General features: G+C 35.9%; 10 protein-coding genes, 1 long non-coding RNA gene and 1 pseudogene across 13 annotated transcripts; 4 read left to right on the plus strand and 8 right to left on the minus strand.

The window, feature by feature from the left end:
* Positions 1 to 3269: 3269 nt before the first annotated feature.
* LOC131659734 (amidophosphoribosyltransferase, chloroplastic-like) lies at positions 3270 to 4922 on the minus strand (annotated as a pseudogene).
* A 7441-nt stretch (positions 4923 to 12363) lies between these two features.
* Positions 12364 to 13677, plus strand: LOC131659736 (protein FAR-RED IMPAIRED RESPONSE 1-like). The gene is made up of 2 exons (XM_058928886.1): positions 12364 to 12661; positions 13034 to 13677. The coding sequence occupies exons 1-2, from the start codon at positions 12364 to 12366 to the stop codon at positions 13675 to 13677; spliced, it is 942 nt and encodes a 313-aa protein (XP_058784869.1).
* A 21-nt stretch (positions 13678 to 13698) lies between these two features.
* On the plus strand, positions 13699 to 14271 carry LOC131659737 (protein FAR-RED IMPAIRED RESPONSE 1-like). Its single transcript, XM_058928887.1, has one exon. It carries the CDS (start codon positions 13699 to 13701, stop codon positions 14269 to 14271), a length of 573 nt encoding a protein of 190 aa, XP_058784870.1.
* An 8248-nt stretch (positions 14272 to 22519) lies between these two features.
* On the minus strand, positions 22520 to 23251 carry LOC131659738 (protein FAR-RED IMPAIRED RESPONSE 1-like). The gene has a single exon (XM_058928888.1). The coding sequence runs from the start codon at positions 23249 to 23251 to the stop codon at positions 22520 to 22522; it is 732 nt and encodes a 243-aa protein (XP_058784871.1).
* A 4038-nt stretch (positions 23252 to 27289) lies between these two features.
* Positions 27290 to 29048, minus strand: LOC131659739 (protein FAR1-RELATED SEQUENCE 5-like). The gene is made up of 3 exons (XM_058928890.1): positions 28865 to 29048; positions 28199 to 28732; positions 27290 to 27975 (listed from the first exon to the last, which is right to left on the minus strand). Exons 1-3 carry the CDS (start codon positions 29046 to 29048, stop codon positions 27290 to 27292), a joined length of 1404 nt encoding a protein of 467 aa, XP_058784873.1.
* Positions 29049 to 30305: 1257 nt separating this feature from the next.
* Positions 30306 to 34649, plus strand: LOC131659740 (putative disease resistance protein At3g14460). Its single transcript, XM_058928891.1, has 2 exons — positions 30306 to 30338; positions 31410 to 34649. Exons 1-2 carry the CDS (start codon positions 30306 to 30308, stop codon positions 34647 to 34649), a joined length of 3273 nt encoding a protein of 1090 aa, XP_058784874.1.
* A 1729-nt stretch (positions 34650 to 36378) lies between these two features.
* On the minus strand, positions 36379 to 42619 carry LOC131593311 (putative disease resistance protein At3g14460). Of its 2 annotated transcripts, none has more exons than XM_058865770.1 (5): positions 38871 to 42619; positions 38617 to 38747; positions 38145 to 38217; positions 37315 to 37474; positions 36379 to 37185 (listed from the first exon to the last, which is right to left on the minus strand). In XM_058865770.1, the coding sequence occupies exon 1, from the start codon at positions 42491 to 42493 to the stop codon at positions 38882 to 38884; it is 3612 nt and encodes a 1203-aa protein (XP_058721753.1). In that variant the 5' UTR covers positions 42494 to 42619; the 3' UTR covers positions 36379 to 37185; positions 37315 to 37474; positions 38145 to 38217; positions 38617 to 38747; positions 38871 to 38881. The 2 variants fall into 2 exon arrangements, with proteins under 2 accessions (XP_058721753.1, XP_058721752.1); XM_058865769.1 differs by having other exon boundaries at positions 36384 to 37185; positions 37315 to 37466.
* Positions 42620 to 43223: 604 nt separating this feature from the next.
* LOC131593310 (putative disease resistance RPP13-like protein 1) lies at positions 43224 to 49067 on the minus strand. 2 transcript variants are annotated; one of them, XM_058865768.1, is made up of 3 exons: positions 45183 to 49067; positions 44010 to 44388; positions 43224 to 43908 (listed from the first exon to the last, which is right to left on the minus strand). In XM_058865768.1, exon 1 carries the CDS (start codon positions 48845 to 48847, stop codon positions 45194 to 45196), a length of 3654 nt encoding a protein of 1217 aa, XP_058721751.1. In that variant the 5' UTR covers positions 48848 to 49067; the 3' UTR covers positions 43224 to 43908; positions 44010 to 44388; positions 45183 to 45193. The 2 variants fall into 2 exon arrangements, with proteins under 2 accessions (XP_058721751.1, XP_058721750.1); XM_058865767.1 differs by having other exon boundaries at positions 44010 to 49067.
* A 1663-nt stretch (positions 49068 to 50730) lies between these two features.
* On the minus strand, positions 50731 to 62607 carry LOC131593313 (putative disease resistance protein At3g14460). Its single transcript, XM_058865773.1, has 11 exons — positions 62535 to 62607; positions 62265 to 62431; positions 62025 to 62149; positions 60494 to 61456; positions 59484 to 60208; positions 53909 to 59375; positions 53568 to 53703; positions 53326 to 53475; positions 52583 to 52898; positions 51754 to 51905; positions 50731 to 51624 (listed from the first exon to the last, which is right to left on the minus strand). Exon 6 carries the CDS (start codon positions 57039 to 57041, stop codon positions 54717 to 54719), a length of 2325 nt encoding a protein of 774 aa, XP_058721756.1. The 5' UTR covers positions 57042 to 59375; positions 59484 to 60208; positions 60494 to 61456; positions 62025 to 62149; positions 62265 to 62431; positions 62535 to 62607; the 3' UTR covers positions 50731 to 51624; positions 51754 to 51905; positions 52583 to 52898; positions 53326 to 53475; positions 53568 to 53703; positions 53909 to 54716.
* On the minus strand, positions 57147 to 58198 carry LOC131659741 (putative disease resistance RPP13-like protein 1). The gene is made up of 2 exons (XM_058928892.1): positions 57198 to 58198; positions 57147 to 57153 (listed from the first exon to the last, which is right to left on the minus strand). The coding sequence occupies exons 1-2, from the start codon at positions 58196 to 58198 to the stop codon at positions 57147 to 57149; spliced, it is 1008 nt and encodes a 335-aa protein (XP_058784875.1).
* A 2-nt stretch (positions 62608 to 62609) lies between the features above and the next one.
* LOC131593312 (putative disease resistance protein At3g14460) lies at positions 62610 to 67210 on the minus strand. The gene is made up of 2 exons (XM_058865772.1): positions 63475 to 67210; positions 62610 to 63345 (listed from the first exon to the last, which is right to left on the minus strand). Exon 1 carries the CDS (start codon positions 67065 to 67067, stop codon positions 63486 to 63488), a length of 3582 nt encoding a protein of 1193 aa, XP_058721755.1. The 5' UTR covers positions 67068 to 67210; the 3' UTR covers positions 62610 to 63345; positions 63475 to 63485.
* A 28884-nt stretch (positions 67211 to 96094) lies between these two features.
* On the plus strand, positions 96095 to 96621 carry LOC131657139 (uncharacterized). The gene is made up of 2 exons (XR_009300505.1): positions 96095 to 96209; positions 96311 to 96621. It is a non-coding gene; the product is annotated as an uncharacterized LOC131657139 (long non-coding RNA).
* Positions 96622 to 144179: the final 47558 nt, after the last annotated feature.

The following is a 144179-nucleotide window of genomic DNA, read 5'->3' on the forward strand; positions in this document are numbered from 1 at the left end:
CTCTACAACTTTGTCTCTCACATGCCAAGTCTAAAAACGCTTCATTTGAGAGATATGGATCAAAACATTACATGTCCTTCTAGAAGCTCGTAAAAAAGTTGTTTTGTGTTAGGAGCTATATCGTCAAGATAAAATCCTCAAATGGGGAAAAGCTTCCAAAGTGGCTTATAGAGGACATGTTGAGGTTTCCAAAAAGTCCTAGAACACCTCCATACAGTAAATATTGAAGGAGTTACGACTTGTCAAAGTCGAACAAATTTCGAGAAAATGCATGAAGACCAAAGTGGTGAATTTAAATTCTTTTGACTAAATGGGCCCAAATAATTGATCCCAAACTTGATTAATGGACCATCCATGATCCATAGGCCATTTCATTTATTTTTAGTGTTTATTATTTATTTTTAATTTGGAGCTAATCATTTAAATTCAAATTAAATTAAATAAAATACTAGAAATAATCAAAGATTATTTTATTCTAAAAACTTGGTCCAATATCTCATCATAAATCAAGGCAAATATTCTGGATTTCGTTTAAGGTGTGGTTGGAAAGATTTGATACTAATCCAGCAAATTTTCAATCAAACTCTAATCAAGAATATATCACATCTCAATCTTCACAATTTGAAAAGATTGGATCCAGAATTCTTAACCTAATTTGTTGCCATATAAGACCAGAGGATGCTGAAGCAAAAGGGAGAATTTGAGGGGACGGAATTTGAAGCTAAAAAACCGAGTCAGGTTCTTAAAATCCTCATAGAAGGCGAAATCGTTTTTTGATTGGCAGCAAGAGTTCAAGCTTTCTGAAGGTCTAACACGTATCCTTGGTGTTTCTGGAACCTGATTCATTCTTCCCAAACGTCCAATAAGCTCAGAACCGCCGCATACACATCACGGTACAAAGATTTGCCATTGCTAGGTTTTCAAAATCTTCAAATTAGGAACCATGGATATAGGCAAAATTGGACTTAATGGACAGAACCATTGAAACCGGAACACGAATTCCAATCGAACCATGAACTTCCTTGGAATTTATACCGCATATTCTTGATTTTGGAAATTTGCAGGTGTTATAGTGACAGGCTGAACCGTCACTATTGGCTCCGTTGGTAAAAGTCTGATAACAAATGCAATTGGGGAAGACGATAGGCTTAGCGCGCGCTTCCAATTCGAATCTTAAATAAAGCTATGTTTTGTACTTGTAAGGTTTTGTGCATTAGATTATCAGTGTAGAACATTGGCAGAGATGGCTGAACACGCTGTTGGTAATCAAATAGACCTGTGTTCGATATCCAGGTCATGCGTGTTATTTGTTTTTTTTTTACTTATGACATTGCAGATCCCATATGCGCTCGCAGCAAAGGATTAGAGTACATCCTCACGCAGCCACCATCGGATCCATCATCCAGCAAATCCAACGCACCAGGATTGAGGATCCACCATACACTCCAGGGACCATACCACACTGAACCAAAAAAGCTAAGATTTCTTTTTTTTTTATATATAATTTAGTTTTTTTGTTTTATTTCGTTTATCCCTTCTTTTTTAAAATTCTTTTTTAATATATCCTTTTTTTAACAAAAATTATTCTTAACTTTTTTTTTTTCATAAAAAGATAGTAATAAATAAAAATATTTATTAATGATTTTATTTGATTTAAAATAGTTAAATTAATTGTTTAATCATTTATTTAATTATAGATATTTTGTTAACTGATTAAAAATACATATTGGGATTAAGTAATTCAATCGAAACCTGATTTTCGCCGATTTAATTAATTGGGTTGAAAACCAACAATTAATTTGTTTTTTTTATTTATTCTATTAACCGGGGTTAACTTGTGCCCTGATCAGGGTTTACGAAAATCATTCCCTACACTGAAAAATATTTCTTTATATTTTCTTTTCAGGGTTATTAATTATCAGATATCTTCCGACTACGCGCCACATCAAAAGAACGAAGCTAAGTTCTAAACCCTTCCTTTATTATTATTGTTATTAGTTTTTTATGTGATTAGGGTTTAATTTTCTCGTCAATGAAATCCCTCTACACTCACTTCCTCTTATTTCTCTATTCAATTATCAGATGGTCAGAGTCAATGCTTCAAGTTACCTCCGATTCTCAACCTTCATCAATCGAAGCTAAGTTTCTTTTACCCTTTTTCTGTATTGTTATGTTTATTTTTAGGGTTAACCCTAGTTGCCTCTGAACAAATGATACACCTCACTCTCTTCTGTTTATTCTTTCCTTTTCAATTTTCAGGGTTTGTTGACCGCCAAGGCTACGAGTGTTGGTAACCCTAAACCTTAACCTTAATATTTTATGCTTTATTATTACTTATGTCAAACCCTATTAAGGGATCCGCTGGTTACAATTTCCCTCCCCCGTATTTGTTGATTATATTGTTCAAATTGCGTGGTTAGTAATTTAGGGAGTGCAATCTTGAACTGAATTAGAGTCATTTAATTACAAGATAATATATTTCGAATTGAATCACATGATTGGTGCACACACGCACGCTTTTGGGTAACCCTCTCTGTTGCCTGTTGCCTGTTGCCTGTTGCCTTGTTGCCTTGTATTTTGTGCAGAATAGCCAGTCCCTCGAATACGAGATACCTCAGCCATGTTGCCTCGATAAAAGGTCATGAGACCCTAAAATGATGCTGCCTTCGATACACTAACATGACCTCGACCCTCGGAAGTTGCCCACGAATAAGGCTGAGGTATCTTCTGGTTGCCTACAAACAAAGGCTATTCTGATCTTTCCTCCTAGACTACCTGCCTCTCTATGGCATGGGTCAGTCTTTGGGTGAACGATAACTCGACGACCCTTCTACCTCCAAACGAAAGGCTTCCTGCCCTCTTATGGCAAGGATAGACCTTTTCATTCTGAAAGGCTAAAAAGAGACCTATCATCTGAGTTTAAGGTAATTGCCCCTAATTGCCTTGCAATGCTCAAACTTTCATTATATTCTTTCTCATAATTTTTCAAAAGGGCTACGCTCATTTACGAGCTAAAGTCCCTATCTCTTTCATCTACATTTTCTAAACAAACGAGCAAGCAAAGCAATTAAGAGCCCATGGAAAACCATGGATGCAAAGGGTGCCTTACACCTTCCCTTTGCATAAATTACCCCCCGAACTTAGATTTCTTTAAAAAGGTTTTTTTCTGTTTCTTTTTGCCTTTCTGATTTAGTTTGGATAAAATAAAAGTCGGTGGCGACTCATGCTCAACCGCGACATTTCGATCGATAAAAAGTCAGTTCACCGTGTTACAGCACTATATTGCTTAAGCATTTCCATAAATTCTGAGATTCATCAGGTGATCTAGATGTTGAACGCCATGGAAGAAATATTGAAATCATATACATTGGAATACTGCAAAGAAACTGCCAAACTATAGATGCTTGTTTCTTCATTGAGAACTTTCTAATCAACCCTTGTTGAAAAGGAACACCGGCTTTTTCAGCATAACCAAGCTCAGCAACAACACTAGAATCAGGAACCGCTATCACAACATCACAATCAACAGGGCTCTCAGTATCAAGCACCTTACCGAATCGTCTACGCGACTCATACACAGACCTACCAAAAACAACAGAATTAGGAAAAGCAAACTAAATATGCTCGAAAATACATTGCTTCGGATGCGGATGAGACATGAGACAAAGCGATTGAATCCCGTTGTCGTCAACCACAACAACCTCACCAGGGAATAATTTCCTCTCATATGTAGCTTCAATCAAATCAAGAGTACAAGTCTCAGAAGCAAAAACAACAGCACCATTACTTCTCCTCCCCATAACCATAGGTCGAAACCCGAAAGGATCTCTCACAACAACAAGCTTATCCTTAGTAACAAACACAACAGAATAATCAAGCTTCTCACATGCATCAACAATTCTCAATATAAAAGGTCTATGTTTAGAAGTAGCAATCGAATGAAGAACAATTTCAGTATCAGAAGTAGTGTTAAAAATTGAACCCTTTTCTTCAAGCTTAGCTCTCAAAGTACGATTGTTAACCAAATTACCATTATGAGCAACCCCAATAGAACCAAAATGGTACCCAGCAACGAGAGGTTGAACTTTTTTTAGCATGGATTGTCCAGCAGTGGAATAACGAACATGGCCAATAGCTAAGCTTCCGGGTAACTGATCGAGCTTAGATTCGTTGAAGACATCAGAAACAAGACCAATGCCGGTGATGGATTGAAGGATGTTGTTATTCACGGTGACGATTCTTGCACCTTTTTGGCCACGGTGTTGGAGATACCCTCTAAGTGCTTGTTTCGAAAGTCCTTCTGCTAAATACTGCAATCCAATTGAGGACAATGAAGGAGCAGTGTTTGTACTTGCAGCAATAGCCTCAAAAATCAAAATTGAATGATAAGACACAATGGTCCTACCACTCTCGCTGCAAATCACAGGGTGCTTCACATTCCGACGATTACATACATCCTTCACAGCACGAACAACTGCTGCAACATACACTTCTGAACCTTCTGGTTTTATTCCATAGGCATCTGATGAATCTTGTAGGTTCTCCTCGGTGATACAACTTTGCTCTTTCAAGCATGACGATTCTGGAATAGTCTCTTCTTCGTTCTCCTCAACAGAATCATTGGTTGAATAAAAGGACTCTGTTGATTCATACGGTGGTTCCTCTTCTTCATCATCCAGCGGTAAAATGGGTCTCCACTCTGGCTTGAAATGCCATAACAGTGTTGTTGTAAAAGTATCCCAACTATATCTGTGATGAACACGAGACCACCAAATCCACCATTTGAAAGCAGAACCTCTCAATGCTCCAACAACTTTTAAAACCATCAATGACATGGGTGTTTTATGCTCCTTGAAAAATTTCTCTAAACAAAGAATCCACCAATATGCATCTTCTTCACCATCAAACAACAAATTCGTCATGAAGTTTAAGCGGAAGTGAGATCGAAAATGAGAGCACCAATTGATAGGGAGCAATTCCTACCAAGGTTCTAAACTAGGGTTTAAACTAGGAAAGGGTAAGAACAATAAAAGGGACTTAAAATAAAAGATAAAATTAAACTTGATTTCATTGATTGATACCCTTAGTTGTGTTAAAGACACTACATATATAGTTTCCAAAATGGATTTTCAATTAAAAGCCATAATACACAAAAGCCCAAATAACAATTTCGGCAGACGCTTTGGTTTCGCTCGGTTTCTGAACGTTAAAGATGAGTCATTGATGGCTACCAAACTGGACAATATTGTTCTAGAAGGTAGGAAGTTATTCGCGAACCTACCACGTTTTAGAAGGGAATCTTATGCTCAGGGTAGGAGTAAAGAGCCTGCAGTGTTGAAGAAGGATATTGTAAACAATAATAGGATGCTTCATGGAGGTAATGGAAAGGGGGCGTTTGTTAACGATAGATCCTATGCGGATGTTATCTATAACAGAACTGGAACATCAAAAGCAGCTGGTGGTGATCAGAATCCGAAAACCATGTTTTTTCAACCTAGCCTTGAAGAAAATAATCACTATATCAAAGCTTTCACAGGAAGTATCAGAGAACCCGGGAAGATGGTGGATTTTAAAAAGTTGTTCCATGAAGAAGGTATCTTCAACATTAGGGTTACTAGCTTGGGGCCCAATCTCTATCTTTTGGAGGATTTGATAGGAGGTGATGTTGAATGTTTTATTGAGGAGAAGAAATCTTGGTGGGAACAATGGTTCAGCTTTATAAAACCATGGAAACCACAGGATGTAGATTCAGAAAGGTACGCTTGGCTTAGGATCACGGGTGTGCCATGCCATGTTTGGGGAGAGAGATGTTTCACTCTCTTAGTAAAAGAGAGAGGCTTGATCGTTAAGTGTGATGAGTGTACCTCTTTAAAGCAGAGAATGGATGAAGCAAGGATTTGCATTAAAACTAGGGCAAAGGAGTGGATTGATGATTCGATCAGGTTGTCCATAGAAGGTCTGATTTTTAACATAAGGTTGGTGGAGTTTTTTGATGGGCCTTGTCATATACCAAAAGCAGGTTGTGATAGAGATGATATTGATTCTGGGGATTCTTCTTCGCCGGAATTTGGACTGTATGATGAAGATGGAGGCAAGGAAGGGTTGTTCAGGGAGGAGTTTGTTCCGGCTCAGAAGAAGGGTGATGGGACGGGAGATAAGTGTGTAGCTACTAAGGAGGAGGCTATCAAGGAAAAGCAGAGTTATTCACAAAAAGGAGAGAATTGTCAGCCTAATGAGGGAAAGGAGATTTTTGACGTTTCCTCTCTTGGGAAGAAGGAGATTTTCGAGGCACAAATGAAGGGTGCATTAAATGCACGTGTGGGAAACTGTACCATGAGTTGTATGGGGGAAACTAAAGGGCTGGAGATTTCGGAAGAGTCAAAAGGCTCTGCTGACTCAGCATCTATTGGTAACAATTTTCCTCATCTTGGGCCGGTTCACCCTCTGGAGCTTAACGGGCCTGGTAACTTGTTGGAGAGCCAAAATGGGCCGTTATCCTTTGATGATGAATGTAGGAGGTTGACCCAAGGGGCCCCACCTGTTACTAATCTCTTGAATCCTGTCACCAAGAACATTCGAAAACCCAGAAAAACGGCATATGTTGCGGAGTTGGGTAGCAAAGTTCATATAGCAAAATCTTATTATGCTTGTATTGCCCCTAGATCGGCATCTTATGGAGACGAACGGAACAGCAGAAACGGTAGCAAGGATCACAAATCCGTGACAGGCGAGACATCCTTTAAAGCGTCGGTTTCTGATTCGATTTCTTCAGGTGAGTCCTATTCTGCTTCCTCCATAGCCGAATCTGATATTGTTAGATGCAATAATCGACTCTGTGAGAAATCGGATGTGGGGAGGAAGGTGTGGAAGTCCATTTCAAAACTGGGGGTGGAGAGTGTGAAGAAGGATGCAGTTATAGAGAGTCTCATTACTGCTATGGAGATTAGAGATAAGGAGGGATTGAGAAGTATGAAGGAGGTGAAGAAAGGTGTTCGATGAATTTGCTCTCATACAATATTAGAGGGGGAGGGTCTTTTTCTAAAAGGAAAAGAGTAAGTTTTTTAATTAAGTCCCACAACATAGATGTTTGTTTTGTACAGGAGACTAAATTAGCTTTCGTTGACGATGCTCTGGCTGGTTCCTTCTGGGGTGATAAGAATGTAGAGTGGACGGCGAGCCATTCTATAGGGGCATCGGGAGGGATGGTGATCTTATGGAGGAAGGAAAGTATTGTGGTGAATCATAGTTTCTTGGGTACCGGCTTTGTTGGTATCAATGTGACGTGGAAGGGAAACGTTTATAATCTTGTTAACGTTTATGCCTCTTGTAATAGAATAGAGAGGAAGCATCTTTGGGAATCCTTAATTAGAATAAAATATAGTAGGTCTAATGAGGAATGGTGTGTGGTGGGTGATTTTAATGAGGTCTTGAGAAAAGAAGAGCGTATTGGGGAGGGATGCTATCGGAATGGGGGAGGTATGGTAGATTTTTCGTAGCTTTGTAGAGGAGATGGGATTAATTGATATAAATTGTGTTGGTGGGAAGTTTACTTGGTTCAAAGATAATGGGAAATCTATGAGTAGATTAGATAGATTCTTACTATCAAATAAGTTGATAGAGAAGTGGGAGGTGATTGATCAAAGAATTGAGAAAAGAGACATATCGGACCACGCCCCGATTCGTCTTAATGTGGGGAAGATAGATTGGGGCCCAAAACCTTTTTGCTTTAATAACGCTTGGTTCAAGAATGAAGGTTTTAGTGCTTTTGTGGGTGAGGAGTGGAGGAAATTGGAGATTAGGGGAAGGGGGATTTTGTGCTTTATGAGAAACTAAAAAAGCTAAAGGAGCATCTTCGGATATGGAATAGGGAGGTGTTTGGTTGGATCGATTTGAGAGTGGAGGAAGCCTCGGAAAAAATTAATGCTCTTGATAAGGATATTGAGGATAATATGGGGGTTGATGTAGAGGAGGAGGTTGAGGATAGAAGGAAGGCTACTTTAGACTTTTGGTCTCATTTGAATCTTAAAGAAAGTATGCTTAGATTAAAGTCTCGTAATCTTTGGTTGAAGGAAGGCGATAAGAACTCAAGATTTTTTCACAATTCTTTGAAGGAGAGAAATAGAAGGAAAGCAATAACTTCTTTGGAAGTTTCTAATGGATGTTTAGAAGGGGTGGACAATATCAAGGAGGAGGTTAGAAGATACTTTTGTGACTTTTATAAGGAGGATGATAGGGAGAGACCGGTTCCGGAGGGTTTTTTTTTCAACACCCTTAAGGAAACGGAGGCGTCTTGGTTGGAAAGAAGTTTTTCGGAAGAAGAAATAAAAGAATCAGTGTGGTCGTGTGATGGGAACAAAAGCCCCGGTCCGGATGGTTTTACCCTTGAATTCTTTAAAAAGAATTGGGAGTTGTTAAAAGAGGACGTTTTCTCTTTTGTGAAGGATTTCCATGAGAAGGCAAAACTATCTAAAGCTTGTACCTCTTCTTTCATAACGCTTGTGCCTAAAGTCAATAATCCTCAAGCTTTGAATGAATATCGTCCAATTTGTTTGGTGGGTTGTTTGTACAAGATTTTGGCAAAGTTGTTGGCTAATAGACTTAAGAGGGTTATTGGGAATCTAGTGTCTAATAATCAATCGACATTCATAGAAGGAAGAAACATAGCGGATGGTATTCTCGTTGTGAATGAATTGATGGATTTAGCTAAAAGAGAAAAGAGAAGTTGCGTGGTGTTGAAAGTCGATTTTGAGAAGGCCTATGAGAGTTAGTTCGGACTTTGTTAGGTATATGTTCAAAAGGATGGGGTTTGGAGACCGGTGGATGAGGTGGATGGAGTGTTGTATTTTTTCTAATTCTTTGTCCGTTCTTGTTAATGGGAGTGCGACCAAAGATTTTAGAGTGGAGAAAGGCCTTAGGCAAGGCGATCCTTTGTCTCCGTTTGTGTTCGTGTTAGTTATGGAGGTTCTTACGGCGTTAATGAAGAGATCTAAGGAGTTAGGGGAATTTCGGGGGTTTAAATACAAAGAGGACAAAGAGGTGGATTTGTTACAATTTGCGGATGATACTATAGTTTTGGCCGAAGGGGACACCGCGAATTTATGGAGTTTGAAAGCAATTCTAAGAGGCTTTGAATTGATGTCGGGTTTGAGGATTAATTTCCACAAGAGTAATATCTATGGCATTAATGTGGGTGATTGGTATTTAGATGCGGCCTCGTCTTTTTTATCTTGTAAAGTTGGATCTCTCCCTTTCAAGTTTCTAGGAGTTAGAGTTGGAGAAAGTCCGCGGAAACTATCGATGTGGAAGGATCTTTTAGAGTCGCTAAGGAATCGCTTGAATGTGTGGAGAGGTAGATTCCTTAATATGGCGGGGAGGGTGGAGTTGGTAAATTCGGTTCTAAACTCTATTCCTATTTATTCGTTGTCTTTTTACAAAGCCCCTAAGAAGGTGTTGAATGAAATTAGAACTATCCAAAGTAAGTTCCTTTGGGGCGGAATCGATAGTAAAAAGACCATCCATTGGGTTGGATGGGATACGGTATGCAAATCAAAAAAGGAAGGTGGATTGGGAGTGAAAAATGTGGAGATAATGAATTTAGCATTATTAAGTAAATGGAAGTGGCGTATCCTAATGGAAAAAGAGGCGGTGTGGCAAGACTTGTTAGAAGCTAGATATGGTAATACGAAGCTTAAAGTGTTGATTGGTGATATATCGATTTTGAATAAAAAGGACTCTCATTGGTTGAGAGATTTGATGTTATCGGATAATTATGAGAGACTTCTTTTCAACAATTTCTCGAGTGCAATTAGGTGTAATGTCGGTAACGGAGCTCATACTCCCTTGTGGTACGCGACATGGACGGGGCAAAAATCTTTGATGGAATCTCATCCTGAGCTATTTTCCTTGTCTGTTAATTTTCTTGATTCCATTAATCATGCAGGGACTTTTGTTGAAGGTGTTTGGAGTTGGAATACTACGGTTTGGTTTGGAGAGGGGGCTGACATCTCAGAAACGGCTGCTTTGGTGGATTCCGCCTCCTGGTAGTGTCGAGGCCCTGTTGTTGCTGCTGCTGGCAGCGCTACTGCTGTGCAGCCTGTGACCGGTTTCGTGCCTGGCTCAGGCTTGTCCTCTGCGCAGAATTTCGCGGTGTTACTTCGGCTTTTTTTGGAAGCCCTTAATCGTGTTACGGTTAGGGAGCATTGTGAGGATAGTTTCTCGTGGACCATGAATTCTAATGGATGCTTCTCCGTCAAGTCTTGCTATGAGTTTTTTTTGGCCTTTCTTTCAGGTTCTTCGTTGGACGGTATTAAGGTCACGGCTTTAAACCATATGTGGAAGTGCAAAGTTCCCTCGAAAATTCTAGTTTTTGGATGGAGATTTATTCATAATCGCTTGGCCACGAGGGATCAATTAGTAAGAAGGGGAATTTTAGCGGAAGGTACGGATTCTTTATGTTCTTTATGTGGCACGGAGGAGGAAAGTCTCTCTCACCTATTCTCTTCTTGTGTTATTTCTATTCGTATATGGAGAAGGGTGTATATGTGGATAGATATGTCCGACATTTTAACTATCGAGGAGTTTGGTGATTTTTTTTACTATAGTGGGAAAGTCTCTTGTCTAAATAAGAGAATGTTAGTGGGGAATATTTGGCTTGCAATGGTTTGGGCTATATGGTCTAAGCGTAATGCGGTGATTTTCAAGAAGGAGCCGTTTAGTTTCATCGAGTGCATGTCGGAGATAGTCCATAACTCTTGGAGGTGGAATTCTACTTATCTTAAGCCGGTTAATCTTTGTAATTTTCATTTATGGAATATTCGACCTCTTGATTGCTTTGAGAGGTAGGAGCTTTCCTTCTTGTATTGGGGTGGAGCATCCCTTTTGCTCCCTTTAATACCAATTGCTTATTTAAAAATAAATAAATATAAGTCCTATAATACCCTTCTATCAATGTGTTACGTGGAATGCAGCAAAAATTTGGCAAAGAACCTCTATGTATTAGCGATTTAGTCACTTTAACGGTTTTGGGCGGGTCAAGGGTTGTGGCTAATATGCATAAGGAAATCCTTATGCATAATGTATAAGCTAACCTGAGCCTTTGGATCAATATTTTCATCTAATGGCTAGAAATCACCATATATATACTTCCTAAAAATAGAAAGAAAACGTGATACTATTTTTTTCTTCTCAATTCAACGACTCGATATCGTTTTCTTCTCTATTCACCACCGTCGCCACCGCCTGCACCGTCGCCACCTTCAATCCCCGCCGATCACCACCGTCTTCATCCTTCCTTCCCAACACATCACCACTGTTGCCATGCTTCGTTCCCAAAACCTCATCACCGTCGCTGTTCTTCGCCGCCAGCAATAACTCATTCCGGTGATTCCTCACAGCTCACTTTCATCCACGAAATCATAGGTATTGGATTTTACACTTGTTAAATTGAATTTTAGAATTCCCAATTCAATTTCCGAATTTCTATAGAACTCATTGTTTTACCTAATTCAAGAATTCATTGAGTAATGTGTACTATGGTTGAGTAGTGTTAGGATTCCATGAGTAATGTGCAATATATTTTGATAGAATAACCTTGACTACTGTATAATATTAAATTGAATTTTAGAATTCCCACTTCAATTTCTGAATTTCTTTTTTGCAATATGTGATTACCTAATTCAAGAATTCATCGAGTAATGTGTAATGTGGTTGAGTAATGTTAGGATTCCATGAGTAATGTGCAATATACTTTGAGTTATTGCCCTGACTGTATAATATTGAATATGCATATATATCTTTCCTATTATTAAATTTGTAATTTGTATTTTGTAGGTTGTGTTGCTAATGGATGAGATTTCGTCTTCCACAAATGTCACTGAAGATGTTGGTTCAATCTCCGATGAAAATAAAGAATCGTGGCAACATTTTGTCTTCCACGACCTTTCATCAATCAAGGATTTCTACGCTAAATACGCTCATGAAAAGGGATTTTCTTTGAGAAGAAATTTTCACTCCTTCTATGATTCTCGTAACAAAAAAACGGACATTGTGCAATATGTCCGTTAAGTTTGTAACAAGCATGGTTTCAAGCATGGGAGTCGGGCGGATCCTAAGAACAAGACAAACTCAGATACTCATGTTCTCATTGAATATCATAAAGAGAAAGAACTTCCCGAGGAAAGGACCAGTTGCCCAGCTAGTATTTCGTTGAAGTATGATTCTAATGTTAAAGGTTATCACGTATACAAATGGAATGTTACTCATAACCACCCTCTCCATAAACCCGAGCATTCGCATTACTTGAGATCGGATCGAGAGATTAGTGAGCCTTAAAAACAACTTGCTATAAGAAATTCGAAATCAGGCATGTCTATAAGATGCTCCTTTCAAGTTATGCGTCAAATAGCTGGTGGTTCAAAGAACCTTGGGTATTGCTTCCAAGACTTAAAGAACTTTCTCACCACTGTTCGACAAAAGGAAATGGTCATTGGGGATGCAACTATGAGGAACCCATCGTTCTATTATGATATCCAAGTAGATTCTGAAGAGAACATAGCTAGCATTTTCTGGTCATATGCAATCATGCAGCAAGACTATGAATTATTCGGTGATCTCATCAGTTTCGACACAACTTATCGAACAAACACGGAGTATCGTCCATTAGGTTTGTGTTATATTCATTTCACTACTATTATATCAAGCTTCCATTTTATTTTGCAATTATCAGTGCATTGATATATTCTCTCCGCCATATTTATTATCACATCATTATATATTAGTACAAAGATATATTGATAACATCCATTGTTTTATGTATGACACTGCTTTTATATTGAAACATCCATTGTTTTAACTTTTTCGTTATATGTTTTTGTCATACATACCAGCTCCGTTCCTTGGATTTGACAATCACCGTAAGAGTGTATTATTTGGTTGTGCCTTGCTCTACGATGAGACTTCAACAAGTTTTGATTGGTTGTTTACCACTTTCCTGAAATGCATGAAAAAAATAAGAAACCCATTACAATTTATACAGACCAAGCTTGTGCTTTGATGAAGTCAGTTCCAAACATCTTTCCCGATGTCTTCCATGGGTTGTGTTCTTGGCACATGGGGGAGAATGCAAAGTCCAACTTAGGCTCTCGTTGCAATGGTGCATTTCTTGACGAACTACATCACTTGGTTTTGAATGTTGATGATGAGGCAGAGTTTGACTTCAATTGGAATAAGATGCTTCAAAATTGTTTTGGTGGTAAAGCGACTTCTAAATTTACTTGGCTTGTCCAGATTCATCGTAATCGTACTCAATGGTCTTCTGCTTGGGTGAAATCACACTTCACTGCCGGTTTGAAGACCACACAGTTAAGCGAGTCGTTCAATGCCTTTCTTCGCCACTTTCTTCAGCCAGATCACTCACTTGTGCAATTCTTTATCCATTTCAATGTTATGGTTGAGAAAATGCGAGATGATCATGCTGATTGTGATTTCAAGGCTGCCAATACTAGGCCAAGAAACAATTATCCCAACAGCCAACTCATGAGGTCTGTTGTTGCCAAGTATACTCCAACATCGTTTGCATTCATTCACAAGCAATATGATCTTTCTTTCAAATATTATTATGAGGAGGACACGTCAAGAAGTTCAATTTCTAATAGAGTTTTCAAAGTGTTCACAATTTAACTTGTTCGTGATGCCGATGAGATGGATTTTGATGATGATGCCGCTGCGAATGTTTATATGTCGGTCGAAGAAGTTCCAGAAAACCTTCTTCCTAATGATCAAGATCCTTTGCGACTTGATGAGAGGGTTGTTACTGTAGATATTGGGAATAAGATTTTTACTTGTACATGTCGTATGTTCGAGAACCGGGGATTCTTATGTCGCCATGTTTTAAAGATATTAGACTGCTTAGGGAGTTCTGTCCAATACCAGTCCTTGAACTCCATACCTGACCACTACATATTGAAGCGTTGGACTAAAGGAATTCGTCCATCCCTTGATGCTTTAAAACCCATCAGTATTGGAGGTATTCAAGATACTACTTTTGCACAAAGATATCAACAAGCTTATGGTGTTATGCTTCAGATTATAACCCGTGTTTGCATGGACCCTGATGCGTGCCAATTTTTTCTTAATGCTACAATTGAATGTGGGAAGCAAGCGGAAGAGTTGATTGTTGCTAAAGGTGTTTCTGGTCAACCTTCATCTTCCAGGTCTGCATCTTGCAAAGATACTAGTATTTCTGAACCTTTTGTAGTTGATTCTAGTGCATGAAAGTTCAAAAAGAGACCCAATCCAATCAGGTCTAAGAAACGGCTCAAAAGTGATTATGAGTTAGCTAGGGAGAGAAAAAGATTCATCGCACAACGGAAGAAACAAAAGAAAGAAGAAGATGCTGCAAAATTAGCTTTAACAATCAACAATGTTGATTGATTTTCATTAATTTCTTTCCATTATTTTAGACAATTATATTTCAGTCTACTATTTGAAATTTTCATCATACTGTAAGCAGAATTTTTAATATTTTGTTTTAGTTACTACAAATACATTAGTGACCGGAATGGATAATAAATGATATTTCTCTGTTTCCATTTCCAATTTAGCTTCTGCTCAATCAATCAATCAGTAGATGAATTAGTTTGTATTTCAATTAGGAATCAGTAGATGAATCAGTTTGTTATTTTGTCTACTTTACCTTGTTATTAGTAAACTTTGTGGTAGCTAGGATGATTTATATATACTCCTTAATTAATTTATGACTTCCATTTTTAAAAATGAAATAAAATTATACTTGGTTTTGTGTTATGTCAAAGGTTATGATGCTGTCTATGTTCTTTGTATATAATGCTTAAGTTATGATTCATGCATGGCTAGTAGTTACCTTTCTCAATTGGAGATATAATATTAGAAAGGTTAACCGACTTGTCATTTTATTAAAATAGTAGAAACAAATGATTAAAATTACTACAATTTCACATTTTTAAATATGTATAACAGTTTTCTTTCACATTATAATATGCTTTGTATTTTTTATGAATCGAAGCGAAAAATGTGGATAGCTGCACGTTTTCGTCTTGTTGTGATATATTCTTTAAAGAAAGAGTTGTAAAATTGGATATCCACTTGTGTGTCATTTCAACTACTAATTTCTATGTAATGATATAATTCACATTTTTGTTCATTGTCCGATTTTTTATTAATATAGTTCATTGAGTTATCTTGATTTTGAAGTAGAGTAATAAAATGAATTGAGCTCAAAGAACATATTTAACACAATAGTAATAAAATGAATTGAGCTCAAAGAACTTATTTAACACAATAAAACTATGCTTTATTATGCATCCATCTTCGATAGTTTCTCTTAGTTAAATTACATGCACCTGTGTAAAACATAATTGCTGAAACAAAGCATGTATAGCGACATATTAATCAATACTAAGCATGTATTACTCAATACTCAATACTCACCACTCAATACTCAATACTGGAAGCTCTACTCAATATTGCAATAAGAGTACTAAAATAGGCAATGTCATTACTTAAATACTTGAAAGTATTAGTCAAACTAACCAGCCACATTAATCAATATTGTGCTATCAAGATACAATTAATACTAATCAATATAGTTACTAAACATCAAAATTATATTTCACTAAACACCAACATTCTTACTACACAATTCAATATAGAGTTTTTTTCCTTTTCGTCCTATGTTTTTTTGTCTTCTTCCCGGCTTCTTTCTCGATCTTCTCTACGACCTCTTCAGCTTCTTTCTCAAGGTCATGTGCCATAGAACATTCTGCCTCTTCTTCACCCAAGTTCGGGGCTGACTTCTTTGTCTTCACCTTTTTTTGTTCTTCTCGGCTTCTTTCTCAAGGTCATCTACCATAGCACATGCTGCCTCTTCTTCAGCCAAGTTCAGGGCTAACTTTGTCAAGTTTCCAAGCAGCTCATTGTCTTCACGCTTCAAGATGTCTAGCAGCACTTTTACTCTTTGAATCTCCATGAAATCATCTTGCTCTTCATTTGTCATCATATCCCAATGCTTAAAAAATCCCAAATTGCAGCTTGCTTGCTATCCCATTTCACAATATATGTTAGAACAAATAGCCCGTATGATTTCCTATCATGCTGTAAAGGCAATTTCACATCCTCCCAACTCCATTCACTAAAGTCTATTGGTTCATTTCTCTTTGCATTTATCAACTCCATCCCATATCTCACTTTCCACTTCCCCCAGTTGTCCCATTCATCTTCTTTTCGAAATGTGAACCTTTCACAACTATTCGGAAATCTGAACCTCTGTTCTTTGAAATCGATCACATATGCAGCATAGTGACTCTTCAAATAAACTAGGAAAAACCACTGTAATGATGAAAAGAAATCATGAGTACAATAATCAACATGGAACTCAATACTATTAAAACAGATTACTCAATACAGATTACTCAGTACAGATTACTCAATACTATCAACATACTAATTAAAACAGATTGCTATAGCTAACCTTGTAATTAATCAAAACAGATTACTCAATACTATCAACATATTACTTAAACATTATTGTATATTATCCTACATATTTTCTATGCACAGTAACTTGACCCTATTTAAACTATGTATACTATTATGTAGATGTAACGCCCCAACGATATATTTCTAGAATAATATCATTAAAGCGTTAAATTTCTTGAGTAGTATTGAGTAATCTGATTGATTAACTTGTTTAGGTAATGCATGTTGATATGTAACTTGCTGAGTTACTAATAGACTGATTTGAGTAATATGTATTGAGTAATGAGTGGTCTACTATGAGCACTATTTATAGCAGGCAAGATTGAGTAATATACATGGTTGAGTAAAGAATGTTATGTTTTGATTAATATGTGGTTTGTATTGAATCATAACATTGAGTACTGTGAAATAGAAATTGAGTAATTTGCAGTAGGTCATAAGTAATGTGTGATAGATTAGAGTAATTTATGATAGCTTATGTGTCATAAAATTGAGTAATGTGACGGAAATTGAATAATCTGTAGTAGGTCTTGAGTAATGCATGATATCTTAGTGTAATTTATAATGACTTAGAGTAGTATGTGTTGGATTTCAGTAATATGTTTATAGATTTGAGTAGGGGTGGCAAACGGGCATGCCCGCCCCGTTTAGGCCCGCCCCGCAAAAGCCCGCGAAAAAATGGGGCGGGGCGGGCTTTTTTAAGAGTGCGGGTCTAAAACCTTGCCCCGCCCCGCAAAAAAGTGAGGGCAGGGCGGGGAAAGCCCGCGGGCATTCGACTTTTTAGGCCTAAAAATAGTAAAATTCTGTAAAAAACAAATGCCCACAAAAAACGGGGCGGGGCGGGGCGGGCACATTAAAGAGAGCGGGCCTAAAACCTTGCCCCGTCCCGCGAAAAAGTGCGGATAAAACGGGCTTTCCCCGCGGGCCGGGCCCGTTATGCCACCCCTAGATTTGAGTAATATGTTTCTGTGTATGTAGCTAGGAGAAGATCTCCATTGTAATATTATCATGTGACATCAACTGAGTGGTGTTGAAATAATTGTTTGATTTGCACTCTTTACGCAATATATATTTCATATTTTAGATATTAATGCATATTGGTTGATTGACATGTTGTTAGCCTTTTAATTTCTTGATTGAGAAATTATAAACTCAAATTTGCACTTCAGTTGATGTTTGGTGTTGGATACTAAGGTTAAAATCTTAAGGCCAAAATATAGTTTTAAATATCCAGCGTTTAAGTTCCTAGAAGTAAGGATTTGAATAATCTGTTTTGGGATTTGAGTAATATGTTGTTAATATTGAGTATGTTCTGTTCCTTACTTCTGTTCTTGTTATTGAGTAATATGTTGTATTGACAGATATGAAAACAAGATCTGCGGCAAGAATTGACAACAATGACCATTCAGAAGATTTTGAGACAACAGAAGAGGAAGACTTAAATGATCGTACTGCTGTAGTTAGCACAGAAGAGGAAGAGGATGAAATTGCTGACATGAGAAATAAGAAAAGCAAAAAAACTTCATCAAGGATATTGCCTAGAAGTAAGGATTTGAATAATCTGTTTTTGGATTTGAGTAATATGTTGTTAATATTGAGTATGTTCTGTTCCTTACTTTCTGTTCTTGTTATTGAGTAATATTTTGTATGGACAGATATGAAAACAAGATCTGCGGCAAGAATTGACAACAATGACCATTCAGATGATTTTGAGACAACAGAAGAGGAAGACTTAAATGATCGTACTGCTGCAGTTAGCACAGAAGAGGAAGAGGATGAAATTGCTGATATTATAAATAAGAAAAGCAAAAAAACTTCATCAAGGATATTGCATAGGTGTTTTCCTAAGAAGCTGGCAGAATTAGTTTTGTTGTTGAACGAGGGAAAGAAAGATCCTAGGAAGAAAGAAGACTGTATTAAGAAAGAGAAGTATATTAAGGAATGTGGATTTGGCGGATTGTTGAAACTGAACATCACCATTATCCCGGGGGTATTTGTAAGCTGGATTTTAAATAACTTTGACAAAGATAGGGGAATGGTTGTCAATGAAAATGCAAGAATTACCGTTGGAGAAGAAGATGTGAAAATGGTATATGATTTGCCAAGGGGTAAGAAGATAATTGATTTGGAAAAGGTTGAAAAATCAAATAAAGAAAAGTTGAAGAAATTTAAGGAGCAGCTCGGGTACATAGGGGAGACTTATGACAGTATGATCAACATACATACCAATGTTTTGTATGAAAGATTGATGAAGTTTGAAATCACAAAGAACAAAACTTGGGCAAAAGGTTTTATGTTATTGGCTATCGGAACCATTCTTTGCCCTACTACTTCATATTTGGTTAGTTTGAACTATGCTACAGTGTTGAGCGAAGTAAATAAAGTTAGTAACTACAACTGGTGTCAACACTTAATTCAACATGCCAACGGAGGGATTAAGAAAGATGCATGTTCTGGGAAAGCAGACTTCCACTTTCTTCTAGTATGTAATCTATTAAAATATTGTTTTCATTGAATGTATCCTCTTTAAATTTTATTTAATAATCAAATTTAATATCTTCATTGTAGGTACATTTTTTAGATATGGTGCAAACAACCAAAAAGAAGAAAATAGTTGAAAAACCACCAAGCTGTGGAAATTGGGAGGATGACATTGTGAGCTTGGAGTTGAAGAAAATAAAGGAGAAGGGAGGTTTCAACAAGGTGACCGTTCTTGATAAACAAGATTGTGATGTTCCAGAAAGTAGTAGGGCAGAAAAAGACATGGATGATGAAGTGATGCAGGACAAAATTGCTGAGACTGCAAAACGTTGTAGAGAGAAAGTGATCCAAAGAAAAGGGAAAAAGCGAAAGACACAAAATGTGGATGATGAAATGATGGAGGCTCATTTGGCTCCACATGACTACGCATTAGAAGAGGTATATCTGAACGAAATACTCAATATTCAAATTTAGTAGTGTAATATATTAGCAGTATTGAGTATTGAGTAATGCGTAATATATGGTCATTCATTGTTATTTGAGTATCGAGTATTGTGTAATATACGACCATTCATTGTTATTTTAATATTCAGTATTGAGTGCTACAGTTTGAGTATTGAATATTGCGTAATATATGGCCATTCATTGTTATTTGAGTATTCAGTATTATGTAATATATGGCTATTCATTGTTATTTTAGTATTCAGTATTACAGTTTGAGAGTACATGTTTAATATGTGGCTATACATGCTTAGTTTGAGTAATATATGGCTATTCATTTGAGTGGTTTTATGTACATTGCAGGCTAAAAAACAAATAAAGATTTGTGATGAAAAGCTGAAGTTTTGGGCAGATTGGAAGACTTATTGGGTCAAATAGGCAGAGGAAGCTGAATCTTCAATGTTGATAGTATTGAGTAATATGTATTGAGTAATCTGTTTTGATAGTATTAAGAAATCATTTGTAAAAATAAAATAGGGCGCGAGAACCCTTATAGCCGAACGGACTTGTGGTGTAGTTTGAAACTCCACTAAAATGTAGTATCTCACCCCATTCATGTTGTTCATTTCACATATCTTGGGCAACCATAATGTTAAAAGCAAGATGACTTGAAGACTTGTTGACTTGGATGTCTCATATTTCTATGTTAATCGATGTGCTTATGTTGTAGTTTTGTACCGACAATTACATCATATGCATTAGTATCATGTCGTACTTTATCAGTTATATATTTTGTGGTGTCCTTTAGACTCTTATGCTATATACTAAATTTAACGCTTTAATGATATTATTCTAGAAATATATCGTTGGGGCGTTACATCTACATAATAGTATACATAGTTTAAATAGGGTCAAGTTACTGTGCATAGAAAATATGTAGGATAATATACAATAATGTTTAAGTAATATGTTGATAGTATTGAGTAATTTGTTTTGATTAATTACAAGGTTAACTATAGCAATCTGTTTTGATTAATATGTTGATAGTATTGAGTAATCTGTACTGAGTAATCTGTATTGAGTCATCTGTTTTGATATTATTGAGTTCCATGTTGATTATTGTACTCATAATTTCTTTTCATCATTACAGTGGTTTTTCCCAGTTTATTTGAAGAGTCACTATGTTGCATATGTGATCGATTTCAAAGAACAGAGGTTCAGATTTCTGAATAGTTGTGAAAGGTTCACATTTCAAAAAGAAGATGAATGGGACAACTGGGGGAAGTGGAAAGTGAGATATGGGATGGAGTTGATAAATGCAAAGAGAAATGAACCAATAGACTTTAGTGAATGGAGTTGGGAGGATGTGAAATTGCCTTTACAACATGATAGGAAATCATGCGGGCTATTTGTTCTAACATATATTGAGAAATGGGATAGCAAGCAAGCTGCAATTTGGGATTTTTTTAAGCATTGGGATATGATGACAAATGAAGAGCAAGATGATTTCATGGAGATTCAAAGAGTAAAAGTGCTGCTAGACATCTTGAAGCGTGAAGACAATGAGCTGCTTGGAAATTTGAAAAAGTTAGCCCTGAACTTGGCTGAAGAAGAGGCAGCATGTGCTATGGCAGATGACCTTGAGAAAGAAGCCGAGAAGAACAAAAAAAAGGTGAAGACAAAGAAGTCAGCCCCGAACTTGGGTGAAGAAGAGGCAGAATGTTCTATGGCACATGACCTTGAGAAAGACGCTGAAGAGGTCGTAAAGAAGATCGAGAAAGAAGCCGGGAAGAAGACAAAAAAACATAGGACAAAAAGGAAAAAAGACTCTATATTGAATTGTGTAGTAAGAATGTTGGTGTTTAGTGAAATATAATTTTGATGTTTAGTAACTATATTGATTAATATTAACTGTATCTTGATAGCACAATATTGATTAATGTGGCTGGTTAGTTTGACTAATACTTTCAAGTATTTAAGTAATGACATTGCCTATTTTAGTACTCTTATTGCAATATTGAGTAGAGCTTCCAGTATTGAGTATTGAGTGGTGAGTATTGAGTATTGAGTAATACATGCTTAGTATTGATTAATATGTCGCTATACATGCTTTGTTTCAGCAATTATGTTTTACACAGGTGCATGTAATTTAACTAAGAGAAACTATCGAAGATGGATGCATAATAAAGCATAGTTTTATTGTGTTAAATAAGTTCTTTGAGCTCAATTCATTTTATTACTATTGTGTTAAATATGTTCTTTGAGCTCAATTCATTTTATTACTCTACTTCAAAATCAAGATAATTCAATGAACCATATTAATAAAAAATCGGACAATGAACAAAAATGTGAATTATATCATTACATAGAAATTAGTAGTTGAAATGACACACAAGTGGATATCCAATTTTACAACTCTTTCTTTAAAGAATATATCACAACAAGACGAAAACGTGCAGCTATCCACATTTTTCGCTTCGATTCATAAAAAATACAAAGCATATTATAATGTGAAAGAAAACTGTTATACATATTTAAAAATGTGAAATTGTAGTAATTTTAATCATTTGTTTCTACTATTTTAATAAAATGACAAGTCGGTTAACCTTTCTAATATTATATCTCCAATTGAGAAAGGTAACTACTAGCCATGCATGAATCATAACTTAAGCATTATATACAAAGAACATAGACAGCATCATAACCTTTGACATAACACAAAACCAAGTATAATTTTATTTCATTTTTAAAAATGGAAGTCATAAATTAATTAAGGAGTATATATAAATCATCCTAGCTACCACAAAGTTTACTAATAACAAGGTAAAGTAGACAAAATAACAAACTGATTCATCTACTGATTCCTAATTGAAATACAAACTAATTCATCTACTGATTGATTGATTGAGCAGAAGCTAAATTGGAAATGGAAACAGAGAAATATCATTTATTATCCATTCCGGTCACTAATGTATTTGTAGTAACTAAAACAAAATATTAAAAATTCTGCTTACAGTATGATGAAAATTTCAAATAGTAGACTGAAATATAATTGTCTAAAATAATGGAAAGAAATTAATGAAAATCAATCAACATTGTTGATTGTTAAAGCTAATTTTGCAGCATCTTCTTCTTTCTTTTGTTTCTTCCGTTGTGCGATGAATCTTTGTCTCTCCCTAGCTAACTCATAATCACTTTTGAGCCGTTTCTTAGACCTGATTGGATTGGGTCTCTTTTTGAACTTTCGTGCACTAGAATCAACTACAAAAGGTTCAGAAATACTAGTATCTTTGCAAGATGCAGACCTGGAAGATGAAGGTTGACCAGAAACACCTTTAGCAACAATCAACTCTTCCGCTTGCTTCCCACATTCAATTGCAGCATTAAGAAAAAATTGGCACGCATCAGGGTCCAAGCAAACACGGGTTATAATCTGAAGCATAACACCATAAGCTTGTTGATATCTTTGTGCAAAAGTAGTATCATGAATACCTCCAATACTGATGGGTTTTAAAGCATCAAGGGATGGACGAATTCCTTTAGTCCAACGCTTCAATATGTAGTGGTCAGGTATGGAGTTCAAGGACTGGTATTGGACAGAACTCCCTAAGAAGTCTAATATCTTTAAAACATGGCGACATAAGAATCCCCGGTTCTCGAACATACGACATGTACAAGTAAAAATCTTATTCCCAATATCTATAGTAACAACCCTCTCATCAAGTCGCAAAGGATCTTGATCATTAGGAAGAAGGTTTTCTGGAACTTCTTCGACCGACATATAAACATTCGCAGCGGCATCATCATTAAAATCCATCTCATCGGCATCACGAACAAGTTAAATTGTGAACACTTTGAAAACTCTATTAGAAATTGAACTTCTTGACGTGTCCTCCTCATAATAATATTTGAAAGAAAGATCATATTGCTTGTGAATGAATGCAAACGATGCTGGAGTATACTTGGTGTCATACCCCAAAATTTGCCCATCATTTTTTAAAATATTTTGACTCATATGATCTTCAAATGTTCAAAAATACATGAGAAGAAAGCATGAACTCTCTTCCTAAACAATGAAGACCAAAACTAGGGTTTCGTTTCTTTCCAAGAAAAGTCAACTTTTGATACCTCAAGTGGACTTCATGGTCTCTCATATGCCTCATAGTATCCTCAGGCCAAGTTTCAAGCCTTGATTCAAAAGATTGCTCACTCAATGACCCAAACGATCAATAATCGACTGGTTGACCTAAAAGTCAAACTATGGTCCAACCATAGTCAAAACTTCTGATTTTTGGTCAACATCCTCATTATGAAGTATCATTACTCATTTGATCAAGTTTTTATCATGATTCATCAAAGAAAGCTCCAAAATCATCAAAACCTAAGTTTCTAAATTAGGGTTTTTAAGGAGAAAGTCAACCTAACTTTGACCAGCCATAACTCCTACATGGAACATCAGAAATTTTCCATCCAAAGCTCAATTTGAAGGAAATTGAATTATCTACAATTTTGTCTCTCACATGCCAAGGCCAAAAATGCTTCATTTGAGAGATACGAGCCAAAACGTTACTGGTCCTTCTAAAGGATCGCAAAAAGTCATTTTTTCTCAAAGCTCATAACTTGGACATGGTAAACTCAATTGAGATGAAACAAAAAGGGGCATTTAGAGGACATCTTGAGCTTTCTAAAAAGTCTTATAACATCTTCATCTAATCAAAATTGAGCGAGTTATGGAGTGTGCAAAGTAGGCAATTCTTGAGAGAAACACACAAAAGGGAAGGTGAACAAACTTGTATTTTTGGACATTGTGACCTAACTTTTAGGGCTCTAACATGTTTACAACCTCAAATATGATCTCTAAACTCATTGCTACACGTGCATGATATTTATTTATATTTATTTGAATTTTTTTTATTCATTTAAGTATTAAATAAATTGAATAAAATATGAAAACATGAGTTAAGTCATAAAATTTTGTTTCTAATACATATGGAGGCCCAAGAATACTCAGCAAACCGTGTATATTTGATGAGAATTGATTTGAAAGAGGTTATGGCTAGATTTAGAAAGAATTATATAATTTTAAACCAAATTTGTATCTTTCAAAACACATGAAGTCCAAGCCCACACAAAACCCTAGTTGATTCATATAAGTACTCATAACATGGGCAATATGGGGAGGACGAAAAAGTAGGATAAGAAGGCAAGAGTACAAGGGTTCAAAATTTGACAAAAAAATCAAAGAAGGAGTGCAAATTCGTACCCTTCATTCCAACCACTCTCAATCACTTTCAGGGATCACATAAATCTTCTTGACGTCCCAGGAGCCAAACCACGCCTTCTCCAAGGTTTGCAGCATACACAAAGGTCTCCATGATCACTTACGGTTTGCATACATCCTTTAAATTTCATACCTTGAGTTCATGTCGTTTTAATTGTTTCAATGTGTGCATATGTGTTTATTATCATGTTTAGATTTGTTTTGAACAATTGTGCATGAGTTTGGGTGAAGGAATTAGGTTCCACCATTGTTAGGGCAAACCATAGCTCGAGATTGTATCCCATGATACAAACGGATCCAGGCCATAAAAACATGACTATTGAACTCGCATGGGTTCACTTAGGTACTCTGGGTCTCTTTCATTATTGTTGGCATCGTATTTTGGGCGTTACAAAATTGCAGGAACGACCATGGTGTAATCGCAAGAAAATACGCAAGAAAATCCATAGGAGATTCCGCAGGAAACTCCGTAGCAAACGTCACAGGCTTAGGGAAGAAGAAGGAGTGGACCGTTGAAATCACGTGCTTCATCCTTATTGGCTGGTCAGAATTTCAGACTCTCTCCCCGCGCGCTATTGGCCGGTCAACACTTTCAGTTCACTCTCTCTCTACGCGATTGGCTCATTCCAATAATAGTGGGCCCGGTTGACTAAGAGCTTGAATTCTTCCATTTGATTCTTGTTTTATATATTATTAATTGCCACGATTTACTAAACGACTAACAAACTGTAGCTCGCTTGGTAAAAGGAATATATATGTGACATGTGAAACCTGAGTTCGATCCCCATCTGGGACATTTATTTTTGACGTTTCAATTGTTATGCATATGTTCTTGATTCAGCACAGCATCCCCACGCACGCTCACTATACACCCTCGCTACAGCAGCCATCAGATTCGCTTCTCAACAGATCTAACGCCCACCAGGACGAAGCCCCACGGTACACCCTCAATGGAGCACTCCACAGGATCTGAAGCTAAGTCACTTTTAAATTTTTTTTATATTTATTTCTAATTACCTAAAACTTATATTTTATTTCCTTATTTTCTTTTTCTATTATGATTGTTATTAGTCATATTTTTATTTACTTTAATAAATTAGTTTTTTTATATAGTGAAATTATAATCATTTATTTTATTTTATCAGAAATTCGACTTTTCCATAATTTTATCAATAATTATTTTAAAGACAATAAAAAATTATTGTTTTTTTTTATATACTTTTTAATCAATTAATTTTTTAGGATTATTGGTAGGTGTTATCCACTCACGCATGTTAAAGCTTTGTAAACCTTTAGGTCACAATAAGTTTTCTTAAATAACCCTTTAGGGTTTGCAAACTTTTTAGGGTTTAAATCAGTGAATGCACTAACACTTTTCTTCTTCATGCCTAATTTTCAGGGTTAATTAAAGATCCTCGATTACGCGCCATGCCAATCAAGAAGCTAAGTTTTTAATTCTTTTCCTACTTAAATATTATTTTACTTTTATTTTTGCCTCGAATAGTCAAAGGATTCCTCATACACTCACCCTATTATTTTTCTTTAAAATTTCAGGGATCGAAGGTTCGAGGAGCAAGGCTCAAGATAAATTAAATTTATTCATCTTTTTTTATTTTCTATCTTAATTCCCCTATCCCCGCAGGTGTTTATTGTAATAGCGTAGGACATTTATCTTTCCGCCTTTAAATTCTGCAATTTTAAACTGCGTGGTTAGTAATCTTAGGGAGTGCAAGCCTTTAACAGAATTAGAATAACTATAATTATAAGATAAATATTATCTGAATACAATCACGTGATTGGTGCACACACTCACCTTTAGGGTAACCTCTTCTGTTGCCTGTTGCCTCTAATTGTACTAGATAGTCAAAGTCCCTCGGTTCCGAGGATACCTAAGCAAAACAAATATTACTCTCAGTTCATCATCATAAGATCATAGTCCCTTCGAAGTTGCCTTAACAAATGATCTTGTCCCTCGATGTTGCCTCGAAACAATAAGATGATTGTCCCTATTGCTAAGGTATCCTCGCATGATGCCTTAAATGACTATTATATCCTTCCCTTAGACTACCTTCCCTCTTTATGGCAAGGGACATTCTTATGGCAAGCGATTGCTCGATGACCCTTCGATGACCCGCACATCCAATTGAAAGACTTCCTGCCCTCTCATGGTACGGATAGACCCTTTCGCCCGAAAGACTTAAAGAACACGAAAGACGAACTTAGGGTAGGTAGTTCTTAATTGGTTGCTCAATTCAAACAAATTCAAATTACTTTTCACACCTCTCTTTTCAAATACTTTCAAAACAAGGCTACGCTTATTTACAAACTAAAGTCCTTAAACGAAGTTTTTCTATTCAAACTTTTCAAACATTTCAAACAATTCAAAAGTGAGCTAAGCAATTAAGAGCCCATGGATAACCATGGATGCAAAGGGTGCCTTACACCTTCCCTTTGTATAACCTACCCCCTGAACTCAAAATCTTTTAAAGGTCTTTCCTGTTCTTTTTGCCTTTCTAATTGGATAAAATAAAAGTCGGTGGCGACTCTTGCTATCCGCGACATTTCGATAAAAAGTCAGTTCACCGTATTACACTTGGCAACAACAGACCTCATGAGTTGGCTGTTGGGATAATTGTTTCTTGGCCTAGTATTGGCAGCCTTGAAATCACAATCAGCATGATTATCTCTCATTTTCTCAACCATAACATTGAAATGGATAAAGAATTGCACAAGTGAGTGGTCTGGCTGAAGAAAGTGGCGAAGAAAGGCATTGAACGACTCGCTTAAATGTGTGGTCTTCAAACCGGCAGTGAAGTGTGATTTCACCCAAGCAGAAGACCATTGAGTACGATTACGATGAATCTGGACAAGCCAAGTAAATTCAGAAGTAGCTTTACCACCAAAACAATTTTGAAGCATCTTATTCCAATTGAAGTCAAACTCTGCCTCATCATCAACATTCGAAACCAAGTGATGTAGTTCGTCAAGAAATGCACCATTGCAACGAGAGCCTAAGTTGGACTTTGCATTCTCCCCCATGTGCCAAGAACACAACCCATGGAAGACATCGGGAAAGATGTTTGGAACTAACTTCATCAAAGAACAAGCTTGGTCTGTATAAATTGTAATGGGTTTCTTATTTTTCATGCATTTCAGGAAAGTGGTAAACAACCAATCAAAACTTGCTGAAGTCTCATCGTAGAGCAGGGCACAACCAAATAATACACTCTTACGGTGATTGTCAAATCCAAGGAACGGAGCTGGTATGTATGACAAAAACATATAACGAAAAAGTTAAAACAATGGATGTTTCAATATAAAAGCAGTGTCATACATAAAACAGTGGATGTTATCAATATATCTTTGTACTAATATATAATGATGTGATAATAAATATGGCAGAGAGAATATATCAATGCACTGATAATTGCAAAATAAAATGGAAGTTTGATATAATAGTAGGGAAATGAATAGAACACAAACCTAATGGACGATACTCCGTGTTTGTTCGATAAGTTGTGTCGAAACTGATGAGATCACTGAATAATTCATAGTCTTGCTGCATGATTGCATCTGACCAGAAAATGCTAGCAATGTTCTCTTCAGAATCTACTTGGATATCATAATAGAACGATGGGTTCCTCAAAGCTTCATTTCTAAGATATTCTTGGATAATAGTTGCATCCCTAATGACCATTTCCTTTTGTCGAACAGTGGTGAGAAAGTTCTTTAAGTCTTGGAAGCAATACCCAAGGTTCTTTGAACCACCAGCTATTTGATGCATAACTTGAAAGGAGCATCTTACAGACATGCCTGATTTCGAATTTATTATAGCAAGTTGTTTTTTAGGCTCACTAATCTCTCGAGCCGATATCAAGTAATGCGAATGCTCGGGTTTATGGAGAGGGTGGTTATGAGTAACATTCCATTTGTATACGTGATAACCTTTAACATTAGAATCATACTTCAACGAAATACTAGCTGGGCAACCGGTCCTTTCCTCGGGAAGTTCTTTCTCTTTATGATATTCAATGAGAACAGGAGTATCTGAGTTTGTCTTGTTCTTAGGATCCGCCCGACTCCCATGCTTGAAACCATGCTTGTTACAAACATAACGGACTTATTGCACAATGTCCGTTTTTTTGTTACGAGAATCATAGAAGGAGTGCAAATTGTTTCTCAAAGAAAATCCCTTTTCATGAGCGTATTTAGCATAGAAATCCTTGATTGATGAAAGGTCGTGGAAGACAAAATGTTGCCACGATTCTTTATTTTCATCGGAGATTGAACCAACATCTTGAGTGACATTTGTGGAAGACGAAATCTCATCCATTAGCAACACAACCTACAAAATACAAATTACAAATTTAATAATAGGAAAGATATATATGCATATTCAATATTATACAGTCAGGGCAATAACTCAAAATATATTGCACATTACTCATGGAATCCTAACATTACTCAACCATATTACACATTACTCGATGAATTCTTGAATTAGGTAATCACATATTGCAAGAAAGAAATTCATAAATTGAAGTGGGAATTCTAAAATTCAATTTAATAGTATACAGTAGTCAAGGTTATTCTATCAAAATATATTGCACATTACTCATGGAATCCTAACACTACTCAACCATAGTACACATTACTCAATGAATTCTTGAATTAGGTAAAACAATGAGTTCTATAGAAATTCAGAAATTGAATTGGGAATTCTAAAATTCAATTTAACAAGTGTAAAATCCAATACCTATGATTTCGTGGATGAAAGTGAGCTGTGAGGAATCACCGGAATGAGTTATTGCTGGCGGCGAAGAACAGCAACGGTGATGAGGTTTTGGGAACGAAGCATGGCAAAAGTGGTGATGTGTTGGGAAGGAAGGATGAAGACGGTGGTGATCGGCGGGGATTGGAGGTGGCGACGGTGCAGGCGGTGGCGACGGTGGTGAATAGAGAAGAAAACGATGTCGAGTCGTTGAATTGAGAAGAAAAAAAATAATATCACGTTTTCTTTCTGTTTTTAGGAAGTATATATATGGTGATTTCTAGCCATTAGATGAAAATATTGATCCAAAAGCTCAGGTTAGCTTATACATGGTGCATAAGGATTTCCTTATGCATATTAGCCACAACCGTTTTTTGCTTTGAGTTCTTCTAGCTACTTTTAAATAAATTCATATAAACCTAAATAAATTTATATGGGATCCACATTATTTGTTGGGATGAATGTGAATTTAAATTTTATTAAAAGGATTATTTATAAAGTGTGTTAGAGAATATTTAACTACTCATTTGGATGATTATTCTATGATTATTTTATTATTACTTAATGCAAAGTTCTTCCAATTTTATTTGAGCTCAAATTTCTATGGTTAATAAAATGTAATACTCCCTCGTTCAATAAAATGTTACTCCCTTATTCTTAATATATCTTTTTCATTTGGCCTTTCAGATAAATATATGTCAATTTGGTTTGTATGTTATACTGAATTAATAAACAAATGCACATATTATATACTACCCGTGTGAGTGTACGGATAATCAGGTTAAAATCAGTGGGAACACACGGTTAACACACCAACACATGGGTAAGGCCAAAATCAGTGTGAACACACTGGTAATACACTAGTACCGTGTGAACACACAGATAATCAAACCAAAGTTTTAATAAACGCACGGGTTATTATATTTCTTTTATAATAAAAATTAATATATTTAAAATATTATAGGAATCCAAACAGGAAAAAATGTGTTTTTTTAAATACTTATATATCTAATATTTTTATTTTACAATTATTTTTAATTTAATATATAATAATTTTGTAAATAATATATAAATAATTGAAATATATATTATTGACGTGTTTCTTTTAATAATTAAAAATCTGATAATTTTTGTTTTTATTTTTAAAATATGTCTTCTTTTAGAAATAATAAACTATTTAGTAAAACTATTTTGTTTTACTTATTTATATTTTTATTATATTTTGAAAACAAAAGCCTAGGCAACACATTATGCACGGGTATTTAGAGCTGTCAAAATTGTCAAAATAGGCTAGCCCATATGAATCGGCCTGTCAGGCCTGAAAAATCATAGGGTTTGTGCCTTAATATTATAGTCCATATTTTTCAGGGTCTTTTTAACTCAGTCCTAAAATACCCACAACTCATTAGGGCTAACTCATATGGGCTGTGGGTAGCCCATAGACCCGCATAATCATAAACTTTAAAAATATATATTAATATTTATATTATTTTACTCCAAAATAGCCTATTGATATTTCTCACTTCATAAATTTATCTCTATTATATTTGATTTTTCTTTTTTAAATATTATATATTAATATAATTAACATTTTTTAACGTATTATATTAGTTTTTCTCTTATAATAAATATTCAAGTATTATTTTATACAATTTAGATATATATTGTATTTAGAAACACATTATAATATTTATAAGAGATAATATAGTACTTAAAAATGTATTATGTTTAAAAAAACATAATTTTTAATTTTATTTATAATAAATATTATGGAGTTTTATTTTAAATTTTTTAAATAAAAAAAAGCTCATTTAGGGCCGGGTAGTCCGAAGATCAACTAGGCCGGACTCGGGTAGTACATCTCGAGCCCATAATACGCAGGGCCTTTTTTGCTCCAGCTCTAAAAAACCCAGACCCCGGTAGATCAACAATAGTAGTGATGGTGATAGTAAAATTAGAGTGATTTCTATTGTTGGCATGGGAGGGGTTGGTAAAACAGCCCTTGCTAAACACCTTTTCAATCATCCTCAAGTTAACGATAAATTCGAGTTAACACTATGGGCAGATTTCTCAAATGATGTTGATGATTCCAGTGTTTTTGAAAACATTCTTCAATCTATTACTTCAAAAACAAAGAGTAATGGTACAAGCGACATCAACACCGTTTACCCAATTTTTTTGGTAGTATTGGATGGTGTGTGGGATGAAAGTTCTGTCAATTGGACATTACTGATGAATATCTTGAATGCTGGGGAAACACAGAGTCGAATCATTGTCACTACACGAGATGAAAGAGTTGCAATATCCATGAAAACCTTTCTTTCTCTCCACTATCTGAGACCCTTGGAAGCTCAAGATTGCTGGTCTTTACTTGTCGAACACGCATTTGGAGGACATGGCTACGATCGACTATCCTATCTAGAAGAAATTGGCCCATTTAAGAAAGAAATGCGAGAAAAAATTGGCCGAAAAATTGCAAAAAAGTGTGATGGATTACCACTAGCTGCTGTAGAACATGGGGCTATTCTTCGTATTTCATCATTGAACCCATATGAATGGAATTATGTGCTAGAAAGTCACCTTCGGAAAACACCTTACGATGTGCTAGCCTCTCTCAAATTGAGCTACTATTGCCTTTCTGATCCTTTAAAACAGTGTTTTCAATATTGTTTAAATTTTCCGAAGAAGTCCATTTTAGAAAAAAAGATGGTAGTTCAGTTGTGGATTGCAGCAGGCTTACTAGAATCATTGTCCACAAATCAAGAAAAAGTTGGAGAAGAATACTTTGATGAACTAGTGTCAAAGTCATTGATACATCGGCGGTCTATTGGTGATGAGGAAAGAAACTTTGGAATGCATAACTTCATCCATGATTTAGCTACAGAGGTTTCTTCTTCATACTGTATCGGTATGGACAAACATAACCTAGATGATAGGATGCAAAATTTCTCATACAATAGAGGGACATATGATTCATATGACAAATTTGATAAATTATCCCGAGTTAAAGGTCTGCGTACCTTTCTAGCATTCCCATTACAAGAACAATTGCCTCTTGGTTTGCTATCAAACAAGGTAATGCATGACTTGCTGCCAACAATGAAACAATTACGCATGTTGTCTTTGTCAAGCTACAAGAGTATCACCAAGGTTCCCAAGTCTATTGGAAATTTGATAGACCTGCGGTACTTAAATCTTTCTCACACTATGATTGAAAGGTTGTCTTCTGAAACATGCAAGCTTTACAATCTGCAATTCTTGTTGTTGGCTGGCTGTAAAAGGTTCACTGAATTGCCGAAGGACATTGGAAAATTGGTTAATCTATACTACCTTGACGTTAGTAACACCGCATTGAAGGAGATGCCGGAGGACATGGGAAAATTGGTTAATCTACACCACCTTGACGTTAGTGACACTGCATTGAGGGAGATGCCGATTCAAATAGCCAAACTACGAAATCTCAAAACTCTGTCCGACTTTGTTGTCAGCAAACATAATGAAGGATTGAAGGTTGCAGATCTGGGAAAATTTCCCAACCTACATGAAAAACTTTCCATATCACAGCTACAAAATGTTAATGATCCCAATGAAGCTTTTAAAGCCAATATGAAGATGAAAGAACGAATAGACAAATTGGCTTTAGAATGGGATTATGGTACTGCTTTTTCAGATCGACGAAATCATCGTATTGTACTAGAACACTTGCAACCCTCAACAAATTTGAAAAGTCTCACCATCAAAGGCTATGGTGGAGTCGGCATTCCAAATTGGTTGGGTGATTCTTTATATGATAGTATGGTGTATTTAAGGATCTCGAATTGTGATAACTGTATTTGGCTTCCACCCCTTGGACAATTGGGTAATTTGAAAGAACTCAATATTGATTCGATGCTTTCAATAAAAAGTGTCGGTATAGAGTTCTATGGAAGTGATGGTTCTGCTTCATTTCAACCGTTTCCCTCCTTGGAGACTCTACACTTTGAGGATATGCCTGAGTGGGAGGAATGGAACGTGATTGGAGGCCCGACGACTATGAATTTTCCTAGTCTCAAACATTTGTTGCTAAGTAAATGTCCTAAATTGCAGGGAGACATACCTTACAAACTTCCTTCCTTAACTGAACTTGAGTTAAAAGGATGTCCTTTACTGGTGGAGTCAAGACATTCAGATGATAATAACAATATCATAATTATAGCTCCAATTTCAGATGTATTCAACAGATTGATGCTCCCTCTCAATTCTCTTCATCAGTTGACCATAGACGACTTTCCATGTCTAACGTCTTTCCCAACAGCCGGCCTACCAAAAACCTTGAAATTTCTCTTAATTAGTAATTGTGAGAATCTAGAGTTTCTACCTCATGAGTGCTTGCACAATTACACATCGCTCGAGGAATTGAAAATATCTTATAGCTGTAATTCAATGATATCATTTAGCTTGGGTGTTTTCCCTGTCCTCAAGAGTCTGTTTATCGAGGGTTGTATAAATCTGAAATCGATATTAACTGCAGAAGATGCGTCACAAAAGAGTCTCTCATTTCTTAGAAGTATCAAAATATGGGATTGTAATGAACTTGAGGTATTTCCCCCTGGTGGATTGACCACTCCAAACCTCGTTTATTTTGCACTGTGGAAGTGCGAGAAGCTTCCTTCACTACCAAAAGCAATGAACACTCTAACCTACCTTCAAGAAATGGAAATTGATAATCTACCAAATCTTCAATCTTTTTCCATAAATGATTTACCTAGCGGCTTACAAGAACTGACTATTGGTTCTGTTGGAGGGATTATGCGGATTACTGGGCCAACTTGGAAATATCTCACCTGTCTTTTAGTGTTGCGGGTTAACAGCGATGATTTGGTGAACATGATGATGGGGCCTTTTCTACCCGCATCGCTTTTGACTCTATGCATCTATGATTTTAATGATGCAGTCATTGGTGGGAAGTGTTTTCAACATCTAAACTCTCTCCAAAAACTTGAAATTGTTAATGCTCCCAAACTCAAGTCATTGCCAAAAGAGGGATTGCCTTCCTCTCTGTATGTACTGAGTATCACTCGTTGTCCTCTCCTGGAAGCAAGTTTGCAGAAGAAGCGAGGGAAAGAATGGCGCAAGATTGCTCGCATTCCCTTCATAATCATCAATGACAAAATGATCACATGAGTTTCCTGTCCTGTTTGTCTGGGTGAGTCACTGACATACTTCTTTTTTGGTTCTTTCTTCAATAAATAGAATATTATAACACAAACACTAACTCATTTTTTTAATTATAGAATTATGTTCTGTGCCCAATCTTGCTGCTGCAAGATACCAAATTCGTACTCACAACCTGCACAAAAGTCCAGTAAATGTTTAACTAATCATGAACACACGAAAAGGAGAAACAAACTGACTGGAAATATGTCAGGTACTCTTTTTGTATATATGACTTCATATATATCTTAATGAATTGGTTTAGATGCATCGAGTATATCAGACTTTGGTAACATGGGTTAAATTCGTCTCCAATGTATTAGTATGATAAATATCGTTTATGCATTTACACATATTATTTTGTTTATCATCTTATAGTTGTAAAGTAGATAAAGCATTGGTTCCAACAGCTTTTAATTTGACCAAAATCAAACATTTGCTTGTGATAGACTATTTCAATTCAAAATGAATTATAGACCTTTCCGAATCCATTATCTTCCCTGATATTTCATCTTTGGGGCCCCCCTCATGGCATCGCTGAAAGTAAGTGGGAAGATTAGTTTTCAGTCCAAACAGGATTTCTTATGCCACTTGTTCAATATATGAAACATAAGTGTAATAAAATAATGTTAATCTACAAAAACCATTTGGAGTTTGATTAACCTGTCTCAATTAAGCGATCGGACTTTAACAGAACAACATGAGATTATATATTATAAATAGATTAATAGATATTATAATGGCAGATTCAGAAAAGGGGGTTTAAATATGTCTTATGTTTTATGAAAATATGTGTGATTTTGGCATGTCTTATATGGTTGTTGTCTGTAACTTGTTTTCTTACAGTTCTGAAGTAGATAAAGTGGTAGATTCATGCACAGCTTGTGGTGTGACTCCAAAAGGAATTTGCAAAAATTGGTTGTATCAAGCATTATAGTCAGAATCAAGTGTTGGGTCATAGGATCATACGATCCTTTTTGTCACAGCTGCCGGAGCATGCTGCAATCGGAACACGGTCGTTTTTTGTTGTTGGTGTGGTCAGGATCGAGATTTCTGAGGAGGAACGAAACTTAGCAGGATACTATCAAGTGTATGTATATTTTCTTTTTTACTCATATTTTACATGTATGATCTTAACTCTTTCATTTACTCACAGTTAAGTGTATGTACATTTTCATTTTTACTCCTATTTTTTGCATCATGTTATTTGGTTGTATCTTGTTAGTTTTGCATTTGCAATATTACTTACTGGCACTGCTATGCATCAGTGTCTCATCATGACATTGTTGATGCAATTGGCCTTTATGTGTTCTATTATTATAAAATGAACACGATCAAACTTGACATGATATACATACTTATTTTAATGTCAGGTTTGTATTTGCTCACTCAAGGTGAGGTAGAATATTGTCAAATGCTTTTCTCCACCAATCCAAAGATGTCTGGGGAATATGCAGGCCTTCGTTGAGAGGTCCTTGACAAAATCAATGGAACAATCGTCCTATATTTTAGAAAAGGTCAGAGCATCCAGACCATGAGGAGTAGAGAGACATGCAGGCAAGACATTGCAGCAGAATCATCTTTTCATTGATTTCAAAAACACACTCGAAGTTTGAACCATTCTTTTGAGTTTAATTAGTAAAAATATATCACAGTAATAATGTCATTGCTAAGTGGTTCAAAATCAAAATGAAGGAGTTTTACAATATTTACATTGTAATAGGTTATTAGAAGGCTGTTATATAATTCTAAATCACTCCACACAGTTTCTATATCTTGCATCAAATTCTATTCTAATACACAATGGTTATTGAATTATTGAAAGAAGCAACCATGGGTTTAGTGTTGTTTTTGTTAACTTCTGATACACTAAACCTGCAACTATATGCCTAAGAGCACTTTTCATCAAATATACCTCATTCAGTTTTTACACAAGTCCTCTTAAGAAGATCTATGTTTTAAGTGTCACTTTTTATATTTTGGATCGCTAATCCTCTAATTCCATTATTTTAATATATTTTTTATAAAAGTTTTAATTGTTATTGTAATCATTTTTCACATTTTGTTCGAGTAAAAAAGTAAAACATTTTTCTTCAATACCTGAAACATAAATAAGTTATAGAATCAATGTTCATGTGCTTTGATCTTTTCATGAAAGACAAGATTGACAATAATATGCAAAGTACTTGGACTGTCAGTACAAAAGTGACTGCCTAACATGATTTTTACCCAAATCATGGAGGAGGAAAAAAATCACTACAGTTTTCTAGTTGCAACAACAATAGTATGATATTCAGCCTCATAAGATGAACAAGATACAATAGTTTTCTTCATATGACTCATCTAGTGCCAAAGACCTCCAATTCACACTTTTGCGAGAATAGAGAAAACCACAACCAGATGCATTCTTTAGAAATATGAGGACTATGTCTGTTATTCTGACATAGTTCGATTTGTTGAGATAACTGTTGGACAAATCTACCTCTCCAGTTGAGCAAATACAAACCTAAAATAAATGTAATAGAGACACTGTCACGCCTTATTGTTTTCATATATAACATAACAAAGCATTAACAATGGATATAATCAATGTTTGCTAAGGGACTACAATGTTTGCTCAATGACTAAAACTCACCGTATCAGCCTAACTGACTTCCAAGAAAAAATAGCAGCAATGGTAACACACAATTCAATCTTCATAGCGAGTTAGGCCACAGTTTGATAATTTCTGCATGTTCTGAATGTGGTAGCTGCAGTGAAATCCTGTATCCTGGACTCCTAGTAACCCTGTGATGCTTAAATAAAATATTTTATCTTGATAGCAGCATAAAGTAATTTAATACATGCAGAAAGAACATGAACAGAATAGAAAGCATGTCATGAATTGCATACAACAAACACTAGTTTCGACCATATATGTAAAAAATGAGCAAAAATGAAAACACATCAACTATCTAGCATGCTTGATGGGTAATATACTTTCAATTTGCATAAAAAAACAATTTTCACACTTCCTTTTGGTGATGCCATGAGGCTCAAAAAAGAAGAAACTCAAGGAATACACTGCATTTTGAAAGGCCTAGTAGGGGTCATTGAAATGAAAATAGTTTACCGAGTAAATGTATGATTTAGGTTCAATTACGAGCTAACCAATTAGAAACTATAACCAAAGATATGAAACTAAGAAGATTTCCTAGGTCGCTACAAATTTATTTGAAATTCATGTGTCAGAGAGGGACTAAATTAAGTTTGATAGTCCACAACATTAACTGAAGCAATTTTGAGTGGCATCATTAACAAGCTCCTTCCAACACAATTGATGCCAACACTATATAAATCCACAGGAGAGACAACACCATGAACAATAACTATATAATAGTTGTGTTAGGAAGAAAAGCACTTCAGGATTCAATGAAAGTCCCTTTGCATGACAGAGCTAACATTGATTAGGGACAGAAAGCGTACCTCTTTGTTTTAGCAAACATTGCTATTTCTTCTTCCCATCCGCTCCTGACAGAAAGAGATATTGTTGCTGGATCTACAAACGATGTAGACATAAAATGATAAACAGAGTTAACATATGAACACCATATCAGAAAAACATTATTCATGTGATAAAATGAGACAAATTTAAGACTCAAATAACTTAGATAGTCGACGACATTAATTATAGGAATAAGCCAACATCTTTTGAAATATCCTTCGCACAATAAGAAGCTATGTGTTTAACTACATGACAGGGAAAAGGTTCTAATGGACTAACATAAGGAAAAAACACCAGTTAAAGACAGTTAGATACACACAAAAATGTGAAAATGCAAAAATAAATGATATGTATTAGACAAATAGAATAGTGAAGAATTTAAACCATGGTAAAGAAGTTTGATACAGACAACACAATAACATATATATGAAGTCATATAGATAAAAAGAATACCTAACATATTTGGAGTCAGTGGTGTTTTCTCCTTTTCATCTGTTACTGGACTGTGTGGCAGGTTTTGAGGTGAATTTGGCTTCTTACAACAGCAAGATAGGGAAGAAGCAGGGGTGACACAAAATGTAGTTCTATGATTAAAATAAATGAGTTAGTGTTATAATATTGTATTTTGATGTTACTATTGAAATTGACAATAATTGATTATAAAATAATATGAAAGAAACAAAAAGAGAAATATTTGAAAGACTCACCCGAACAAGACTCATGTGATCAATTCATCATTAATAACTATGGAGGGAATGTGAGCAATCTTACGCCACTCTTTCCCCCGCTTTTTTCGCAAACTTGCTTCTAGTAATGGACAGCGAGTCACACTTAGTACTGAAAGTGAGGAAGGAAATCCTTTCTTTGGCAACGACTTGAGTTTGGGAGCGTTAATAATCTCAAGGTTTTGAAGAAAAGTGAGATGTTGAAGCCACTTCTCATCAATGCTTGTATCATTAAGACCACAAATGCACAATTTCTCAAGCGATGTAGGTAGCAGTGGCCCCATCAACATGTTCACCGTATCATCACCGTTAATTCGCAACACTGAAAGACAAGTGAGATGTTCCCAACTTGGCTCAGTATTCCACATAATCCCACCAACAGAGCCAACAGACAGTTTCTGTAAACTACTAGGCAACTCATCTATGACTAAAGATTGAAGGTTTGGTAGATTATCAATTTCCATTTCTCGAAGGCCAGCTAGACTGTTCATTGCTTCTGGTAGTGAATGAAGCTTCTCACACTTCCACATTGCAATATAACGAAGATTTGGAGTGGCCAATCCACCTGGGTTAAATGACTCCAATTCATTACAATCCCATATTTTGATGCTTCTAAGAAATGAGAGACTCTTTAGTGACACATCTTCTGCAATTGATATTGATTTCAGATTGTCACAACCCTCAATAAACAAACTCTTGAGGACAGGGAGAGCACCCAAGGTAAATGATGTCATTGAATTGCAGCTATAAGATATTTTCAATTCTTCAAGCGATGTGTAATTGGACAAGTATTCATGAGGAAGGAACTCTAGATTTTCACAGTTACTGATTATCAGAAATTTCAAGGTTTTTGGTAGACCATTTGTTGGAAAAGACATTGAAGATGGAATGCCGTCTATGGTCAGTTGTTGAAGAAGATTCAAAGGGAACATCAGTTGCCTAAATACAGGATCAGATAATGGAATTGATTGCACCAGTAAAGGACATTCTCTTAACTCAAGTTCAGTTAAGAAAGGAAATTTTTCAGTTATGTTTCCAGCAATGAGTTTCGGGCACTTTCTTAGCGATAAAGTTTTTAGATTAGGAAACGTTGTAGCCGTATCTTCAATCAAGTCCCATTCCTTCCACTCTTGCATATTCTCAAAGTGTAGACTCTCCAAAGAGGGAAATGGTTGAAACGAAGAATCACCACTTCCATAGAACTCAATACCAATTGTCTCCACTGATAGCATCCCTTCAATAATGAGTTCTTTCAGATTACCCAATTTCCCAAGGGATGGAAGCCCTAAACAATCATTACAATACGAGATCCTTAAATGCACCATGTTGCTAAATAAAGAATCACCTAACCAATTGGGGAAGTTGATTCCACCATAGCCTTTGATGGTGAGACTTTTCAAATTTGTTGAGGGTCGCAACTTTTCAAGCACATCACTTTGAACTTGTGGATCTAAAGTAGTACCATCACAATCCCATTCCAAAGTTAACTCATCTATTTGTTCTTTCATCTTTATATTGGCTCGATCTACTTCAAAGGGGTCATTAACATTTTGTAGCTGTGAGATTGAAAGTTTTCCATGTAGGTAGAGAAATTTTCCTAGCTCTGCAATATTCAATCCATCATTATGTTTGCTGACAACAAAGTCAGACAAAGTGTGGAGATTTTTTAGTTTTGCTATTTGTACGGGCATCTCCCTCAATGCGGTGTTACTTACATCAAGGTAGCGCAGATTAACCAATTTGCCCATGTCCTCCGGCAATTCAGTGAACCTTTTACAGCCCGCCAACAACAAGAATTGCAGATTGTAAAACTTGCATATTTCTGAAGGCAGACTCTCAATATTAGTGTGAGAAAGATTTAAGTACCGTATGTATAACAAATTTCCAATAGACTTGGGAACCTTGGTGATACTTCTGTAGCTTGACAGAGACAACACGCGTAATTTTTTCATCCTTGGAAGCAAGTCATGTAGTACCTTACTTGATAGCAAACAAAGAGGCAATTGTTCTTGTAATGGTAATGCTACAAAAGTAAACAGGTCGTTTGATTCATATAATCTATAAAATTTATCATATGAATCATATGCCTCTCTATTGTATGATAAGGTATGAACCCTATCATCATGTAGATTATGTTTGTCCATATTGATACAGTATGGAGATGAAACCTCTGTAGCCACATCATGGATTAAGTTATGCATTTCAAAGGTTCTTTCCTCATCATCACCAATAGATCGCTGATGTAATAACGACTTTGACACTAGCTCATCAAAGTATTCTTCTCCAACTTTTTCCTGATCTGTGGGCGATGATTCAAGTAAGCCTGCTGCAATCCACAACTGAACTACCATATTTTTTTCTAAGATGGACTTCTTTGGAAAAATTGAACAATATTGAAAACATTGTTTTAAAGGATTAGAAAGAAAATTGTAGCTCAGTTTGAGAGAAGCGTGCACCTCATTATCTACATCCCGAACATTACTTTTCAGCACATAATTCCAGTCCTTTTGGAACAATAAGATGCGAAGAAGAGGCCCATGTGTTACTGCAGCTAATGGTAATCCATCACACTTTTTAGCAATTTCCCTACCGATTTCTTCTAGATGGGATTGTTGTCGGTTGTGACATGGTCCAAATGCATATTTGGAAAATAAGGACCAACAATCTTCAATTTCCAAAGGTCTCAAATAGTGGACAAAAAGAAAGGGTTGCATGGATATTGCAATTCTTTCATCTCGTGTTGTGACAATGATCCTACTTCCTGTTTCCCAAGCATTAAAGTTATCCATCAGTAAGGTTGTCAAATTGACAAGTCTCGGGATCCACACACCATCAAGTACTATCAATTTTTTTGGATAAATGGTAGTGGCGTCAGTTGTATCATTTCTGGTTGTTTGTGAAGTAATAGATTCACGAATGGTTTTAAAAATATGCCCATAATTTGAGAACTCATCAACATGTTCGGAGAAATCTGCCCATACTTTTAACTCAAATTTGGCCTTAACTTGAGGATGATTGTAAAGGTGTTTAGCAAGGGCTGTTTTACCAACCCCTCCCATACCAACAATAGAAATCACTCTTATTTTACTATCACCATCATCACTAGACAACAAAAGGTGTTTAAGTTTCTGAATATCAGCGTCTCTTCCATAAATAGACGATTCATCATCCAAATTAGAATTGGAAAGACTTAATTCAGCTAGTTGTTCTCCTGAACTCAAGCCCAGTGAAATTTCAATTAAACTTTTCGTTTTATAATTAATCACATCAATTGCATGATTTAAACGAACAAGATTTTTGAGCAGATTAATATTAATTGGGGTATCATAGCTCAATGAAAATTCAAATTTGTCAAAGAAAGTAGCAAGATGAAAGACAGCATATCTGAGCGAATCCAGCGATAGATTGACAGCTGGAATAGGGATGAGTTTCTCCAGATCATGACAAAGTAGAACATCTTGAACATCCAACAGTGTTTTCTTCAAAAATGAAAAGTCATACCTGGAGTTATCGCCGAACTCAGTAAAAACATAGTTTTGTAACAACAGCTTCACAGAATTTGCGAGGAACAGCAGATTTTCTCTCTGAAATTGAATACCCTCCATTAGTTTCTTAGTTTGTAAGAAAGAAGAAAAAGAATAGCTTGAGAAGAAAGAAATCACAACAAAACTCTGATTCTCTCTCTTCAATTATTTTGGCAAGCAGCTCAAACGCCTAGTGGTAGTAATTAAATATTACAACAAAGTTATGTTGGAACATACACGCTTAGTTTCCACTTTCCACCAAAAAAGCCCTGCTATCACTTATAGTAATTTGAATTTGTTTGCACTTGTGTTTTTAATAAACAAAAGTTGAACAATAAAGAAGTAAAAGTAGTCAAGTGGGACAGTGGTGCTATTTTTATACTATTCTTGTGTACTGACTGTCCCATGCAGTATAGGAAATAGGGAGAGTTGGTTTCACATTGGTCAACGGATCCTACTAGGCAGTGTAACACTGATGCCATTATTTGTATCACTTTCTTCTCTTGTTTCATATTAGATTTTATGGCTATACAATCACCACCTTCTTTTTTCTCATTTCATTAAGGGTCAAACTGTTCGTCAATGGCTATAAATAGATATTGCAAACTTGAGGTAAAACAAGGCCATACACATGTTTATGATTTGCAACTGCATGACATGGGTCTCAGATTAGCACTGGACAACGGCAGAATTTTTTCAACAAATGAATGGTTCCAAGTAGAGGTTATTTTGAAAAATTTTAAGTGTTATAATTTTTTAAAAATTTTTTAGAAACTAAATTATTTTGTTCTAATACTTATAAAATTTTGTTATCGAGACTAAGTTGTGTGACGGAATCATTTGACTTTATCCGAATTAGTCATACGGCTTAACCAATAACTCTCTAGTGCGACCACATCAGTTCTAATATTATCAGGAGAAAATTAAATGTTATAATTATTTATATATCAAGTATGACTAAGAGTTTCATATTGAATAAAAATATGTATAATACTTGAAGATTTTGGCAGAAGAAGTAGTATCTAATTTCATCTGTGTTTGATCATAAGGCCAACGTAAAAATATATATAATACATAAGATTACATTACTATACCGGTTAACACTTAACCAGGTTCTAATAATATTTTTAATTTGATATATTTGAACAAATCGTCTTTTAGGCTACTGCTCATGTGAAAATAACAAGGCATCATGTGAAAAATTGTATTGTAGAACCAAAAGTACTAGAAAGAATCTTTTCAAATAACACCACCACAAAGCTTGGAAAAGTGCTTCTAGCATAAAAAGTCACCCTAAGTTTTCAAGAATAAGAATGGCATTAGAAATCACATAAAAATGCAGCTTATATGAAAACACTTCTCCTCTTTGATTTTCATGAGTAAGGATCCTCTACTGCATCCAACGCTATGCGGCAAACTAGTTTCTGCAAAATCAACTCTTGTAGATAATTGCTGCTTGTAGGAGTTGCTCAAGCAATTATCTTCTTTTCTGAGTCCTGTAACAAAACCAGAAGAGCTATGGGAGTAAATAATAGTCCAAATGCAAAGTGAAGTTACAGAAGTAATGTTAAAGATTGATCAAAGAGAAAATTTATACCTGAGCTGAGATGCCAGCCACTGCTTCCATCTTGGTTCCAGTTACACAATCACCCTTCAGTCCAAATGGGTATATTTTTACTGATTAATCTCATGTCCTCTTACAGGTCAAGAAAATGGTTCAAATTTGAGTGTGTTTGAAAATAACGAAAAAGATGAATCTGCTGCAATGTCAGCAACAGAGCTGGATATATTGTTGCTATGCTCAACTGAACTCTTGCCTGCATGGCTCGTTTTCTGAATGCATGAAATATAGGATGAATGCTCAACTTAACTTTTGTCGAGGACCTCTCAACGAAGGCCTGCATATTCCCATACATCATTCGGATTTGTGGAGAAAACCATTGGGCGAATCTACCTCCAGTTGAGAAAATACAAACCTGACATAAAAATAACATGTCAAGTTTGATGGTGTTCAATTTATAGTAGAACACACAGTAGCCCGAAGCAAACAATATTCGACATGGACAGTATTTTAGGCACTAATGATGATGGAGTTGGTCAGTGTTTAACAATGAACTAACATATATAGGACTCGGGGAAAATAAAACAAACAATCTAAATTACTATAACTCACTATTCCGGTTTTTCTAAAGGAACACAAACGGAGTACACGATAAAGCCTAACTAATTACCAACAAGAAAAACTACATGTCAAGCCTGGCCAATTGCATCAATCATGTCATTTCTTTTTGTATTGCTAAATTCAATTATTTCACGATTCACCTCATCATTCCTAATTGACTAACATAAGGAAAAAAAATCAATTCAAGACATTTGAATAAACACAAATATGGAAATGCATAAACAAATGATATGTATTAGACTAATAGAATATAGAGGAAGTTAAACCATGTTAAAAAAGGTTGATATACAGTCAACAATTAAAACCAACTCATTTAAATATATATGAAGTCATATAGACTAAAAGAACACCCAACATATTTGGAGTCAGTGGTGTTTTCTCTTTTTCATCATTCCTGAACAGTAAAACAATTTACTGAACTTGGTAGCAGGTTTTGAGGTGAATTTGCTTCTTACAGTAGCAAGATTGGGAAGATGCAGGGTGACACAAAATACAATAATTGTATTTCTACGTTACTATTGAAATTCACAATAATTGATGATAACATAATATGAAAGAAACAAAAAGATAAGTATTTGAAAGACTCACCAGAACAAGACTCAGGTGATCAATTCGTCATCAATAATTATGGAGGGAATGTGAGCAATCTTACGCCATTCTTTCCCCCACTTGTTCCGCAAAATTGCTTCCAATAATGGACAACGAGTCACACTTAGTATAGAAAGAGAGGAAGGAAATCCTTTCTTTGGCAACAACTTGAGTTTGGGAGCGTTAATAATCTCAAGGTTTTGGAGAGAAGTGAGATGCTGAAGCCACTTCTCATCAATGCTTGTATCATTAAGACCACAAATACACAGTTTCACAAGCGATGTTGGTAGCAATGGCCCCATCAACGTGTTCACCACATCATCACCGTTAATTCGCAACTCCGAGAGACAAGTGAGATGTTCCCAAGTTGGCTCAGTATTCCACATAATCCCACCAATAGGGCCAACAGACAGTTTCCGTAAACTGCTAGGTAACTCATCTATGACAAAAGATTGAAGATTTGGCAGATTATCAATTTCCATTTCTTGAAGGCCAGCTAGACTGTTCATTGCTTCTGGCAGTGAATGAAGTTTCTCACACTTCCACAGTGCAATATAAACAAGGTTTGGAGTTGCCAATTCACCTGGGGGAAATGACTCCAGTTCATTACAATCCCATATTTTGATGCTTCTAAGAAATGAGAGACTCTTTTCCGACTCGTCTTCTGCAATTAATATTGATTTCAGATTTATACAACCTTCAATAAACAGACTCTTGAGGACAGGGAGAGTGCCTAAGGTAAAAGATATCATTGAACTACAGCTATAAGATATTTTCAATTCCTCAAGTGATGTATAATTATGCAAGTAGTCATGAGTAAGGAATTCTAGATTCTCACAATTACTGATTATGAGAACTTTCAAGGTTTTTGGTAGACCGTCAGTTGGGAACGAAATTAGAGATGGAAAGCCGTCTATGGTCAAGTGTCTAAGAGGATTCAGAGGGAACATCAGTTGCTTGAATACATGATGTGATGATGGAATTGATTGCTCCAGCAGAGAACATTCTCTTAATACAAGTTCAGTTAAGGAAGAAAATTTGTCAATTATGTTTCCTACCATCAGTTTTGGGCACTTACTCAGTGACAAAGATTTTAAACTAGGAAACTCTGTAGCTGTACCAACAATCAAGTTCCATTCCTCCCACACTGGCATATCCTCAAATTGTAAAGTCTCCAAAGAGGGAAACAGTTGAAATGAAGAACTATCACTTCCATAGAACTCGAGACCAATTGTCTCTACTGATTGCATCCCTTCAATAACGAGTTCTTTCAGATTACCCAACTGTCCAAGGGGTGGAAGCCATAAACAATCAGTACAATTTGAGATCCTTAAATACACTATGTTGCTAAATAAAGAATCACCTAGCCAATTTGGAAAGCTGATTCCAGCATAGCCTTTGATGGTAAGACTTTTCAAACTTGTTGAGGGTTGCAATTTTTCAAGTACAACACTTTGAATTTGTAAATCTAAAAAAGTAATACCACAATCCCATTCCAAAGCTAACTCGTCTATTTGTTCTTTCATCTTTATATTGGCTCGATCTACTTCAGAGGGGTCATTAACATTTTGTAACTGTGAGATTGAAAGTTTTCCATGTAGATCCAGTTTTCCTAGATCTGCAATATTCAATCCACCATTATGTTTGCTGACAACAAAGTCAGACAAAGTGTGGAGATTTTCTAGTTTGGCTATTTGTACTGGCATCTCCCTCAATGCGGTGTTACTAATGTCAAGGATGCTTAGGTTGATCAATTTTCCCACGTCCTCCGGCAATTCCCTCAATGCGGTGTTACTAATGTCAAGGTGGCGCAATTTAATCAATTTTCCCATGTCCTTTGGCAATTCGGTAAACCTTTTACATCCTGCCAACAACAAAAACTGCAGATAGTAAAGCTTGCATGTTACAGAAGGCAACCTTTCAATATTTGTGTGAGAAAGATTTAAGTATTGCAAGTTTAACAAATTTCCAATAGAGTAGGGAACCTTGGTGATACTCTTGTAGTTTGACAGAGACAACACCAGTAATTGTCTCATCCTTGGAAGCAAGTCATTTAGTACCTTACTTGATAGCAAAGAAAGAGGCAATTGTTCTTGTAATGGGAATGCTAGAAAGATACGCAGACCTTTTACTCCCTGTAATTTATCAAATTTGTCATATGAATCATATGTCCCTCTAATGTATGAGAAATTGCGCATTTTATACTCTCGGTTATGTTTGTCCATATCGGTACAACATGGAGAAAAAACCTCTGAAGGTGTAACCTCTATAGTTAAATCATGGATGAAGTTGTGCATTCGAAAGTTTCTTTCATCATCACCAATAGATCGTCGATGTATCAAAGACCTTGACACTAGTTCATCAAAGTATTCTTCTCCAACTTTTTCTTGATTTGTAGACGAGAATCTTAGTAAGTCTGCTGCAATCCACAACTGAACTACCATCTTTTTTTCTAAGATGGACTTTTTTGGAAAAATTGAACAATATTGAAAACACCTTTTTAAAGGATCAGAAAGGAAATTGTAGCTTAATTTGAGAGAAGCTAGCACCTCATAAGCTGTTTCCTGAACGTGACTTTCTAGCACATAATTCCAATCATATGGGTCCAATGAGATGCGAAGAAGAGCCCCATATTCTACAGCAGCTAATGGTAATCCATCACACCTTTTTGCAATTTTTCTTCCAATTTCTTCATGTATTTCTTTTTTAATTGCGCCAATTCCTTCTGGATAGGATTGTTGATGTTCTCCAAATGCATGTTCGGCAAGTAAAGACCAACAATCTTCAACTTTCAAAGGTGTCAGATACTGGACAGAAAGAAAGGTACACATGGATATTGCAATTCTCTCATCTCGTGTTGTGACGATGACTCTACTTCCTGTTTCTCCGGCATTAAAGATATCCATGAGTAATGTCCAATTGACAAATCTCGCATCCCACACACCATCCAATACCAGTAAAAAGTTTGGGTAAAAGGTCTTGATTTCAGTTGTATCATTAGTGGTTGTTTGTGAAGTAATAGATTCAAGAGCGTTTTCAAAAACACTGAAATCATCATCATCATTTGAGAAATCTGCCCATACTTTTAACTCAAATTTGTCATTAACTTGAGGATGATTGTAAAGGTGTTGGGCAAGAGTTGTTTTACCAATCCCTCCCATACCGACAATAGAAATCACTCTTATTTTACTATCGCCATCACTATCTCTAGACAACAAAAGATGCTTAAGTTTCTCAATATCAGTGTCTCTTCCATATATAGTAGATTCATAACCAAGTTGTTTTCTTGAACTTAAGCCGTGTAATATTTGAATTAAACTTCCCGTTTTAGACTTAATCAGTGCAATGAAAAAAGTTAAACGAGAATGATTTTTGTTCTGGTTATCATCATACCGTAAAGAATGGTTTTCGTCAAGCAAATTGGCAACTTGAAAAACAGCACGCGTCAAGAAATTCAGCGATTTGTTGTTAGCTTGAGTGGTGACGAGTTTGTTGTTAGCATAGTAAAGTACATCTTCAAGATCCACCAGCGTTCTTTTCAGGTTTGTCAAGAGTGAAACATCAAGCTTCGTCTTCGGGAAGTTGTCTATAGAAACAATCTTTTGTATCAGCAGCTTGACAGAATTTGAGAGTGACAGGAGGGTTTCTGTCTGAATTGCATCCATTAGTTACTTTGTTTGTAAGAAAAAGAAGTTGAGAAAAAGAAATGACAACAAAATGAAGAATGCCTTTCTCTTTGATTTTTGAAAGTCGCCGGTGGTTGTTGAAAAGAGACTGTCAATCCAGATCAAGTGACTACCGAAGTGGACAGTTATTATTTGTTAAGCGAAGACTACAACGGTGGACCCTCTATGAAGGGATTTCTAGGAAGGCCCTCAGACCTGATCAAGTGGCCACCGAAGTGGACAGTTATTTGTCTTATGCACAAAACAAATATGCTCATTATTAAGACAACTAGCAAGTTGCACAAACAATATATAAATGTTGTTTACGTTACACTCATCAATTTTCTATAGATGGAAACTAAACCCAAACACACCTGACATGGATATTGAATCTATAGTTCATATAATAATCAAAATTTATCTTAGATAGGAAATCAAAATAATTGTTTCTTTGATATGATTGTTATTTAAAACAACCGCATTATTGTTGTTAGAATATTCAAGCTGCAATGATTATGGTTTTTAGTTGTATAAAAAGAAAATACATTATTTGTTGTCATAAAATGATTTTAGATTTTAAATGTTAAATTTTTATACCTGTTTAATTGGACTTATGTTTGAAAGATCGAGTAGAAGCATACTTGGTACCAAAGTTTTTTTACAGTGTAAATTTGAGATCCTTCTTTCAAGTTGTGATCGATCAACTTTATTTCAAAAATTAATTGCCGATGACAAAGATTTTTCACTTGGATAGTTTGGATGTATTGTTTCCCATGGCATTGTCATATGGAAGGCTGTGAATTGGTTACCATGGCTAGTGTATGAAAATGTAAATGAAAGTATAAATCCATCTAGCATTTTAGATACATGTAAGTCTAACAATATGCAGGTATCCTCAACAGCATCAACAATATTGTAGCACCTAGACTAGGCTGAGGAGTTTGCAGAAATATCTGATCAACAACATGCGGAGCAGCTTTCGGTTCCGCAGCTAGTTCAGTGGAAAAAATTGGTCCAACATGGTGAAGTGTTTTGAAATGGTCAGAAATCAATTCTCAATACTGTTATGTTTTCTTTTACACTGAATGGAACTACTAACCTGAGTTCTGATTTAAGGACATGTTTAGACGGATTGAAGGCACACTAGTGACATTTTTAAGGATCTAATATCCATGATGTAAACTCGTTTTCAAAGAGCTCCTCATTCAAGTTTACTCGGTTTTATATCACTTCACCATGCAAAACCAATTTTCTTCATTGGTACAAAAGCAAAGGATTATGTAGACAGTTAAGGTGAATATTGTTGCTAATGAGGATGAGCAAACTGCATCAACAATCTTGTAAACCACTAACTTAGCTTAGCATTTGATGGTTGTTATGTTGTCTAATAAGTACTAATGTGACATTAGTGATGTAGGTAGTGTGCAGTTTGCTTTATAGCTTTTGTAATCAAAATTTAGATATCATATGCACAATGCCATTTATAAATTAGAAAAGTGAATACACAATGGTATATATAATGATATTTTTTATATATGAAATGATCATAATAGATGATTGTGTTTACTCTATTTATTAGCTTGAGTTCATTAGAAGAAAATAGCTTGAGACAGATGAGTACTATTTTCTCATTGAATTCAACTACTTAGAAGGCTGCATTATCTTCTTTTTTTGTGCTAAAATTTAAGGTGATGTGACTGGTACCCTGACATCTTAGTACTCCAACAACATAAAATGAAAAAGTGGTAGTTCATACGCCACATCCTTTCCAAATTTATTGGGAGAAAATTGTATGTTATAATTGTTTTGTGAAATTTCTCTTATCCCAATAGTGCTATGGTGAGAGGTGTATTGGAAAAATTTGAAGTCCTGCATTAATTATAGATAGAAATTACAAAGAATTTATAGAGAAACAGCTTTTACTTTTTAAGCTAGTTTTGTAGAGAAGAATTAAGTCAAACTCTAGTTTTATTATGGACAGATATAGTTACAAAGGCATACATTGCATTCAAATCACAGGACACAGACACAGTGTTGGCTCAAACATCCTTTGCAAAAGGATGTCTAGAGAAAACCACTCAAACTTCAAATTTTATAAACCCACACATCTATTTGTCATGGTGCATTTCAAAATCTTCTCTCCTCCCCTGCTGCCCACATTGATTTCTTCTTTTCCTGTCGGCGATCTCTCTTTTAGGTCAGAATACTCCCCAAATAACGATTAAATTGCAAATGAATTTGCCATTGTTGTGAAAAACGATACCAATAACAAAGTATAATAGGGAATTAGAGAGGATAAGAAGAACACAATAATTGGTTATAACTGCTATTCTTTCACTTTCTCTTTGAACAAGATTACAAGTTTACAAGAATAACAAATAACCTCTCTCACCCTAAATTAGGATTTGCAGCTTTAGCAATGATGAGAGACTAGTATGCTAGTTATAATAAAACCTAACATACTAACTAATGGGCTTTTTCAGCAAGACCCATTACACAAGCCAACTTAATAAACAAGCTAACTTAACAAATTAGGGTTTAAACACTAAAACCTAATTTAACATGCTAACAACCCTAGCATCTTCGACACAAGCATGTGAACAACCTTCGACTTCATGCTTAACACTGTCGAACCAAGAAGCTACCCTTCGGCCATACTAGAGTTCGATCCAATATCTCACAGCCATAAATCAGTTAAAGTTTGTTATTCTGATATAGTTCAGATTTGTGGAAAAACTGTTGGACAAATCTACCTCTCCAGTTAAGCATATACGAACCTAAAATAAACATAATAGAGACACTGTCAAGACTTGTGGTTTTCATTTATAACAGAACAAAACATTAACAATGGAGATAATCAATGTTTGCTAAGGGACTATAATGTTTGCTCAATGACTAAAACTCACCATATCAGCCTAACTGACATCCAAGAAAAAATGGCAGCAACGATAACACACAATTCAATCTTCATAGCGAGTTAGGCCACAGTTTGATAATTTCTGCATGTTCTAAATGTGGTAGCTGCAGTGAAATCCTGTATCCTGGACTCCTAGTAACCCTGTGATGCTTAAATAAAATATTTTATCTTGATAGCAGCATAAAGTAATTTAATACATGCAGAAAGAACATGAACAGAATAGAAAGCATGTCGTGAATTGCATACAACAAACACTAGTTTCGACCATATATGTAAAAAATGAGCAAAAATGAAAACACATTAACTATCTAGCATGCTTGATGGGTAATATACTTTCAATCTGCATAAAAAAACAATTTTCACACTTCCTTTTGGTGATGCCATGAGGCTCAAAAAAGAAGAAACTCAAGGAATACACTGCATTTTGAAAGGCCTAGTAGGGGTCATTGAAATGAAAATAGTTTACCGAGTAAATGTATGATTTAGGTTCAATTACGAGCTAACCAATTAGAAACTATAACCAAAGATATGAAACTAAGAAGATTTCCAAGGTCGCTACAAATTTTTTTGAAATTCATGTGTCAGAGAGGGACTAAATTAAGTTTGATAGTCCACAACATTAATTGAAGCAATTTTGAGTGGCATCATTAACAAGCTCCTTCCAACACAATTGCTGCCAACACTATATAAATCCACAGGAGAGACAACACCATGAACAATAACTATATAATAGTTGTGTTAGGAAGAAAAGCACTTCAGGATTCAACGAAAGTCCCTTGCATGACAGAGCTAATATTGATTAGGGACAGAAAGCGTACCTCTTTGTTTTAGCAAACATTGCTATTTCTTCTTCCCATCCGCTCCTGACAGAAAGAGATATTGTTGCTGCTATCTTTTTGCAAGCCATCAATTACACTTGAAGCCCCTACGAGATCTGCAAACGATGTAGAGATAAAGTAATTCGAAGACAAACTACGCTACCAAATCTGGTAGATAAACTGGTAAACAACAACAGCATAGGGATGACGTGAGATAAAATCCGAATTGACTAATCACCAACAAGAATAGCTGCATTACAATGACCTATGCTACTGCAACGTGTCAGGCAAGTTATTTTCTTGTAATAGACTCAACCTGATAAATAGAGTCAACATATTAACACCATATCAGAACAACATTATTCATGTGATAAAATGGGACAAATTTAAGACTCAAATAATTTAGATGGTTGACGAAATTAATTATAGGAATAAGCCAACATCTTTTGAAATATCCTTCGCAACAGAAGACACGCCAAAATAAAATATATTTTAAACAAAACTGAAAGGTTACAATAAGAAGCTATGTCTTTAACTACATGACAGGGAAAAAGTTCTAATTGACTAACATAAGGAAAAAACATCATTTAAAGACAGTTAGAGACACACAAAAATGTGAAAATGCATAAATAAGTGATATGTATTAGACAAATAGAATAGTGAAGAACTTAAACCATGGTAAAGAAGTTTGATACAGACAACACAATAACATATATATGAAGTCATATAGATAAAAAGAATACCTAACATATTTGGAGTCAGTGGTGTTTTCTCCTTTTCATCTGTTCCTGGACAGAAAAGCAATTACTGGACCTGGTGGCAGGTTTTGAGGTGAATTTGGCTTCTTACAACAGCAAGATAGGGAAGAAGCAGGGGTGACACAAAATGTAGTTCTATAACCAAAGATACGAATCTAAGAAGATTTCCAAGGTGGCTACAAATTTATTTGAAATTCATACTCCAAAGAGGGACATAAAAAGCTCACCAAATTAAGTTTGATAGTCCACAGCACTAACTGAAGCAATTTTGAGTAGCATTTTAACATGCTCCTTCCCGATACAATTGATGCCAAAATCATTCCGTTTCCTAAAATAGCAGATTTGTACCTCATTTTCTAAATCCTGCATGATACTTGAAAAGAGGCTAGAGTAAATAATAACAACATATAAATCTACGGGAGAGACAACTCATGAACAAAAACTATATCAAATTAAATTGAGGGAGGGAGAAAAACACGATAGTTGTGTTAGGAAGAAAGACACTTCAGGATTCAACAAAAGTACCTTGCATGACAGACCTAATACAGATTAGGGACAGAAAGAGTACCTTTCTGTTTTGGCCAATATTGCGATTTCTTCTTCTCATCCGCTCCTGGCAGAAAGCAATGTCGCTGCTGCCATCTCTGGGCAAGCAATCAATCACACTTAAGCGCTTGGTAGATCTGCAAACAATATAGAGATAAAATATATTCAAGACAAGGACTAAGCCACCAAATCTGGTAGGTAAATTGCTAAACAACTAAACATATAGCTTTCAAAAATAAAATTTAGAATAAATGACCTCCATAGAGATACTGTGTCTAACTTGATGGTGTTCAATTATTATAGGACAAAGTTCTAATTGACTAACATAAGGAAAAAAAAATCAATTCAAGACATTTGAATAAACACAAATATGAAAATGCATTAACAAATGATATGTATTAGACTAATAGAATAGAGAAGAATTTAAACCGTGTTAAAAAAGTTTGATACAATCAAGGCATTAAAACAAACAAATTTTAAATATATACGAAGTCATATAGACTAAAAGAACACCCAACATATTTGGAGTCAGTGGTGTTTATCTCTTGTTTCATCGTTCCTGAACATTAAAACAATTTACTGAACTTGGTAGCATGTTTTGAGGTGAATTTTGCTTCTTACAATAGCAAGATTGGGAAGAAGCAGGGTGACACAAAATACATTTCTATGATTAAAAGAAATGAGTTAGTGCTAGTGCTATTATATTGTATTTCTATGTTACTATTAAAATTCACAATAATTGATGATAACATAATATGAAAGAAACAAAAAGAGAAGTATTTGAAAGACTCGCCAGAACAAGACTCAAGTGATCAATTCATCATCAATAATTATGGAGGGAATGTGAGCAATCTTACGCCATTCTTTCCCCCATTTTTTCCGCAAATTGCTTCCAATAATGGACAACGAGTCACACTTAGTACAGAAAGAGAGGAAGGAAATCCTTTCTTTGGCAACAACTTGAGTTTGGGAGCGTTAATAATCTCAAGTTTTCGAAGAGAAGTGAGATGCTGAAGCCACTTCTCATCGATGCTTGTATCATTGAGACCACAAATGCACAATTTCACAAGCGATGTAGGTAGCAATGGCCCCATCAACATGTTCACCGTATCATCACCGTTAATTCGCAACACTGAAAGACAAGTGAGATGTTCCCAACTTGGCTCAGTATTCCACATAATCCCACCAACAGAGCCAACAGATAGTTTCTGTAAACTACTGGGCAACTCATTTATGACTAAAGATTGAAGGTTAGGTAGATTATCAATTTCCATTTCTCGAAGGTCAGCTAGACTGTTCATTGCTTCTGGTAGTGAATGAAGCTTCTCACACTTCCACATTGCAATAAAGCGAAGATTTGGAGTGGCCAATCCACCTAGGGTAAATGACTCCAATTCATTACAATCCCATATTTTGATGCTTCTAAGAAATGAGAGACTCTTTAGTGACACATCTTCTGCAATTGATATTGATTTCAGATTGTTACAACCCTCAATAAACAGACTCTTGAGGACAGGGAGAGCACCCAAGGTAAATGATGTCATTGAATTGCAGCTATAAGATATTTTCAATTCTTTAAGCGATGTGTAATTGGACAAGTATTCACGAGGAAGGAACTCTAGATTTTCACAGTTACTGATTATCAGAAATTTCAAGGTTTTTTGTAGACCATTTGTTGGAAAAGACATTGAAGATGGAATGCCGTCTATGGTCAATTGTTGAAGAAGATTCAAAGGGAACATCATTTGCCTGAATACATGATCAGATAATGGCATTGATTGCACCAGTAAAGGACATTCTTTTAACTCAAGTTCAGGTAAGAAAGGAAATTTTTCAGTTATGTTTCCAGCTATCAGTTTCTGGCACTTTCTTAGCGATAAAGTTTTTAGATTAGGAAACGTTGTAGCCGTATCTCCAATCAAGTCCCATTCCTTCCACTCTTGCATATTCTCAAAGTGTAGACTCTCCAAAGAGGGAAATGGTTGAAACGAAGAATCCCCACATCCATAGAACTCAATACCAATTGTCTCCACTGATTGCATCCCTTCAACAACGAGTTCTTTCAGATTACCCAATTTTCCAAGGGATGGAAGCCCTAAACAATCATTACAATTCGAGATCCTTAAATGCACCATGTTGCTAAATAAAGAATCACCTAACCAATTTGGGAAGCTGATTCCACCATAGCCTTTGATGGTGAGACTTTTCAAATTCGTTGAGGGTTGCAACTTTTCAAGTACAACACTTTTAATTTGTGAATCTTGAAAAGCACTACTACAATCCCATTCCAAAGATAACTCGTCTATTTTTTCTTTCATCTTTATATTGGCTCTATCTACTTCAAAGGGGTCATTAACATTTTGTAGCTGGGAGATTGAAAGTTTTCCATGTAGGTGGGGAAGTTTTCCTAGCTCTGCAATATTCAATCCACCATTATGTTTGCTAACAACAAAGTCGGACAAAGTGTGAAGATTTTCTAGTTTGGCTATTTGTACGGGCATCTCTCTCAATGCGGTGTTACTAACGTCAAGGTACTGCAGATTAATCAATTTTCCCATGTCCTCCGGCAATTCGGTGAACCTTGCACAGCCTGCCAACAACAAGAACTGCAGATGGTAAAGCCTGCACGTTTCAGAAGGGAGCCTTTCAATATTAGTGTGAGAAAGATTTAAGTACCGCAGGTCTAACAAATTTCCAATAGACTTGGGAACCTTGGTGATACTCTTGTAGCTTGACAGAGACAGCATGCGTAATTGTTTCATTTTTGGCAGCAAGTCATGCACTACCTTGTTAGATAGCAAACCAAGAGGCAATTGTTCTTGTAATGGGAATGCTAGAAAGGTACGCAGACCTTTTACTCTGTATATTTTATCAAATTTGTGATATGAATCATATCTCCCTATATTGTATGAGAAATTTTGCATCCTATCATCTAGGTTATGTTTGTCCCTACCGATACAATATAAAGAATAAACTTCTGTAGTAAAATCATGGATGAAGTTGTGCATTCCAAAGTTTATTTCCTCATCACCAATAGACCACCGATGTATCAATGACCTTGACACTAGTTCATCAAAGTATTCTTCTCCAACTTTTTCTTGATCTGTGGACGATGATTCAAGTAAGCCTGCTGCAATCCATAAATGAACTACCATCTTTTTTTGTAAGATGGACTTCTTTGGAAAAATTGAACAATATTGAAAACATCGTTTAAAGGATCAGAAAGAAAATTGTAGCTCAATTCGAGAGAAGCATGCACCTCATAAGCTGTAACCCGAACATGACTTTCTAGCACATAAATCCAAGAATACGGGTTTGACCAGATGCGAAGAAGAGCCCCATGTGCTACTGCAGCTAATGGTAAACCATGACACTTTCTTGCAATTTTCCTGCCAAATTCTTCTAGAGTGGATCGTTGGTGGTAGTTACGTGTTCCAAATGCATGTTCGGCAAGTAAAGACCAGCAATCTTCAAATTTCAAGGGTCTCAGATAGTGGAGAGAAAGAAAGGTTTGCATGGATAGTGCAACTCTTTCATCTCTTGATGTTACAATGACCTTACTTCCTGATTCCCCAGCATTAAAGATATCCATAAGTAATGTACAATTGACAGATCTTGCATCCCACACACCATCCAATACCAGCAAAAAATTAGGGTAAATGGTACTTGTATCATTACTTGTGGTTGTTTGTGAAGTAATAGATTGAAGAATGTTTTCAAAAACACTGAAATCATCCACATCAGTTGAGAACTCTGCCCATAGTTTTAACTCAAATTTGGCCTTAACTTGAGGATGATTGTAAAGGTGTTTAGCAAGGGCTGTTTTACCAATCCCTCCCATACCAACAATAGAAATCACTCTACTATCAGTAGACAACAAAAGACGTTTCAGTTTCTGAATATCAGCGTCTCTTCCATAAATAGAAGATTCATCATCACCAAGTTGTTCTCCTGAACTTGAGCCTTTTAATATTTGAATTAAATTTACCGTTCTAGACTTAATGAGTTGAATGAAAAAAGTTAAACGATAATGAATTTCGAGGTGCTTAGCATTAAGTACGTTAGCATACCTTAAAAAATCAGTGTCTTCAAGCAAATTGGCAAATTTAAGAACATCACGTCTCAGCAAATCCAGCAGTTTGTTGTTAGGTTGACTAGGGATGAGTTTGTTGTTAGCATAATAAAGAGCATCTTGAAGATCCACCAGTATTTCCTTCGCCGTTTTGGAAAGCTTAGTACCAACAATCTTTTCTAACAACACCTTCACAGAGCTCGAGAGTGACAAGAGTTTTTCTCTCTTGATGGCCTCCATTACTTACTTTGTTTGTAAAAACAAGAAGATGAAAAAGAATAGATTCAGAAAAAGAAAGGATTTGTTCCCACCCAACTCACACGCTCCTTATAGTATAATCACTTTAACAGATTTGTTCGCCACTTTCACTTTATTTGGGATAAAGAAAAAGTGAAATGAAATAAATAATAGAAAGAATGAAAATTGTTAGAAAGTATGCTGATTTTCGGAGAAGGATTTACTGACTTTGATTTTGGTGACTTTATGTGACTTTTGTTATAGGAGTATTTGATAAAGGAGAAAATAGAAAAAGAAAAAAAAAAGGAGGGAAATGGAATGGGAAAGAGTGTGTTTTTTTCTAGTGTGTGAGATACTGAAGTTACGTCACCGAAATTCAATCCTATTTTTCGTTCAACAAGGATATCAGTGATATTATCCACCTACGCATCATGTTTATTTCTGTGTAGATATTACTTTTTTGAGGATATATTGTTCTTTGCAAAACCAACTAAATCAGAGTCTACAACAGATGTTGCATCTCCTCAGGTTTCACCTATTCCTCTTTTTAGAACACATGTATGTATTTGAGTAGATGTGTTCACAAACCTCCACAGTCACAGACATTGTTCTTAGAAATTTGGGTGATTTAGTTCAAGAGACAACCTCTATTAAAGTTTTGAGTGAAAATGTGATGTTCAATTGCACTTATGTGGTTGATCAAAAGCCATAGTCAAAAGCCAGGTGTGATGATTATGAACTTCCCTCATGACCCAACAATAATAAACTATTTTGATTGCCCTATTACAATTTAAGAACAAATTACTTGTTCATAAAAGTCAAACACAAAATGACTGATAGTGTTCAAAGGCATACATTGCATTCAAAACATTAGGATTCAGACACAGTGTTGGCTCAAACATTCATTTGCAAGCTCTAGAAAGAATCTTTTCAAATAACACCACCACATAAGCTTGGAAAAGTGCTTCTAGCATAAAAAGTCACCCTAAGTTTTCAAGAATAAGAATGGCATTAGAAATCACATAAAAATGCAGCTTATATGAAAACACTTCTCCTCTTTGATTTTCATGAGTAAGGATCCTCTACTGCATCCAACGCTATGCGGCAAACTATCTTCTTTTCTGAGTAGATAATTGCTGCTTGTAGGAGTTGCTCAAGCAATTATCTTCTTTTCTGAGTCCTGTAACAAAACCAGAAGAGCTATGGGAGTAAATAATAGTCCAAATGCAAAGTGAAGTTACAGAAGTAATGTTAAAGAATAAAGATTTATCAAAGAGAAAATTTATACCTGAGCTGAGATGCCGGCCACTGCTTCCATCTTGGTTCCGGTCACACAATCACCCTTCAGGCCCCTGGTTGATCTGCAAAGGGCTAAAGAATAAAAATAACAATGGTTTGCAACATTCATTAGGTAGTTGTAGTTCATCAGAATCATTAGAGGTTGTCGTCAAGAACCCTGGTGTCAAGTCTTGTTGTTTCCATCGGGAGTATCTTTGTATCTACAGTGTTGTGCAGCTTACCTGTTGGAGTTGCAAACGATTTGTGAGCATTGTTTTGATATTCTAAAATCTAGAAATTGCCAATTCAGTAATGGCCAAAAAGAAATATTAGAATGAAAATTATATAACAGTCTAATAACCTATTACTATGTAAATATTGTAAAATTCCTTCATCCTAATTTTGAACCACTTAGCAGTGACTCTACTGTGATATATTTTTACTAATTAAACTCATGTCCGTCAAGAAAATGGTTCAAATTTTAGTGTGTTTGAAAACAACGAAAAAGATGAATCTGCTGCAATGTCAGCAACAGAACTGGATATATATTGTTGCAATGCTCAACTGAACTCTTGCCTGCATGGCTCGTTTTCTGAATGCATGAAATATAGGATGAATGCTCAACTTAACTTTTGTCGAGGACCTCTCAACGAAGTCCTGCATATTCCCATACATCATTCGGATTTGTGGAGAAAACCATTGGGCGAATCTACCTCCAGTTGAGAAAATACAAACCTGACATAAAAATAACATGCCAAGTTTGATGGTGTTCAATTTATAGTAGAACACAACAGTAACCAGAAGCAAACAATATTAGACATGGACAGTATTTTAGGAATTATAGGTACCGTTATGCATTCAATATTTTTTCTAAAGGGCAATGTGCATCTGATATCTAGATTTTGAGTAAGGTATAAAGCAAACTGCACACTATCTATATCAGAATTGTCACATTAATACTTACTTGACAACATAATAATATCATCAAATGCTTAGCTAAGCTAGTGGCTTACCGCTTACCAGATTGTTGGTGCAGATAAAACGCCATTTGATCATCCTTATAAGCAACATTATTCACCTTATTTGTCTATAGAATCCTTCACTTTTGTACTGATGAAGAAAGTTGGTTTTGCAGGGTGAGGTGATATTAAACCGAGTAAACTTGAATAAGGAGCTCTTGGACAACGAGTTTACATTATCGGATATTAGTTTACAATGTCACTTTTTACTATTAAGTTAGTTTTGTAGGAATGAGTTAGATCAAACTCTAATTCTGTTATAAACAGATAATTACAAAGGCATACATTGCAGTCAAATAATCATAGAGATACAGAGAGAAAGTGTTTGCTCAAACATCCATTTGCAATCTCTACCTTAAAAACTTGTACTATTTAACAAATTAAAACGCATTACTATAGTAGTTAACACTTAACAAGTTTTGCTGACCTCTAGGAGAGTGATTTGCTTGCCTTGACATCTCAGCTAAGATTGGAGCTATTGAAAACAGGTATAGCGGTTTGAAAGTCGCCATATTGGAGTCTTTAACTTCTGACTTGTTTGTTTGAAAGTTGCCATATGGATTTTGATTCTCCTGACTTGCCAAGCAACCTTTCCAAGCTTTTGGGTGTTATTGTGATACATTTCAAAATCTTCTCTTAAGTTCTTCAACTTTTTCTCTCCTCCTCCTCTTCCCATATCCATCATCCAAACTAAGCAACTCACCAATCACCATCATCTCTGCTGCTTCCTTTAGTTATATTCTATGTGTCATGGAACATTTCAAAATCTTTTCTCGCATCCTTCAATGTCTTCTCCTCCTCCTCCTCTGATTTTCCTGTCAGCGATCTCTCTTTTACAAAAGGCCTGAATGGTAACACGCAAATCAATCTTCGTAGCGAGTTAGGCAACGATTTTGATAATTTCTGCATGTTCTGAATGTGTTTTACTTTCTACTTGGCTCAATTCTGACTCTTAACGTGGTAGCTGCAATGAAATCCACTATTAGACTTCATGGTTGTCATTGAAAAGCTGGTGGAAATAAATGTAATGTATTTGAATAAATTCAGTACACAGATTTATTTTAGAAAACATTTATCCTGGACTCTTAGTAACTCTGTGAGGCTAAAATAAAATATTTTATCTTTATAGAAACATAAAGTAATTTAATACATGCAGAAAGAACATGAAAAGAAGAGAAAGCGTGTCGTGAATTGCATACAACATACACTAGTTTAGACCATACATGTAAAAAATGAGCAAAAATGACAATGTATCAGCTATCTAGCATGCTTGAGGGATAATATACTTTCAATTTGCATAAAACACAATCTCCACACTTCCTGTTGGTGATGCCATGAGGGTCAAAAAGAAGAAACTCAAGTCCCAGTAGGAGTCATTGTAAATTAAAATAGTTCACCAAAAGTAAATGCATGATTTAGGTTCAATTACAAGCCATTGATGAAACTAGTGATTTATCTACATTAGAACGGTAAGATAACTAGTTAAAACTATTACCAAAGATACGAAACTAAGAGGGACATAAAAAGCTCACTAATTTATGTTTGATAGTCCACAGCATTAACTGAAGCAATTTTGAGTAGCATCTTTAACAACCACCTTCCCAACACAATTGATGCCAAAATCACTAGTTTTCCTAAAACAGCAGATTTCTAAATCCTGCATCAAACTTGAAAAGAGACAAGAGTAAACAATAACAGCATATAAACCAACGGGAGAGACAACTCATGAACAAAAACTATATAAAACTAAACTGAGGGAGGGAGAAAAGCACCATCGTTGTGCTAAGAAGAAAGGGACTTCAGGCTTCAACAAAAGTCCCTTGCATGAATGAGCTAACCAATATTGGTATTCTCCTTCTCATCCGCTCCTGACAGAAAGAGATGTCGCTGCTGCCATTTTCGTGCAAGCCATCAATTACACTTGAAGCCCTTGGTAGATCTGCGAACAATGTAGAGATAAAATAATTTTAAGACAAAGACTAAGCCACCAAATCTGGTAGATAAGCTGGTAAAATACTACACATATAGTTTCCGAATAAAACCTGAAGCAATAGAGTTAGGCTTGGATGAGATTTAACACACTGACAAGTGCTTTGAGGGCAGATAAGGCCTAAAATAGCTCTAAATGATTAGAACCCACTGCATGATGATATTTTTCTATAGGTGCATATTGCATAGGGATGACGTGCGATAAAATCCTAATTGACTGACCACCAACAAGAATAGCTGCATCACAGTGATCTATGCTACGGCAACGTGTCAGACGGGCTATTTTCATGTAATAGACTCAAGGTGATAAATAGAGTAAACAGACACACACCATATAAGAACACTATTATTCATGTGACAAAATGGGACAAACTTAATACTCAAACAATTTTGATGGTCCACGGCATTAACTATAGGAATAAGCCAACATCTTTTAAAATATCCTTCCCAATACAAAACATGCCAAAAATCACATATTTTTTAAAAAACTGAAAAAGGTTTAAAAAGTTATGTCTTTAACAGTTATACATGACGGGGAAAAAGTTCTAATTCAGTAACATAATGAAAAAATATCAAGTCAAGACAGTTGGATAAACACAAAAATATGGAAATGCATAAAGAAATGATTTGTAGTAGACTAATAGAATAGAGAAAAATTTAAACCATGTTAAAAAAGTTTGATACAGTCATTAAAACCAACTCATTGAAATATATCATATAGACAAAAAGAACACCCAACATATTTGGAGTGAGAATTTGCTGAACAGAAAAGCAATTACAGGACTTGGTGGCAGGTTTCCAGGTGAATTTGCTTTCTTACAATACCAAGAATGGGAAGATGCAGGGGTGACACAAAATGTAGTTCTATGATTAAAATAAATGAGTTGGTGCTAGTGCTAAAGTATTGTATTTTGATGTTACTATTGAAATTCACAATAAATGATGACAAAATAATATGAAAGAAACAAAAAAAGAAGTATTTGAAAGACTCACCCGAACAAGACTCATGTGATCAATTCGTCATTAATAACTATGGAGGGAATGTGAGCAATCTTACGCCACTCTTTCCCCCGCTTTGTCCGCAAACTTGCTTCTAGTAATGGACAGCGAGTCACACTTAGAACTGAAAGTGAGGAAGGAAATCCTTTCTTTGGCAATGACTTGAGTTTGGGAGCGTTAATAATCTCAAGGTTTTGAAGAGAAGTGAGATGTTGAAGCCACTTCTCATCAATGCTTGTATCATTAAGACCACAAATGCACAGTGTCACAACTGATGATGGTAGCAATGGCCCCATCAGTGTGTTCACCATATCATCGCCGTTAATTCGCAACTCCGAGAGACAAGTGAGATGTTCCCAAGTTGGCCCAGTATTCCACATAATCCCACCAACAAAGCCAACAGACAGTTTCCGTAAACTGCTAGGTAACTCATCTATGACAAAAGATTGAAGATTTGGTAAGTTATCAATTTCCAATTCATGAAGGCCAGATAGACTATTCATTGCTTCTGGCAGTGAATGAAGCTTCTCACACTTCCACAGTGCAATATAAACAAGGTTTGGAGTTGCCAATTCACCTGGGGGAAATGACTCCAGTTCATAACAATCCCATATTTTGATGCTTCTAAGAAATGAGAGACTCTTTTCCGACTCGTCTTCTGCAATTAATATCGATTTCAGATTTATACAACCTTCAATAAACAGGCTCTTGAGGACAGGGAGAGTGCCTAAGGTAAATGATATCATTGAATTACAGCTATAAGATATTTTCAATTCCTCAAGTGATGTATAATTATGCAAGTTATCGTGAGGAAGGAATTCCAGATTCTCACAGTTGCTGATTATGAGAAGTTTCAAGGTTTTGGGTAGACCGTCTGTTGGGAACGACATCAGAGAAGGAAAACCGTCTATGGTCAGCTGTTGAAGAGAATTCAGAGGGAACATCAGTTGCCTGAATACATGATCAGATAATGGAATTGAATGCACCAGTAAAGGACATTCTCTTAACTCAAGTTCAGTTAAGAAAGGACATTTTTCAGTTATGTTTCCGGCTATCAGTTTCGGGCACTTTCTTAGGGATAAAGTTTTTAGATTAGGAAACGTTGTAGTCGTACCTCCAATCAAGTCCCATTCCTTCCACTCTTGCATATTCTCAAAGTGTAGACTCTCCAAAGAGGGAAATGGTTGAAACGAAGAATCACCACTTCCATAGAACTCAATACCAATTGTCTCCACTGATTGCATCCCTTCAATAACGAGTTCTTTCAGATTTCCCAATTTTCCAATGGGTGGAAGCGATAAACAATCATCACAATTCAAGATCTTCAAATACACCATGTTGCTAAATGGAAAATCACCTAACCAATTTGGAAAGCTGATTCCACCATAGCCTTTGATGGTGAGACTTTTCAAATTTGTTGAGGGTCGCAACTTTTCAAGCACAACACTTTGAATTTGTGAATCTAAAGTAGTACTATCACAATCCCATTCCAAAGCTAACTCGTCTATTTGTTCTTTCATCTTTATATTGGCTCGATCTACTTCAAAGGGGTCACTAACATTTTGTAGTTGTGAGATTGAAAGTTTTCCATGTAGGTGGGGAAGTTTTCCTAGCTCTGCAATATTCAATCCATCACTATGTTTGCTTAAAACAAAGTCAGACAAAGTTTGGAGATTTTCAAGTTTGGCTATTTGTACCGGCATCTCCCTCAATGCAGTGTCACTAACGTCAAGGTAGCGTAGACTAATCAATTTTCCCATGTCCTCCGGCAATTCAGTGAGCCTTTTACAGCCTGCCAACAACAAGAACTGTAGACGGTAAAGCTCGCATATTTCAGAAGGCAACCTTTCAATATTAGTGTGAGAAAGATTTAAGTACTGCATGCATAACAAATTTCCAATAGAGTCGGGAACCTTGGTGATACTTTTGTAGCTTGACAGAGACAACACGCGCAATTGTTTCATTGTTGGCAGCAAGTCATGCACTACCTTATTTGATAGCAAACAAAGAGACAATTGTTCTTGTAATGGGAATGCTAGGAAGGTACTCAAACCTTCTAATCCGTATAATTTATCAAATTTGTCATATGAATCATATGTCCCTCTATTGTATGAGAAATTCTGCATCCTATCATCTAGGTTATGATTTTGCATAGTGATGTGGTATGAAGATGAAACCTCTGTTGCTAAATCATGGATGAAGTTGTGCATTCCAAAGTTTCTTTCCTCATCACCAATAGATCGCCGGTGTATCAACGATCTTGACACTAGCTCGTCAAAGTATTCTTCTCCAACTTTTTCTTGATATGTGGACGATGACGATTCTACTAAGCCCGTTTCAATCCACAACTGAACTACCATCTTTTTTTCTAAGATGGACTTCTTTGGAAAAATTGAACAATACTCAAAACATCGTTTTAAAGGATCAGAAAGAAAATTGTAGCTCAATTTGAGAGAAGCTAGCACCTGATAAGCTTTTTCCCGAACGTGACTTTCTAGCACATGATTCAAGTTGCTTGGGAAGAATAACATGCGAAGAAGAGCCCCGTGTGCTATTGCAGCTAATGGTAATCCATCACACTTTTTAGCAATTTTCCTGCCAATTTTTTCTCGATTGTATCGTTGGTAGCCAGGTTCTCCAAATGCATGTTTGGCAACTAAAGACCAACAATCTTCAACTTTCAAGGGTCTGAGATAGTGGAGAGAAAGAAAGTTTTGCATGGATAGTGCAACTCTTTCATCTCGTGTTGTGATGATGACCCTACTGTGTGTTTCCCCAGCATTAAAGATATCCATGAGTAATGTCCAATTGACAGATATTGCATCCCACACACCATCCAATACCAGCAAAAAAATTGGGTAAATGGTTGTATCATTACTTGTGGTTGTTTGTGAAGTAACAGATTGAAGAATGTTTTCAAAAACACTGAAATCATCCACATCAGTTGAGAAATCTGCCCATAGTTTTAACTCGAATTTATCGTTAACTTGAGGATGATTGTAAAGGTGTCCGGCGAGGGCTGTTTTACCAATCCCTCCCATACCAACAATAGAAATGGCTCTAATTTTACTATCACCATCACTACTATTAGACAACAAAAGATGTATAAGTTTCTCAATATCAGCATCTCTTCCATAAATAGAAGATTCAGCATCCAAAATAGTTAATTTAGCTAGTTGTTCTTGTGAACTCAAGCCTTGTAATATTTCAAATAAACTTATTGTATTAGAATCAATCACATAAATGCAATATTCTAAACTTTCAAGATTTTTCAGCTGCTTAGTAATAATAGTTGGGGTACTATCATACCATGAAAAATTGATTTCCTCAAAAGCAAAAGCAACGTGAAAGACAGCATGTCTGAGCAAATCCAGTGATTGGTTGACATCTGGATTAGGGATTACTTTTTCCAGATCATGATAAAGCAGTACATCTTGAAGATCCAACAGTGTTTTCTTCATCTTATTCAAAAGCTCCGGCTTCCTGAACTTATCGACTAACAAAGTGAAAACTTTGTTTTCTAATAACACCTTCACAAAAGTTGAGAGTGACAAGAGTTTTTCTCGCTGAATTTGAATTGCCTCCATTAGTTTCTTAGTTTAGAAGAAGAACAAGAAGAAATCACAACAAAATGAAACTCCAATTCTTTCTCTTTGATTTTTGTTGTTGTTGCAAGTCTTCGCAAGTCAAACGTCGTAGTGTTAGTAATAAAATATTAGAACAAGTTGCAATAAGATTACAACATTTGTGTTTTCATATGCGAAGCTTTTCATTATTATTCGACTAGTGTTTTCTAGAAATGTTAATAAATAAATATAATAGTGATTGTTAAAAAATAGAGTATCGCTATTCTTACACCATTTATTACACCAAATACTTACACCAAATACTGTTCATTGTATTTGATTAATGTAGTGTAAAATTTTGGTTAATGCAGTAATGAAGTTGGTTAATGCAACATTCAGGTATTAAAAATGATTTTTAGCAGTCACCAAACTTAGTTAATGCAGTGTAAAACTTTGGTTAATGCAGTAATAGAGTTGGTTAATGCAACATCCAGGTATTAAAAATAATTTTTAGCATTCATCAAACTTGGTTAATGCAGTGTAAAAATTTGGTTAATGCAGTAATGAAGTTGGTTAATGCATGTTCAGGTATTAAAAATAAATGTCCGTACATGAATAGTATTTGTCTGTACATGAACAGTGTCATCCGTACATGAACAATGTCGTCCGTACATACGGTGTAGGTGTAAGAATTTGTGTAAGAATAGCATTTCTGTAAAAAATATATATAGGAGTTTGCTAATAAAGATGTATTTAATAATTGGGTTATTACCATTTTTGCCCCCTGCCATATAGGCGACTTTTGGTTTACCTCCCTGTAAAATTTTTTTTTGTAAAAGTAACCTTGCCATTTCAAGATTCTGTTTTTTTAGACCTTGGCAGGAAATGGCACACGCCAAAGCCTATGTGGCGTGCTTAGTGGCATTTTTTTTTCTTTTTTATTTTTTTTAATTTTAGCTAAGCTGACGTGGAATTATATTTTTTTATTTTGATTTTTTTTTATTTCCACGTGGATTTTCTTTTTTTTATTTATTTTTTTTCAATTTTTTTTTTTAATTATTTTTTTTAAAAAAATATATTTTTTTATTTTTTTTTTTTAATTTTTTTTAAAAATCCATAGGTAAATCCGCAGGTATTTTAAAACCCGTAGGTAAATTCGCAGGTATTTTAAAATCCGTAGGTAAATCCGCAGATATTTTAAAATTCGCAGGTATTTTAAAATCCGCAGGTAAATCTGCAGGTAAATCCGCAGGTATTTTAAAATCCGCAGGTAAATCCGCAGGTATTTTAAAATCCGTAGGTAAATCCGCAGGTATTTTAAAATCCGTAGGAAAATCCGCAGGTAAATCTGCAGGTATTTTAAAATCCGCAGATATTTTAAAATCCGTAGGAAAATCCGTAGGTAAATCCGCAGGTATTTTAAAATCCGTAGGAAAATCCGCAGGTAAATCTGCAGGTATTTTAAATTCCGTAGGTAAATCTGCAGGTAAATTCGCAGGTATTTTAAATTCCGTAAGTAAATCCGCAGGTAAATTCGCAGGTATTTTAAAATCCGTAGGTAAATCCGCAGGTATTTTAAAATCCGTAGGTAAATCCGCAGGTATTTTATTTGACAAAAAAAAATATTCGTAAAAAAAATAATTTAAAAAAAAATATATATTTAAAAAAATATATATTTAAAAAAAATAAATAAAAAATAAAAATAAAAATAAAAAATAAAAAAATAAAAAAATAAATAAAAAATAAAATAAATATGACGTGGAATTAAAAATAATAAAATATAAAAAATCTAATTACACGTCAGCATATTTGAATTTTAAAAAATTAAAAAAATATAAGAATTACACAATCAGCATGCCACATATGCAAATGGCATGTGCCATTTGCTGGCGAGGTCTAAAACGACAGAATCTTCATTTGGCAAGGTTAGTTTTGCAAAAAAAAATTTTACAGGGTGGTAAACCAAAAGTCGCCTATATGGCAGGGGGCAAAAATGGTAATAACCCTTAATAATTCTATGGAAGTATATTTTAGCAATATTTATTTTAGAATGTATTTAATTATTTTTTAGTTAAACTTTGCTAAAATACATATATTTATTGTAAAAATAAGTGGGTGTATTTTAGTAATTCCTGTAGGATTTGTTAAAATACACCTATTTATTTTTATGAAAATGTATTTTAAAAACATACAACTTAAAATGCTTTTAACTATTTTTTTTTTGGTTAATACTTACTAAAATAAATCTTTATAAAATCAAGGGGTCTATGTTAGAGAAAAATTATAAATTATGATTGTCATTAATTTAATTTAGAAGGTGTTAGCAGGAGATTTCGACGAGTAAACATAAGATGTTATAAAAACATTATGTTCCGAAGGGAGAATAGTTTTGGAAGGCTATTTTTAAGATTCTTTATGTTGAAGATTTTCTATGAGTCGAACAAAGATATGAATTGTAATATCTTCGAAGTCGAGGGAATAAAAGACTTAGAATATTTTGAGATATTTTGAAGATACGATTGGCAAAGTCACATTGTTTCGCATATCAGAACTTCGAGCGAGAATGTTTCGAATTTCAAAATGATTTTTTCAGTTAGAAAGACACGTGGAAGCATTAGGGAATCAAGGTATATTGTTGAAGCGGTAAAGCGGCAAGCAAAAAGTAATAGGTATTATTTATTACCGGGTGATATAGGTTATATCGTATCGTAGTCCACAGAGATTGGTTGAGAAGAACTATCGTTCGACTATCTCGCGTTCTAAGTTTCATGATTGGGTGCGGAAAGGTAAATGCAGGAAAAGTAAATAAAAGCAAATAAACAATCTATTGTAGCTTAAGAGAATTCAGTCTGGAATCATATTTCTACTCAACTCGTCGAATAATTAAATATGAAGATCTATCGCTCAACACTCACAATACCTATCAAAATCACCAGGCATCATTCGAGACGCCACATCAGTGTCCATTTCTGCAACACCGACGAAGGCTCAATCGTACTATTCACATCAGCGATTTCTCCACCGACACAAACAACACAGAGGCAATAAAATCGATACCCATTACGGTTATTAGCTCTAAATCCATGTCTGAAACCTAGAAACTAATAGATATTATTCCTAATCAAGATCTATGATGTCCATTTCTGCAACAACACAAATCCGAAGCATTTAAGCAAAAAGATCAATAACAACAACAATGATGATTTGTAAAGCGAATATATAAACGATCCCAAGATCAACAAATATACATACAAGAGAGGAAAAATATACATACAAACCCCACCATTGGAATGGGTCACAGGGAAGAAGAAGAAGAAGAACAAGCGGAAATTTCTCATGTTTGTCGGCACAATCGGAGACCACCCGAGCTAAATCGACATGATGAGATACCCAATAGTGTTTCTTGAACCTCTAAACTACAAAGAATGGATCAGAGCTAAACTTTGTCCAAGAAGAGGTGATAAACCCTAGCAAAAACAAAGCTGCCTATTTATACAAAAATAGAATTTCGCAGAGGGCGCGACGCGCCCTATCACTTAATGTACCAAACCTCCCTACAGCACGCGACACGCCCTAAGTCCGCGCGAGGCGCCCTAACTTCTGCCAGATTTATTTCTTTTTCTCCTACAGCACGCGACGCGCCCTACACCAGAGCATCAGCTTTTATTTTTACAATGCGTTCGCAGCCGTGTCTTTGACACTTTATTCCTCGAGGCTCCAAAAGCGCAACATAACCTACAAAAATACAACAAAACTATCAAACGGTACATATTTACACGAAAACGTAACAAAACTCAAAGTATACGAATTTACACAAAAACGGTGAATTATTCAACGGTATTAATAAAACATATCGATAAGTGCCACTATATACATACACAAAATAACTACATTTTGGCACTTATCAAACTCTCCCCAACTTGAATTTGTTTGTCCTCAAATAAGGCCAAACACTCAAATCGCCAAAGTAAGAATCCTAAAAATCATGAATCAACAAGATTTGGAAAAACGAAACAATTGTACAGTTCAAACAAAAACGTATGAACAAAGTAAATACTTACCACAATCCTACAAAGACAACATGAAAACGACATGAATCCTAAGTACAAAAATCATACAAAACATTCTAAAACAAAACAAGCTCAATCACGAATCACGCCTAACAAAAATTCATCGGTATATGAAAAACACCGAAAGGTGAGGACTTTGACACACACCCGACAAACTTGCAAACAAAAGACAAAATTATGCACTCATCCAAAAATAGTATTGAAAATGCAACGAAGCGAATCACAAGGGCTTTAAAGGTTGTAACGCGACTCGGTTAACAAACAAGTGATATGTCCTAAAGCTAATCGAAATAAAAACTTGCCTAAACCTAAGGGAGTAATTACTTCCACAAAGTTTCAAACAATATAATTTCAATTCAACTCTCTTCTTCATCACAAGTTTCACACCAAACATAAAACTTATTAGCACACTCTTATTCAACTTTTTTTGTTATCTTCTTTTTCAAACTCTTTATCTTTTTCTTTTTTTTTTCTTTTTCTTTTCTATCTTTTTCACAAATTTTTCTTTTTCTTTTTCTTTCCACAACCTCATACCAATCACAATATAAATGGGCAAACATCCTCTCCCCCAACTTGAATTCAACCACAACATAAAGTGAATACTCCATACTTTCTAAGGCAAGGTAAAAATTCAAACTATAAATCATAGTTGAGGGTTCAAGAAACACGATATTCAAAATCCATAAAAAATGTGAACTATGTCTCAAGTTCAAAAACAAAATGGACAATGACAAAAAGGTTCAAAGGGGTTACAAATGGTCACACACACAAGGTAAATTGATATTTGGCTATGGTAGTTGTGCTCAAAATCAAACAAGTGCCTTAATCACTTTCGTCCATTCACAAAATCAATACAAACGAAAGATTAAACATAATAATATCTAGTTAAATCAAGAAATGTCGGTCACTCGCATATGTACACAATGGAAAGCCATCTCACATTTATGGTAAAAAGGGAAAACTAATTGTGATTCAAGTCATGAGCAAGTTATGCAAAAAGAATGAGTAATATGAAATTTGTACAAATGAAAAGTCTCCTAAACACGTTATGCTATAGAAAGCGACAAACAAGTACCTTGCTACGTACAATTTTGAACAACCATTACCACACAATTGACATGTTGAATCTATCACCTACACTACTCATTTACAGAAAAACAGAAAAATAAAATCGTTGGGGTGCCTTCCAACAAGTGCACGTTTTACGTCGTCAGCTCGACGCCTTTATGCACGGTAGTAGCTTCCCCTACGATACGCCAACGCTTTCTCCTCAACGCAACCTAAAGAAAATTTCCTAACCACACACTTGAACAAACGTTACAAAACGATAACAGTTTACAACAAAACATAAACAACACATATGTGCACATACTTAAACAATAAGAAAAGCACAATTTACAACGGAATGGTGAAATGACTAAACAAGTTGAAAAGTGAAGATATGTAATTTTAAGAGCTAATCCGAGTTCAACTTGTTTAGTAAGTTCACCAAACAAAACGAAACAAGTATAACTATACAAGTATGCGTCTATGCACAAAATATACGATATGGACATATCTACGAAACTTAAAACGAAAAACCATCGCAATGCGATTAATCTCAAAACAAGTCCCCTACAACGCCGCCATTTTGTTGAAGCGGTAAAGCGGCAAGCAAAAAGTAATAGGTATTATTTATTACCGGGTGATATGGGTTATATCGTATCGTAGTCCACAAAGATTGGTTGAGAAGAACTATCGTTCGACTATCTCGCGTTCTAAGTTTCATGATTGGGTGCGGAAAGGTAAATGCGGAAAAAGTAAATAAAAGCAAATAAACAATCTATTGTACCTTAAGAGAATTCGGTCTGGAATCATATTTCTACTCAACCCGTCGAATACTTAAGTCTGAAGATCTATCGCTCAACACTCACAATACGTATCAAAATCACCAGGCATCATTCGAGACGCCACATCAGTATTGTCCATTTCTACAACACCGACGAAAGCTCAACTGTACTATTCACATCAATGATTTCTCCACCGACACAAACAACACAGAGGCATTAAAATCGATACCTATTACGGTTATTAGCTCTAAATAAATGTATGAAACCTAGAAACTAATAGATATTATTCCTAATCAAGATCTATGATGTCCATTTCTGCAACAACACAGATCCGAAAAGTATTTAAGCAAAAAGATCAAGAACAACAACAATGATGATTTGTAAAGCGAATATATAAACGATCACAAGATCAACAAATATACATACAAGAGAGGAAAAATATACATACAAACCCCACCATTGGAATGAGTCACAGGGAAGAAGAAGAAGAACAAGCGGAAACTTTTCGTGTTTGTCGGCACAATCGGAGACTACCCGAGCTAAATCGACATAATGAGACACCCAATAGTGTTGCTTGAATCTCTAAACTACAAAGAATGGATCAGAGCTCAACTTTGTCCAAGAAGAGATGATAAACCCTAACTAAAATAAAGCTGCCTATTTATACAAAAATAGAATTTCACAGAGGATGCGACACGCCCTATCACTTAATGTACCAAACCACCCTACAGCGCACGACGCGCCCTTAGTCCGCGCGGCGCGTCCTTGCTTCTGCCAGAATTATTTCTTTTGCTCCTACAGCGCGCGACACGCCCTACACCAGAACAACAACTTTTATTTTCACAATGCGTTTGCAGCCGTGTCTTCGACACTTTATTCCTCGAGGCTCCGAAAGCGCAACAAAACCTACAAAAAATACAACAAAACTATCAAATGGTACATATTTACACGAAAACGTACCAAAACTCAAAGTATACGAATTTACACAAAAACATAGAATTATTCAACGGTATTAACTAAAAGTATCGATAAGTGCCACTATTTACATACACAAAATAACTACATTTTGACACTTATCATATATGCAAAAGGGCAACGTGGCATTCCTTTAGAGTATGACTGTTAGGGTCGAATTAGTATAAATAGGGATCTTAGTGGTAGGATTCAGAGGTGTTCATTTTGTACAAATCACTCAAAAATTATTCAGGTACCACGTGAAAGAGAAAGAGTTTCATTGAGAATGTACATGTAACACCATTTATTCCTTTATATTATTCTCAGATTTTACAAATTCAAGTCATTTACATACATTTCTTTTTCGAATCATGTCTTTTACCTTTATCATTGAAGCCTTTTAAGTTTTTTTCTTCGAATTTCATCTTTACATACTGTATTGCCCTTACATTAATTACACATTCGAAATATCCCTTTAAAATATGAATTTAGTCATTAAAATAGAAACTTTCATACACATGTCCTAGGATCAATCTAGTCGATCTTGCAAGTTACCAAAATACATCTAATAATTTGGAAGACTAGCGATTGTTTACCAGAAATCACGGTAAACAGAAGGTAAGAGTGTTTTATATAGATGTACAAAGAAATTATATTAATTGAATTAATAGGCAAAATATTTATTTTGGTCTCTTAACTATACCATTATTTTATATTGGTCTCTTAATTTTCTTTCGTGTCACTTTGGTCCTTTAACTTTTAAAATATTTTATTTTAGTCTTTTTGTTCAATTATCGGCGGGAAAACTTTGAAATCAGACGATAAATAAGTCCCTAATTAGACAAAAAAGATTAAAGGTTTTAGCACAGTTGATTGGCATTTCGTTCGTGTAATGTCATTGTCATGGTTTTGAATCTTCTTGGTAGTCAAATTTTAGTTTCTTTTTCTTCTTTCAATTTTAAAAAATGTGTAAGTCTAAAATAAAAAAGAAAATTTTGTTAAAATTAAATAAAATATAAATAAAATAAATATACTTATACAGAAATAAGATAATAAATAAAGTATTAATTAAATTAAATAAATTAATAAAATAAATATGCTTACACAAAAATAAGATAATAAATAAAGTATTAGTTAAATAAAATAAATATGATTAGTATAAATGAAAAATTTAATATCTTTGTCAAATGGTTTAATGGGAAGTTGATGTTACTTGTAAGTAAAGTGATTTGAGTTCGATAACCGACTAACGTGGATCATTTTGAACAATTAAAGAACTATTTTAGAACTTTTTAAAGGTAAGGGACCAGAATGAACCCCGACGTGAATGGATCCCGACGTAAACTTAAGGGACCAAAAAAGATATTTTGTCTTTATTTTTTAAATTTTAATTTGCATATTTTTAATATTAAATTAAAATTTAACACGAAATATTAGATTGACTCGGCACGTAAAAATGTATGTTTTGCTTGCATATTGTGTTAGTGTTCTTATTGGCTGATTGGCATCCATGTTTGGCTAAAACATAATAAGCAGCAAAACATAATGAATTGTGAATCTTGCAAATATAAAAAGAACAAAACAGGTACAAGCAAGATGTTATATGGAATGTCATGACATCAACTCATGACATCACACCTGCAGAATTGGAAGGAAGATTCAGTTTGGTTCTCAACAGATACAGGATATTCGTAGAATATTTTGTAATCCTATGTGGCGCAAATTTAAAGGTCAAAAGAATATTTGAAGAATCAGATAAGAAGATTGAAGATTCAGGAAGAATCAGATCAGAAGATTGAAGATTCAGCAGTTTCTAATTTAGGAGATAAATTAGGAAACTCATGATTAAAAAGACCTTGATTATAGCAGAAGATTTCTGCAGATTTGTAACAACAAGGAGTGCTGTGATTTTAAGCCCAAGTCCAACTGGGATCAGGTTATAAATAGAAACTTTTGTAACCTAGTTTATTGAGCTAGCCGAGTATTGGCAAGATGTAGTTTTTAGGGTTAGCCGTGTAAGTGAACCACCTGGGTTGTGGGATGGTCACTGATTTGTGCCCCGAAGCCTGTAGGTAAGAGGTTTGTTTTACTCACTCAGAAGCTGAGAAGCAATGAGTGAAGTTTTGTTCTTGGAGAAAGCTTGTCAGCAACTTCAAGTTATCGTTGTATTTAGTTGTGCTTAGATTGTTGGAAATTAGGCCGTCAATGCAGTGGCTAAGTTGTTGACTGCTAGACATCATTGCTATGATTGGGAGTGGAATGGAGATATTCCATATTTAGGGAGAACCTAGGTAGAAGGGTCATTGGGTAGTGATTAACTGAGGAGTTGTAAACTAGGAGTTTAGCTCTGAATTGATACTGCTAATAGTGAACTTCATCCCTGGCTTGGTAGCCCCCAGAGTAGGTAGTTAGACCGAACTGGGTTAACAATTAACTGTGTTATTTATCTTCTACATTATGTTGTTTTTTCAGTCATGGATGTTATAACGTTGTTAATAACATCACGTACAGAAGTGTTAGCTGTTCCTTTACAGAACCATATAATCTTTACAATCTGGTTATGTTGACTGAACATATGTGATCCCATGTCTCATTGACTCATGTTTAGGAGTAATTAAATTGGGGGATTTCTCTATTCTGCCTCTGGTACATTAATAACAATTCAGATGTCTTGACATCGTGAGTGACATCTGAGTCTGTCATACCAAAATTAAATATTGCATAGGGCGAGTCTATGTTTGATAGTCAATAAATTTAATAAAATTATTTTCTTAAGAATAATAAATTATATCGTTTGCATTTTTATTAGTGTGGAGTGATTAATTTATTTAGTGTATTTAGTTCCATTATCAAACCGCAAATACTTTATTTTTCTCCTTGTCTGGTTTTCAACCTCTGCTTTCCATAGTTTCAACTTGGCAAAGACTTCAGATTTATATTTCATAAAATAAACTCAGACCTTACGAGAAAAATCATCAGTGAATGTCAAAAAATACCTAGAACCTCTAACGGAGGGCTCTTTTGTAGGCCCCTAAACATCATAATGGACATATTCTAAGATTTCTTTGGTCTTGAATTGTCCGGTCTTGAAACGAACTCTACACAGTTTCGCGAGAACAAAATACTTTCACAATCCAATTGTGCAACTACGAACACCCTTTAACATATTCCTCTTATGTAGTTCCATCATCCCACGTTCAATGAGATGATCCAAACGTATGTGCCACAATTTGGTTGCATCATTATCAATTTCAACAGATGCCACATCATCCATAATTGTGCCCCCTAATAACTTATAAATGTTGCATGCAGTCCTGCTTGTTGACATCACTGACATTGCACTCTTTCTAACCCTCATGATGTCTCTATCTCTATATGAAAGGAAAGAATAACCATTCGCTTGAAGAGTACAAAAAAAAACCAAAATTTCCCTCAATTCTGGAACATAACACACCACATTCAACGTGTACACGCCGCCATGATCCAAAGAAATTTTAACTTTCCCCTTTCCAGTGATAGTACAAGTTTTGTCATCAATTAAATTGACAAAACCAAAATCACCCAATTTAAAAGAGTTGAACCACTCCCAGTATGACGTCATAGTAGGAGCACCCAGAATCGAGAATCCATGCATCAGTTCACTTTGCACATGAAACGCAGAGAAAATCCTCTTATCTGCAAGAATCATCAGACTCAACTACATTTGCTGAACTATTGTTGCTTGACTTGTTTGGACAGTCCCCCTTCCAATGGTTAATTTGCTTGCAACCATAATATTATTCTATTTTTTTCCTTGAACTTGAACCTATTTTTCCAGAACTCACTTCCTTACCCTTGCCTATGCCACAGTCTTGACCTCCCTTCAAAAACTAACCTTCACCTCAGCTTCCTCCACCTTCCTCTACACTTTGGCGACATTATGTGTGTTGAAAAAGAGTATAAGAAAGAGAATCCAACGTGATTGTTTCTATCTCGTATGTGAGAATTGTCACCAAGTGATCATTAAAGAACATAACAAAATAACGTCTTTATCCTCATCGTCAACCTTCACACAAAGCCATTGTTGAAAGTATTTGTGGGTAAATATTTTCTGTAATATATCGTATCCACAGGGATTGGTTAATATCACTGCCGTTCTATAGTTGTTTATTTTGAGTTAAGAAATTTGGTTTGGTTTGTTTTATACTAATAATAATATCAAAAGCAAATAATAAAATAAAAGCAAGTAAAGGACTTTGTGTTAACAAATAAAGAAAGATGTTGAGTCTTTAGGGTTCATCAACCTAATCCTATACAATTATCAATTAATTCCCAATAGAACAATCCTTTGAATCATTATCTTCACTTATCCTCAAATAAGATTCCATGTCTGCAAATCAAATTAGATAACTTTTACCGGTATGAGATTCGATCTCTCCAAATATCAATAACGATAATAGTAATTAAGCACGATAATTATGAAAACCCAATTACAATTCCATCTCTGCAAATTGCAATTGAATCAATATAGTAACCTAGGGCAAAAGTTAAATCCTTTCTTTCGATCAAAGATTCAACGATAATTTAAGAATAAAAACAAGGTTTCTTATTGATAATGAATTCAAATAATTGTTCACAGGAATTAATCAATGGTAATGTATAATCATAGGTTAACTACTACCTTAGACTCAACAAGAGGGATTTAGCTCTCCATAGACATGAAGAATACACAAGAATTAATAGAAGGATTCATCTTCATCAATGGAATGTCTTCGATTGGTAAAGAATTGGCCTTCAATTGTTATTCTTGGCTGCCATCTCAGAATGCTCTCCTAATTTCGCTCTTCACAAAGTTCTCTAACCACCCTTTCTCTCTTGGAAGCTAGGGCTTTTAAACAGAATTTTTGGGCTTTTAACGCCGAGGCCGCGGCGCGGCAACGGGCTGGCGCGGCGCGCCCCTCAAACAGAAATATTTTCGCGGCGCGCCTAGGAACTCTCGCGGCGCGCCCTTTGTACTTTCCATCTTTTTCTTCAGCCTTTGAGACTTCCAGCTTTCTTTCCTCCTCATGTTCTTCTTAAGTTCTTATTCAGCTCAAAACCTGCAACAATAACACCCACAAGTGATTCGATTTGCTTTACGCACGAACTAAACTTATTCAGTTCAATTCTTAATAAAAACCTATGGATTCATCACATTTTTGCATTGGTTTAGAGAAGAAATCACTTATATTAACACATGAATTTACCATTAATTTACTCCTAACAAACTCTCCCCAACTTAGAGTTTTGTTTGTCCCTAAACAAAATTACTTACCTCCAACAAAGTCTACCGACAATCATGCAACAAGTTTTTCAACACGTTTTTCTTAAGTGGTTCAATCCAGTAACTAAGTCAAATACTCCTCTTCCACCTGCAAACTCAGAACATACACATGAAACAAACTTTGAAAGCAAATCACCTCCAGAAGTTCAAAACACTACACAATTGTAATTGAATCAGCACTAATCACTCTCATCAAAAAGCATGATGAATAAACGAGGGGTTAAACACTCATCCACATAATTAAATCAACAAAAATCCATATCATACGTTCACCGAATTGCTAGCATCAAGTCCTGTGAAATCTGAGAATCAGAAGGTCTTTCTCGGGTTGTAATGCGGTTTAGATTCAAAGAAAAGAAGATAATCAAGGGTTGTTCCTAATCTAGGGAAGCATCCAAATCATAACTCATTCCTTCTTTTCTATAACTTTAATTCTCTCACCCGTTCATCCTTTTCCATTCGTAGCTTGGTTTTTCTCTCTCACTTTTTTTTTCAACAACTATTATATTCAAACGTTGTTCTTTTTCCATCAATTTTCTCTTTTTTTTTTTTTCAAGCTACGAATTCTTTAGCCTTTCACCAATTACTGAAGGATAGAAAAACACTTAGAAAGGGGGGGTTTGAATAAGTGTGGCTTTAAAAAAACTTGACAGATAAAATAAATTGCACAGTTATTTTTATCCTGGTTCGTTGTTAACTAAACTACTCCAGTCCACCCCCGCAGAGATGATTTACCTCAACTGAGGATTTAATCCACTAATCGCACGGATTCCAATGGTTTTCCACTTAGTCAGCAACTAAGTCTTCCAGAGTCTTCTGATCACACACTGATCACTCCAGGAACAACTGCTTAGATACCCTCTAAGACTTTTCTAGAGTATACTGATCCACACGATCACTCTAGTTACAACCTGCTTAGATAACTTCTAAGACTTCCTAGAGTATTCTGATCCACACGATCACTCTAGTTCCTTACAACTTAATGTAATCAATTCTAAGAGTATTACAATTGCTTCTTAAAAGCGATAATCACAAACTGTGATATTTCTCTTAACGTTTAAGCTTAATCTCACTAATATATTACAACAGCAATGTAGTGAGCTTTGATGAAGATGAAGATTCTGAGCTTTGAATTTGAACAGCGTTTCAGCAAGTTTAATATGAGTTATTTTGGTGCAGAATCGTTAACCTTGCTTCTCATCAGAACTTCATATTTATAGGCGTTGGAGAAGATGACCGTTGAGTGCATTTAATGCTTTGCGTGTTCCGTACAACATCGCATTTAATGTTATACGCTTTTGTCAACTACCTCGAGCCTTGTTCACGCTGTGTCTACTGACGTAGCCTTTAATAGCTTTTAACGTTCCTTTTGTCAGTCAGCGTAGCTTGCCACTTGTACTTTCTTCTGATCTGATGTTTGTGAATACAACGTTTGAATATCATCAGAGTCAAACAGCTTGGTGCATAGCATCTTCTGATCTTCTGACCTTGAAGTGCTTCTGAGCGTGATACCATCAGAACTTCAGTGCTTCTGTTCTCTTGTTCTTCTGATGCTTCCATAGACCCATGTTCTGATTCTGCTTCGACCATCTTCTGATGTCTTGCCAGACCATGTTCTGATGTTGCATGCTGAACCCTTTGAGACAAAGCTTCTGAGCGCTGAATTATGCATACTCTTTATATATTTCCTGAAAAGGAAATTGCATTGGATTAGAGTACCATATTATCTTAAGCAAAATTCATATTATTGTTATCATCAAAACTAAGATAATTGATCAGAACAAATCTTGTTCTAACAATCTCCCCCTTTTTGATGATGACAAAAACATATATAAATGATATGAATTTGCGATCAGAAAGAACAGACGGCAAAAGACAAATTACACAGCTATAGCATAAGCATATGAATATGTCTCCCCCTGAGATTAACAATCTCCCCCTGAGATAAATAATCTCCCCCTGAAATAAATACTCGAAGAACTTTAATAAAAGACTTCCCTGATTATTTCGGTAGAGACGATCATATAAGCTTCTGTCTTTAGAGAATTCATAGCTTCTGACTTCTGCTTCCATTGGACAGCTTCAGAACTAGAATTTCTTTAGATCCCTAGAACACTCACAGCTTCTGATTCCTGCTTCCATCTAGGACAGCTTCAGAACTTGAATTTCTTTGATCTTCTGAACATTCACAGCTTCTGATTTCTGCTTCCATTCAGGACAGCTTCAGAACTTGAATTTCTTTGATCTTCAGAACATTCACAGCTTCTGATTTCTGCTTCCATCTAGGACAGCTTCAGAACTTGAGTTTTCTGGATCTTTAGAACATTCACAGCTTTGAATTTCTGCTTCCCTCGGATAGCTTCAGAGCTTTGAATTTCTACCAACATCACTTCATGCTAGATTTGTATCAGAACATTGTTGAATGTACCAGAGCATCATCAGAGCATCTCTACATCCTGAAATGTTACAGAACAAAAACTAAACGACAAAAGTCAGCATGAACGAGTTAGAACATAAAATATATATTCGAACACATTATATGTATCAGAGCAAATAGAATTTTGTCATAGCAAATAGACAAATATGGATCAAATTCTATTATCAGTGCTTCTGATCTCTGAAGCTTGACAGCACTCAGCTTGCTTCAGTTTCCATGGTTTTGCTTCTTGTGTTTGTGGTTTTGCTTCTTGTGTTTGCTTTGAAGATTCTCTTTACTTCTTTATACCTGCAAAACACTTAAACCATATAGAACTTGCAGTTCTTGTTAGTAAATGTGTGGGAGCTTTACCCAGCAACTGATAGATTAATCAAATCATTTATCATTTATCTTCTCCCCCTTTTTGTCATAACATCAAAAAGAATATATCAAAAAGATTCAGATGAATAAAACGACAAATAAGATCACTGGAATGTGAAACAAGGAAACTTTTCATTGATAATCAAAAAGGATTACAAGAAAGGAATGCAGGAAAACAGATGCAACAAGGAGAGGAAACTACAAAGACCAAAAGACTAAGATCCTAGCCTACGCAAAATCCGCGCCAGAACATCATGAATCCCGTCAGTGCTTGTAGCTTGCCTTGTCATGAAGGAGCGAAACTCAGCATTGGCTGCTTCTTGCGCGTCCAAACGAGAAGCCAGCATAGCTTGATTCTGATGAAGAGTTTCCAAGGTCTCCATCAGAGCTGAGGTTTCACCAGAAGAAGAGGCACCAGTATTTCTGCCAAGAGGGACAGCAATCTCAGCAGGGTGATCTTCTGGGAGATCTACAGCTTGTGCATCTTCCATTTCCTCATCTGAGTCTGACTCAGAAGTAGCCTTAGCATATTCTGGTTCAGGCAGCTCAGAAGTTCCAGCTTCCAACGCTTGAAGAATAGCTGCTAGGTTTGTTGGAGGAGTAGGACCAGCAACTTCAGCAGGATAAACCACTACTGGAAAAACCATGTGAGGTGCTTTTTCAGAAGGGTTCATTCTGAACCATTTAAACAGCCACTGAAAATCTCTAGTTAGCACAGGAAACCATGGTTTCCACACCACGATGTCTCTGCAGAGATTTTCTTCTTCCAACTCATCTGCAGGTATCTTCTTCTCAAGAACACTTCTGTTCCTGATGAGATGGTGATAGCTGCTTTCACCAGCTTCCAGCCGAAGACCACGAATACCAGGAGCTTCAGACATGATCCTTCTCTGAGTGTCTGTTGCCCTATCCAGAAAATCCTGACGAAAGGTATCCCAAAGGTTGCTTGTGGCATACTCATCTAGATGGTTAAGGTGAGCAGCACCCAGAATCTCCAACCAGCCATTTACATCAGAATGTAAAAGCTCCAGATATGATTGAGTGGTAGGGGTTGGAGGGTTGACAGTGAACCTGGAGTCGGGAAGAACAACACTGTAGGGATTAGGTGTTCTGGTGGGAAAAGGGTGTGAGAGAGATGAAGAGATGTCTGAAGGATGGGTTGAAGGAGAGGAGATATCAGATGGTGAAGACGGTGGTTCCGAGAGGATGAATGAGGAGGAAGAGGTGGTGGAGGTCTTTGAGGAGGGAGTGATCCTTACTCTTTTTGGTTTGGTTTCTGGTTCAGCAGTTGCCTTTCTCTTTTGTTTCCGATCAATATCTTGATTCCCAGAGCTTGACGATGGGTTCATGATGAAGTTGCAGATATTGGAAACTGCTAGGATTTATGATATGAATGTAAAGAGAGAGACGAAAAAGAAACTGAATGCAGAGAGAGAGAAATATGAGAGGGAAAAGAAACGTTTGAAGAATATAAAAAGAAAACTGAAAGAGAGTAAATGATGAAAAGCATTTAATGTTACGTGACGTGAGGAGAGATAATAATGACAAAAGATGTGATTTGCACAGTTACCTAAGTAGACGTCCCCTCAACTGCACGCACGCTTGTCCAGGAATAGTGAACACGTGTTTACCATCTGGATAGCCAGTTACAGCTGTTTTGCTTTTAAAGAGATTCTGAATCAACTTAGACAATGAAACGTTAGTAATAACTGAATCACAATTCTAATTGATTTCAATCAGAACTTCTTAAAAAAAATGTCATTTCAACAGATACCCATACATAAAAATTTCTCATCTTCTCATTTTTGGCTTGTTTCTGAAGACCCATTTTGTACCTATTATATTGAATCCATCTGGTCTAGGAACAAGATCCCAAACAACATTCCTTGTAAACTGATTTAGTTCTTCTTGCATAGCAATTATCCAGTCTGGATCTTCTAGAGCATGATCAACAGAAGTTGGCTCGATCAAAGATACAAGACCTAATTGACAGTCTGCATTGTTCTTAAGGAATGCTCTTGTTCTGATTGGATCATCCTTCTTTCCAAGAATGACATCTTCTGAATGACCAGAGATGAGTCTGGATGATATTCTGACAGATGGTTCTTCAGAAATGCTTAGATTCTCCAGAGAAGCTGATACTTGATCTTCAGATTCTTTGCTTCTGAGAAGCTCTGCTTCTGATGCGTTGCTTCTTGGCTCAGCAACTTCTGATATATCAATATCCCAATCTGCAAAATTATCAAACTGCTTTGGTTTTTCAGAACCAAGCTTATCATCAAACCTGATATTGATTGATTCTTCTACAATCAATGTTTCAGTATTGTATACTCTGTAGCCTTTTGAGCGTTCAGAATATCCAAGAAGGAAACATTTTTGTGCTTTGGAATCAAACTTACCAAGATGATCTTTAGTGTTCAGAATAAAGCATACACATCCAAACGGATGGAAATATGAAATGTTGGGCTTTTTATTCTTCCACAATTCATAAGGAGTCTTATTTAGAATAGGTCTGATAGAGATTCTATTCTGAGTATAGCATGCAGTGTTTATTGCTTCTGCCCAGAAATGCTTAGCCATATTGGTTTCATTGATCATGGTTCTGGCCATTTCTTGCAGAGTCCTATTCTTTCGTTCTACAACTCCATTTTGCTGTGGAGTTCTAGGACAAGAGAAATCATGGGCAATACCATTTTCTTTGAAGAATTCTTCAAAGGATCTGTTCTCAAATTCACCACCATGATCACTTCTAACCTTTATGATTTTACACTCTTTTTCAGATTGAATCTGAATGCAGAAATCAAAGAACACTGAATGAGTCTCATCCTTGTGTTTCAAGAATTTTACCCATGTCCAGCGGCTATAATCATCTACGATGACTAATCCATATTTCTTCCCTCTGACAGATGCTGTTTTGACTGGGCCAAACAGATCAATGTGCAAGAGTTCTAATGGCCTTGAGGTAGAAACAACATTCTTGGACTTGAATGCAGGTTTGGAGAACTTGCCCTTCTGACATGCTTCACAAAGAGCATCCGATTTGAATTTCAGATTAGGGAGTCCTCTGACCAGATTCAGTTTGTTAATCTGAGAAATCTTTCTCAAACTAGCATGACCTAATCTTCTGTGCCAGACCCACTGCTCTTCAGAAACAGACATAAGACAAGTCACCTTCTGACTCATAAGATCTTGCAGATCTGTCTTATAAATGTTGTTCTTCCTTTTGCCTGTAAATAGGATTGAGCCATCCTTCTGATTTACAGCCTTGCAAGACTCTTGATTAAAGATTATATCATAACCATTGTCACTCAATTGACTGATAGATAAGAGGTTATGTGTTAATCCTTCTACAAGAAGTACATTAGAAATGGAAGGAGAGTTACCAGACTTTATAGTTCCAGAGCCAATTATCTTGCCCTTCTGATCTCCTCCAAACTTGACTTCTCCTCCAGACTTAAGCACCAGGTCTTGGAACATAGACCTTCTTCCTGTCATGTGTCGTGAGCATCCAGAGTCCAGGTACCATGACATGTTGTGCTTTGTCCTTTTTGCAGTCAAGGATATCTGCAATAGGAATAATCTTATCCTTAGGTACCCACATTTTCTTGGGTCCTTTCTTGTTAGATTTTCTCAAGTTCTGATTGAACTTGGGTTTAACATTGTAAGCAATAGGAGGAACAGCATGATAATTTTTAGTGTGAGTTTCATGATATTTCCTAGGTTGTGTCACATGCCTTTTGGTGTGTGTTATGTGAAAACTTTGAGCATGTGAAGTGTGCCTAATATCATGGGAGTGGCCATACTTGAACTGATCATACAATGGCTTGTATGTGAATTTCATTTCATCAACAGGTTCAAGTTTGTATGGGGTTTCACCCTCAAAACCAATGCCAACTCTTTTGTTTCCAGACACAGCATATATCATAGAAGCTAGCTGACTTCTGCCAATACTTCTAGATAAGAACTTCCTGAAACTTAAATCATATTCTTTCAGAATATGGTTTAGACTAGGAGTGGATTTTTCTGAATCAGAAGGAGATCCAACATTATTGGATAATTTTAAAAGTTTTTCTTTTAATTCAGAATTCTCCAACTCAAGCTTCTTTGTTTCAAATTCAAATAGCTTTTTCAGCTTTTTGTATTTGAGACTGATCTGAGACTTGAGTTCCAGAAGTTCAGTTAGACCGGAAACTAACTCATCTCTAGTAAGTTCAGAAAATACCTCTTCAGAATCTGATTCTGATGTAGATTCTGATCCGTCATCTTCTGTCGCCATCAGCGCACAGTTGGCCTGCTCATCTTCAGAGTCTGAATCATCTTCTGACTCATCCCAGGTTGCCATAAGACCTTTCTTCTTATGAAACTTCTTCTTGGGATTTTCCTTCTGAAGTTTTGGACATTCATTCTTGAAGTGTCCAGGCTCATTGCATTCATAGCACATGACCTTCTTCTTGTCAAATCTTCTGTCATCAGAAGATTCTCCACGTTCAAATTTCTTTGAACTTCTGAAGCCTCTGAACTTCCTTTGCTTGGTCTTCCAGAGTTGATTTAGCCTTCTGGAGATCAGGGACAGTTCATCTTCTTCTTCAGATTCTGATTCTTCAGGATCTTCTTCTCTAGCCTGAAAAGCGTTAGTGCATTTCTTGATATTGGATTTTAATGCAATAGACTTACCTTTCTTTTGAGGCTCATTTGCGTCCAGCTCTATTTCATGACTTCTCAAGGCACTGATAAGCTCTTCCAGAGAAACTTCATTCAGATTCTTTGCAATCTTGAATGCAGTCACCATAGGACCCCATCTTCTGGGTAAGCTTCTGATGATCTTCTTTACATGATCAGCCTTGGTGTATCCCTTGTCAAGAACTCTCAATCCAGCAGTAAGAGTTTGAAATCTTGAAAACATCTTTTCAATGTCTTCATCATCCTCCATCTTGAAGGCTTCATACTTCTGGATTAAAGCTAGAGCTTTAGTTTCCTTGACTTGAGCATTTCCTTCATGAGTCATTTTCACGGACTCATATATGTCATAGGCCGTTTCCCTGTTAGATATCTTCTCATACTCAGCATGAGAGATAGCATTCAGCAAAACAGTTCTGCATTTATGATGATTCCTGAAAAGCTTCTTCTGATCATCATTCATTTCTTGCCTTGTCAGCTTTACGCCTCTGGCATTTACTGGATGTTTGTAACCATCCATCAGAAGATCCCATAGATCACCATCTAGACCAAGAAAGTAACTTTCCAGTTTATCTTTCCAGTATTCAAAGTTTTCACCATCAAATACCGGCGGTCTAGTATAACCATTGTTACCGTTGTATTGCTCAGCAGAGCCAGATGTAGATGCAGGTGTAGACTTTTCACTTTCATCAACCATCTTTTACTGAAGCGTTTTTCTCTTCCTGAATCTTTTCTAAACACGGTTAAGTGCTTGCACCTTAGAACCGGCGCTCTGATGCCAATTGAAGGATAGAAAAACACTTAGAAAGGGGGGGTTTGAATAAGTGTGGCTTTAAAAAAACTTGACAGATAAAATAAATTGCACAGTTATTTTTATCCTGGTTCGTTGTTAACTAAACTACTCCAGTCCACCCCCGCAGAGATGATTTACCTCAACTGAGGATTTAATCCACTAATCGCACGGATTACAATGGTTTTCCACTTAGTCAGCAACTAAGTCTTCCAGAGTCTTCTGATCACACACTGATCACTCCAGGAACAACTGCTTAGATACCCTCTAAGACTTTTCTAGAGTATACTGATCCACACGATCACTCTAGTTACAACCTGCTTAGATAACTTCTAAGACTTCCTAGAGTATTCTGATCCACACGATCACTCTAGTTCCTTACAACTTAATGTAATCAATTCTAAGAGTATTACAATTGCTTCTTAAAAGCGATAATCACAAACTGTGATATTTCTCTTAACGTTTAAGCTTAATCTCACTAATATATTACAACAGCAATGTAGTGAGCTTTGATGAAGATGAAGATTCTGAGCTTTGAATTTGAACAGCGTTTCAGCAAGTTTAATATGAGTTGTTTTGGTGCAGAATCGTTAACCTTGCTTCTCATCAGAACTTCATATTTATAGGCGTTGGAGAAGATGACCGTTGAGTGCATTTAATGCTTTGCGTGTTCCGTACAACATCGCATTTAATGTTATACGCTTTTGTCAACTACCTCGAGCCTTGTTCACGCTGTGTCTACTGACGTAGCCTTTAATAGCTTTTAACGTTCCTTTTGTCAGTCAGCGTAGCTTGCCACTTGTACTTTCTTCTGATCTGATGTTTGTGAATACAACGTTTGAATATCATCAGAGTCAAACAGCTTGGTGCATAGCATCTTCTGATCTTCTGACCTTGAAGTGCTTCTGAGCGTGATACCATCAGAACTTCAGTGCTTCTGTTCTCTTGTTCTTCTGATGCTTCCATAGACCCATGTTCTGATTCTGCTTCGACCATCTTCTGATGTCTTGCCAGACCATGTTCTGATGTTGCATGCTGAACCCTTTGAGACAAAGCTTCTGAGCGCTGAATTATGCATACTCTTTATATATTTCCTGAAAAGGAAATTGCATTGGATTAGAGTACCATATTATCTTAAGCAAAATTCATATTATTGTTATCATCAAAACTAAGATAATTGATCAGAACAAATCTTGTTCTAACAATTACCACATATACTTACTCTTCTTTTGAGAGTGACTCTCCCCAACTTGGAGATCAACCTGTATTTAGATTATATAAATGCTCCCCTACTTTCTAAAAAAGGTCAAAGAGAAAACACATCACCAAATTTTATGGTTGATGGTCCAAAACAAAACTTTTTATTGAGATCAAACTCACCAGGTATTTCCTTGGTGCATATTATGATACTTACCTTGACCTCAGGCTCAAAGAATGGTTAGCAAAGGATCACACTCTCACAGAAGACGATAATTTGTACGGTGGAGTCGGCTCAAAGAACTCTCAAATTCAAACAATTGCCTAAATCACTTCCACAGGTTTCCACAGACGATGCAACAACCGGTTTAGCATGATACGAACACGTCAAAAATAATTGATGGTCTTCCTGCATATAGTAAACAATGGAAAGCTTTCCTCACAATGGTTAAGGCTAAGCCGATCCAACAAACAATGTACCATAAAGAACTTCTGTTAAGAATTTACTAACACCTTAAGTTTCATTGCACACATTAAGAGTTTGAGTTTGAAATTTCATACCTGCTTTGTTACTTATTGAAAAAGAAAGTGAAACTGAAAATTTTTGAACATTCACTTCCTACCACTTTTCATACATGTTGCTTCCTTGTTGATACTTCGCTTGAGATTCTCGTTTTGTTATGGGACTACTTACTCTAACTGGGAGCAAATAACAAACATAAAAGCATAAAATTGAAAAATGCAAAAGAGTAAATCCACCCCCAAACTTGAACTAAACATTGACCTCAATGTTTCGTAACAAGCCCGAGAGGATTGACTCACAGAGGGTATTGCAATATCAATTGCCTCTTCCTAGCTTTCACCAGAAAGGTTCCCTTATTATTTCCTGAAATAAAAATAAACAAAACAAAATAAAACATTAGAAGCGTGGTTTGCCTCCCACGAAGCGCTTCGTTTAACGTCGCATGGCTCGACGGTTCATGGTTGAATCATCAACCATTGTCTCGTTTTCTTGGCACTTTTCTTACCAATGTGAAGCCCCAAAAGTATTTCATGTTTGCTTGTTTGGTTTCTTCATCCTTAATTCTTACCACTTCAACTAGCGATCTCTCTTCCTTCATTTGTTTTTTCCTCTCCTCAAGAGAGATAACCTCCTTATCCGTTAATTTCTTCGTCGGTGAGAACCTATCCTTGATGAATTTGACAAATTTTGGCTTTAACTTTAAACCTTCTAAAGATGGGATGGTGATTTGCAAACGGCTAAACATTTCCATTGGCCGAAAGTAATGACTCTCATTCCCTTCTTTATTAGGAACCTGTAGAGGAAGTAATTCCAATGAGAGTTTATGCTCCTTTGCATTACTACTCTTCTTCAACTCTAAGTCCACCATATTCTCTTTTGAAAAAGTTTCAACTTTTGAAGTTTCTAACTCATTCACAATTTCTTTGATTATATCCTCCTTTTTTGTTCCTTCAACTAACACATCATCAACTTTTGAAGTTTCTAACTCATTCACAACTTCTTTGATTATATCCTCCTTCTTTGTTCCTTCAACTAACACATCATCAACTTTTTTAGGAGGTCTTGGATAAGGTCGCATCATTGAGAGCTCATACTCAACTTCTATATTTTTCTTTATGTTTACATACTCTATGTTATCCTTTTCAACAACATCTTCCTTGTCATCAATTTCCTCCTCCACTCTCTTCTTTCCAACATCCTCGTTTTCACTTTCCTCATCAACCACTTTTACACTCCTTATAGAAGTAGCATTGCAGGTTTCTACACAAGTCATAGGGTTTTGAAAAGTTGAGGCCTGACTTACGTTTTGCTCGGTGAAGAATTTGGTAAGTTGAACATCTTGCGTTTCCCGGTTTTGTTGAATGGCTAAAGAAAATTGCATGAATTGATTCATGGTTTCCTCTAACTCAGAGGGTCCACTTTGATAACCTTGATTATAGTGTGAAGGCCCTTGTTGTTGATTTGTCATTGACATTTGTATGAACTGATTCATGGTCTCTTCCAACTTAGATTGTCCTCCTTGTTGTTGTGGCGACGGTTGAGTGTAAGGTTGAAAGGCTTGTTGTTGATATTCATGGTTAGCCATATGATATTCTATCGTATCTTCCGGTGTGCCCCATCTGCTATCATAAAACTCACTAACTTGAGGTGTGAACTGTGACACACTTTGAAGGAGATACTCCATTTGTTGAAATAGGATCTCGTTTTGAGCATGAATCGCAGCATTTATATTTGGGTCGAACATGTCGACAAAGAAAATTCTTCAAAACTAGCAAACAAGTGAAATAACAGGATAAAAAATAATAATAATAAAAATAAAATTAAAAGAAATAAAAATTAAAATTAAAAGATTATTGAAATAACAAAATCTAAAATAAACTAACTAACTAAAATTCTAAAATAAAGGAACTAAACTAAAAATCTAAAATAAAGGAATTAAACTAAAATCCTAAAATAAAGGGACTAAACTAAAATTCTAAAATTAAGTAAATAAACAAAAAAAATCTAAAATTAAGTAAATAACTTAAAATAATACGACTATTGCAATGCGTGCAATATTGACACCAATCCCCGGCAACGGCGCCAATTTGTTGAAAGTATTTGTGGGTAAATATTTTCTGTAATATATCGTATCCACAGGGATTGGTTAATATCACTGCCGTTCTATAGTTGTTTATTTTGAGTTAAGAAATTTGGTTTGGTTTGTTTTATACTAATAATAATATCAAAAGCAAATAATAAAATAAAAGCAAGTAAAGGACTTTGTGTTAACAAATAAAGAAAGATGTTGAGTCTTTAGGGTTCATCAACCTAATCCTATACAATTATCAATTAATTCCCAATAGAACAATCCTTTGAATCATTATCTTCACTTATCCTCAAATAAGATTTCATGTCTGCAAATCAAATTAGATAACTTTTACTGATATGAGATTCGATCTCTCCAAATATCAATAACGATAATAGTAATTAAGCACGATAATTATGAAAACCCAATTACAATTCCATCTCTGCAAATTGCAATTGAATCAATATAGTAACCTAGGGCAAAAGTTAAATCCTTTCTTTCGATCAAAGATTCAACGATAATTTAAGAATAAAAACAAGGTTTCTTATTGATAATGAATTCAAATAATTGTTCACAGGAATTAATCAATGGTAATGTATAATCATAGGTTAACTACTACCTTAGACTCAACAAGAGGGATTTAGCTCTCCATAGACATGAAGAATACACAAGAATTAATAGAAGGATTCATCTTCATCAATGGAATGTCTTCGATTGGTAAAGAATTGGCCTTCAATTGTTATTCTTGGCTGCCATCTCAGAATGCTCTCCTAATTTCGCTCTTCACAAAGTTCTCTAACCACCCTTTCTCTCTTGGAAGCTAGGGCTTTTAAACAGAATTTTTGGGCTTTTAACGCCGAGGCCGCGGCGCGGCAACGGGCTGGCGCGGCGCGCCCCTCAAACAGAAATATTTTCGCGGCGCGCCTAGGAACTCTCGCGGCGCGCCCTTTGTACTTTCCATCTTTTTCTTCAGCCTTTGAGACTTCCAGCTTTCTTTCCTCCTCATGTTCTTCTTAAGTTCTTATTCAGCTCAAAACCTGCAACAATAACACCCACAAGTGATTCGATTTGCTTTACGCACGAACTAAACTTATTCAGTTCAATTCTTAATAAAAACCTATGGATTCATCACATTTTTGCATTGGTTTAGAGAAGAAATCACTTATATTAACACATGAATTTACCATTAATTTACTCCTAACAGCCATATCAAATCAGCGAGGATGTTGATGAAAGCGTTGACATGAACATGCAAATCGCCTCCTTTGTGCATCTTTACGCTATAGAGATGTTACTTCACAAACAATTTGTCCATGAGCATCTTGGACACGTACTAATTTTTCAATTTATTCTAGACATCCTTCTCCTTTATCTCATTCCAATCGATGGTTGTGATGTCTGTCGTTTTCTCATCACAAAGCTCCTTCTATAAACCTTGTTGAGTCAATAAATCCTTAACCCTCATTTTTCATAAACCAAAATTTATCATTCATTCTAATCGAGTCACTTCCACAATTAAGTGTCATCTGATACCAATTGTTAGAACAGAAACGCAAATGCAGATCTGAGTAGAGAGAAACACACAAAAGCTTTGGTCATGCAATTAGGCCAAATAACCTACGTCTGGGACTATAGAGTAGCTATAGCTCCCTTTATTTATGTCATGTGAATATGCATATAGATTACAGTGTTACAAGCCATATATATAATATGAGGTTTTAGTTTATTTAAAACCCTAATCCCTGGTTTCTCTCAACAAACAATTATATATACCCATAATTATCTCAACAACCTGATCTATACTCTCAACAACCTATAATATATAGTTATATCTACAACCCATAATTATCTTCATATTTATCTCAACAACCCATAATTATCTCAACAATATGAGCCATATTCAACAGCACGAGTAACATTCTCTTTTTTGCACTTTAAACGGATACGTAGTTGGAAAAAACAAAAAAAAAAATCATAGCTATTTTGATAGGATCAAGAAATTAGTTTCAGAAAATTTAAATATTTAAATTAAAGGAATTAATTTTAGTAGGGATTTTCTTCTAAGTATTATTTGGTTAAGTTTTTTTTATCCTTTAAGCCCTTTATCATACTACTCATTACTAATATTATATGTACACTCATTGAGAGATTTGAGAGAGATAAATGAATGTTATTTTGATTTTTTAAATAGTTTTCATGTTCTTTCCCCTTTCATTACAGAAAACCTAATTTTATAGTTTTGATAGGAAAATTATAATGTTATATTTGTGAGAGTCCTAAATAAGGGCAACTCCAGGGTCCCCCCCGTCTAGAGCGATGTCGCTCAGGCGACATCCACACAAAACACGGGGGGATCGCTCTAGGGACAAATAACATGTACAGTACCATTACCTCTAGTGTGAGTCCACAGTGCTCCTCCTAATACACTTGTATCGTCGTTGACACCTCTTTTTTAGGCATTTCGATACACCTCTTCTTAGGTATTTCGATTTCAACGAGACACCTCTTCAGGTGCATTTCGATATGAGTAAGTCAGACCCTTTCTCGAACCAAAGGATCATGATACCATTTGTTGGGAGAGTTTTTCACTATGGAGCATTGATACATAGTGTTAGACTAGACACCTTTATGGGAGACACACCACTTATTCACCCAAAACCTTAAGGTCATAGGTGAGTGAGTTCTCTTACTTATAAATATTCAAGTCACCACATTCCTATTCAAGGTGGGACTATTTCCCCACTTACTCACACTTGTATTATTATTCTAACAAATGCCTCAATTGTGTATCCATCTTATGACTTTCCAATACAGTTCAAATTGGAAAAGTCAAAAAGTCCAAAATCATATTTTACAATAATGGGTGTTTCATAATTTCCATAACATGTCATTCAGATGATAATTTCTGCATCTCATTCAAAAAAGAAATTGTCATACAATGATGTTGTTAGTGGTTATTTGGTACAAATATACTTTTATACTGTTAATTTATAGTTTGATTCTTTTTTAAACACTTGTTACGAAAAATGAATGATTATATTTAACTTCCACTATTGGTCAATGATTCTATAGTTGTTATCGTTAGTGAAATGACTTTATCAAAGACTGCTACAAAGTTGTTGTTTGTTGATGATTGCTTGAATCGACGAGATTGCATATGTGAATTCGTTAGCGAGTCATACATACATTTTATAATTGGTTGAGACTAGTAATGGTTAAGTAAAGCTCGGCGTCTACGTATTGTTACAATTATCAAACTAGGTGTACCTGAGGCAGTTAACAGTTAATATGTTTATTTCACTTTGAAGAATATCATGAATAAGATCTTTTAGTTTGATAGTACTGCTTGTTTTTTTAATGCAATTCACACAATTGTCGAATTTATATATAAGACTATTTTTTTCATATCAATGTTGAATGCATAATGATTGATTCTGATGGATATCCTATTTATAGAAAGAGAGATAACATGGATTTTAATTAAAAAGACATTTTATAGCAACCATAATGAAAGGGAAAACTCTGAATATTATGATGAAATAAAATGTATTATGACGGTAGATATTTGTCTGCATGTGAAACTGTGTGCAAAATATTTTCTTTTGATATAGATTACAAAGGGTGCAGTTACCGTGCATAGATAAAAATCTATGCACCATGCATAGATTATTATGGACCCTTGGATCATTTGATCAAATTTTAGACATCAATTGTTATTACTCAATACTCAATACTCACCACTCAATACTCAATACTGGATTAAAAACATGATCCAATGGCTTATGTAGGCTTATGCATGGTGCATAAGTAAAATCTTTATGCATATTAGCCAAAGCCGATTACAAAGAACCATCGATGGAAAGACTATACTTTCATCTGAAATACAAACAACAAGTCCTATTTAAAGATCATGGAGACATTTATGATAAGTTGTTTATAACTATTAAAAGATAGTTAATTTACTCACTCGATATCCAATGTTGTATACAAAGAAATTTTTCAAAATGTGTGACATCAATAATGTCATTAGCATGAAGTCACATGTACTTTGTTTTTTATATATAATTAATATAAATTTATATACTTTTATGTTAATCTTAATCAACTATTTCTTTCCATATAAATTATCATATTAATTATTTTTCTGTTAAAAAAATAATCTTTTATATTTTCTCTCTGCTATCCAATTAATGGATGAACATAAATAAATATAAATATGGTAATTTATATTTAAAAAGTGGTGTATTAATTGTTTCTTATCCTATGCAAGGTTGCATAGGTTAGAAAAATCCTTTTATATATAATTAATATAAATTTATATACTTTTACGTTAATCTTAATCAAATATAGATATTTCAAATCAAACATGTGTGTTCCACATGGTTTGATAATTTAATTAATGATAAATATTAAGTATTATATTACGAATTTTGGGTATCAGAATCTTTGATTCTATTTTTTTGTCAATAAAAGAATATTTATTCTATGATAATCTTAATTTATATATAAAATGTGATATATTATTTTTAAAACAGTTTTTGTCATTACTCATCTATATTTCTTTTTTCTTTTTTAAGATTTTTCCTTGTGCTATCAAGAAAATCTAATATAAAATCTTTAAAAAAATCTAATGAATCTTTGATGTGCCTCAAGATTCTTTCTTTGAAATATTTACAAATATTAAATGAACAACTAAGTCATCTAAAGAATACACACAACACTTTGATATATCTAAGAGACAGATAAACAATAACTCCAATTTACTAATGGTTTCTTGTACCTCCTAAGAGCTAAAAACTATTCAATTGAACTTTAAAAAGGGAGAAATTTGTATCTATAAAATGCTGAAAAAAATATTTATTTATTACATGTAAAAAGGGAAAAAAAATATGGATCAATTTTTAAAATTTAATTATGCTTTGATAATTTTTCCTTCTCTATTTCTTGCAGTCACCCGTAAGTAATTTCAAACATTATTTTTTATTTATTTCTTTATGGTATTCACAATATTTCATTTTCCTATAATAATATTCCTTTATTGTTATTTCACTTGGCAGGATGGAATTGTTATGGTGACAAAGATTGTCCATCACATATGTGTGTCCCTCCTCTATATCTGAAGTGCATTAAATCAACATGTGAGTGCCTTCTTAAGAGATGGTGACCAATTGACCATTTATATTAATAATAATTGTATGTTACTAACAAGTGTATAATTTATTTGTACCTTGATCTATGTTTCTCTTTCATTTTACTAATTTCTTTGAATAACTCAAAATTGTATTATTATTATTATTATTATTATTATATCATACAAGTATATTGTTAATTACCTTCATTCAATAATAAAAGATATTTAAAGTAACAATGCCACAACATGATTTCTTTTAAATGTGATTTTACAACATTATTATAATTAATTTTTATAAAAAAAAATAAAGTCAATATGTGATATGAAGATTACTTTCTTAATCTCTATCAAGCTCAAGCACATAATCAATGTAGGCAAATGGCCTCAACAAAAGTCAACTTAGCTACAACCAAGCACTTGAACTCCAGTGATAAAGGAGCTCCCGCAAAGAATGATACTCAGAAAATATCGAGTTCGATTCCTGATAAAAATAATGTTTGACCAATGTTCATACCTATTTAAGGGATCGACAAATATAATTTTCTAAGATGAGCTTTAAAATGATATAACTATTGCTCGCAAAGATAGTTACTTTTCGGAAGTAAGTATGGAAAATCGTACAAAATGGATCTAGGACTAATGGGCGTAAGGTCACTTGGAGGAATTTAATCAAACTAGTGCCATAATAAAAAGATTCATGAATAATTAAGGAAGAAAGTTCTTTAGCCAAAAGAATTTTCTCCTAATTCTTTTGGGCCTAATATGCTTGCTAACATTACTATCGGGCCCAAAATAAGAGAATCTCTTATCCCACTCCTTTGGGGTTTTTAGGCATTATATGTGTTTCCAAAAATACTCCCTGTTTCCGTAGATATATCTCCAGACACACGTTTTTTACTTAACGTTGGTTTGTTCCGTAGATGCACCTACGCAAGTTTTTTTGTTATGTATCTCCGGAAACATTTGATGTTAAACTCACGCTAGACTCTTCTCCTCCCTCATTCTCAAAACTTTTCATTTTACCAAACTCTCTCAACCTCAAAAATATTTCTTCCACCAAAGTTATTTTTTTCTCTCGAGTTCGACATGGAACATCAATATCAACACACTCCAACTTGTTCGAAGTTCAATTTAATCGATAAGTTTTCGGGTTTCCGAGTCATTTTCGAGTATTTCACGTAATAGAGTTAGAATACACTTTTATGTGTATAAATCATTAGATAGTGTTAGAAACAATGTAGGTATTGTTTGTTGTGTAAAATGGATGATCAAGGCTCAAATTTTGGATTTGCAAGGTTTTGAATAGTACATACGCCATTGTTGCATTTTGGAAGTTGCAGAACGTTTCGTAGGTGCATCTACGAAACAATTAAACATTAGGGTATTTCCGTAGGTGCATCTACAGAATGTTCCGTAGGTGCATTGTTGCGTTAGGGTGCTTCTGTAGCTGTATCTACGGAAGCTTTCCACATGTACATCTACGGAGTTAAAATATGTTTTTTTCTTTTGTTTTTATAACATAATTGTATCTAATTCAAATTTATTTCTTATACCTTGTAGACATTATGGGTGATGGAACGAATTGACTCATACATGGGAGGGTTGCACAACATGCATTCGTGCGACGTGCATAGAGCCAGATAGTGCCATAGGGAGTCAACGCCTCTGTTCTAGCAAAGGCCACAATTGAGGCTACGCCATAGCCTACTCCGGTGCCTAGTGCACATGTGTTGTCCACTTCTACTTCTTCATCCCGGAGGTGTCAGAATGATGGTGAGTGTACATCACAGGCGCCGTCCTCCCGCAGACCTTGTCAAGATATGTTTGTGCCACCTCTAGTTGTTGCTGCCTCTCATGTGCCACCTCCAACCGATGTTGGTTCTCCTATGCCACCTCCAGAGAGTGTTGACCAATTGCGTGAGGACGTTGATGAGCGTTACTCGGGGTTCCCTCCGATTTGTCGCTGCTGACAGGGTACGCCGACCATACCGCCAGACATGTATGGAATGGAGAGATAACATTTAATATTTGTAACATTTATTATTTCTTCATTGAAAATTTATTTTATATTAAGTTTATTTTCATTGGAATTTTTCAAGATAGGTCTCCCCAAAAATTCTATAACCATGGGCAGAAGATATTTGTTTTGGAGCAGCCACAAGAGGCGTGGTTCCAGGATGTCCTTACAGCCTATGGTCTGAAGGACCTTTGTGAGGTTGGGTACTCAGTGATCAATAATGGGATGCTAATGACATTTGTAGAGATATGGTACCTTGAGACGTCCTCCTTCCATCTACCTCATGGTGAGGTTACTATTACATTGGACGACATCCCATGTCTGTTACATATACCTAGCAGGGGTGCCCTCCTCCGTCACGGTAGGATGATGAAGGAGGAAGCGAGAGAGCTTCTGGTTGAGGAGCTTGGGGTTGATCCATTAGATGCGCTTGAGGAGGTGGATAAGACCCGCGACACTCACGTGAGGTGGATAAGACCCGTGGCGCTCACGTAAGGAGTGTTTTAACTAAGTTCTTAGTTTTTAATCAATGGGTGTCTTGATTAAGGTGTTTTCCTTAGTTGAAGCTGTGAAGCAAGACTAAGTTTATTTTATTGGAAGTGTATTCTTTCCTTGTCACAAGGTTGTGACTTGTTTATTTGAAGTGTGATCTTCAGTTAGGTGAAAGATCGTGGATACAATAACTAGAATGGGGACTGTTAGACATCACTGTGGTGATTGGAAGTGAGATGAGATTTCTCATATCTGGGAAGGTCTTGGGTAGAAGTAACACAAGGTTGTGATTAAGATGGAAAGTTGTAAGCATGAGACTTGTTTAGACTTTGAACAAATACTATTGTGGACTTCCTTCCTAGCTTGGTAGCTCCCAGAGTAGGTGATGTTGCACCGAACTAGGTTAAAAATTTCTATGTGTTATTTACCATTTTACATCTGTTTCCTGCATATGTTTCTAGTTGGTAAATATGTGACTTGTTAGCAGATGATATTAAGACATATCTCCTGACATTGTAGTTTGTGTTGAGATATCAATCTCAGCTTGTAAGTTGTGTTGGATGTCACTCTGTGATTTATCTGCGTGCAAAATGTTTAGACGAATGCTATTATCCTATATCAGGATTAGATGTCATATCATCTGTCTTGATGTCATATTTTGATGTTAAAACATCAGCATCAACATATTGTATATGCCACTATACTAGAGAATGTCACCATTTCTCGCATAATGAGACTTTATTTTTGGCTTAGTGAGCTTTGGTTGTTGGAATGTGCTTTTTGACTTATTTTTGTAATTTCTTTATTCTTTTTACATGTATTTTGTGAATACACAGTTAAAAAATTCATACAAGTTTTTTTACCATGTTTTACTATTAAATTAGGATATTTTTTCATTGATTGCTTGCAAAATCAGTTAAGAAGTGCTTATGTATTTTATGTATGTTTGACACTTATCAACTCTCCCCAACTTACCTTTTTGTTTGTACTCAAACAAAAACAAAACAAATTGTTCAAAAAAATTTAGTATGCATACCTTGTGTGAGGTTTCAAGACTTGATCAATATATTTTTGAAAGATATTTGAAGTATGGAATAATTTTCTTAAAATGCAAGTTCATAATCAATATTAAAAACATCCATAAACTTTAGCATGAAGATAAAAAATATGCTTTACCTAAGTAAGATTTTAAAACATGTTCAGATTAATTGTTAATTATTCATCAAAATTATGATCTCACTATGTATCACTCAAATAGTTAGTGTTTCCTTCACTTATCAAAAAAATGCATCAACTATAAAAATATTTTGGAATCCATCTAAGCAATATCACAAGATACATAATTAGTCATGGATCACTAAAATTTTTTTGTAACGTGGCAAGGCTACAAGAATCTTGGTTTCTATAGAAATCAAATGTGCCTAAAAGATAAGAGAGAAAGATTTATTTCTTCCTTTTGTTTTCAAAAAATCTATTTTCTTTTCCACTTTGAAACTGCTTATATTGGTGACTTCTCTTCTTCTTTTTTGTAAGATTTGATAATTTTGAATCTTCTTTTCTTTCTTTTTCTTTTTTGTTTGTCAAAGTACTTTTTATCACAATCACCATTTACTACTTGATTTTGTTATTTTTTAAAATATTTCCTTTTCTCGAACTTTAACAATTTTGTAAAGCCTTGAATTTTTAATGCTTTCATATCTTTAAGAAAAGGTATGAACATTTCTTTTCTTTAAAATTGACTAAGGGTTGTATCTTTTAAGAAAGAAAAAAAATTCATGTTAAGCCTTAAATGGGTCGTCAAAGGATCACACCCTCACAAGGTAGACTTTATGGTCAAGTAGTTTTTAACTTAATAATGTCTTGTTCATTTCCATGACATCATATATATCAAGTAATAGCAAGAATGATGCAAAATTAACATAGTTAGAAATCCACTCTCATTCATCTATGGAAAGTGTTGATGTTTTTATTGACTGATTGACATCTATGTTTGGCTAAAACATAATAGCAGCAAAATATAATACAATGTATAAATCTTGCAAATATAAAAGAACAAAATAGGTATAGAAGTAAGATGTTATATGGAATGTCATGACATCAACTCATGACATCGCGCCTGCAGAACTGGAATGAAGATTTAGTTTGATTCTCAACATATACAGAATATTCTATGAATATTATGTAATCCAATGTGGCTCAGATCTAAAGGTCAATAAAATCAAGTCAGAATATTGAAGAATCAAACCAGAATAATGAAGATTCAGCAGTTTCTAATTTAGGAGATAAATTAGGAAACTTGTGATTGAAGACCTTTCTTTTAGCAAAAGATATCTGAAGATTTGTAACAGCCAGGAGTGTTGTGATTTGTAAGCCCAAATCCAAGTGGGAATAGGTTATAAATAGAAACCTTTTTAACCTAGCTTGATATAGAAAACCGTGTTTAGAAAAAATGTAGTCATTAGGGTTTCTATAGGTAGACCACCCAGGATGTGGGATGGCTGCCATGTCTTTCTCAAAACCTGTAGGTAAAAGAAGTTATTGTTCTCACTCGAAACCTGTAGGTAAGAGTTGAGTATTATGTTCTTGATTGAAGCTTTGAAGCAAGATCAAGTTAGTGTTCATTGTTAATTGTTTAAATAATTGTTGCAGGGTTGTAACAGTTAGGTATCACTAGGGAGTGAGCAGAGGTTCTCTTGTCTTAGATGGAGTTCTAAGATAAAGGTTGCATTGGGTAATGAATAGGTAAACCAGATGTTATTTATTTGTAAACCAGAGGTTGTTTACATAAAATAGTACTACTGATAGTGAAATCTTCTTCCTGGCTTGGTAGCCCCCAGAGTTGGTAGTTAAACCGAACTGGGTTAACAATTCAATGTGTTATTTATCTTCTGCATTGTGTTGTATGTTCAGTCTTGGATGTTGTAACATCGCGTATAACATCAGGTTCAAGTTTGATAGCTGATCCATTTACAGAACCAATGAAATTTACAATCTGGTTATGTTGACTGAACAAACATGATCCTAGTACTCATGGACTCCTTCTTAGGGGTAATTAAAAATTGGGGATCTTTTGGTTCTGCCTTTGCTAAGTTAATAACAGATCAGATGTCTTGACATCGTGAGTGATATCCTGAATCTGTCATACCAGAATTTCAATTGGTATCAGAGCAGGCACCTGTCTGTTTCTGGATGAGATCCATGAGGGATACTTTCTGGTTGTGCTGAAGGTAGAAGATTTTTTGAAAAAGGAATTTTCATATTGTATGGTCCCTTGAAGTGGAGGATTAGACCAACCTTACCAGAGCTGCTGATGCTGAAACAAGAAGAGCTAAATCCAAAGGCTTCATGCGGGAGTGAAGAATTTGAATTGAATTGTTCAGCCTGTATCTATGTACAGAAAAGAAACGTTTCAAAACCTTCATGTGGAAGTGAAGACATTGATAAGGTAACCTCTGTATCTATGTGAGTTTATCAGGTCAGGATGTTGGTTAGGTCTAGTATGTTGCTTGGTGCAGAAGCAAGCATTATGCAGGGTTGAGTTGCAGTCAATCCTTAGATGTCATGCTTACAACTGATATTTGGAGTAAGCATTGTGTGAATTCTGTTGAAGTATGGCTATTTTCCGCTGCATAGACTCTGTGCAACCCCAATTGTATAAGAAAGATTCTAGGGTTATTTATATTCAACAAAATGTATGGCAGAACCTTACATCTATAATTAAAGTGTCAACGATACTTGAGTAATCTCTCAAGTCCACTCATAATGGCATGGTTTATGAGAGTTATTGAATATCAACTGATCAATGATATTCATAATCATCTGCAAGTGTGAACCTTGAAGAATTTCAAGGCTGGAGTGTTCCTAGAAGGAGGAATAAATGTCCCACCGGATGTTAGGACATTAAGTACTGGTATGCAGCCACCAGCTGAAGAACAAATGTTCTGCCGCTAACCTGATGTAGTTTGAGAACATTGGTTTGGAATCTACTCCTGGTCTGGAAGAGGAGACATCTGATTATAAGTTGATCAGGACACGATCAACATGTCCTTCTACTCGAAACCTCAGTGTATGGAGGTTAGAAGTAAAAGCTCAGTGCCAAAGAAAACTCATGAGGGTATTCCGTTCTGATCCTTTATGTTTAAATCAAGATGCACTTACATATGATATTTTCCTCTGATCAATGGAACCAGATATGTGTATCTTCATTCATAACCATATAGCAGTTGTTGGAGTTGAATACTGTGTCTCAACCATAGTGAAATATGGTCAAGAATGTTTACTGCCCTAGTTGTTATCCAGAAAGGTTAGTGTTATTTGGAATCAAGGAAGTCAGGTGGCTCAGAAGAATCTAACTAGTTCAGTGTTATGTCATGACTAAGTCTGTTCCAGAAACCTAAATGAGGGAATCTCCTCTATAGGTACAGACTATGGCATCCATCATCTCAAAATCAGAATAAAAGTTTGAAGAAAAGTTTATTGAGATGCTGGCTATTGTATTCCTTGATATGTCTGGATGTTGTTGATAATTGCACTATTTTGTATCCACCCCAAGTGCTATGAATTAGATGTTAAGGATGTTAACCAAAAACCATGAAGGATGATGTCACGTCAGATGTTATAGCATCATCTCAAGATCTTCAGTTTCTTTGTATTTGTGTTTGCCAAGATAAAAATTTATAAATGTGAAGAGGTAATCAGTCAGAATGACCTAGTGTGAGTAGCAAATTCTAACTGACTAACTAGTAACTATTTTGACGGGATACTTAGTACTTATTGGGTGTAGAACCTGGATGCAAGACTGAGAAGAAGAAATCAGTCAAGATGAACTAGTGTGAGTAGTAAATCTTACTAAGTAACTAATAAGTACTTTGATGAGAGACTTAGTACCTATTATATGAGAAGTTCTTCCAGTTATGTATTCAAGGACTAGTGTGAACCAAAGGTCCGTGTTCACTATTCCACTCTATAAATAGAGCACCCCCATTCTAACATTTTTCTAACAGTTTCCTACGAAATCAACAATCACTAATAATCATCAACAATTACCAACTTTTTTCCACATACACTCACAAACTTTTTATACTTTTTTTTTTATCTCTTTTTAACATCTTTTGATTTTTGGCCGGCCGATGATTTTATATAAGGACCCTCAATTTTATTTTTGATTTTTTTCTTTCATATTTTTTAAATTTGTTAAACCGAATGATGAACGTTTGATGGTTCCGTTTTTAATTCTAAAAATCTACTAACAATTTCATTCGCACTAATTTTTACATATCAATGTACAATAACTTTTTTCATATGTACATGTAATAAGGCACACTTTAACCCATAGTTTTTATATTGTTTTTCACCAATGACTTTTGACTATTGTATATCCCAAACACTATGCTTGATACATAAGTTTTCTTTATGTAAAAAAAAAGGAACTTGAAAATATTTTCACTCACACCTTTTACTTCTCGCGTACCGCGATTAACAAACTTTTCTGCCATTTTCATGTTACAGTAAGATGACAACCTTCATCACCTTCAGTCAGAATCACCACCATTACAAACTTTCTCTAGTTACCTAAATGATGACTCCTTTTCTAACCACAGTGCAAAACCGAAAAGCATAGAGGAAAAGAAATAGGATTACATCATTAATTCATTCTTTGTTATTGTTGTTTCAGTATTGCACACAGGCTGAAGAAAAAATTGAGGAACAAGAACAGGTATTTGTTTGAAGCCCATTTCGGTTTTACTGATGCTGCACCACCCCATGCGGATCACACCCTTTTTTTTTGCTAATTTTATTGATTATTTTGGGCTAGCTCTTATCTTGGGTCCAGTGAATTTCTGCGCATCCCCTATTTTGGATTATGTACTCCCCTCCCCGAAGCCTTATAATAGTTAGGATTTTAATTTCTGCTTTTACTTTCCGCACCTTATAAATGCTTAGATGTATGACTAATAGGATTGTATGGCAAGACTAATTGTGGACCTCCGTTTTTTAATTCGGGCCATACCTCTGTTCGGGAGAGATACGTGAACTGACTCTTTTTTATCGCTTAATGCTTTTGCATTTTTGAAAATTCACAGAGTCGCCACCGACCTTTTATTTTATCCAATTAAGGAAAGGTTTACAAAAGAAACAGAAAAAAGACCTTTAAGAAATTCTGGGTAAGGGGGTAGGTTATACAAAGGGAAGGTGTTAGCACCCTTTGTATCCATGGTTATCCATGGGCTCTTAAGTTTGCTTAGCTCACTTGTTTTTCGATTACTTTTCAATTGCTTTAGAATGCCCATATGTGATTTCAAATACTTTTGTAAATTGAATTTTGTAATGATCCGTGTGCGGATGTATACAAAATGTTTGTTTATCTTTCGAAAGATGTTTTGAAAAGAACGTTAATTTTGTAATGATCCGTGTTTGGATGTATACAAAATATTGTCTTTTTGGAAAGTTTTGTTTTGAAAAACAACAGTGTATGAGAATTTTGTTCGTTTTGATTTGAGCAAGCAAACTAGGAGGTCTACCCTGAGTTGTAAGGTCTTTATCCTTATTTCCTTTAAAAATCTATCCTTTCACCGGATATAAACAAAAGGTTCGATTTTGTACTCGAAACAGTAGAATTTTGACTTTGATTTTGAAAAGAATGAGAAGGGATTACCTTAAGAGGTGCAAGTGTGATTGTGTTTGTATTCAGATATTTTATCTTTGAAGTTAGTGATCTAACGGTTCAATTTTATCTTTGACATACACGCAGTTTATATTTGCTGGAAATTAAAATGCGGAAATGTAAAGTGCGGAAAGTAAATCTACGCTATTACATCGATTGTGCAGGAAATGTAAACTAGCCTATTTACATGATTTTGACAACCTATACATTTATCTAGGAATTTAAATTGCAAGAAAAATAAAAGGCATGTTTTTGGATTTTTTATGATTTATTTTAATTATGATTAATGCATGATTAATTAAAATAAAATGAGGGAAAAGATGAAAATAAATTTTAAACCTAAAAATTAAGTTCAAAATATGTTCAAAATGCTTGTTAATTAATTTTAAAACAAAACTAATTTTTTTGGAATTTTTGAAATTGATTTGAAGTTTATTAAGTTAATTAAGACATAATTATGCAAATAATTATACAAATAATTAAATTTAAAGAGAAAATTATCCTAAATATGTACAAAATTAGTTTATAATATATAAACAATATTTAATATAAAGAACAATTTTTTTATGATTTTTTGATTGGTTAGAATAATTAAAAAGCAAATATATAAATATATACTAATTAATTATGCAAAATATTGGAATTATGAAGAAAAATAAAATATTTTTATCTCAGAAAATAAAATATTATTTTAGAAGTCTAAAAATATTTTTTGTGTATTTTTTTGGATTTTTAAAACTATTTTTAATTAATTTTACAAAGAAAATTAAAATAAAATAGAAAATAAAAGGATACTGATCAGGTGTGGTTGGATTGAGAGTCTATATCATGGGCTAGCGTGTCTGGTACGCAGGATGAGCTGGCAAGTGGATCAGAAGGTGATTAAATTGAGGCACATGGCAAAAGCGTGGACTGCAAAGCACAGGATCAGAAGGTATTTTAAAAAAAACGCGCGCGCCCTGGCCAATAGGGAGGAGCCACGCATCATCTTCTTCATCAGAACCACCCTTTTACACCTTGCGTTTGCAGGTAGTGTAAAAGCTCCCACCTATTACACCTGCAAAAAATAGCGAATACAAGTAAAACGTGATATAAATCTGGCGCGATGCCATGGTTGAATTCGTCTGGTCCATACGAATTCAATGGGACATGTTTGAACTTGTAATTTTGCCTAATTTGGAAAGCCCTAATTTTGAGATGAAGAACCCTAAAATGGTAGTTTCGTGTATACGTGTTCAAACTTCAATTAAGTTTCCAGAAATGATCTACACATCAAACCAAACTCAAATATATGTCTACATCTTGTTAAGCATGCGTGAATAACCTGATACGAGTTGATTTAGGTTCGAACAAATTATGACCTGTATAGCTCGATTTAGTGAGCTTCAAGGCTTGCAATTGATTGGGATACGTTTATTGATGTTCAAGGATGATGTTTGAATGCTTAGTTTGAACTGAAACTAGTTAGAAACTAAAATTCGAATTTTGAATTTCTTTCAAAAAGTTCCAAGTGGTTACAAGTGTGTTATGAGCAAGGCTTTCTTTCTGAACTTGTCCCTCTATATTACTGAAGTATTGGAGTCTATTTATAAGCATTGAGGTGCTTAAAATCTAAGCTAGAAAGCAATAAGTGCTTTTGCTAGAATCTTGACTTTTTCCACATATGTAGCTTGGCATTTAAGCCACTATGGCTTGATTTTCTTCTCTCCCTCTGCTGTACTTTGCCTTGAGACAGAGTTGAATGAGTCATATTGATGAGTCATGCTTGGAATTCAAGCTATCCATTATCCTTTCATTTTTCCTTTTAATTTAATCTTAAAATAAGAAAAAATCAAGCAAAAATGGATGAAAAATGTTATGGGCTTAGTCTTGGTCGTGGGAGGCCCATAATATTATGGAAATGATGTTTGAACCATGAAAACTTGGCCCCTTTTGGAAAAAATGCATTTTTGAGCAATGTTGGTTTTATGCATTTTCCAAAATTTAGCCAACTTCAACAAGGTGTAAATCCCTCAATTTTTGTCATATGAAGGAGATCTTGCACTTTTTGGAAACCTCAAAGAGTCCTCTAACCAATGCCTTTGGTCTCATGTCAAAATGATTTTTGATGCTCCTTGTGTGTCCTTTTGAAAAAAGTGTCTTTTTGTTGACTTTGAAAATGACCTGTAATGTCTTTGATCATATTTTTCAAATGGTGAATCCAATGACCATGGGATCAATGGCATTTGAAAGATAATTGAATTTCCTTCAAAATGAGCTTTGGTTTGAATTTTTTGGATGAAGGATGAGAGAGTTATGACCAGTCAAAGTTGAGTTGACTTTTCAGGTAAAAACCCTAATTTTGAATCTTAGGGTTTTGTTGATTTTTGATCTTTCCTTGATGAATTATGATCATCCAATGATCAAATGATGAATCCTTTGACAAAATATGGATTTTGACAAAAAATTTCATTTTTGACTGTCTGTTGACTTTTTGGTCAAACGGGTCGTCTGTTGACTGTTTGAGCTGCTGACGGTGCGTCTGAGTGAATTGAAGTTTGAAAATTTGTATGATGGTACTTTGAGATGTATGGATGTGCATGAAATCCATTTGAGGTCTCAAAAACTTGTTTCTCCTGTAAAAACAAGAAAACCCTAGTTACGGACTGTTTATGTAGGAGACAGTTAAACGTACCTGATTTTTGTGCAGTGTTGAGTCTCTGCTAATCGCGTGATATTCGGAAGACTTCTAGAACAAAAAACTTGGTATTTTGAATTGTGAAAGATTGATTTGATTGATGGTACAAAACACTGAGAATTGTACTGCCAGCAGTTTGGCTGTCAACTGACTGTCCAGGCATTGATGTAGCAGTTAGAGTGAAAAATCAACAGTCAAAGTTAATTTTCTTTTTTTGTTGTTTTTGCTTTTGTTTTATGTGAAAAATGAAAGTTTATTTACATGACTTGTTAAAAAACACAGACATAATAAATAACTAATATTTACTGTATGCGGGCAAAATTACCGATAATAACCCTAAAAATCATTTAATGCACAGAAAAATGCATATTTGACTGGTAGAAAACACATAAAATATTATCTGAGTAATTAAGCAATATTATGACAAATAGTACAATATTTAATACTGACAGTACAAATATTACATACTATATTGAACAGTACGACGAATAAACGGTACATTTAAAAAATAAGAAATACGGCAAATTTTAAGAATGACGATTGATAACCCATGCTACAAATAGTAACATGTAGATGATTGGGAGCATAAGCATCCCAGGTCCACAGTGTTCCGGGCTATGTAGACAGAAGAAAGACATGATCACCGTAGCAATGGTGATGACCATAAGAAAACACGTTTCCCACCGCTTTGCCATTTTGTCGGGAAAGAAGAAAGGATGGATTATGAAGTGGAAATTTGAGAGATGAATTAGAATTTGATGTGAGATTTTATGGAAGAAAATGGGAGGTATTTATAGAATGGAAAGGAGGATAGAGACGTTGGGGAATGATGTGATTCCGTACAAAAGGAAAATTTGAGAGGAAGTAAGATTTGAAAGAAAGTGGAGATAGTGTTGGGAAAAAGAGAGATTTGATTTTTGAAAAAGAGATTTGAAAAGATTTTTGAAAATAATGGAATATAGTACAAAAATTAGTGGGAAACAAAAGATAATAATAATCTACTTGTTACCAGTACAGTCTGAGTTTCCTGATTCTGCGCCTGCAAAAAGATTTAACTCTGTACCAATTGTGTCAGTACTATTTATCTGTAAATAAATAAATAGCATGTGTGAAGTAATAAACAGCATTTGGCGTTTGCGTAAGAATAAATTCAACTGCAAGCCAAATTACTGTATAAGAAAAATTCTAAAAACTAAGTATTTCATATATCAGGATCTTTGTTGAAATAAAAATCCATGATTATATGAGAATCTTAATTTTCAGATTGGAGTTTTCTTGAAAAAAGATGTGGGCAAATTTTGGGGTATAACAGTTGCCCCTATTCAATCTTCTTAAACCTGAAGAGATTGTCTGAAATCTGAAGGTAGAAGATGATTGAATATTTAGATGCCCTGAAAATTTGCACTTACCTTGATCAGAAGAGATGTTGGAAGTTGCATTTGAATGTCGTCTGCGGAATGTTGTTGGCAGATTGAAACATTACCTGAGATGGGCTTTCAGATGCCACCTGGAAAATGTGTTGAGGGTTTGTTCATCAGAATGAATCCATTGATTATATCTTGATGAAGGATTTGAAAGTCTTTGTGTTGACTGTTTCGGAACCGTCCAAGGTTGCCGCTTTAAGTCTTGGAAGATAATCGTTACGGAACTTGTCCAAAGATTTTCCGATTTAGATTTTGGAAGTTGATCATTGTGGAACCGCCTGAGGTATCGCTTTAGATCTGCAATGTTAGATCGTTTTGGAACCGTCTGAGGTATCACTTTAGATCTGCAATGTTAGATCATTTTGGAACCGTCTGAGGTATCGCTTTGATCTGTGATGCTAGATCATTCTGAAACCATCTGAGGTATCGCTTTAGATCTGCAATGTTAGATCATTCTGGAACCGTCTGAGGTATCGCTTTAGATCTGCAATGTTAGATCGTTCTGGAACCGTCTGAGGTATCGCTTTGATCTGTGATGCTAGATCGTTCTGAAACCATCTGAGGTATCGCTTTAGATCTGCAATGTTAGATCGTTCTGGAACCGTCTGAGGTATCGACTTTGATCTGTGATGCTTGTTTTTGAGTTGGTTAGTGATCAGAATGAATCTTTGGCTTGATCATATCTGAGAGAACCGTTCATGGAATTCAGGTGAACACTGCATGTGATTGAGAACATCTTTGTTGAAGATATCCGTCTACCTGAAAAATCAAGTTAGTGATATGCAATGTTTATGATGCATGTAAATGTGAGATATTCCCGAAGAAATATGCATGTGATGTTGTGTATAAATATGCGCATGATGCATGATGTATGATGTATGAATATGATGTATGAATGTGAATATGTGATGTGTGATGTATGAATATGAATGTCAAGCTTCTATTTGGGAAAATAAATTTCCGCCAGTCATCTGGACATGACTATATTGTGATCGTTGATGATCTTTTGTCTTGTTTGAGTACCCTCGGCTGGGGAAATTCTTTGAGAATCATAGTACTCTGTTGAAGGATCTTTGACTATCACTTGGGAATGAAAGGTAGCTGGAAGTTCTGATGCCCTTTCAAATGGGAATGAGGAAGATGCATAATCCTCCGATGCACTATCTCACCAAGTCCGGGTGCGGGGATCACACCTTCTGAAGATAGTAATCTGGAACAACCCTGCTGGGGGATAAGACTTCTTTTGAAGAGAAAATATTTTTGAGGAATTTGCTGAGAAATGCGCTTCTCTTGGGGATTTTCTTCTGATGGAATGATGTCCAGATAATTGGGACATTTCCTGAATGCTATTCCTGTTTTTCCTGGTAAACATCAATCATATTCAAATGCACATGTTCATTCAAAATTATCATTGGGACGCTTACGTATTTAAAACAGAAAAAGTGAAAAATAGTGATTTTTGAGCCTAAGCTGCATTGATTTTTGAAAAAGAGCCATGATAGGCTGGTTAGGAAACTGTCATAAAGTTTTGGAAAGTATTTATAAAGATAAATAGCTATGTGAAAATGATTCAGTCAAGTTTCAACTCTGCTATTGCCAATCTGTCTTCGAGCATCTCATCCCTCACTTGTTGGAAGAAAGTGATTGGACTGATCGGTGTCTTTGAGGTGTTGAATCTTGATGGTGAGTAGGCAGCTGAACGGAACACAGTTGTATGCTTCATTCCCTAACTTTTGCCTAGGCTGCCCTTTCAGGTTTTCAGCCTACCGGGATAGTATTTGTTTAGTCTCTAATTTTTGCCTGGATCGCCCTTTCGGGTTTTCAATCCACCGAGACGCTCATTTTTTTTGCCTAAGTTGCCCTTTCAGGTTTTCAACTTAGCGAGCTGTTTTTTTTCTTTTTAAGCGAAGTATTTTTTGACTATGTCAGCATTCACAGGGTGTGGGAAATCCTCACCATCCATGGTGGTAAGCAACATGGCGCCGCCGGAGAATATTTTCTTGATTATGAATGGTCCCTCGTAGGTGGGAGTCCATTTGCCTCTGGGATCACCTTGTGGTAAGATGATGCGTTTGACAACCAAGCCACCAGTTTGGTATGCTTGACTTTTGACTTTTTTGTTGAATGCTTTGATCATACGCTTTTGGTATAGCTGACCATGACAAATAGCTGCGAGCCTTTTCTCATCAATCAAGTTTATCTGGTCCAACCGTGTTTGAATCCAATCGTCTTCGTCTAGATTGGCTTCTTTCATAATCCTTAGGGAAGGAATCTGAATTTCAATTGGAAGAACTGCCTCCATACCATAGACTAAGGAAAATGGAGTTGCCCCTGTTGAAGTACGCGCAGATGTGCGATAACCATGAAGAGCAAAAGGCAACATCTCATGCCAGTCTTTGTAGGTTACTGTCATTTTTTGTATGATTTTCTTGATGTTCTTGTTGGCAGCTTCCACCGCGCCGTTCATCTTTGGTCGATATGGAGAGGAATTATGATGCTTGATCTTGAACTGTGTGCAAAGTTCAGTAATCATTCTGTTGTTTAGATTTGTACCATTGTCCGTGATAATCCGTTCAGGGATGCCGTACCGACAAATGAGATTGTATTTGATGAACCGGGCCACCACATTCTTGGTAACAGAAGCAAATGAAGCTGCTTCTACCCACTTTGTGAAGTAGTCAATAGCGACCAGGATAAAGCGATGTCCGTTGGAGGCAGTAGGTTTGATTTCTCCAATCATATCAATACCCCACATTGCAAAAGGCCAAGGAGCCGTCAGGACGCTTAATGGAACTGGAGGTACATGTACTTTGTCAGCGTATATCTGGAATTTGTGACATGTTCGGGAGTGATGATGGCAGTCTGTTTCCATGGTAGATCAGTAATAACCTGCTCTCAGGATCTTTTTAGCCATTGTATGTCCACTGGAATGAGTACCGAAGGCACCATTGTGTATTTCTTTCATGATCTGTTCTGCTTCCTTCTTGTTTACACAGCGAAGTAAAGTCGAGTCATGGTTGCGTTTGTATAAGGTTCCACTGCTTAGAAAGAATTTGGCAGCAAATCTCCTTAGAAACTTTCTGTCGTTAATGGATGCCCCTTCAGGGTACTCCTGAGCTTCGAGATATCTTTTTACTTCATGGAACCATGGTTTTTCTTCTGTTCCCTCGGTATTGATCTCATTGCAATATGATGGTTCATCTTGCTTGTAAATGGTGATCATAGGCGCCTCGTTGTCCCACCTGACTTTGAACATGGATGACATGGTAGCTAAAGCATCAGCTAGTTGATTTTCCTCGCGTGGGATGTGTTCGAAAGTGATTTCTTCGAAGTAAGGAATCAAACTCAGCACATATTCTTTGTAAGGAATTAGATTCGGGTGCTTTGTGTCCCATTCCCCTTTGACTTGGTAGATTACCAAGGCCGAGTCTCCGTAGACTTCCAGGAATTTGATTCTTAGATCGATTGCAGCTTTAAGACCCAGAATACATGCTTCGTATTCGGCTATATTGTTAGTGCAATTGAAGCATAATCTGGCAGTGAATGGTGTATAACCTCCTGCGGGGGAAATGATCACAGCCCCGATGCCGTTGCCAAGTGCATTAGAAGCTCCGTCAAAAACCATAGTCCACCGGGATCCTGGCTCGGGTCCTTCTTCTGGTCCTGGTTGTTTGTAGTCATTGACTAGCATAATGTCCTCGTCTGGGAAGTCAAAGTTCAATGCTTGATAATCATCCACTGCTTGATGAGCCAGATGATCAGCTACCACACTTCCTTTGATTGCTTTTTGTGAAGTGTATTGAATGTCATATTCTGTCAAGATCATTTGCCATCTCGCTATTCTTCCTGAGAGAGCAGGTTTTTCGAACACGTATTTGATGGGATCCATTTTGGAGATTAGGAAAGTGGTGTGATTTAGCATGTACTGTCTTAGTCGGCGAGCCGCCCAAGCTAAGGCACAACAAGTTTTTTCGAGTAGTGAGTATCTTGTTTCACAATCGGTAAACTTTTTGCTAAGATAGTAGATTGCGTGCTCCTTTCGGCCGGATTCGTCATGTTGTCCTAGTACACACCCCATTGAGTCTTCTAACACAGTTAGGTACATTATCAGAGGTCTGCCTTCCACAGGTGGCAACAAGATTGGAGGTTTTTGGAGATATTCTTTGATTTTGTCAAAGGCTAACTGGCATTTGTCATTCCACCTTTCCACTTGATCTTTCTTCAACAGTTTGAAGATCGGCACACAAGTAGTAGTCATGTGGGCAATGAATCGGGCGATGTAATTTAGACGTCCCAAGAATCCTCTGACTTGTTTCTCGGTACGAGGTATAGGCATTTCTTGAATGGCTTTAACCTTGGCGGGATCAACCTCAATACCTTTGCTGCTGACGATGAAACCTAAGAGTTTGCCGGATCTTACTCCAAAGGTACACTTATTTGGGTTCAGTCGCAACTTGTATTTCTTGAGTCTGTCAAACAACTTGTGTAAATGACCCAGATGTTCTTCCTCGGTGTTGGATTTTGCAATCATGTCATCGACATACACCTCTATTTCTTGATGAATCATATCATGAAGTAGCGCTACCATTGCACGTTGATAGGTTGCTCCTGCGTTTTTCAGACCAAAGGGCATTACTTTGTAACAAAAGGTTCCCCAGGGTGTTGTGAAGGTTGTTTTTTCCATGTCTTCGGGTGCCATCTTGATTTGATTGTACCCAGAGAATCCGTCCATAAAGGAGAATACTTTGCATTGTGCGGTATTGTCAACCAGTACATCGATGTGTGGTAAAGGGAAATCATCTTTGGGGCTTGCCCGGTTCAGATCTCTGTAGTCCACGCACATTCTGACTTTCCCATCTTTTTTAGGTACAGGCACGATGTTAGCTATCCAAGGAGGATAACTTACAACTTTTAGGAATCCGGCATTGAACTGTTTTTCAACCTCGTCTTTGATCTTTTTTGACATATCAGGCCTACTCCTTCGTACTTTCTGTTTGACTGGAGTGCTACCTTCTTTGATTGGCAGGCGATGAACTACAATGTCCGTGTCAAGGCCTGGCATATCTTCATAGGACCAGGCGAATATCTCGACGTAGTCTCGCAGCATTTGAATCAGTCTTTGCTTGATGTTGTGTTATAAATCAGCCCCTATTTTGACTTCTTTCATTTCTTCGTTGCTGCCCAAGTTGATGACCTCAATTGGCTCCTCATGAGGCTGTATGGCCTTGTCTTCTTGTTCTAGCAGCCTTGCAATTTCTCTTGGCACTTCACAATCTTCCTCACTTTCGTCCTCAGCTTGGTAGATCGGATTTTCAAAGTCATGACGGGCAATAGCAGAATCGTTGTTGACTGGATCCAGAGTGTATGTGAATCTGCATGTTAGTTATGTGAGTGTGTGTGAAGAAAAAAATATAGCTATTTGAAAGCGAAGAAAGAAGGAAAAAGGATCATAAAATTTAAATATGCAAGCGTCCCATGATTTTATTGAATGCACATGATCATGATATGATAAGCCCTTATAGAAGGACCGGTGTGCTAAGGCACACGACTTTCAAGCTCATGGTTCGATTGTTCAGGAACCATTTTTATCTTTGCACAATATACACAAAGAAAACAGGAAATGGCATTTACTCCTGGTCAAAGGAGATCACATCCTCAGCTTTCCAGTTGTTCAATCCACTGTTGTGAGCAGGGGGTACCCAGCTGTTCCAGTTGTAGTTGTCTTCTTCATCTTCCACAGCATTGATTTCATTATTGGGAAAATGAGCCGATGATCCTTCGGGATAAGGGATATACTCTGCTGGATACGAGAGCCCAGGCTGAGATATCTCTGTTGGCTGAGCAAGATGCTCAATAAGGCCGTCCCATGCAGTCGGGATGATGTTTTGAATAGAGACTTGTGCATCCTGATGAGGAGTGTATGCTGACAGAAAGCAACCCTCGTTATTTGGTATTTCCTTGGCTTCTTCAAGAGCGAAATTGTCATCGTAATGTTCATCCCATCCAGTTGGGACAATGTCCTTCATAGCAATTTGTGAGCTCGGCGGAGCGGAGTATTTCACCATATAGTCATATTTGCCGCTGGGTTCTCCTAGCGTGTCCCATACTTCTTTGTGTGTATTTTGATATTGCTCAGTGACGGGACTTGTGAAACTTTTGTCATTTCCAATTTGATCATCCCATCCAGTCGGGGTAATGTCTTCCATAGCAATATAAGAATTCTGAGGTGCGGTATACTGATAATTATACCCGTCACTTGGTTCTCCCACAGCATCCCACATTCCCATGGAAATGGGTGGAATCTCATCTGGACATGGCTGAATGATATGGTTCAAGAACACTCCTTCATCTTTAATAGCGTTTACTTCTTGGCTGACGAAGTGTGACATTAATCCTCCAGAACGAGGACCTTGATCATTCTTTTGATTTTCACTATCATAGCCCAGGCCTAGCTTGTCAGACTTGTAGGGTATATCGGGAAGCTGTCCCCATACTATGCAATCACCCTGTTCAATCATGGCTTTGGCATCTTTGAGAGAAGCCATAGTTGTAGTTGGAATAGCAGGAATATGCTTGGTGGTAGAGACATCTGGAGAGACCACCTCAAATGATTGGCATGGAGTTTCGATGAATTCGTCCTCCAACTCAACATATTTGGAATTGCTTAGGTGACTAACCACATATTCCTCTTCGCCATAGACTGTGACAATCTTTCCTTTTACTGGATATTTTAACTTCTGATGCAGGGTAGAAGTTACAGCGTTTGCCCCATGTATCCAAGGGCGTCCAAGTAAACAGGAGTAGGCTGGGTGAATTTCCATTACGTAAAAGATAGAATCGAATATTTGAGAACCCACTCTGATTGGGAGATTCACTTTTCCGTATACCGTTCTGGTTGCCCCGTCAAAGGCTCTTACCACAACATCACTTGGCTGTAACACAATTCCTTCGAAGTCAAGCTTTTCTAGTACTGTTTTCGGTAACACGTTCAGAGAAGAACCGTTATCTACTAGCACATGAGATAGAGTGGTGCCATTACATTCAATGGAGATATGTAAGGCTTTGTTGTGATTTTTTCCAGCAGGGGTCAGATCCACATCAGAGAAACCGAGGCCATTGTTCACGGTTAGATTGGCAACACAATTCTCAAATTGGTCGACTGAGATCTCTTGAGGCACATGCGCAGCTTTAAGGAACTTCATCAGAGCTTTGGCATGAGCTTCTGAATATTTTAGCAGAGATAGCATTGAGATTTTTGAAGCGGTGTGCCCCAGTTGCTCAACAATATTGTAATCACTCTTGCAGATGATTTTCAATATTTCCTCCATTTCTTGCTTTGACGGATCCTCAGCAGTGATTTCCACCGGGGTTTGAACTTGTTCAACTTGTGGCTCTTTGCCTCGAGCGCTGTTATCTTGATTAGGAACTGGGACTCGGACTGGACCAGCAGCAATATTTGGAGAAATTTCTGGTGAAAAGATTCTTCCACTTCTCGTGATCTTGCTGGTACCCACAATATTACCCACAGTTGGAGTAGTTAACTTTGCGGCCTCTTCAGTCGAGGTACCCTGCTTAACTCCATGAACATAAACATTAGTGTCGTATCCCCATGGGACAGCTTTGTCTGAGGAGTATGGAAATGGAGTTGGACTAGCAATGACTACTGATGCCACTTTGAGTGTAGCAGAAATTTTGAATGGAGCCTTGGCAGAGATTTTGAATGGTAAGCTGGAGATCACTGAGGCATCCTCTATTCTCATCCCGTTTGTAAAGACTTCGCACAGCACGTCCATAGAAGGGAGCCTTTCAAACATAATGATACGGCGATCCATCCACTTTTGAATTCCCATTCTTAGATTTTCACAACCATTGGGCAGGTATGAGCAATAAAAGCAATCGGGGTCACATCCTGGGAAGTAACCAGCTCGGATTAGCTTTCCTTTGACTTCGCAGAGTGGAGTTGATAATTCGTTCACATCATAGATGTAAACAGTGTCCAGGATAGCGTTGACAGTTTTGTCATGCTTTGGCATAGGTGCAGTGATGACATTTGGAGTTTCTGGAGGATCGAACTCAATTTCCCCAGCATCTATCATATCTTGTATTTTATTTTTCAAGGCCCAGCAGTGATCTGCGTCATGTCCTGGACAGTTTGAGTGATAGGCACATGTCGCATCAGGGCGATAATTCGGAGAGGAAGTGTTGACATTCTTTGGAGGACCTTTTAATGTGATCAGATCTGCTTTTAGCAAGTGCTGCAATGCCTGAGAGATTGGCATGTTGATTCTGGTGAAATTTCTTCTTGGTGCATCTGGTCGATGCGTATATTTTGGCCGTTGATCTTTTTGAGGTGCAGATGCGGAGATCAGAACTGCCCCTACAGATTGATGCTGCTCACTTTTGCGACTTTTCTGAATTTGTGTTGCATTGACCTCATTTCTCCCGCTGATGGGCCTTTTTGTAGTACCAGAGGAGGAACCTATTTGAATTTTTCCATTTTGAATGCCACTTTCGACACGTTCTCCGGTCAGTATCAAGTCAGTGAAACCTGATGATGAGCTTCCCAGCAAATGGCTATAGAAAGGGCCAGTTAAAGTGCCCATGAACATGTCGACTAGTTCGCGATCAGATAAGGGTGGTTGAACCCTTCCAGCCATATCTCTCCACTTTTGTGCATATCCTTTGAAACTTTCTTTCGGTCCCATAGACATGCCCCTTAGTTGAGTACGGGTTGGTGCAAGATCAGCATTGTATTGGTACTGTTTGTAAAAAGCAGCAGCTAATTCTTCCCAAGTATGAACCTTGGTATTTTCCAGCTGGTAGTACCACTCGAGTTGTGTACCCGACAGACTTTCTTGGAAGAAGTGAATCCACAATTTGTTATCTGTTGTATGAGGTTGTATCTTCCTCACATAGGATCTCAGATGTAGTTTCGGGCAGGAAACTCCATCATATTTTGCAAAGACAGGAACTTTGAATTTTGGAGGGATAACAACATCCGAGATGAGCCCCAGATCATTGAAATCTAAACCAGGTACTTTTTGTATCTCCATAACTTTCATACGGTCTTCCAGCTGTTGGTATTTGTCATCATCCGGTTCATCCCCAGAATGATCATTTTCTTCATTTGAAGATAGAGAGGGCTTAGCAGAACCCTGGTTGCTTTGATTGTCTTCTTGTTCACCATCACCGACTGTTTCAGGGATCGGTGGCTTTTTGAACTTTTTGACTGGGATTTTGATCTTCCTTTTCAGGTGACTCAAGCCTACGGATCCTTTGGGCTTCTTTTTCTTCTTGATTATCAGGGCTTTCAGTTCTTGCTGCTCCTTTGCCAGTTCCAGAATTGCCACTTGAACTTGGGCATTCTGTGCTTCGAGGTTCTTGATGCTTGTCTCAGATTCCATCTCTTCTAACTGAAATAAACAGCGAGGAGATGAGAAATCCGTCATGTGAACCTGTTATGCAATGTGTATGACTGGATGCAATGTATATGAAAATGTATGAAATGTATATGTATGAAATGTATATGCAATGTATATGAATGCAATGTATGCAATGCATGAAATGAAATGTGTGTGCAATGTTTCAAGGATCTTAGAGTTTAGATTTGTTAAAGAAGAAACAAACGTTAGTTAATCAATTTATTCTTTTTTTTTCTTTGCCTCATTTGGGCTTACAAGACAGAAATAAAATAAATGATCCTTCAGGTCTCCCTTGGACGCTTTCTCTTTGCCCCCAGGAATGTGTTGATCTGCCGTTCTTCTTGAAGTTGTCCGGTGTAATACGGTGAACTGACTTTTTATCGATCGAAATGTCGCGGTCAAGCAAGAGTCGCCACCGACTTTTATTTTATCCAAACAAATTCAGAAAGGCAAAAAGAAACAGAAAAAAACCTTTTAAAGAAATCTAAGTTCGGGGGGTAATTTATGCAAAGGGAAGGTGTAAGGCACCCTTTGCATCCATGGTTTTCCATGGGCTCTTAATTGCTTTGCTTGCTCGTTTGTTTAGAAAAAAAAGGTAGATGAAAGAGATAGGGACTTTAGCTTGTGAATAAGCGTTGCCCTTTTGAAAAATTATGAGAAAGAATATAATAAAAAGGTTTGAGCATTGCAAGGCAATTAGGGGCAATTACCTTAAACTCAGATGATAGGTCTCTTTTTAGCCTTTCAGAATGAAAGGGTCTATCCTTGCCATAAGAGGGCAGGAAGCCTTTCGTTTGGAGGTTGAAGGGTCATCGAAGCATCCTTTGCCATAAGACTGTCCCATGCCATAGAAGGGCAGGTAGTCTAAGGCAAGGATCAGAATAAACCTTTTCGTAGGCAGCCAGAAGATACCTCAGCCTTTTTCCGTAGGCAACTTCCGAGGGTCGAGGTCATATTGTGTATCGAAGGCAGCATCATTAGGGTCGTGACCTTTTTATCGAGGCAACATGGCTGAGGTATCCTCGAATTCGAGGGTCGTGGCTTATTCTGCAAAAACACAAAGGCAACAGGCAACAAGGCAACAGGCAACAAGGCAACAGAGAGGGTTACCCAAAAAGCATGCGTGTGTGCACCAATCATGTGATTCAATTCAGATTATATTATCTTGTGTTTAGTTATTCTAATTGATTAAAAGACTTGCACTCCCTAGGATTACTAACCACGCAGTATATAAAGCAATAAAGGGAAGGGGAAAAATGAAACCAGCGGAGGAGAGGGGAATTGTAACCAGCGGATCCCTTAATAGGGTTTGGCATAAGTAATAATAATAAAATAAAAAAAAAGAAGAAAAGATTTAGGGTTACCAATGACGTAGCTTTGGCATTCGACAAACCCTGGAAAAGGCAAACAAAATAGGGTGAGTGTATAATCAGGTTCGAGGCAAACACAGCTAACCCTAAAAACGGGATAAAGAAATTAAAAATAAATAAATAGAATAACATTAAAATACTTAGCTTCGTATTTGATCTGATATGGTTGCTAGGAGCCTTTAGGGTTGATCCTGAAAAAGGCAAGGCAAAAGAGATGAAAGCAAAGCAAACCCTAAAAGTAAAATAATCTAAAGATAATTCAGATTAAATTAGAATTAAGTTACTTAACTTCGTGGTTTGTTGAAGGCGCGCGCTCGGGACGAATCATGTTGCTAACCCTGATAATGCACAGAAAAGAAAATAAAATCAGTGTATGGCATGATCTCGTAAACCCTGATTAGGGTACGAATTTAAATAAGAAACCACAAATGATTTAATTAATTATTGGTCTTGCGACCTAATTAATTAAATCAGGATCAGAAGATTAAATTGAATGTAAAAATATTTTTTATGAATTTTTATGAATTAAAATAAAATATGTATGAATTTTTGATTATATAAGTGATTAAATGTAATTTAAATGAAAGAAATTAAATAGATATAATTAAAATAAATATTCAGGATTTTAAATACTATATATAAATATAATCTAATAATATAAATAAGGATGGTAAAAATAAAAAAAAATATGTAAATAATATAATTATAAGAAAATAAATAGATATATGAATATAATAATGAGAATTTAGTAAATAATATAAGTAAATAAGTAAAGAAGAAAATAAATGATAAAATAAAAATATATATTAAATAGTACAAAAAGAAATAAGTTTAAATGTTATTATTATAAAAAAAAACAAAGTTTTTGTAATTTGAAAAGAAAATAAATGAAAAGAAAAAAAATAATAAAATAAAATAATAATAAAAAGAAAAAGAAAAAGAAAACTTAGCGAAATAATCCGGTGTTGCGCCTCTACGGTGGTTCATGGTGCGCCTGCAAGTTTCTGTGCATTGGATCTGCTGGATGATCAGATGGATGGACGTGATGGTGAGGGAGCATCGTACGCGCATACAGGGAACACACTGAATCATAAAAAGCCAAAAAACAGACGCGCGCGCTTTTCTGTTTGAAAACAGCCAATAGGATGCTGCCACGGTATCATCTTCTTCGCTGAAAAAAACCTAAACGCGTAGCTACGAATTTGCTACGAATCGGGCTCGTAGCGAATCAAACCTGCAAAACGAAATTCTTGTACACACCATATAAATTTGGCGCGACCTCATGGACGTGATCGTCCAGAGCTCACGAGTTTAATGGTACTCATTATTAGCCCTAATTTTACCTAATATGGAAAGCCCCAATTTCAAGCTTTTGGAGCCCTTCAATGGCGTTAGGCTCAGATCAACATGTAAACCCAATTCAGTTTCCAGAATCCATTAGAACATCATACTAAACACACATATACAATTAAAAGCTATGAATGATGCGTATATTTGATGAATCGAGTTTAAAGAAAATTGAACAAACCGAGAGTTTTTGGGGTCGATTCTGGACTCTACGAATGATGATGATGATCTGAAAAGCTTTGGCAATCTCCACTGAACGTGTAAGGACCTTTGAATCTCTCTGAAAATCCTCCTAACTCCGAAACTGTTTTGAAATTTTCTTCAACCTTGCACTCGGGTTTGTGGCTCTTGAAGGCCGAAATTTCGTAACCCTAACTTCTGAATTGCCTCTATACTTATAAGAGAAGGATTAGGTCTAATAGTTTTGAACTCAATCCAAGTGAATCTTTGATTGGCACTCAAGAAAAATTTGATTTCTTAAACTTTCTAAATTTGGTTCAAATCTAATTTTTCCAAACAATTATCCTTAGAACGAATTTTGTACATTTATGGGATACTATTGATTGTTGAATTGATCAAAAAATATATTTAAACCAAATCTTTTTCAAATTTCTTTGATTTATTGATTTAAACTATATTTTTAATGAAAAAAAATCAATAAAAATCAGATAATTGTTAGAAATTCGTGGTACTTGGATTAGAAACTCTTGGATACTTGGGAATCATGATTGAGTTAAAATAATTTGGGCCCATGTGCAAAATATTTTAAATTCTTTTACATTTTTCTCTCCAAAATAACCCAACTTTGACAAGGCCTATCTCCCTCAATTTTTGAGGTATGGAAGTGTTCTAAGACATTTTAGAAACCTTGGAGAGTCCTCTAACCAATGTCTTTGGTCTCATATCAAAATCCTTTTCCATTCTCATTTTATGTCCTTTTGAAAAAAGTGTCTTTTTGTTGACTTTTGAAAAGGACCTCTAATGTTTAAGGCCATATCTCTTAAACCATTGACCTATGGGCTTTGATTCTTGGACCATTGGATAGAGGAATGAATTCCCTTCAAAATGAGCTTTGGTTGGAATTTTTCTGATGAAGTATGAATACTTGGTGAATTTTCAAAGTTTGGTTGACTTTTTCAGTTCATGCCCAAAATAGTAACCTTTAACTTTTGACTTTTCTGATCTTTTCTTGTATCATCATGATCAACCCTTGATCAAATGATGATTTTAGGGTTATGAGGATGTTGTTGACCAAGTATCTTGAACTTTGACTGTATTTGGACTTGAAATGACTATTTTGCCCTTGGGGATCGACTGTTGACCTAATCACGATTTGAGGGACCAACTTGTTCTGTTTGACTTGAAACTTTACATGGAGATACTTTGGGATATTAGGGACCTTATTGAACCACCTTGAGCCATTGATTCAATGATTTTCCCTTGAATTAGTCAAACCCTAGTTTAGAGTTTCTATGTAGGAGACTGTGTTTTGGAGCTTTGTGTTTTTGAATAGCATGGGCAAATTTTGGGGTATGACAGCTGCCCCTGTTCAATTATCTTAAACCTGAAGATGTAGAGTGGTCTGCATGCCAGTCGGTATCTGAAGGTAGAAGATGATTGAACATAAGAATACCAAGAAATTTGCCCTATTTGAAGTAGGGACTTTTGTCGGAGATGGGCTTGTGGATGCCATCTGGTAGTTGAAGTCTGAGAAGATGTTGTTTGCGCGTTGATCGTGTCATTTACCGTTCGTAGTAAATGAATTAGATTCTTGGGAATTGATCGTGTCAGTACCGTTCGTGATACTTGAATTAGATTTTTTGTCGTGTCAGTACCGTTCGTAGTAGCTGAATTAGACTGGGAAAGTCAGTGATCGTGTCTACACCGTTCGTGATGATAGAATTAGATCTCTGAGAGTTGATCGTGTCAGTACCGTTCGTAGTAACCGAATTAGATCTTAGAAACAGTTGATCGTGTCCACACCGTTCGTGATGATGGAATTAGATCTCTGCAATTTGATCGTGTCAGTACCGTTCGTAGTAACTGAATTAGATCTTCTGTCGTGTCAGTACCGTTCGTAGTAGCTGAATTAGACTGAGAAGGTCAGTGATCGTATCTACACCGTTCGTGATGATAGAATTAGATCTCTGAGTGTTGACCGTGTCAGTACCGTTCGTAGTATCTGAATTAGATCTTCTGTCGTGTCAGTACCGTTCGTAGTAGCTGAATTAGACTTTGAAAGTGATCGTGTCATTACCGTTCGTGGTAAATGAATTAGATCTTCGAGCGTTGATCGTGTCAGTACCATTCGTAGTAGCTGAATTAGATCTTGGAAAGTTGGAGATTTCGTTCATTTGTCGGTACCTGTATTCTGAAAAAGGTAAGGTTAATCTTTATGCAATGTCATGATGCATGGGTTATGTAATGAAAATGAGAGCTTTTGCATGTTATGTATGAGTTCATTATGAGGTAGTGTATGAATATGTTTATGACATATGATATGTGAATATGATTTTATGTTGTCTTGATTGAGAAAATAAATCTCTATGTCTTCGTGATTTTGATGTTTGATCTTATTTTGAAGATGCTCAGCTAGAGATTTATGACTTCTGCTTGGAGATGATCAGTGACTTGATGCACCCTGATTGGGAATAAAAAATATTAGTAAACCATGTTGGAGAAGAGCGAAGTGTTGAAGAAACCGGTTGTGTTGAAGATGTAAACTCTATTGGGGAGCCATATCTTTGTCGGGACGAGAGCATTTGAAGATATCTTCTTAATGATTGCTCTGTGGGGATATGATCTTGTGAACCCGACTCTGTGGGGGAGACATGGGTGTCTTGAAAGTTGCCCCCAGTATTATAGCTGCCATTCATGGATTTGTATTGGGACACACCGCTGAGTATTGATCAAGATGTCGGACTGGACTTGCATAGATTTGCCCCAGTTAGCTGGAACTTTAGAAAGATTCGCCTCGCGAGGACTTTGTGAGATGTACACCATGGGCGATATGCCCCTAGTAATCGTAGGCTCAAGACAGTGTCCCATGTTGATTGGGGACTAGCTTTAGATATACTTGGATGTATGCTCCTGATTGTTCGAGCATCCATGAGAGATTCTCGGAATCTTGACTTGATTGCCCCAGGTTGATCGGGAAATAGTTGGAAGTCCACTAGGGATGAATGCCTTTGACTTTTTGGTATTTTGAGAGATTCTTCGAATCTTGACTTGATTGCCCCAGATTGATTGGGAAAAACATGTCATGCCCCTTGTATACGTAAGAGACATGGCTTCTTGGAGTGATTTTGTTTGTCGGGATAACTTTCAGTCATTAGCCATACCCTGTGCAAATTTATTCTGATGCTAACATTTGAAATTACGTAGCAGAATATGTTTAATGATGAATTCATGAGATGCAATGCATACGTTTGTCTTGAGTTTTTTTTTTAAAAAACATTAAAACAAGAGATGTAAAAGCGTGATATTTGTAAAACATGCCAATTTTTGTAGAAGCGAAATATCCACTCAGCATTTTAGTAAACCTTAAGGAGTCGGGATACCTTTTTGGTGACAGTATGCTTTCGAACTAACCATGCTTCAGTTAGGACTTTTAAGGGTTGTAACGTGGTTTGGTTCACGGTTTTAAGAAACAAAAGATAAAGGCTCAAAGTTTATTTATACCCATCCCCTTCTTCGTGATATTCTTCATTCCTAAGCTCAGTTGGTTCGACTTATGCATTCAGGCTCCAAGATACTTTTGGATTTGCGCCTTTGATAATGTTGATGGTTCGCAAACAAAGAGAACTTTTGAGATGGCAGTCACTTCTTCCTTTTGGTAGTCACAACATTGTGTTGTTCAGGAATTTATTGACTTCTCTGTTTTCATCTTTTTGATATCCCTAACTTTTGCCTGCACTGTTTATTTTTGAGATTACAGTCAGCGAGATGCCTTGATTTTTGCCTAAGTCACCTTTTTGATTTTTGACTTAGCAGGCTTTTCTTTGTATATATGTTTTTCGTTTTTTTTTTTCTTATGAAAGATATTGACTGCCTTGCTTAATGACTGATGAACCATCATTGGATTTCGATTGACATCTCTAACACTTCTTCGATGTGTACGGATGAACGCTTGTGATTGAAACCTTTGTTGAAAGGTGTACAGAGTGATTCTCTTAAAATAGAATGCACAGCCAAAATAACTGAGAACTACCCTGCCCCAGGTTAAAAATGCGGGTGTTTCGTACAAAAAGAAACTTCTACTCCTTAGGCTCAAAGGGGTTGACGAGGGATTTCCATCCTTATATCTCCACTGTTTAGGAATTGAAACAATGCCTGTACATCGTCAGCATAGTCCGTTCAAAAGCATATTGTATGAGGTTGCGGTATCATTTTCGTCATCCTCCCTCAAAAGGTATACAACTTTAGCAGGAGTTGAGTATCACAAAAACATATGCAGAATAAAGACATAATTTAAAATGAGTGATAACGAAATAATTTATTCAAGACAAATATATGCAATGCACTGATGATGATTATTAAAACAGATAATGTCTATCATAATTCGAATGTTTAAACAAACAAAATAGAAATTGCAAATGAAAGTAAATCTAATGGTCTAAAAAGTTCATCCTTCTAGACATTAATCAATCTTTTTGTGATTAGGCATAGGAGTAGTGATCACCACAGGGGTCTTGGGATGATAGAATTCAATTTCACCAGCATCGATCATGTCTTGAATCTTGTTCTTCAATGGCCAACAATCATTCGTATCATGCCCAGGGCTATTGGAGTGATATGCGCACCTCGCATTGGGCTTGTAGCTAGGGGCGGAGGTGTTGGGCTTTACAGGAGGATCTCTTAAAGTAATCAAGTTCTCTCTCAGCAAATGTTGTAATGCCTGAGCCAGTGACATATTGATCTTTGTAAACTGACGTTTAGATGTATCTGACCTACGTCTTTGTTGCGGAGCTAATGTAGAGGTCAGAATTGTCCCCACAGATTGTTTGGGTTCATCGTGATCTTTCTGGTCGTACACAACGTGAGGTTCCTCAGGAGAGTGGCAGTCAATGATCTTGTCATCAATTAAGTCTTGGATCTTATTCTTCAATGTCCAACAGTTATTAGTGTCATGTCCAGGACTATCAGAGTGATACGCACACCTTGCATTAGGATTATAACGAGAAGAGGAAGTACTAGGGTTCCTCGGAGGGTCCTTCAAAGTGATTAGCCCCTTTTTTTAGCAATTGTTGCAACGCTTCGGCCAGAGTCATATTGATCTTTGCGAATTGGCGCTTAGGTGTATCTGACTTGTGTCTTTGTTGTGGAACTGGTGTAAAGGTCAGAATTGTCCCCACAGATTGGTTGGGTTCATTGTGACCTTTCCGATTGTACCCAGTATTGACCATATGAGGTTTCTCAGGTGAAATGACGTCAATGATCTTGCAATCAATGAGGTCTTGGATCATGTGCTTCAATGGTCCACAATCCTCTGTATCGTGACCAGGACTGTTTGAATGATAAGCACATCTTGCATGGTACTTGTACCCAGGAGTGGGATTAGCAGGAAGTGAATATGGAGGCAATAGAGTTATCAAGTTCTGATTGAGCAGTTGTTGCAGAGCTTGAGACAGCGGCATATGTAACGGAGTAAATGACCGCTTAGGCTTGGATCTCTGATTATCTTGACCGCCTTGGAGCTTATGTTGATTCTTCTCCTTCTCGATTAGAAGTGCCTTCAATTCTTCTTGCCCCTTGGCCAAGTTAAGGATCATTTCTTGGAATTGGTTGTTCTGAGTTTGGAGATCCTTAACTGATTGTTCGAGATTCATGATGCTGAAATAAACAGCGAGGAGGTGAGACACCTGTGGTAAGAAACCTGTTATGCGATGTTATGAATGCAAATGCAATACTTTCAAGGATCTTTAGGCATTTAGTTAGCAACATTAGAAGATGATTTGGTCGTGTCTTTGTCTTGAAGAAATATGAATTTTGTCTTTGAATGTCTTTCTTTGAGAACCAAGCTCACCATATCAAGTGGGTCATCGCCTCTGATTCGGGATGCTCCTGAATTGGAAGGTACGTGGTCAGAGGAAAATAAATCCTCTTGCCCCTTGCTAGGTACCGAGTCTTTGAATCGGAAGGTGTGTGGCTAGAGGAAAATAAATCCTCTTGCCCCTTGATAGGTGTTCAGTCCTTGACAAGAGCACCTGCAATTGTGCGCCCTAAATTCCTAAGATCCTTGAAAGGGTTAGTTAAATCATGTTATGCTTATGATGTCATGATGTCATGAATGTTATGCGAATGCAGTTCATCAGGCATAGCGTGAGATGGTAAGGACAAACAAGTCCTTTCAACAAAACCTGCGAGGAAATGAAGGTTAGTAGCAAACACAAACAAGTCACACAAGTCACACAATTTTCGGCTTAAGGCTTGCATGGAGTCTGATTAGGTGTCCTTCCCAAGGGTATTTCTATGGATAAGGAGATTTCAGCAACGGGTTCTACCAAGTGACTCAAAATTGTCAGCCCCCTCTAAAGCACCCTCGAACATGGTACATGCATACCACGCAATGATACTTTAGGAAGAAACCTATCTGAGCTGTAGTATCGGGTAGCGACCATAACTTGGCATGCACCAAGAATAGCCCTCCCACTACGTTCCTAAAAGTCAGGATGGGTTAAAGGTGACTAAAGGTCCTTGAGCTCCGACGCACCCAAAGATACATGCATAAACCTCTCTCATGCAAAAGAGGTACACAATAACCAGTGGAGGCCTAACTCAAGCGCGAACTTCATTCTGACCAACCCCAAGCATGCACAAGGGGGGTCTCCATGACTATGCCGCTCCTAATCTTAAGTGTTCTTGAATCCGGGAATAGGATTCGTCCTTCAATTTTCCCAAAACAGCCCTGAAAAATAAAACAAGCAAAGCAAGCAATAGAAAACATTTAAGTGATTCCTAAACTTTTAAGGTAACCCCTCTTTTATCGAATTTTATCCCCAGCAGAGTCGCCAGTTCTGTAATACGGTGAACTGACTTTTTATCGATCGAAATGTCGCGGTCAAGCAAGAGTCGCCACCGACTTTTATTTTATCCAAACAAATTCAGAAAGGCAAAAAGAAACAGAAAAAAACCTTTTAAAGAAATCTAAGTTCGGGGGGTAATTTATGCAAAGGGAAGGTGTAAGGCACCCTTTGCATCCATGGTTTTCCATGGGCTCTTAATTGCTTTGCTTGCTCGTTTGTTTAGAAAAAAAAGGTAGATGAAAGAGATAGGGACTTTAGCTTGTGAATAAGCGTTGCCCTTTTGAAAAATTATGAGAAAGAATATAATAAAAAGGTTTGAGCATTGCAAGGCAATTAGGGGCAATTACCTTAAACTCAGATGATAGGTCTCTTTTTAGCCTTTCAGAATGAAAGGGTCTATCCTTGCCATAAGAGGGCAGGAAGCCTTTCGTTTGGAGGTTGAAGGGTCATCGAAGCATCCTTTGCCATAAGACTGTCCCATGCCATAGAAGGGCAGGTAGTCTAAGGCAAGGATCAGAATAAACCTTTTCGTAGGCAGCCAGAAGATACCTCAGCCTTTTTCCGTAGGCAACTTCCGAGGGTCGAGGTCATATTGTGTATCGAAGGCAGCATCATTAGGGTCGTGACCTTTTTATCGAGGCAACATGGCTGAGGTATCCTCGAATTCGAGGGTCGTGGCTTATTCTGCAAAAACACAAAGGCAACAGGCAACAAGGCAACAGGCAACAAGGCAACAGAGAGGGTTACCCAAAAAGCATGCGTGTGTGCACCAATCATGTGATTCAATTCAGATTATATTATCTTGTGTTTAGTTATTCTAATTGATTAAAAGACTTGCACTCCCTAGGATTACTAACCACGCAGTATATAAAGCAATAAAGGGAAGGGGAAAAATGAAACCAGCGGAGGAGAGGGGAATTGTAACCAGCGGATCCCTTAATAGGGTTTGGCATAAGTAATAATAATAAAATAAAAAAAAAGAAGAAAAGATTTAGGGTTACCAATGACGTAGCTTTGGCATTCGACAAACCCTGGAAAAGGCAAACAAAATAGGGTGAGTGTATAATCAGGTTCGAGGCAAACACAGCTAACCCTAAAAACGGGATAAAGAAATTAAAAATAAATAAATAGAATAACATTAAAATACTTAGCTTCGTATTTGATCTGATATGGTTGCTAGGAGCCTTTAGGGTTGATCCTGAAAAAGGCAAGGCAAAAGAGATGAAAGCAAAGCAAACCCTAAAAGTAAAATAATCTAAAGATAATTCAGATTAAATTAGAATTAAGTTACTTAACTTCGTGGTTTGTTGAAGGCGCGCGCTCGGGACGAATCATGTTGCTAACCCTGATAATGCACAGAAAAGAAAATAAAATCAGTGTATGGCATGATCTCGTAAACCCTGATTAGGGTACGAATTTAAATAAGAAACCACAAATGATTTAATTAATTATTGGTCTTGCGACCTAATTAATTAAATCAGGATCAGAAGATTAAATTGAATGTAAAAATATTTTTTATGAATTTTTATGAATTAAAATAAAATATGTATGAATTTTTGATTATATAAGTGATTAAATGTAATTTAAATGAAAGAAATTAAATAGATATAATTAAAATAAATATTCAGGATTTTAAATACTATATATAAATATAATCTAATAATATAAATAAGGATGGTAAAAATAAAAAAAAATATGTAAATAATATAATTATAAGAAAATAAATAGATATATGAATATAATAATGAGAATTTAGTAAATAATATAAGTAAATAAGTAAAGAAGAAAATAAATGATAAAATAAAAATATATATTAAATAGTACAAAAAGAAATAAGTTTAAATGTTATTATTATAAAAAAAAACAAAGTTTTTGTAATTTGAAAAGAAAATAAATGAAAAGAAAAAAATAATAAAATAAAATAATAATAAAAAGAAAAAGAAAAAGAAAACTTAGCGAAATAATCCGGTGTTGCGCCTCTACGGTGGTTCATGGTGCGCCTGCAAGTTTCTGTGCATTGGATCTGCTGGATGATCAGATGGATGGACGTGATGGTGAGGGAGCATCGTACGCGCATACAGGGAACACACTGAATCATAAAAAGCCAAAAAACAGACGCGCGCGCTTTTCTGTTTGAAAACAGCCAATAGGATGCTGCCACGGTATCATCTTCTTCGCTGAAAAAAACCTAAACGCGTAGCTACGAATTTGCTACGAATCGGGCTCGTAGCGAATCAAACCTGCAAAACGAAATTCTTGTACACACCATATAAATTTGGCGCGACCTCATGGACGTGATCGTCCAGAGCTCAAGAGTTTAATGGTACTCATTATTAGCCCTAATTTTACCTAATATGGAAAGCCCCAATTTCAAGCTTTTGGAGCCCTTCAATGGCGTTAGGCTCAGATCAACATGTAAACCCAATTCAGTTTCCAGAATCCATTAGAACATCATACTAAACACACATATACAATTAAAAGCTATGAATGATGCGTATATTTGATGAATCGAGTTTAAAGAAAATTGAACAAACCGAGAGTTTTTGGGGTCGATTCTGGACTCTACGAATGATGATGATGATCTGAAAAGCTTTGGCAATCTCCACTGAACGTGTAAGGACCTTTGAATCTCTCTGAAAATCCTCCTAACTCCGAAACTGTTTTGAAATTTTCTTCAACCTTGCACTCGGGTTTGTGGCTCTTGAAGGCCGAAATTTCGTAACCCTAACTTCTGAATTGCCTCTATACTTATAAGAGAAGGATTAGGTCTAATAGTTTTGAACTCAATCCAAGTGAATCTTTGATTGGCACTCAAGAAAAATTTGATTTCTTAAACTTTCTAAATTTGGTTCAAATCTAATTTTTCCAAACAATTATCCTTAGAACGAATTTTGTACATTTATGGGATACTATTGATTGTTGAATTGATCAAAAAATATATTTAAACCAAATCTTTTTCAAATTTCTTTGATTTATTGATTTAAACTATATTTTTAATGAAAAAAAATCAATAAAAATCAGATAATTGTTAGAAATTCGTGGTACTTGGATTAGAAACTCTTGGATACTTGGGAATCATGATTGAGTTAAAATAATTTGGGCCCATGTGCAAAATATTTTAAATTCTTTTACATTTTTCTCTCCAAAATAACCCAACTTTGACAAGGCCTATCTCCCTCAATTTTTGAGGTATGGAAGTGTTCTAAGACATTTTAGAAACCTTGGAGAGTCCTCTAACCAATGTCTTTGGTCTCATATCAAAATCCTTTTCCATTCTCATTTTATGTCCTTTTGAAAAAAGTGTCTTTTTGTTGACTTTTGAAAAGGACCTCTAATGTTTAAGGCCATATCTCTTAAACCATTGACCTATGGGCTTTGATTCTTGGACCATTGGATAGAGGAATGAATTCCCTTCAAAATGAGCTTTGGTTGGAATTTTTCTGATGAAGTATGAATACTTGGTGAATTTTCAAAGTTTGGTTGACTTTTTCAGTTCATGCCCAAAATAGTAACCTTTAACTTTTGACTTTTCTGATCTTTTCTTGTATCATCATGATCAACCCTTGATCAAATGATGATTTTAGGGTTATGAGGATGTTGTTGACCAAGTATCTTGAACTTTGACTGTATTTGGACTTGAAATGACTATTTTGCCCTTGGGGATCGACTGTTGACCTAATCACGATTTGAGGGACCAACTTGTTCTGTTTGACTTGAAACTTTACATGGAGATACTTTGGGATATTAGGGACCTTATTGAACCACCTTGAGCCATTGATTCAATGATTTTCCCTTGAATTAGTCAAACCCTAGTTTAGAGTTTCTATGTAGGAGACTGTGTTTTGGAGCTTTGTGTTTTTGAATAGCATGGGCAAATTTTGGGGTATGACATCCGGTGAGCTCCAATATTCTTCTCTCATAGTCCTGACAGTATGCTTTGAAGGTGTCTCTTTCCTCTTTGAGTTGAACCCAAGATTTTTGCAACTCTTCTAGGTCAGTTGGCATATCCGGGTGTAGAATAACTTGAGGTTCGTATCCTTCGACCTCTGGTTCAATAGTCACAGGTAGAATAGCGGGATATGGCATAAGGAGTTTCTGAGCATGAGTACGGACCCATCTGAGGTAAGGTTCCATAGGGATAGAATTCCATTGCCCCAAAGTTTTGCTTTCTATTCTATAGACACTGTCCCATGCATGTATGAACCTTCGTCGGTGTCTATGAGAATCATTCTCGTAATCAAACACAATGCCACGGATAATCATGTCATGAGGACCGTTGCTCCTTGCATATCCGAATTGGCGTAGAGCTAAAGAGGGATTGTAAGTGATGCCTCCTTTGATGCCAAGGAGTGGCACATTAGGGTACTCTCCACAATGATCAATGATAGTAATGTCTCTTTGAAAGAAGTTGTTCCACCGGATATCTGAATGAGACAAAGACATAATCCTGCGAGACCATTGCATTCTTTGTTCATTTCTCAACACTGATCGGGGAAGATGAAATGTAAACCACCTAGCCAGTAGTGGTATACAGCACATGAGAGTTCCTCGTTTCTTCATGGTACGAGTGTGTAGAGAATGTAGAATGTCTCCCAGTAATGTTGGTACCGGGTTACGGATTAGGAAAAGGTTGATGATGTGTACACTTATGAACTGGTCGGGATTTGGGAATAAAACCAACCCATAGATCAAAAGGGCCATAACCTCCTCAAAAGCTGGATAACTTTTGTTTTCTAGCAGTAGTCGAGCCTTTTCCAACAAGAACTTGGCAAGCAAACCCTTAACTCCACTCTTTGTTTCCCAATTGGACTCGATTTCTGATTTCCGCAGATGTAAAGCAGCAGCAATGACTTCAGGTTTTGGAATCCTTTCTAAACCAGTGAAAGGTAATTGATTTCGGACAGGCAATCCAATTAGTTCAGAGAATTCTTCCAAAGTGGGTACCAACTGGTAATCAGGAAAGGTAAAGCAATGATGTTCAGGGTCAAAGAACTGGAACAGGACCCGTATCATATCTTCTTCAAATTTTGAGGTAACCAAATGGAGTAGGTGACCATGCCTTTCGGTGAATTGAACATTCCTGGGGAATTCTGACACTAAGTCTTTTAGTTCAGATGGTACCGTTGAGATGTTGATTCGGATGTAATCTCGAGTGGCGGGAGCCATTACCTGCAAAAACAAAGGTAAACTCTTTGATCCTTGAAGTGTTTTGTGAGAAAATGATATGCTTATGATGCAAACATGTGGCACACAAAAACAAATCAAACAATAGCCTTAGGTTTAAAGGCTTGCATGGAGCTGATAGGTGATACCCTCCCCACTGAAGTTGAGTTGGTTAAAACCTGTCCTAGAATAGTATTCGGGTTCTATGATCCTTGGAAGTAACATCTCAATACGGCGCTCGAGCGGCCGATCAAAATATTCCTCGAGGATAACTAACTTCGATCAATTTCAAAGCTAGCCACTTAATAGGCCATAAGTCAAGTTCAACTAAAAAGGTTCTAAGACAAATTAGTGTTTAATGACATTTCTGAAGCCTAATATACTCCTTGATCGTTTTCAAGGGACATCAGTATAAACCAAAGTATCGCACTAACGATGACTACCAGATCAACCGTATCGGTACATGCCGTACAGTTTCCTTGGTCTATTGTCATATACTTAAGGTATCTCGAGATTCGGGTTAGAATCTTTCACACAAGCAAAATACCCAAACAAACCTTTGAAAAATAGAGCAATCAAGTCAAACAATTGAAAACATCGAAGTGATCTATTCTCTTAAGGTAACCCCTTTTGAAAACATTTTGTTTTTGAAAGTATCTCCCCAGCAGAGTCGCCAGTTCTGTGGACCTCCGTTTTTTAATTCGGGCCATACCTCTGTTCGGGAGAGATACGTGAACTGACTCTTTTTTATCGCTTAATGCTTTTGCATTTTTGAAAATTCACAGAGTCGCCACCGACCTTTTATTTTATCCAATTAAGGAAAGGTTTATAAAAGAAACAGAAAAAAGACCTTTAAGAAATTCTGGGTAAGGGGGTAGGTTATACAAAGGGAAGGTGTTAGCACCCTTTGTATCCATGGTTATCCATGGGCTCTTAAGTTTGCTTAGCTCACTTGTTTTTTGATTACTTTTCAATTGCTTTAGAATGCTCATATGTGATTTCAAATACTTTTGTAAATTGAATTTTGTAATGATCCGTGTGCGGATGTATACAAAATGTTTGTTTATCTTTCGAAAGATGTTTTGAAAAGAACGTTAATTTTGTAATGATCCGTGTTTGGATGTATACAAAATATTGTCTTTTTGGAAAGTTTTGTTTTGAAAAACAACAGTGTATGAGAATTTTGTTCGTTTTGATTTGAGCAAGCAAACTAGGAGGTCTACCCTGAGTTGTAAGGTCTTTATCCTTATTTCCTTTAAAAATCTATCCTTTCACCGGATATAAACAAAAGGTTCGATTTTGTACTCGAAACAGTAGAATTTTGACTTTGATTTTGAAAAGAATGAGAAGGGATTACCTTAAGAGGTGCAAGTGTGATTGTGTTTGTATTCAGATATTTTATCTTTGAAGTTAGTGATCTAACGGTTCAATTTTATCTTTGACATACACGCAGTTTATATTTGCTGGAAATTAAAATGCGGAAATGTAAAGTGCGGAAAGTAAATCTACGCTATTACATCGATTGTGCAGGAAATGTAAACTAGCCTATTTACATGATTTTGACAACCTATACATTTATCTAGGAATTTAAATTGCAAGAAAAATAAAAGGCATGTTTTTGGATTTTTTATGATTTATTTTAATTATGATTAATGCATGATTAATTAAAATAAAATGAGGGAAAAGATGAAAATAAATTTTAAACCTAAAAATTAAGTTCAAAATATGTTCAAAATGCTTGTTAATTAATTTTAAAACAAAACTAATTTTTTTGGAATTTTTGAAATTGATTTGAAGTTTATTAAGTTAATTAAGACATAATTATGCAAATAATTATACAAATAATTAAACTTAAAGAGAAAATTATCCTAAATATGTACAAAATTAGTTTATAATATATAAACAATATTTAATATAAAGAACAATTTTTTTATGATTTTTTGATTGGTTAGAATAATTAAAAAGCAAATATATAAATATATACTAATTAATTATGCAAAATATTGGAATTATGAAGAAAAATAAAATATTTTTATCTCAGAAAATAAAATATTATTTTAGAAGTCTAAAAATATTTTTTGTGTATTTTTTTGGATTTTTAAAACTATTTTTAATTAATTTTACAAAGAAAATTAAAATAAAATAGAAAATAAAAGGATACTGATCAGGTGTGGTTGGATTGAGAGTCTATATCATGGGCTAGCGTGTCTGGTACGCAGGATGAGCTGGCAAGTGGATCAGAAGGTGATTAAATTGAGGCACATGGCAAAAGCATGGACTGCAAATCACAGGATCAGAAGGTATTTTAAAAAAAAACGCGCGCGCCCTGGCCAATAGGGAGGAGCCACGCATCATCTTCTTCATCAGAACCACCCTTTTACACCTTGCGTTTGCAGGTGGTGTAAAAGCTCCCGCCTATTACACCTGCAAAAAATAGCGAATACAAGTAAAACGTGATATAAATCTGGCGCGATGCCATGGTTGAATTCGTCTGGTCCATACGAATTCAATGGGACATGTTTGAACTTGTAATTTTGCCTAATTTGGAAAGCCCTAATTTTGAGATGAAGAACCCTAAAATGGTAGTTTCGTGTATACGTGTTCAAACTTCAATTAAGTTTCCAGAAATGATCTACACATCAAATCAAACTCAAATATATGTCTACATCTTGTTAAGCATGCGTGAATAACCAGATACGAGTTGATTTAGGTTCGAACAAATTATGACCTGTATAGCTCGATTTAGTGAGCTTCAAGGCTTGTAATTGATTGGGATACGTTTATTGATGTTCAAGGATGATGTTTGAATGCTTAGTTTGAACTGAAACTAGTTAGAAACTAAAATTCGAATTTTGAATTTCTTTCAAAAAGTTCCAAGTGGTTACAAGTGTGTTATGAGCAAGGCTTTCTTTCTGAACTTGTCCCTCTATATTACTGAAGTATTGGAGTCTATTTATAAGCATTGAGGTGCTTAAAATCTAAGCTAGAAAGCAATAAGTGCTTTTGCTAGAATCTTGACTTTTTCCACATATGTAGCTTGGCATTTAAGCCACTATGGCTTGATTTTCTTCTCTCCCTCTGCTTTACTTTGCCTTGAGACAGAGTTGAATGAGTCATATTGATGAGTCATGCTTGGAATTCAAGCTATCCATTATCCTTTCATTTTTCCTTTTAATTTAATCTTAAAATAAGAAAAAATCAAGCAAAAATGGATGAAAAATGTTATGGGCTTAGTCTTGGTCGTGGGAGGCCCATAATATTATGGAAATGATGTTTGAACCATGAAAACTTGGCCCCTTTTGGAAAAAATGCATTTTTGAGCAATGTTGGTTTTATGCATTTTCCAAAATTTAGCCAACTTCAACAAGGTGTAAATCCCTCAATTTTTGTCATATGAAGGAGATCTTGCACTTTTTGGAAACCTCAAAGAGTCCTATAACCAATGCCTTTGGTCTCATGTCAAAATGATTTTTGATGCTCCTTGTGTTTCCTTTTGAAAAAGTGTCTTTTTGTTGACTTTGAAAATGACCTGTAATGTCTTTGATCATATTTTTCAAATGGTGAATCCAATGACCATGGGATCAATGGCATTTGAAAGATAATTGAATTTCCTTCAAAATGAGCTTTGGTTTGAATTTTTTGGATGAAGGATGAGAGAGTTATGACCAGTCAAAGTTGAGTTGACTTTTCAGGTAAAAACCCTAATTTTGAATCTTAGGGTTTTGTTGATTTTTGATCTTTCCTTGATGAATTATGATCATCCAATGATCAAATGATGAATCCTTTGACAAAATATGGATTTTGACAAAAAATTTCATTTTTGACTGTCTGTTGACTTTTTGGTCAAACGGGTCGTCTGTTGACTGTTTGAGCTGCTGACGGTGCGTCTGAGTGAATTGAAGTTTGAAAATTTGTATGATGGTACTTTGAGATGTATGGATGTGCATGAAATCCATTTGAGGTCTCAAAAACTTGTTTCTCCTGTAAAAACAAGAAAACCCTAGTTACGGACTGTTTATGTAGGAGACAGTTAAACGTACCTGATTTTTGTGCAGTGTTGAGTCTCTGCTAATCGCGTGATATTCGGAAGACTTCTAGAACAAAAATCTTGGAATTTTGAATTGTGAAAGATTGATTTGATTGATGGTACAAAACACTGAGAATTGTACTGCCAGCAGTTTGGCTGTCAACTGACTGTCTAGGCATTGATGTAGCAGTTAGAGTGAAAAATCAACAGTCAAAGTTAATTTTCTTTTTTTGTTGTTTTTGCTTTTGTTTTATGTGAAAAATGAAAGTTTATTTACATGACTTGTTAAAAAACACAGACATAATAAATAACTAATATTTACTGTATGCGGGCAAAATTACCGATAATAACCCTGAAAATCATTTAATGCACAGAAAAATGCATATTTGACTGGCAGAAAACACATAAAATATTATCTGAGTAATTAAGCAATATTATGACAAATAGTACAATATTTAATACTGACAGTACAAATATTACATACTATATTGAACAGTACGACGAATAAACGGTACATTTAAGAAATAAGAAATACGGCAAATTTTAAGAATGACGATTGATAACCCATTCTACAAATAGTAACATGTAGATGATTGGGAGCATAAGCATCCCAGGTCCACAGTGTTCCGGGCTATGTAGACAGAAGAAAGACATGATCACCGTAGCAATGGTGATGACCATAAGAAAACACGTTTCCCATCGCTTTGCCATTTTGTCGGGAAAGAAGAAAGGATGGATTATGAAGTGGAAATTTGAGAGATGAATTAGAATTTGATGTGAGATTTTATGGAAGAAAATGGGAGGTATTTATAGAATGGAAAGGAGGATAGAGACGTTGGGGAATGATGTGATTCCGTACAAAAGGAAAATTTGAGTGGAAGTAAGATTTGAAAGAAAGTGGAGATAGTGTTGGGAAAAAGAGAGATTTGATTTTTGAAAAAGAGATTTGAAAAGATTTTTGAAAATAATGGAATATAGTACAAAAATTAGTGGGAAACAAAAGATAATAATAATCTACTTGTTACCAGTACAGTCTGAGTTTCCTGATTCTGCGCCTGCAAAAAGATTTAACTCTGTACCAATTGTGTCAGTACTATTTATCTGTAAATAAATAAATAGCATGTGTGAAGTAATAAACAGCATTTGGCGTTTGCGTAAGAATAAATTCAACTGCAAGCCAAATTACTGTATAAGAAAAATTCTAAAAACTAAGTATTTCATATATCAGGATCTTTGTTGAAATAAAAATCCATGATTATATGAGAATCTTAATTTTCAGATTGGAGTTTTCTTGAAAAAAGATGTGGGCAAATTTTGGGGTATAACACTAATCAACTGGACGTTAGCTAATTTTAATTCAAGATAACATATCCGAATCCAACTCACTCGCACACACTCACCTCTAGGGTACGCCCCTCTTGGTTGCCTTACGAATAAACACTAGTCGTGTCCCTCGAATATAGAGGTACCATTAGAAAAAGTCCCTATGATTTAAATCATCAAAGATCATGGTCCCTCGATGACCCTCGATGTTGCCTATGAATACATGATCTTGACGCTCAATTGCTGCCTACAAAAAAGAGATGATTGGTCCCTTCGAATTTGATAAAGGTACCTCTATCATGTTGCCTTTAATGACCGTCGATGATCCTTCGATGTCCCTTAAAACGTCAAATAGATAGAACTACCTACCCACAAATGGTATGGTTAGTCCTATCCCTTAAAATAAAGTAGAAAGTATAGGAAAGACCAAACATGGGGTAAGTTGCTCTTAGATTGCTTGCTCGACAAAAATGCTTTCTCACCACTTGCTTTTTTCAAACAAATTTCAAAAATACTTCGCATACATCCTTGAGGACCGGCACAAGGATCATTGCGAAGTCTTGCCTTACTATTGGCACCTTATTTCAAAACACACACACACACACAATGCTTTTTCAAGCTTTTCAAACAAAACAAAACGAGCTAAGCAAACTAAGAGCCCGTAGATAACTACCTATGAAAAGAGTGCTAACACCTTCCCTTTTCATAACTTACCCCCCAAACTCAAGTCTTTTCTTAAAAAGGTTTTTCCTGTACTTTTATGCCTTTCCATAATTGGACAAAATAAAAGTCGGTGGGGACTCTTGCTCACCGAAACATTGTTTGCTTGCGAAAATAAAAAGTCAGTTCTCCCACCGTATTACAACCAGCAATGATTATTCTTTTTATTATCATCTAAAAAAATATATTGATGGTGTGTATCACTTGTTCTGACTTAGTGCATGTTCCAACCTATGCACAAGTCCACCTGATGCAATTCTTCTTCAAATAACATCTCTTGATCAAGACTTTTGTTAAAGTCCAGGTATGTTGTTTAAAATTGCTCAGGTTTCTAGATTATTTTCCTTTTTCATATTTTTGAGTCTTGTTTGAGTCTCTCATGTTCTTCTTTAGGATATGAGGAAAGTCAAGAGTCTAGGTTATGGTTGTCAAATTGTGACAATCATAGAGTTTAAGGGTAGTGTTCAGACATAGTTAAGTATGAGGTCATTCTTTACAGTTGTTTTGTAAAGAGTAGAGTCTTGGTTCGTGTTGTGAACACAAATTGTTCCTTGTATTCTAAGTCATTCTATAGAGACGTGTTATCTATATGGATAGTATGTTGTTTAAAATTGCTCAGGTTTCTAGATTCTTTTCCTTTTTCATATTTTTTAGTCTTGTTTGAGTCTCTCATGTTCTTCTTTCGGATATGAGGAAAGTCTAGAGTCTAGGTTATGGTTGTCATATTTTGACAATCATATGGTTTAAGGGTAGTGTTCATACATAGTTAAATCTGAGGTCATTCTTTACAGTTGTTTTGTAAAGAGTAGAGTCTTGTTTCGTGTTGTGAACACAAATTGTTCCTTGTGTTCTAAGTCATTCTATAGAGACGTGTTACCTCTATGGATAGTCAGAGTATTTGAGTCATGAACACTGGTTTCTTGTGTTCTGAGTGAGTCCGGTCGTTGAGTCACCTCTCATGTTCTATGAGAGGAAGGTATGTAAAAGGTATCTACTCTCAGGTTAGGAGGGAGTAGAGTGTTTGTTTCTTCCTCTAGTACATCAGCTAATGTTAAGGAGAGAAAGATGAAGGTTTAAACAGCAACATTATTGTCTAAAGTGGCAGTTTTGACATAATGTGGATGAGAATGGGCAGATTCTGATCTAGGTGTTAGTGGTATGTTCTGGCAATACATTACTACTATCATGGTGAAGTCTTCAACTGAAACAAGGGAATGTTATTTGTTCATGTCAAGGGAAGATATGCAGATCAAAATATATGGAGCTTATGTGAATTGGAAGATCCCTTAGGAGGGTGTGTAGAGCATTTGTGATTAATAGGTGAAGAAGTGCAACAATGAGTGTGTTCACCTGGTTGGATGAACAGAGAGTGAGCTCTTGAAAACATGAAGATGAGTCTTATGTCTCCATTCATTAGTGTAAGTTTTGCTTAAAGAAGCACGGGTTATCTTAGACAGGGGGAGTTATTAGTTCTTTTTGGCGGTCATTTGTTTTGGTTTTCACAAGGTTAGTGGAAGAAGTCTGGTCTGTGTGCAGTAAAAAGGTGACAATGTCAGACAGGATGTCATGACATGTTTAACGACATAGTATCTACGGAGTCAAACAAGAAATTTTTTTATACTATCTGGTCGCATCAATGGACGGTTTAAAGCGTAATTATTGACAATGCATGCGTTGGGTTTAAGGATAACTCCTTTCAGAAGTAAATAGTCAAAAACTGACTTGGAGAGAGTAATTGATTTTGGGAATGTTTCCTAATTACGCCTTTGACCATGGACCAAGACCAAGACCAACAATAATTTCTAAGAATTCAAGTGGCTATATAATGGTGTCATCTTTGCTCTTCAGTCTCAGCACATCACGAATAATTTTTGTTCAGTATGAGTTTCATTGGTCTTCAAATAGGTTGTGTATGGGTTTGGTACTGTCATGGGTGTATATACCAATTTATATCCAGAAGGAGAGAAAAGAGGGCTGGAGATACTGTGTGTTTCTGTCATGAATTCTTGTGTGAGACCACCAAAAAGTGTCCGTTCCTTGTATGGTCAGGCCTACTAAAGGATTTTGTGATTTGTGATCTGAGTTATGAACATAATCATGATTTGTGTTTTGAGTTACAGAAAGTAAGGGATTCCTCCCCATGTACACCACAGTGTGTGTACTTCACAGAGGAAGTTGGTGGTGATGTTCAACGGGGTGTTATGACATTGATCTTCTTTGTCATATTATGGCTAAAATGGGGGAGAGTTATCCAAAACGTCTTTTGAAGTCCACTAATATCAAAAGAAACAAAGGATATTTTGTAGACACATTATGGACCTGAAGATGTTATGATGTGGTTCAAGACCTGAAGAACAGAAGAGCCCAATTCTGAGAATTTAAAAATCTGTTCTTCCTTGTTGTCTTGAAAGTTGAAGCCTTTATGTTTTGCTGCATTTTAATGTATGTATAGTTTTAGCCAAAATATGCCAAAGGGGGAGATTGTTGATGTTTTTATTTGTTGATTGACATCTATGTTTGGCTAAAACATAATAGAATCAAAATATAATACAATGTATAAATCTTGCAAATATAAAAGAACAAAACAGGTACATAAGCAAGATGTTATATGGAATGTCATGACATCAACTCATGACATCGCGCCTGCAGAACTGTAATGAAGATTCAGCTTGATTCTCAACAGATATAGAATATTCTATGAATATTATGTAATCCAATGTGGCGCAGATTTAAAGGTCAATAAAATCAAGTCAGAATATTGAAGAATCAAATCAAAATATTGAAGATTCAGCAGTTTCTAATTTAGGAGATAAATTAGGAAACTTGTGATTGAAGACCTTTCTTTTAGCAGAAGATATCTGAAGATTTGTAATAGCCAGGAGTGTTGCAATTTGTAAGCCCAAATCCAATTGGGAATAGGTTATAAATAGAAACCTTTGTAACCTAGTTTGATATAGAAAACTGTGTTTAGAAAAGATGTAGTCATTAGGGTTTCTATAAGGTACCACCAAGGCTGTGGGATGGTTGCCATGTCCTTCTCAAAACCTGTAGGTAAGAGAAGTTGTTGTTCTCACTCGAAATATGTAGGTAAGAGTTGAGTATTATGTTCTTGATTTAAGATTTGAAGCAAGATTAAGTTAGTGTTCATTGTTAATTGTTTAAATAGTTGTTGCATGGTTGTAATAGTTAGGTATCACTAGGAAGTGAGCAAAGGTTCTCTTGTCTTAGATGGAGTTATAAGATAAAGGTTGCATTGGGTAGTGACTAGGTAAACCAGAGGTTGTTTATCTGTAAACCAAAGGTTGTTTACATAAAATAGTACTACTGATAGTGAAATCTTCTTCCTGGCTTGGTAACCCCTAGAGTAGGTAGTTAAACCGAACTGGGTTAACAATTCAATGTGTTATTTATCTTCTGCATTGTATTGTATGTTCAGTCTTGGATGTTGTAAAATCGCATATAACTTCAGGTTCAGGTTTGATAGTTTATCCATTTACATAACCCATGAAATTTACAATCTGGTTATGTTGACTGAACAAACATGATCCCAGTACTCATGGACTCCTTCTTAGGGGTAATTAAAATTGGGGATCTTTCTGTTCTGCCTTTGCTAAGTTAATAACAGATCAGATGTCTTGACATCGTGAGTGACATCCTGAATCTGTCATACTAGAATTTCAGAAAGTATGATGTATGCACTCATCTCACTTTATTTAAGCTTAAGATTCTTGACTTACATTGATATTTTTCACCAAACAAATAATCAAATTAAACTTTAAACAAACAATTAATTTATGACTGTGCTATTGATTTAAAGATAATCATAATATTAATCATGAATGAAGCATTTAAAAGAATAAATTTTGTCATGCAATTATTCTTGATTTTTGTCTTTAACCTAAGCTTTTTGATTCATCTTCAGTTGTCTTTTTCAAATCATTTGAATCATTTGTGGACAAACAGCTTCACCCAAAAATTTCAGAAAATAAAAAATTTCAAGTTTTTCATATAAGTACTCATGAATAATATTAATAAAATCATTTAAAGCATTTAAATTCTCATAAGTGTTTTGGAGTGCAGGTTCAATTTTGACCTCCTTTGCATTTCACCCCTACAAAAAATCG

This window comes from Vicia villosa, linkage group LG3, assembly GCF_029867415.1.
Source record: "Vicia villosa cultivar HV-30 ecotype Madison, WI linkage group LG3, Vvil1.0, whole genome shotgun sequence".
NCBI classification, from domain to species: Eukaryota; Viridiplantae; Streptophyta; class Magnoliopsida; order Fabales; family Fabaceae; genus Vicia; species Vicia villosa.

Bases quoted from the DNA above. Each gene is read 5' to 3' on its own strand.
- LOC131593313 (XM_058865773.1), bottom strand. From the start codon at position 57,041: ATGGTAGTTCATTTATGGATTGCAGCAGGCTTACTTGAATCATCGTCC.
- LOC131659739 (XM_058928890.1), bottom strand. From the start codon at position 29,048: ATGGATGAGATTTCGTCTTCCACAAATGTCACTCAAGATGTTGGTTCA. The intron at 28,733-28,864 runs GTAACAAAAAAA...AATATCATAAAG, and splicing joins GCACTCCTTCTATGATTCTC to AGAAAGAACTTCCCGAGGAA. The intron at 27,976-28,198 runs GTTTGTGTTCTA...CATACATACCAG, and splicing joins CACGGAGTATCGTCCATTAG to CTCCGTTCCTTGGATTTGAC.
- LOC131593312 (XM_058865772.1), bottom strand. From the start codon at position 67,067: ATGGAGGCAATTCAAATTCAGCGAGAAAAACTCTTGTCACTCTCAACT.
- LOC131593311 (XM_058865770.1), bottom strand. From the start codon at position 42,493: ATGGAGGGTATTCAATTTCAGAGAGAAAATCTGCTGTTCCTCGCAAAT.
- LOC131659737 (XM_058928887.1), top strand. From the start codon at position 13,699: ATGGATTTTGATGATGATGCCGCTGCGAATGTTTATATGTCGGTCGAA.
- LOC131659738 (XM_058928888.1), bottom strand. From the start codon at position 23,251: ATGGATTTTAATGATGATGCCGCTGCGAATGTTTATATGTCGGTCGAA.
- LOC131659741 (XM_058928892.1), bottom strand. From the start codon at position 58,198: ATGGAGGCCATCAAGAGAGAAAAACTCTTGTCACTCTCGAGCTCTGTG.
- LOC131659740 (XM_058928891.1), top strand. From the start codon at position 30,306: ATGGGTAAGGCCAAAATCAGTGTGAACACACTG. The intron at 30,339-31,409 runs GTAATACACTAG...AGACCCCGGTAG, and splicing joins AAATCAGTGTGAACACACTG to ATCAACAATAGTAGTGATGG.
- LOC131659736 (XM_058928886.1), top strand. From the start codon at position 12,364: ATGTCTATAAGATGCTCCTTTCAAGTTATGCGTCAAATAGCTGGTGGT. The intron at 12,662-13,033 runs GTTTGTGTTATA...CAATTTATACAG, and splicing joins CACGGAGTATCGTCCATTAG to ACCAAGCTTGTGCTTTGATG.
- LOC131593310 (XM_058865768.1), bottom strand. From the start codon at position 48,847: ATGGATGCAATTCAGACAGAAACCCTCCTGTCACTCTCAAATTCTGTC.